The 106151-nt window shown below is 51.7% G+C and overlaps 7 protein-coding genes and 1 long non-coding RNA gene across 27 annotated transcripts; 3 read left to right on the top strand and 5 right to left on the bottom strand.

Moving 5' to 3' along the window:
• The first annotated feature begins 698 nt into the window (after nt 1–698).
• On the top strand, nt 699–21167 carry LOC122365099 (kinesin-like protein KIF3A). Of its 7 annotated transcripts, none has more exons than XM_043336039.1 (13): nt 699–763; nt 9149–9472; nt 9631–9836; nt 10011–10201; nt 10560–10699; nt 11166–11363; nt 11680–11857; nt 12217–12481; nt 18216–18396; nt 18653–18868; nt 19314–19460; nt 19925–20061; nt 20375–21167. In XM_043336039.1, the coding sequence occupies exons 2-13, from the start codon at nt 9266–9268 to the stop codon at nt 20382–20384; spliced, it is 2076 nt and encodes a 691-aa protein (XP_043191974.1). In that variant the 5' UTR covers nt 699–763; nt 9149–9265; the 3' UTR covers nt 20385–21167. The 7 variants fall into 7 exon arrangements, with proteins under 7 accessions (XP_043191974.1, XP_043192007.1, XP_043191999.1 ...); XM_043336072.1 differs by lacking the exon at nt 699–763 and adding an exon at nt 2091–2162; XM_043336064.1 differs by lacking the exon at nt 699–763 and adding an exon at nt 2596–2615.
• Nucleotides 21155–32706, bottom strand: LOC122365128 (nucleosome assembly protein 1-like 1-B). Of its 8 annotated transcripts, none has more exons than XM_043336142.1 (9): nt 32656–32706; nt 27089–27286; nt 24407–24550; nt 23841–23987; nt 23407–23535; nt 22979–23116; nt 22436–22583; nt 21760–21945; nt 21155–21424 (listed from the first exon to the last, which is right to left on the bottom strand). In XM_043336142.1, exons 2-9 carry the CDS (start codon nt 27248–27250, stop codon nt 21321–21323), a joined length of 1158 nt encoding a protein of 385 aa, XP_043192077.1. In that variant the 5' UTR covers nt 27251–27286; nt 32656–32706; the 3' UTR covers nt 21155–21320. The 8 variants fall into 8 exon arrangements, with proteins under 8 accessions (XP_043192077.1, XP_043192053.1, XP_043192058.1 ...); XM_043336118.1 differs by lacking the exon at nt 32656–32706 and adding an exon at nt 29922–30318; XM_043336123.1 differs by lacking the exon at nt 32656–32706 and adding an exon at nt 29882–29923.
• Nucleotides 32707–32967: 261 nt separating this feature from the next.
• On the top strand, nt 32968–40267 carry LOC122365073. 5 transcript variants are annotated; one of them, XM_043336017.1, is made up of 7 exons: nt 32968–33217; nt 34509–34842; nt 35549–35734; nt 37214–37361; nt 37736–37900; nt 38295–38521; nt 38962–40267. In XM_043336017.1, the coding sequence occupies exons 2-7, from the start codon at nt 34609–34611 to the stop codon at nt 39505–39507; spliced, it is 1506 nt and encodes a 501-aa protein (XP_043191952.1). In that variant the 5' UTR covers nt 32968–33217; nt 34509–34608; the 3' UTR covers nt 39508–40267. The 5 variants fall into 5 exon arrangements, with proteins under 5 accessions (XP_043191952.1, XP_043191934.1, XP_043191926.1 ...); XM_043335999.1 differs by having other exon boundaries at nt 32971–33019; XM_043335991.1 differs by having other exon boundaries at nt 32984–33046.
• An 850-nt stretch (nt 40268–41117) lies between these two features.
• Nucleotides 41118–51157, top strand: LOC122365064 (2-deoxy-scyllo-inosamine dehydrogenase-like). The gene is made up of 3 exons (XM_043335976.1): nt 41118–41679; nt 45556–45680; nt 49880–51157. Exons 1-3 carry the CDS (start codon nt 41530–41532, stop codon nt 50673–50675), a joined length of 1071 nt encoding a protein of 356 aa, XP_043191911.1. The 5' UTR covers nt 41118–41529; the 3' UTR covers nt 50676–51157.
• Nucleotides 51158–53367: 2210 nt separating this feature from the next.
• On the bottom strand, nt 53368–80204 carry LOC122365062 (DENN domain-containing protein 2A-like). The gene is made up of 12 exons (XM_043335962.1): nt 80088–80204; nt 77814–79061; nt 77279–77398; nt 64472–64612; nt 63957–64088; nt 63221–63475; nt 62310–62492; nt 61442–61590; nt 58671–58848; nt 57939–58190; nt 55116–55239; nt 53368–53678 (listed from the first exon to the last, which is right to left on the bottom strand). Exons 2-12 carry the CDS (start codon nt 78999–79001, stop codon nt 53548–53550), a joined length of 2853 nt encoding a protein of 950 aa, XP_043191897.1. The 5' UTR covers nt 79002–79061; nt 80088–80204; the 3' UTR covers nt 53368–53547.
• Nucleotides 80205–80780: 576 nt separating this feature from the next.
• Nucleotides 80781–92568, bottom strand: LOC122365049 (structure-specific endonuclease subunit SLX4-like). 2 transcript variants are annotated; one of them, XM_043335939.1, is made up of 4 exons: nt 89332–92568; nt 88493–88979; nt 82245–82417; nt 80781–81218 (listed from the first exon to the last, which is right to left on the bottom strand). In XM_043335939.1, exons 1-4 carry the CDS (start codon nt 92533–92535, stop codon nt 81084–81086), a joined length of 3999 nt encoding a protein of 1332 aa, XP_043191874.1. In that variant the 5' UTR covers nt 92536–92568; the 3' UTR covers nt 80781–81083. The 2 variants fall into 2 exon arrangements, with proteins under 2 accessions (XP_043191874.1, XP_043191882.1); XM_043335947.1 differs by lacking the exon at nt 89332–92568 and having other exon boundaries at nt 88493–88557; nt 88605–88816.
• Nucleotides 92567–94430, bottom strand: LOC122364941. The gene is made up of 5 exons (XM_043335755.1): nt 94229–94430; nt 93774–93889; nt 93304–93405; nt 92834–92876; nt 92567–92574 (listed from the first exon to the last, which is right to left on the bottom strand). The coding sequence occupies exons 1-5, from the start codon at nt 94389–94391 to the stop codon at nt 92567–92569; spliced, it is 432 nt and encodes a 143-aa protein (XP_043191690.1). The 5' UTR covers nt 94392–94430.
• Nucleotides 94431–95584: 1154 nt separating this feature from the next.
• Nucleotides 95585–99527, bottom strand: LOC122365044. 2 transcript variants are annotated; one of them, XR_006253663.1, is made up of 5 exons: nt 99395–99413; nt 97388–97537; nt 96813–96888; nt 95974–96445; nt 95585–95662 (listed from the first exon to the last, which is right to left on the bottom strand). It is a non-coding gene; the product is annotated as an uncharacterized LOC122365044 (long non-coding RNA). The 2 variants fall into 2 exon arrangements; XR_006253662.1 differs by lacking the exon at nt 95585–95662 and having other exon boundaries at nt 95680–96445; nt 99395–99527.
• Nucleotides 99528–106151: the final 6624 nt, after the last annotated feature.

Below are 106151 nucleotides of genomic sequence, written 5' to 3'. Positions count from 1 at the left end.
CTTCGGCCCACGGGGGCCTCCTGAAAACCCCAAGGAAGGGGCGCCCCGTCCCCCCCCCCCTTGGGTACGTCTCTGAACAATTGTCCTCATCGTCCGTCCTACCGTCCGAGTTCCACCCACATGGCCTTGCACCCACTCCTATACAAACGAAACGAAGCTGTCGAGTGTCGCGCCTTTGTTTTGTTGTGCTTTTCTGCTTTCTGCGCCGCTTTAGCGTGCGCTCGGCATCCGGAAAAGATTATTGTTTGGATATTCTCGGCCGAAAAAATATTGGTGAGTGCCTATCTTCAGCATGTCTCGTTATCGCGATACCGAACCGTAATCCCCGATAATTATCGCTGATACCGGATAATTTTCCCTGATTATCCGGATGCCGAACGCACGCATAGTAACATCCAAAGGTTTTGTGATGTATCGTCAGCTGGTTATGCCTACGATGGCGTCAAATCCGTAAAAAGGATTTGGCCTTTTTCTGAAAGCGGGACATAAGAGATATCTTAGAAAAAAATATGAAAAAAAACAGTTAAAAGTTAGTGAACGTGCACTTTTTTACGAAAATGTTTTAAGATAATGCCTGTTTATTTTTATTCATTTTGACGTTATCATTAATTAAAGATTTAACATAATCCTAAACATAATCAGCTGACGATATTTCACCGGCCTTGACTACGTTCGGGAGGTGAGATAACTGATGCATTATTTTCGTTAAGGTTGTGTGTACTCGTTTGTGTACACGATCTGGAACTATTAAGAATAAAATTAGGTATATAGTTTTCGAGTGATATGCAGAATGCTTGGTTCTTGTAAAATACCGCAACCGAAATTGCTTAGTGACGCCAGCTGTACTGGTGTTCTAACATCAAACATGCTGACCAATTGATTATTTCAGGCTTGCTAAAACCACCGTTGATTTTTATGTGTACCTTACTGGTCTTGTTTTGCTAGTATGTTCTTTCTAATGACTCGAAAGTCATTTTATAAATTAAATTAAATTTACTCCCTCCATTGCAATGCACATTTTCAAAGCCCCCAGTTAGTTTAAAGGTCAAAATTGGGTAGTCGTAAAGAAGAGAGGCGCTATACCCAGACTCCAGAGATGCCCTCTAATCGGACCAAACCAAACCAAACCTAACCTAACCTGACCTAACCTCACCTACAACCTACAACCAAAAACCTGCAACCTACAACCTAAAATCTACCACCTAAAACCTACAACCTACAGCCTAACCTAACAGCGTCTCTCCTTGGTTGCAAGAAGTGTGACGCCTGCTTTACTAATACCCAAAATTGTACTATTTAACCTTGCCAAGTTGAGTCTTCTTTGATTTGTCCATATTTTATCATGTTGGGGGGGGGGGGCTGCCTAGCAAGTTGGGGGGGCTGACCAGCAAGTTGGGGGGGCTGAAGCCCCCCCAACTGTATAGGATCCTACGCCCCTGGCCTGCAGGGCTCCCTATCTCGCTCGCTCGTTCTTCGCCCAAAAGGCGTTTTCAATGAATGAACGAATGAATGAATCTCGAACGAATGAAAGAACACTTATAACTTAATGCTTTTTCTTTTAGACCCAGTTATCGAACACATCGAACACTTTTTTATAAATTTAGCTCGAATGTTTGAATGGACGGATTGACAGAGCCGAAGCCCACGCTAGAGCTTGTTGCGTAGACCCCGACCCCTACCGTCCGATCGCGCAATTCCGGGTAACGGGAGAATTCAGATGCCAAAGTTTAACGTGCCCTTCAAAGCCGGACACGGCCTGTCCCACTCAACTGACTTCGACTGGCTGCGGCTGCTCCCACCAACCGCAGACCATCCCCGTCAGGAGTCTCAAATATCGAGCGCCGGAGCGTCTCGAACCCGGGCTCTCACTACCGGGAGTCCAATGCTCTACCAACTGAGCTACGGGACAACACTAGTAGGAGACGCGGTAAAAATATATAATTGCAGTGGCGGATCCAGGGGAGGGCAAATCGGGCAATTGCTTCCTCCCAAACGGCATAATTTTAACCAAATTTTAACATTACGCCCATGCACGGTGCATGGAAAGAACCACTAAATTGTTACCCGTGCTTTGCCCCTCCCAAAACTCGGAGCTGGGTCCGCCAATGTATAATTGTTGTTGTTGGAATAAGTTGCGTAGCCTTGCGACCCAGGCATCCAAGGTAAATATACAATTAAAATATATTATACAATACCAATACCAACAAGTCCAAGGTAAATATACAAGCAATTCCAAAATAATTGCGCCATTTATGAAACAATCGCGCCATTATCCGCCTATAGTTTATTTTGTGTTTTATAATCACAGTATTTGTTCTATGACGTTTAATCGAAACACTTCATATTCCATATTGCACCCTTTTTACTTCTTGGGTTCAATAAAACTTATCTTATTTATTTCTGTTATAGATATCAAACATGAACAATTATCTCTTTAACAATGATTAAAGTGTAAAATATATCCAAGTAACTCTCTAGTAGCGTTTTGATTGGCTCAAAGCTATGACGTAATAAGTTTACAAATGCTGTTGTAAGAAACGCTCCCATAAATTCATTGGATTGATTGGTTTTGTTTGGACTTGGAGCAAGTGTTTGGAGCAAGTTTATATACCGTGGTTTGGAGCTTGGTTTGGAGTTTGGACTTTGGAGGAGTTCTCTGTAAAGTACAGGCAATACTAATGTATATGTCTAAAGTATAAGCATATACAATACTTAAGTATATGCCGTGGTACCGTGGGAGGGGGGATTTGGTGTGTATCAGTGTCAGTGTGTATTAGGGTGGCACTTAAAAATCAATTTTTGATTTTTAATGCGTGCGGGTGGTTTTCCGGTTCCATTCCCGTAAAAAATAAGGCAGGCAAATTTTTATGGGAAAATATTGATGTTTAGAGGTCGCGAATCAAGGTAAAAATTGAGATTTTGGTAGCATATTTCAATATCATTAAAATCGCTTCTGAGTTTCCTATTACGCTATAATCGGATGATAATAAGGCATTTCTTAGTCATTTTCATATTGTTTATTGATATTCCATGCAGCTTCGGCCACGCCAGAACGCTGGTATATGTGCTCCACTACTCCAGTTCCTCCTCTTTAGTAGATTATTGGCGCCTCATTGGAGGGAGGGGTATCATGGGCAACGGGCACCCAGATCACTTTGTGTGTAGCCTGGTTAGCAATTGCAGTCGATCTTCGGGTGTCAGGTTAGCGTTTTCTGTGATCTTTTCAACGACATGGAGGAAGAACTGGCGCTAATCTTTGTCTTCCATGAGTGCCAGTCCTACATCAGCGCCATACCGCGCCTGGTGAAGTCATTCACCACCCGCAGCTCCCGGACTACACGAGCTGCGGTTTGGTAGCCGCTGTCCTCCCAGTGGCCTTGGTCATTGATGATGAGCCCCGCGTCCAGGTCGTGTATCCTTGAGAGCTTTTTGAACGATGGTGTGAGGAAGCTCGCCAACGTCTCGGTCGCGAGAGCGGCGTTCATAGTGTCCACTAAGGACTTACGGGGCGGGTCCCCTCTCCTACAAGTCTATTGCCCGCACCATGTCTTGATTGAGCCCGAGGGTCGGGGTCTAAAAGCTCCAGAGTCACCAGCCGATCACTCAATTACTACAGGTGACGGCCGAAGACCGGGACTGTCGCCTTCGACAGCTCCTTGTCGGGGTAGGTGCAGAACGAGTTCACGAAGGTCAGGTCCAGAGCCGGCGCAGTGGCAGTAGAGTCCCAGACCAGGCGGCGGCGGCGGCGGCGAACTTGCAGGCAACGAACAGCGCACAGCGTCTGATGACCAGGGCCTCGGCCGCCGTCAGCCGGAGCCGCTCCCTGAAGAGGAAGGCATCCACGGTACGGATGGTCTTTGCCATCCACCTAACTCAGTGGAGTACTCTGAGGCGGAGAAACGGATGCCGTGCTTGGAACTCCACCGAGAGCAGTTACGCAGAGCTCCAGAAGTTTTCGGTAGTCTTCCCGGAGCTAGGCATAGTCCAGCGATGGAAGCGATGGAAGCTTACCAGCAGCTTGTCCCACTCCGGAACGTCGTCGACGGCGAACGCCACCGGTGTGATCCTGTCAATGAAGCATGAACTCCCATCCGCCTTTGAACCTCTTAAACAGCCGGATGTAGAGGCCGCTCGAGATTCTACGGCAGGTGGAGAAGGCCTTCTCTAGGACCAGCTCTTACACGTGGTGCCGGCAGGCCAGCTGGAGGACGGGCCGATCCAGCTTCTGCTCGATAAGGGCAAGGCCCTAAATGATAAGGGCTAAAGTACCGTTCACCAGCATGCTGTTCGCCGTCGTGGCGTCGAAGCAAAAGGCCGCAGTTCCGCTTCTCCAGTTCCTAGCCTCCCAGCGCTGTGAGCATGGCCTCCTGTGCTTGGATGGAGGGGAGTTTGGGAACGGCGAGGAGCTTGGCCACCCTTATCCCCCCCCCCTATCACCAGGACCTAGAATCGGTCGACGCTCCTTCTCTCGCGGTTCAGGATTCGCGGTTCAGCCGGAGTCGTATCAGAAGTTCCGTGCCGCAGTTGATAACAGGCTCACGTGTTCTTCACACATTACGGTTGGGCAGTTTGGCCCGGTCGAGGCCAGTTCACTGTTGGGGACGTGCGCTCGCCCGCATGCGCTTGGGAGTGTGAGTCGACGTTTCTCTCTCATGGTCGCCATCGTCAAAGACGTTCCCTCCGTGTGCGCGCCGCAACGGCCGGGTAAGTCTGTTGCTGGCACTGGCACTATGTAGAGTCGGAAGAAGCGCCCACGGAAGAACATCCCGAAAGCACAATAAACCAGCGCAGCTCAATGCCCACTCTCGCCTCTGCTTTCCCCCGCCGGCGATAGGCTGGCTCCAACTTCTTCACATTCTCTTTGACAGAAAAGGAGCATGTCTCAAGAACCGATAGAACTGTGGGGCTCGTCCTCCCTTTGGAACAGGAGAGACCGTTCACTCCTCACACTCATAAGAGGATATGACCTCCACTGTGAGAGAGAAGGCACCGGTCGCAGGCCAAAAACAGGCCTGACATGGGTAAAACAGCCCAGATCAGACCTGTCTTGGCGTGACCTGGACTGGCTACGATCGACCGGAAGTGATGGGATAAGCAATTGTTATACAAATAAAGGTCAAAATACGTCGGATATGACGCTTAATGACCACATATGTCATTCCAAATAGGTTTAAAGTAGTTTCCAAAAAGTTGATTTTTTCCCCAAAACTGCCAACTTTGACCTCAATTCGCGACCCCTAAATATCAATATTTTTCAAAATTATTTTGCACACATTATTTTTTACGGGAATGGAACCAGAAAACTACCCGCACGCCTAAAAATCGGATAACATAAAATTCACCCTATTGCTAAGTGCCACCCTAGTGTGTATCGGTATTCGGCGGTCCGCGGTTGTGATGCGTGTGATGTCGTTAGTTTAGGGTACAGGGTACAGGAAGCACTGCTCGTGCATTAATGCTGCCCAATTTATCTATGTTCTCCTTCAATGATATATTGAATGTCAGAAGTTTTTGATTGAGGAGCTGTCAGGCCTCAGGGCCCTTACGATCACAATGCCTTACGGTGGCTTTTATTTTAAAGCTCGATCAAAGATCAGAAAGGTTTTGAGCCCATGTTAAAGGAAATATTTCACTTTTAACATGGGGGTTTTGAACTGGAATAGCAGTTTCGTAGCTTGAGCTGAGACTAGCACAACTCGGGAGCTTTCACTGCCCAACACTCGCCCTAGATGAAGATATTCCATTTCTTGTTTCGTAAAGAGTGCCTTGTAGAGGAATGCGTGCCTTGCTGAGGAATGCAGCTAAGTCACTGTCAGCCAATCAGCATGCCGCTCACAGCCTGAGCCAATGCAGCATGCATAGGTTTGCACCAGGCAATATGATTGGCCAATGTGTATTTTGGAAGAAACTTGGGTGTCAGACATCTTTTATATAGAATATAGTTCTTCTTTTGTTAAAATATAGAAAATAATCTTTTATAAAAAAGGTTTTATTTCATTTTCTGTTCATTTAAAAAATTGTAAATCAATTTCAAAAATCTTATTTTAGGGAAGTGAACTAGGTACCTATTCCCAACACCCATACTTTGTAATAAACTCCTGGTGCTCCTGGTAAAAATATGGGTCTGACCAGGGGACATACACACGCATCAAAAATTTTGCTTCATTCTTATATTAAAGACATAGTTTGATAGAATACTGTAAAATAGTAAAAACACCATAGGTGAGTTTTTTAGTCAAATCAAAACTCATTTCAATTCCTCTATTCCAAGAGCATTAATGCATTGTTGACAGGTCATGTCACATGTGGGTGACTGAATATTTCATCCCCACATTAACAGCACTCAATACTCTACAAATACCTTCTTTTATGCTATCAAAAAAATCTTATCCATTGTCCTGAGGAGTCTGCAGGGTAAATGGAGAGAGACTGGAAGCACAATGTTTAAATAGCTTGTACTTGGTGAGATGGTCCATTGTATCATGTATGGTGGCAAACATGGGTGTCGATTTGTATACCTTTGGGGGTGCTGCAGCACCCCCAATGCTCAAATGAGCACCCCCAATGGTTTTCCGGGCACCCCCGAATGTTCCAGTTAGCACCCCCAATGATTTTGTCCCTCAATAACTCCCACTAACTCTGCTTGAAGAAAATAATTGGTTCTGCAGTCTTTCACTACTAAAACTAAAACAATTACACAACTTGCAATGCATGAAATAAAGATGTAAAGAAAAGAAAAGTTAGTTTTAAGAAGAAGGGCGGAAAAACGGTAAGTTGCAAAGACACTGGTGTGGGTCCGTCCGCCGTCGTACACGGGTGTCGGACCCTTAGAGCTGCTGGCGCGTACCCTTTACAAGCCGGCAGGGGGCTCCAGAGACCGGCGACGGGCCCTCAGAGGCCGACAAAGGGCCATCAAAGGCCGGTGGTACCTTAAGAAACCCTGTGGGGTCGTCTTTAGAGACCGGCACGGACTCAGCGCCGATGGGGCCCTCAGAGTCGCCGGTGTGGGGCCTTCAAATGTCACCGGTGGCAGAGTGGCCGTCACATGCGCACTTGTGGGGCCTTCAGAAGCTACGATGTTGGGCCCCCAGAGGCGCCGATATAGGGCCTTAAGAGGCACTAGTGTGGGGCCCTCAGATATGGCAATGTGGGGCCCTCGGAGCCGCCGGTGTGGAGGGTTCACAGTCGCCGGTGACGGCCCTCACAGGCGCCGTTGTGGGGGCTCTCAGAGACACTGGTTTAGGGCCATCACAGGCGCGCGTGGGGCCCTCAGAACTGCCGTTACGGAACGGACCCTTCGTAGGCCGACAAGAAGATATTAAGAGGTCACCGGTGCCTTCAAGAGCCTTGTGGGGTTCTCAGAGACTGGTATGGTGCGCTCAGACGCCGCTGGGATCCTCCGAGTCACCTGTGTGGGATCGTCAGGGTCGCTGGTAACTGACAAGGGCCCTCAGAACCGCCCATGTAGGGTTTTTAAAGCCGTTGGTGTAGGCCCTCAGAGTTAGGGGTGTGTGGCCCTTAGAGACGCCGGTGTGGCGCTCAGGGGCGCCGGTGAGGGCCCTCACAGTCGCTGTTATAGGGGCCCTCAGAGAAATGGGTGTGGGGCCATTACAGGCGGGTGTGCAGCTCCTAGAGCTGGCCCCCTATAGGCCGGTTAGGACCCCCAGAGGCCGGCAAGTGGGCCTCAGAGGCTGGCTTGGGGCCCTTATGGAGATCTTAATGTTGGTACTTGTGTGCCCATGAGGTGTTCTTACGAGCCCTGTGGGGCCCTACTTAGTCCAAATATGGCCAACGTGGACCCTCAGCGGCCAATTGGCGCCGCAGGGCCCTTCAGGCCCGAATAACCCGAGGGGCCCCTGAACCTGATGGGGGGGGGGGGCATGTGCCTCACGGGCCCACCTGGCTACGCCACTGACTGGAAAATTGTAAACCCATAAATATCGAAATGCGATCACCTGTCATTATCAGAGATTATTGTGATCGTCTGATTACCGCCAGAGCTTCGTAGCTACCGTTCCCTCCGCGCAATATCCACTCCTGCGGACCGCAGGGGCTGCTGCACCGGTGCTAATCGCCGTCATCGGTTACTGTCGCCTTATTACCGAGGTGCCGGGGCTGCAACCAGCTGCCGGCAAATGTACGACTTTTTTCGGAAACATATTTATGTAATAAGGTAGCCAAGTACCTACCAGGACGAGCAGAATGATGCTGAAGAACGTTCAACCTTTGGGAAATATTAGTGGAAATCCCGGGATTATCAGTAGGTACCTTATGGGGATACCCAACCATGCCTTGTATGTACGGTTGTGCCCCATGGCAAAGCTGCAATCTTTCACCCGGTACAGAGGTTGAGCACCCCCAACCATTTTGAAAAATCGACACCCCTGGTGGCAAATCTGTGTGCTCTGGCCTCTGTACATAAATATAAGCACTATGGAATATAGAAACTTTAAAAGTCACTGCCTTATGGTGAAATCCTGCTTTTGATCCCTTGGCTCAAAAATGATTAGAAACTAGATCATATTTTCAAAGGTCATCTATTAACCTAGAAAATTGTTCACAACAATCATTAACTCCTAAAAAAAAGGAGGTACACTACAAGCAGAAACAACAAAATCTAATTTAATCTGACCTAACCTTACCTAATGTAACCTCACCTTACCTGAATTAATTGGTGGTTGAGTGTAACTTATAAATATTTTGTGTAAAAAGTATCATAAGTATTGATGTGTAATCTCACTTTTGAAGCTTAGAAGGATGTTTCCTTTCCTTACATATTCTGATTTTGCTAATTTGTCTGTTTTTTAGAGGGTGCAGTCTTTTTTTAAAATAGTTTTTCGACGGCTAAACTTACAATTTTTTTTTGCCAAAATACATCATGCTATACCCATTATAATAGGTGCAAATGCAATATCAAAACAGCGCAAAATGACCTCGCTGTCGGCGCGCCCTTAACCCCCAACAAACATGCAATATCAAAACAATACATCATAGTTTGGTTTGAACTTTTCTCTAGCATAGTCATTGTATCACAATAATTTGAAAAACTTATGGCAGTTGTAATAAGTGTGAAAAACTTGATGACTATTCACCAGGCTGGCATGCTGGGGCTGTTGCCAGACATTTTATACTTGGTTTGCATTTGCAGGACAAAAGAGGTGCACATTTCTGGTACCGCGCACTGTGATAATCAGCTCACCTCTCCACCACCGGTCCCGCTGTTCGGAGTGCCGGCCCCGCGCGGTCCGGACCGGAGCCGCCGGCCATGGCCAACCCGGCCGACAAGGATAACGTGCGTGTGGTGGTGCGCGTGCGGCCGCTGAACGACGCCGAGCTGGCGGCCGGCCACCGCAGCGCCGTGGAGGTGAACTCTCTGGCTGGCTCCGTGTCGCTGCGCAGCCCCAGCGCCGCAGCGTCCGAGCCGCCCAAAACGTTCACCTTCGACCTGGCCTTTGGACCCGACTCCAAACAGGTGAGATAAACCCTAACAGGCTAGTTAACTGGCTCTCTTTTTGTTGTAGGCAAGTAATGGTATGACCTTGGCGCAGGAACGAGGTTTACTTTTGTCATCTAAACCCTCTATCCCAGCGCCCCCCGCCTAACTAATCTACGGATCGTTTCCGCCGGCAGTTTGACATCTACAACCAGGTGGCGCGGCCGATCGTTGAGAACGTCCTGGAGGGCTACAACGGCACCATCTTCGCCTACGGCCAGACGGGCACCGGCAAGACCTTCACCATGGAGGGAGTCAGGACTGTGGCCGAGAAAAAGGGCATCATACCCAACTCCTTCGCGCACATTTTCGGACACATCGCCAAGTCGGCCGGAGACTCAAAGTGAGTTTGAGTGTGGGAAATAGGGGGAAGGTCGGGAGATTTCGACCGTAATAACTATTGTAGTTTTCACCGAGGGCCGGAATGCTCAATGATCAGTACACATTCAGCGGTACACATTTCCCAAGTAACGTCGAACCCTGAACAGCCGCTGACACGGGCCTCTCCTGATTCCAGGTTCCTGGTGCGCGTCTCCTACCTGGAGATTTACAACGAGGAGGTGCGCGACCTGCTGGGAAAGTCGCAGTCGCAGCGACTCGAGGTCAAGGAGCGACCAGACATCGGCGTCTACGTCAAGGACCTCTCCGCCTTCGTGGTCAACAACGCCGACGACATGGACAAAATCATGACGCTCGGAAACAAAAACAGTAAGTTCTTGGTGGGACAGCAGCGCAGGTTTGGGAAATGTTACGTTGTAGTGCCCACTTGCGTGCTGACAGACCTCACACTAGGTATTGTAAATGCGAGATCATTTGCTGTGGTCATAGTAAAGCATCTCTTCATCTGGATCACATACTTGTATTACAGATCCGTTTATTTGTGATTGCAATCAAGTATCACTATCAACACACCGACATGAACTGGAGACCCTGACTGACATGGCTGACCCTGTGAATCCGACGGACTCCTGCGGACCTCGACTGACCTCGACTGACCCTGACTGACTCTGGTTGATCTCGACTAAGCTCATTACCCCGACTGATGTCGGTCCATCCCTTCCCCCAGGATCGGTGGGCGCCACAAATATGAACGAGCACAGCTCGCGCTCGCACGCTATCTTCACCACGACCATTGAGCGGAGCGAGCGCGGTCTGGACGGTCAGAACCACGTGAGAGTCGGCAAACTGCACCTGGTCGACCTGGCGGTGGGTGGCAGCTCCTCAGTCTCCCATCTGTCACTGGCTCTCTCACTGTCACTATCTCTGTCTCTGTCTCTGTCTGTTTTTTCTCTCTCTCCCATATCTCTCTCTCTCTCTTCTCTTTCTTCTCTCACTCTCTCTCTCTCTCTCTCTCTCTCTCTCTCTCTCTTTCTCTCTCTCTCTCTCTCTCTCTCTCTCTCTCTCTCTCTCTCTCTCTCTCTCTCTCTCTCTCTCTCTCTCTCTCTCTCTCTCTCTCTCTCCCTTTCTCTTTTTCTTTCTCTCTTTCTCTTTTTCTTTCTTGTTCGCTCTCTTTCTCCCATTTCTTACAATTTCGGTTTTAAGCGTTATATTTGAAATCTTCATGAATATTCGCCTCTTTTTTTCTGTTTGTATTTCGGACATAGCATAGCTGATTCGTCGGTTTACAAACCACACCTCTGACTCTTTCTGCTCTCCCCTGCTCCCCCTGCAGGGCTCTGAGCGACAAACCAAGACGGGCGCCACGGGCCAGCGACTGAAGGAGGCCACCAAGATCAACCTGTCGCTCTCCACGCTGGGTAACGTCATCTCGGCGCTGATCGACGGCAAGAGCACCCACGTGCCGTACCGCAACTCCAAGCTGACGCGGCTGCTGCAGGACTCGCTCGGCGGCAACAGCAAGACCGTGATGGTGAGTGACACGGATGGTAGAGAAATGCCTGTTCGTTAGGGGTAGGTACTAGGTAGCCATTTAGAGGAAGCGGAATCACATATCGGACCAATGTAGGATCTTCCTGTCGGAAACGGTGTGGATAGGTCCGACGCTTAAGGTCCAACAGTTGACGATATATGCTGACGATATATCAATTTACTAAAAGGCTCGGTGAAACAATATGTGCTTCATTGAGTGCTGTTTACACTTCGTCTCACCGTCAAGTCTTGGATCGCGGTACGTTCATGGATCGTGACGTCACGGCTGCTGATATCACTCTCTCACTGATGATCAGGTGGCCAACGCTGGTCCCGCCGACTACAACTACGACGAGACTCTGAGTACTCTGCGGTACGCCAACCGAGCCAAGAGTATTCAGAACAGCGCCAAGATCAACGAGGACCCGAAGGACGCGCTGCTGCGCCAGTTCCAGAAGGAAATCGAGGAGCTGCGCAGGCGACTCGAGGAGGAAGGTGCGCTGAACGAGAGCGTTCATGTTACTCAGGAGCGGAGAAAGAGTGATGCTGAATTTGAGGCAGAGCCTGTTGCTGTTGGTATCGCTTAGTGCTGCGTGTGACATTTTAACTGATACGATGATCGAAAAAGTGTTACCTAAACTAAGGGCCAATTTAAACCTGGTTGCCGCATTCGTTTCTTACCAAATCATAATGCTTAGCATTTAGGCATTCACGAGACCAACTCGCGGGGGTATCGCCTGTTGATATTATTCTGTCCGACGCGCTGTCTTTGATCCCTTGATAATTTTGTTCCCACTGGCAGCTGGTCTGACCCCTGCCATGTAACCCCTGACCTTGTCCCTCTGCCCGCCCAGGTGACGGCCCGGGTGAGTCGGGCAGCGGCTCGGGCGAGGAGTCGGGCGGCGAGGTCGGCGCCGAGGAGGGCGGCGGCTCGCCGGGAGGACGGCGGCGCGGCGCCGGCCGGCCGCGCCGTCTCACCGAGGAGCAGATGGCCGAGGTGCAGGCCCAGCTGGACGCCGACCGGCGACGGCTCCAGCAGGAGAAGGGCATGGCAGAGGCGGAGCGCACCCGACTCCAGCAGCAGGTGGAACAGCATGAGAAGGAGCTGGCGCAGGCGCAGTGAGTGGACGAGGGGGCGGACGGGAAGAAGGGATAGAGCAGGAGTGGCGAAGGATGAGGGATGGACCGAGAGGGAGAGGGGGATAATTTTCTACGTCCATTTCCCATTCGGCTACCTTTGGGGGGTCGAATGGGAAAGAAGTGTCCGCTGTTCCGATGTGAGGCAATCTAGCAGATTGCATTTGAGATGAGGTGCATTGTATATATTGGATATTGCTACATGTACGTTACGAATCTGCAGTCTATCTCGGACCACGGTAGGCTGGATTAGAATTTAGAACTTTTCTTCACTACACTCTACTGCCGTGACAACCAAGAAAAGCGTAACTCGCATTTTTACGATTTTGAGATTTTGATACCATTAGATAGAGAATAGCAATCTCCATCTTTCTGCAAAACCGTTTTTCGAAATTCGTATAATTTTTCGAGTTATATCAAATTTTCTTTTTCGAAAAAAGCGTAAATGTTTTTCATCCTCCCTGACCGCAAGCAAAAAAAAGCGTAACTACAAACGCAGCTATTAAAAAAGCGTACCTGCAGCGGTCAGGACGATGTGATAGGCAAGAAAAGCGCAACTAAGTAGTTGCGCTTTTCTTGCTTATCACCGCGCTGACTTTTACGCACTTGCGCTTTTTTGTCTTTCAGGTGAGTGCATAACACTTGGTAGAAGTTTAATTTTGCCAGGAAAATTTGCATTAAAAATATATTAAGCCCTTCTTGCTTGCGTTTGCCGCCTTTCTATGTTTCACCAATATCTTCTAGTAGATATCCTGGCGTTTGAATGGAGGAAAACTGTAAGATAAAAGCAACCAAAGTTCAAAACCACCAACTTGAAATAGTAGGTATATGTATGGGGTGCCATGCCATACCCTAGACCAAGGCCACACGAGCGATATCCAATAGTTTACTTTATTTATTGTGTTGCATGTTCGCTGTGAACATTATCAGAAGCGTGTGCAAATTGCGGTTTAGGAGCAGACTTGGTCTCTGAAGAGGTTTAGAACTGAAGCGAAAAAAAAAACGGAACAAAAGTCCACGTGCAGCTAAAGGAAAATTTGAAATCAGGAGTAGAGTCGAGCGAGTTCTGGTAAAATAGTACGATCAGGGGCGGGATCTTCCCACTTGCATTTCGACATCCCAGCATTAAGAGAGGCGACCCAACCCCACATGGCCGCCCGGCCAGCCAGCACCGGCAGAGCTGACCATATGGCCGCCCGGCTTGCCCGGTCTGCCAGCCCCGACAGGGGCGAGACCCCAAGGCCTCCTGACCTGCCAGCACCGACAGGGGCGACCCCAAGGCCACCCGACCTGCCAGCACCGGCATAGGCGACCCAACGGCCCCACGCCCGCCCGGCCTGCCAGCACCGGCAAAGACGACCCCACGGCCGCCTGACCCGCCAGCATCGGCAGAGGTGACCCCACGGCCGCCCGGCTTGCCCGACCTGCCAGCACCAGAAGAGGCGATACAAAGGCCGCCAGGCTTCCCGACCTCCCAGCACCAACGGGGGCGACAGTCGACAACGTTGCCGCCCGGCCTGCCCGACCTCCCAGCACCGACAGGGGCGACCCCAAGGGAGCCTGACCTGCCAGCGTCGAAGGAGGCGACCCCACGGCCGCACGACCTGTCCGGCCTGCCAGCACCGACAGATGAAATCCCGCGGCCACCAGGACTGCCAGAACTGAGAGGGGCGACCCCAAGGAAGCCTGACCTGCCAGCACCGAAGGAGGCGACCCCACGGCCGCTTGGCCTTGCAGCACCGGCAGAGGTGACCCCACGGCCGCCCGGCTTGCCCGACCTGCCAGCACCGGCAGAGGCGACCCCACGGCTGCCCGGCCTGCCCGGCCTGCCAGCAACGGCAGAGGCTACCCCAAGGCCGTCCGGCCTGTTCGGCCTGCCAGCACAGACAGATGAAACCCCGCGACTGCGCGGACTGTCAGAACTGACAGGGACGCAAACGTGGCCGCCCGGCCTGCCAGCACGAAACAAAGCGACCCCACGGCCGCTTAGCCTTGCAGCACCGGCAGAGGTGACCCCACGGCCGCCCGGCTTGCCCGACCTGGCAGCACTGGCAGAGGTGACCCCACGGCTGCCCGGCCTGCCAGCAACGGCAGAGGCTACCCCAAGGCCGCCAGGCCTGCCAGCACCGGCAGAGGCGACAACGTGGCCGCCCGGCCTGCCCGGCCTGCCAGAACCGGTGGAGGCGACCCGACGGCCGCCCGACCCGCCAGCACCGGCAGAGCTGACCATACGGCCGCCCGGCTTGCCCGACCTCCCAGCACCAACAGGGGCGACCCCAAGGCCGCCCGAACTGCCAGCACCGGCATAGGCGACCCAACGGCACCACGGCCGCCCGGCCTGCCAGCACAGACAGATGAAACCCCGCGGCCGCTCGGACTGTCAGAACTGACAGAGGGGAAAACGTGGCCACCCGGCCTGCCAGCACGAAATGAGGCGACCCCACGGCCGCCCGACCTGCCAGCACCGGCAGAGTTGAGCCCACGCCCTCCCGGCCTGCCATCACCGGCAAAGACGACCTCACGGCCGCCTGACCCGCCAGCATCGGCAGAGGTGACCCCACGACCGCACGACCTGCCAGCACCAGAAGAGGCGACCCAAAGGCCGCCATGCTTCCCGACCTCCCAGCACCAACATGGGCGACAGCCGACAACGTGGCCGCCCGGCCTGCCCGACTTCCCAGCACCCAAGGAGGCGACCCCACGGCCACTTGGCCTTGTAGCACCGGCGGAGGCGACCCCACGGCCGCCCGAATTGCCCGACCTGCCAGCACCGACAGAGGCGACCCCACGGCTGCCCGGCCTGCCCGGCCTGCCAGCAACGGCAGAGGCTACCCCAAGGCCGCCAGGCCTGCCAGCACCGGCAGAGGCGACAACGTGGCCGCCCGGCCTGCCCGACCTGCCAGCACCGGCAGAGGCGACCCCACGGCTGCCCGGCCTGCCAGCACCGGCAGAGGCGACCCCACGGCTGCCCGGCCTGCCAGCAACAGCAGAGGCTACCCCAAGGCCGTCCGGCCTGTTCGGCCTGGGCATAGGCGACCCAACGGCACCACGGCCGCCCGGCCTGCCAGCACAGACAGATGAAACCCCGCGGCCGCTCGGACTGTCAGAACTGACAGAGGGGAAAACGTGGCCACCCAGCCTGCCAGCACGAAATGAGGCGACCCCACGGCCGCCCGACCTGCCAGCACCGGCAGAGTTGAGCCCACGCCCTCCCGGCCTGCCAGCACCGGCAAAGACGACCCCACGGCCGCCTGACCCGCCAGCATCGGTAGAGGTGACCCACGGCCGCCCGACCTGCCAGCACCAGAAGAGGCGACCCAAAGGCCGCCAGGCTTCCTGACATCCCAGCACCAACATGGGCGACAGCAGACAACGTGGCCGCCCGGCCTGCCCGACCTCCCAGCACCGACAGGGGCGACCCCAAGGAAGCCTGACCTGCCAGCACCCAAGGAGGCGACCCCCACGGCCACTTGGCCTTGTAGCACCGACGGAGGCGACCCCACGGCCGCCCGAATTGCCCGACCTGCCAGCACCGGCAGAGGCGACCCCACGGCTGCTCGGCCTGCCAGCAACGGCAGAGGCTACCCCAAGGTCGCCAGGCCTGCCAGCACCGGCAGAGGCGACCCCACGGCTGCCCGGCCTGCCAGCACCGGCAGAGGCGACCCCACTGCTTCCCGGCCTGCCAGCAACAGCAGAGGCTACCCTAAGGCCGTCCGGCCTGTTCGGCCTGCCAGCACAGACAGATGAAACCCCGCGACTGCGCGGACTGTCAGAACTGACAGGGACGAAAACATGGCCGCCCGGCCTGCCAGCACGAAACAAAGCGACCCCACGGCCACCCGACCCGCCAGCACCGGCAGAGGTGACCCCCACGACCGCACGGCTTGCCCTACCTGCCAGAACCAGAAGAGGCGACCCAAAGGCCGCTAGGCTTCCCGACCTTCCAGCACCAACATGGGCGACAGCCGACAACGTGGCCGCCCGGCCTGCCCGACCTCCCAGCACCGACAGGGGCAACCCCAAGGAAGCCTGACCTGCCAGCACCGGCGGAGGCGACCCCACGGCCACTTGGCCTTGCAGCACCGGCGGAGGCGACCCCCCCCCATCATCATCATCATTTATTTCGTTTGGAAGCTCCATGCACTCACGGCTTTTCAGTCCAAGTGTCATACAGTAAATAGGTAGGCACATATATAAAGCTAAAATAAACACTTAAGCTAAAAGTAAAAACCATGAAAAGCATGGGACTTAAAAAGTAAAATGCATATCGGTACAAATGACCGAAAGCTACGCGCACAGTGACTAGTCACCATTGAGTAATAGTCGACAACGCCTGCGACAAGTGGCCGACGTGCGTGACGACCGAATGTCTGCTGGCAGCGAGTTCCAAACGTCACAGGCGCGGTAATAAAAGAACTTGCGAGCATGTTCGGTGCGGACCCTCGGCAGTTCGAGCTGCATATTCTCAGTGGCTCGAGTCTGTCTGCTCGACACGTCGCTGCGTTTTACAAACCGCTCAGAGAGGCACTTCGGTGCATGAACATTATTCAACAAGTAATGCACAGTACTGCAGTCATTCTCCGCCACCAGCCTGTCTATATGGGGCCAGCATAGCTCTGCCAACAGAGGCGTCACATGAGCCGAGCGTCGGACCCCCATTACGACCTGTGCACAGTGGTTTATCACCTTCTGAATACGGTGTCGCTGCACGACGCCACATCCCGACCACACAGACATACAGTATCGGATGTGGGGGAAAATTAACATCTCCACGATCATCTGCTTCACGTTTCGCGGCAGGCCGCGAGCGGATCTGGACAGTCCCCCTAGTGTGGCATAGCATCGGCGGATGACCGCGGTCACATGCGATTCAAAAGTCCCCCCGCCGCCCGACCCGCCAGCACCGGCAGAGCTGACCATACGGCCGCCCAGCTTGCCCGACCTGCCAGCACCGAAGGAGGCGGCCGCTCGACCTGCCCTACTTGCCAGCACCGACAGGGGCGACCCCACGGCCGTCCGGCCTGCTAGCACCGGTATAGGCGACCCCACGGCCGTCCAGCCTGTCTGACCTGCCAGCACCGAAGGGTGCGACCTGACGGCCGCGATTGCTAAGAATGAAGCCTGAAGTCTTAGCATGAAAAGTCGTGAGCTATTTCGAAAGGCATCTAAGCATCCGAAATGGACAAAAGACGTTTTCGTCCTGGCGTATTTGAAACACCGCATATTCGCCGATACCATAAGATCTCGCAAGCAAAAGAAGCGTAACTACGTAGTTACGCTTCTTTTGCATTTCGCTATGGAGCCGCGCGCTGCACATACGGTTGCCGGACTGGAGTGAATGTAGTTACGCTTTTCTTCCCTACATGCCTCGCTGCAATTTGAGCATCGAGTGAAAAGCAAAAACACCTTACACCATTTTCTAGCAATATCTTATATGCCACGTAAAAAATATTAACACTGTTAGGTTCAGTGCAGTATTGCGAACAGTTTGACACCAAATTTTCTTTGATTGTTTAAGAACCGTCGATAATACAAGGTAAAACAGAAAAATCGCTCTCCTGAAAAATCGTCAAAAGCGAGTTACGCTTCTTTTCCTTTTCACGGCCGTCTAATACTGTAATCCTCCTCCGCCCACCTCAGGCGGGCGAGTCCCGAGTATTACAGCTGTTCTTGACCACCAAGGTGTAACACTGCGATCCTCCTCCCTCGACCTCAGACGGGCGCACGACCAGCTGGCCGAGAAGCTGGCGCTGCTGGAGAAGAAGATTATCGTGGGCGGCGTGAACCTGCTGGAGCGCTCGGAGGAGCAGCAGCGGCTCCTGGAGGAGTCGGCCCGCGAGCTGGAGCGGCGCCAGCAGAAGGAGCAGCAGCTCCAGCAGGCCCTGCAGATGAAGGAGGTCGGTGACTGGTCACCGGAAGGGGAGGGTGGTGAACGGTGGTGTAAAGGGAGTTGGTCGTACACAGGCCGGGCGAGAGAGGGCATCAACAAGGGATTCGGCAAGGACTCGTATCGCTCTTGCTTGGGAGAGGTTAATCTGTACTGAGTAAGGAGGTCGGTTGTTTGATATTCAGTATTAGCTCCTGTCTGTCGTAGTGTGATGTTGCAATGACGCCGTCCCCTCCGTTCCTCCCTGCGGCGTCCGTCCGTCTCAGGCGGAGCGTCTGGACATTGAGGAGCGCTACAGTAGTCTGCAGGAGGAGGCCGTAGGGAAGACCAAGAAGTTGCGCAAGGTGTGGCAGATGCTGCTGGAGGCGCGCTGCGAGCTCGATGACCTGCGGGCCGAGCAGCAGCGGGAGAAGGAGGGCCTGCTGGAGAACGTGCGGCAGTTGACGTCGGACCTGCGGCTGCAGCAGCTGCTCATCGACCAGGTCAGGGGCACACTAGGCCGGGGTAACCAGCGGGTAAAGGAGGGAGCACTCGACGCAGAATTGGCCTGTTAGTGCCTATAATGGTTAATTACTAGGTTAGAACAAAGGCCGGGTGTTACAGGTTAAGACATAGATGGCGAGGGTTTTAGAATTTAGACCATCTAAGAGTACTGTGCGTGTTCACAGACTGAGGTCAAGGCACGAAGCGACGCGAGGGGATGTAAAGTGTACTCACTGTGATTCCCGCCGGGTACCAGGCCATGTTGTGGCACTGACAGTGTACCCCGTGTTTACAAGTGATTCCCGCCTAGTACTTGCCAGGCAACGGCGTACCAGTACTGACAGTGACAGTCGCAGATTACCAGGCCGTGTACAGGATTCCCGCAGATTACCAGGCCGGCATGCTCAACAAGTACTGACAATGTACCCTGTACCGCGTGCACAGGTGATACCCGCCGAGTACCAGGCCATGGTGGAGCAGTACGCCACGTGGAACGATGAGATTGGCGAGTGGCAGCTGCGCTGTGTGGCTTACACGGGCAACAACATGCGCCGCAGCAGCGACACCGGAGACCAGGACCGGCCTGCGCAGGTGGGGATCGCTCGGCCGCGCGCAGCAACAGAGCTGAGTCAGCTGACGGGGAACTGTCAGCCTCGCGCACTGTTACTGTGGCTGGGTCCGAAAAGGACACTGTCACTGTTAGCCCTGAATAGTTGAAAATGAGTTATCGCCGGCCGCATCGCTTCTGCCGAATTCTGTGTTACTTGCTATTTCGAGGAAGAGACTGAACTTACGTACCCACATAAATTTGTAGCTCCTTACCACAAGTTTAAATGAAATGCTGTTTAATGTTTCTTTTCTTAACAGCTAAAACTTCGGTGTAGTAATCTTCCTGTTTAGCCACCACCTCTCCGTGCATTTTGCGGGATATCTTGAAGCCCCTACCTCCCCACCGCCCAACGTCGTACAAGAGCCACCGCCTTCCCAAACTTGTTGGCGAGTCCGCCTCGTGTTGGTCGCATGATCTGACCGGCCCTTTTGTTTGTCCCCTGCAGCCGGCGGTGGACCTGTCGCACGTATACCTGACGTACGCATCAGACGGCCCCGGTGTCTCCGTCCGACCCAAGTCGGCCAAACACAGACACGCCAGGGCCAGGAGCGCCGCAGTCAGCGCGCCCAAAGTGGTCAAACAGTGAGTGAGCGCCGGGCTGCGGGCAGCTGGTACGATGTCTGACGTGTTAAGGAGTAAATATGAACCAGTTTTTAATTTAATCATATTCTGACGTTCGATGCAGTTATCAAATCATCGTGACAGTGCCGGCTGTATTTGTGTGGCGTGGACCCATTCAGTATCCAGGGATATGTAGCTCTGTTAGTGTTTGGCGCTGTTTCGTATCGATCCAACTCAGCCCCGACCAACTGAAGCGCCAGTTATTTCGCTGCACAACTCACGTCCAGCACGTCTGGATCTTTCTCACTAACGGCCCATTTTCCCCCGTTCTCAGGCGAGTGTGATCTGGCCGCGGCAGCCGCGCAGTGATCTCATCAGGATGAAGCGGGCGCCGGCGCGTTGCTCCTGCCCTCCAGTCCCGGGGGCGGCCGCCGGACCTGCCCCGCTGCTGTGATACCCCTAACTCGACTGTCTCCGCCGGAGCTCGCGTCACTCTAGTCTGCCGTCTGTGCAGGATATCCTGTAGCCTAGTCCGCCCGGGTTATTTATTCACTGTGACAATGTGCAATGTCTGTGACGATTGATGTGTTTGTGAACTTAGCGGAGGTTCTGTGTCAGCCACTGCACTATAGTCAGGTGACTACTGAGACATGAGCACGTTATGGCACCTGGAGGCACGTACTATAGGAATATCTGCGCGGACCGGCCGTATGTCGGTCTGCGGCACGGTCGAGCATCTAGTCAACGCCGCAGTGCCGAGCTTCATACTCGGGCTTTCGCTCTCAGTCTGTGAGCTGCTTTCACAGTCTTATCATAGACTAGAGAGAATCCTCTATCATGTGGGAGGTTCACGCTGGTCAGTGACGACCCGCACAATGATCTTGTGTTAGAAACTATCAAAGCGGCGAACATGTATCTGAACGAGAAGTGCCCAGGGCGGTCACATTTATAGCTGCTTCACGTCTGAACACCGGGCAGCACGGATCAGCCGTGTTTCCGGCTGTGTCGGACCCTCTGGAGTCTGGAGCAGATGTGGTCCCGAACCGCCCTCCGCTCCGTGAGCGGACCACGGTCGTGCCACCGCCCCTCCCCGGCCGGCGTCAATACACGCACGTACACGGAACAGAGTTTATTATTATCGGCCGACACTAGCGTGCGTGGCAGCTATCGCAGAAAGTACATCAACATGCCGCGCTCGGCGACGGCGTCACAGCGGCGGCTGCAGCAGCCGACGAGAGAATGTCTCTGAGAACAGGCGGACGGGCGGCGGGCGGTGCAGACTATTGCTGTTTGCACTCCTGTGGGTCGCCGCCCTTGCCCTTGGGTCCTTTGACCTTCTTGGGGTCGAAGTCGGGGTCCTCCTCGTCGTCCATGTCGTCGTCACCTGCGGATGGAGGAAAGGGCGTCACCGTAAAGGCCGGGCACTGTGGCCATCGCGCGTGACGTAAACGTCGCGAGTCTCAGAGCAGGTGCCCGAAACGCTTCCTGATATGATCAGAGATCTATGGTTTGTGATCAATGATCATGCGACTTATCAGATCATGACTGGATATTGCAGCTGGTTGATTATTGGGGATTTAGGGCACGCCGGCTACAAAGGTCATTTTGCGCCCATGCTGACAGTGGTTAAAAATAAGGGTAAATTTAGTCCGATAGAAGATGACATCCAAGCCCAGTCTAACCCAGTCCCGCTCTCTCCCGTTCCTCTGTCCGACTCACTGCCTTCCTCTCCGTCCTCTTCCTCCTCCTCCTCGTCGTCATAGTCGTCCTCCTCCAGCGCCTCTCCGGTGAAGTAGAGTACGGCCCGCGGCACGATCCGCTCCCGAATGTAGTGGCCGATCTCGAAGTCGGCCGTCAGCTGGGCCTGAACTTCCTCGTCCACGTCTGCGTCCGGGTCGTCGGGCACTGTCGGGAGGAGGACAGATGGTCAAATGGGTCCCGGGCGGCGACTTACGGGGTTATTGGGTCACGCACAAAGCTGGTGCAGAATGGTCTATGGGACTGAGGGTTCAGAAAACTGTGAAAGGACTTGCACGCACAGACTCTCGCCGGATCCTGGTGTCTGGTGGCTGGCGACAGACGCTAAGCGCTAAAAGCGAAATTATGGTGTAATTTTCAGCGTAACTGCTTCACGGTCAGCATTTATCAGCAGCGAAAGACCCCGACATTTCACAGAACACCTTACCCAACAGCATCCAACAGTAAATATCGATGGCGAATTTAAGAACTTTGATTGCCCTCACCCTTCCGGGCCATGCTGCTTTACAAATGCTAATTTACACCATAACAGCAGTCAGCATGGGTCACGACACTATATAACATTTTCTTCCTCCATCGATCCCTGATGCCTATTCCGTGACGGAGACAGTCACGGCGTTTATCGGCGGGGTCCTACCGGCGGGCGGACTGAAGAAGTTGAAGAAAGAGTCGTTCTGTACGGTCTTGGTGATTGTGCGCGTGCTGCCGCGTGACTTGTGCTTCTGCTTCTTCTTGATGGTCTTCAGTGTGATGTTCTTGCCCTTCTGCCAATCTATTGTGCAGCCCTACAAACAGAAGGTGGCGTTGATAAGACACTCAGCATCGGCAGCCCGAAAGCTTGAATTTCTGATCGGCAGCATAATCTACACTAAAGTCACCCATCAGCCGCGGCAGTCACCCATTGTCCAGCGAACACGACCGCTCACGGCACAGCACACTTGGAAACACTTATTCACCCTGATATGAATAAGTCAAACCACGGTATAACACCTAAGATTAATTACGAATAAAATGAGCGCAAATTCGGCGGCATTGTTAATTCATGCTAACACAATTTCGCTGGTAAAATAAAACAATTCCATACAGAATGATAGAAGCATAAGTCAAAGCACTGAAATTGATGGCGGCCAAAATGACAGCTAGCGGATCGGCCGCCGCCCAATCATGCCCCGACACGAACCTTGCATTTGTAGATCTCGGGTCCCTCGAACGAGAACGGTTCCCGCTCGTCCGGCTTGCACTTCATGAAATACTCCTTGGTGAGGACGGTGTTTGTGAAGTGCTCGTTTGGTGAAAAGTGGAACTCTAACGTGAAACCCTGGAGGAGAAGAACAGAGACGTAAGACTAGGCGGCATTTTGTGTGACAGCAGTGCTACTAATTTGACTCGCATCCATCCATATTATGGTCTAAACATTATGGTAAATTACCACGCCAAACATCACCGACAGCTAGTGATAAATTAAGTCACCTGCGAAAGGTGTAAAACCACAAATACAACCACCATCTTCGGTTAAAAGAGCCATTATTTAACACTATCGCCCACAGACCGTGCACCATTTACAAACACCATCTCCAGCGGGAGGCACGTCACCGTCGGCCGACTTACCATGGGGCTCTCTGCGAAGTTGACTTTGATGTCTCGCAGGTGTTTGAGGATGGGCTCGTCGTGTTCCTGGATCATCTCCGAGAGCAGGTCGACGTTCTTACATACCGTCAGCCAGAACTCAGGGATGCCCTGGCGAGGGACGAGGTCGGGCCGGGTCAGTACACGGATATATCTCCACATCAGCTTACACGTATCTATTGAAGTCGGGTATCACCATGTCCGCAGATAAAAGAAGCAAGGGTGCTCATTGCTCATGCAGTCCAGTAAAATGTAATCCAACAAATGTGTGGGGGCACGTCGTCCTGCACTGTATTGCACACTGCAGTGACTTTGGACTAAAACATAGTCATTTCACCAGACGTCCCGGCCAACCCTTTTTTGACCCTCCCCCATCTGTAAGATCTCTCTAGTCCTCCACCCTCCGCTCCTCCTACCTTTGTGTTTTCGTCCATGTCGTGCAGCTTGGCGTCTCCGTCGCCGATCTTGGCCTTATCCTCCATCTCCTGGCTGATCTCGTCATCCAGTGTAAACTCACACTCTGCGTCGGTCGGCTCGTAGTCGCCGCCGATGATGGTGTTACGCTGCCGACGCGACGGGACCGGTCAGACACAGATGGAGGGAACAGCGGGGAGCGGGAGGTCGTGGCAGGCGGTCCGACGGAGCGCCAGAGGAGATGAGACATGACTTTGAAACAGCGCTGAATGCTCTGCACAAAGCAGTATGCACTCAAAGAAACAGACCAATGGATCGGGCCTAAGAAAAGAGAAAGCAGACGCCCGTAGCGATAAACGGCGTAATAATCAGACAGGATATATAAGAAGTATTGTTACTGCTCAAAACAAGCCATAATTGATCCCAGATGCCATAAGGTCCATCAATAAGCATCAACTCAACGATCTACAAGGTGTCCGCGGAATCCTATAAAACAACTTTCTCACCAACGAACCCCTCTAACCGCCACCCCCAGCACTTCCGGGCTCGCCCGCGCTCCGAGTCTCACCTGTTCATAGAGAGGCACGTAGAGTTTGTGGTATTTGCACTCTAGCGCGTGCACCTCCTCGTAGAATGCGGCTTCAATATTTGTGGCCTTCAGCTGGAGATTCTTCAGGGCTTTGATGCGCCGCTTTACCACCTTGGGCAGGCTCTGCGGCGGGGAGGGTATATGTCAGTGGACTGGTGCAGACACTACAGATCAAAGAACAAGAGAGTGTGTGTAATACGCGTGACAACCAGTAAGTAAGCCATAAGTGGCATTCCCATATTACTCGTTAACTACGACAGTCATTCGCGAAGTAGGATTCACATAGCAAAAACTTTCGTTACATCGACGCGATTAAATTAGTGCTTAAAATCAACTCAATGCTAGCAAAACATTCACTCCAAGGCTAATCAATACGCAGGACATCTTCTAAAAAGAAATTTTCCTCGTCAAACTAAAAATCTAGACATAGTGACTGGTGTCGTCATCCAGATGACGTGCATTCATTTGTGCCGTAGCCTGAAGTTCCCAGAGTTCGAAGTCCTGCCAGCTTCCCGCCCAAGCAAACCGTATTTGCCATATAAGTCGCACGTTGGCATGATTGGACACGTCAGCTCCTCGCCCATCGGCCCCTCTAAACCGGCGGGGTTCCACCGATGACCGACCGGTCCGCCCACACACATAACAACGTCGCACAAGTGCGATCGACCGTCGCTCAAACCCTATCAAAACAAAGGCGACCGCCACTGCGCCGTAATAAGGTCACCATAGAAATACTGGTTGATAATAACCAGTATAACGCCTTTTGGGGCGACTAACGGAGCGAGCGAGAGGGTGGGCCTTGCGCGTGCGAAATTGAGAGGGGGTACCTCCCACTGACTTGTGCACGGCACCCTACTAACCGGTCTCTAGCGATGTGCCAAATTTGGGCACAATCGGCCCAGCCGTTCTCGAGATCTGGAAGCGGCACCCTGCACGTGCGCACGTGCAAAATGGGTCCCGACTGACTTGTGCACGGCACCCTACTAACCGGTCCCTAACCGCGTACCAAATTTGAGCGCAATCGGTCCAGCCGTTCTCGAGATCTGGAATCGACCCCTGCACGTGCGCACGTGCAGCAGCACCCCAACTCTGGCACATGGATATGCAGTGCCTAGTGGGTGCCTATCTACATGCCAACTTTCAGCGCAATCGGCCAAGTAGTTACCGAGATAATGCAACAATTACAAAACTGGCACCTCTTCGTTTTGCACGTGGCACGAGAATAAGGGGTCACCCACATGCATCGGGAATAGTCCAATACTTGGTAGAAGGAATGAAGCTACCCTACAAAAATTACCGCATGTAAATCGGTCAAGTGGTTGCTGAGATATAAGCCTCGCAAAAGCGTCCGCACGGCCGGCCGGCCGCTCATACCTAGAAATTTCCGTTAATCTAAGGAAAGACTCCGCTCGCTTCGCTCGCTCCGTAATCATATGCACGAGGCACATACTCCATGCTGTCCATTACAACCCGCTCAGAAAACAGAGAGAAGCAAACAGCTCTGGGGTTCTCTGCAAACGCCACAAATTCCCCAATCTGGCAAGAGCTTCCCGGAAGCCGGCGAGGTCAGACCACCACAAAGGCGGTGGTAACGACCGGCGTGGGTGGGGACTGCCTATCGCTGCCAACCACTGCCTGCCTATCGCACTCGGTCACGGAGGGAGAGAGTCGCACTGGCCGTGAACCGGTTTCCACACATGACCGCCGGTCATGGTCACGGTCATGGCCTCACCGGTCACTGACCGGGCAGCTGACTGTTTCAGAAATCAGAACGGCTGGTCAGCTAGCCGTCAGTCAGATCCCATCCATGACCGGTCAGCTGACCGCGCTAACGCTAACGTCAGCCGACTACGATCGTTAACAGATAACACACGGTAACTGACATTGGGACCGGCCAGTCATATAACCGTCAGATCTGTCAATAGCCGTCAGAATTCAGCTCCTACCGCTACCCATTAGCACGACGGACGAAAGAACTGGACAGTCGGTTTACCGAGACCGCCCTCCTCCCCCACTGCCCGTCAGTTGAATCATGACAAAGTTCGTCATCTAGCCCCCGCAGCCCGTCCTCTGATTGTCCGCTCTCAGCTGGCACCAACTGAGGGTTGGTGCACCATGAGATCACTGCCTGGCGCCCCATCATAAGTCGCGAGCGCGCCGGCCAGCGGTGGTTCATCACCGACTACCGTGACAGGCAGTACAATGAAGACGATTTGCCCAATGCCGATAATAACAACCGCGAGGCGCGAATGTCACGACGGATACTTAGGTCAACTTCTTGGCCAGTACCTATAACACAGGTTAAGTGAAATAAAATATTGCTCATATTTCATCCAGCAACCAGTGGTAGTCATTACATGCACTGATTGTCAACTACCATAACTCATGAGCATGACTGTAGCAAGACTGTAGGCTGCGGCTACTGGCTAGTGCCTAGTGGTGTTGACAGAAGCATGAAGGAACAGTTGGTGAATCGGGAATCATGTAAGCATTCTAATTTGAATCTTAATGGTACACTTTTATACCTGTTAGGTGTATTATGCTTTATCTCAATTTTGTACACGGACACTTGTCCTGAACAGTCATGTTTTGTGGATGGGCATAGTAAATAAATGACGATGATTCTCCGCCTCAGCCCACGATCCTCGCCATCTGACTGACCTCAATGTAGCCGGACGGGGAGCCGACCATGCCGTCCAGGCGGCCCTGCAGCGCGGCCAGCACCTGCGGGTTCCGCATCAGCTGGGCGGTCACGTTCCCGGCCTCGCCGCTGCCCTCATCCATCGTCTCCAGAGCCTTCTCAGGGTCCTCCTGGTTGGACATGTTGACACTGCTGCTGTCTGACTAGTGAGTAGTGAGCTGGCGAAGGAATAGTGTGCTTCATTAGGAAACAATTCAAGTAAAGCAAGCATAAAGGGAGCTCCAAGCCTCCTTTTTAGGACCTTGGACAAACAAGATTTTTTTTTAATTTCTGTGGATATTTTGCAAGACAAGTTTACCATTAATTATGAGAAATATCATCAGCTGACCTACAAACAGAGAGGGTCTTGATCCCAACAAGTGGTAGCAAACCTAGCCCTGCAAAATCCCTGCAATGAAAACTGGTTCAATTTAAACAATAGCAGCCAGATGTGGCTAGATCCCTGTTTCAACACAGTGACTCCACCTAATGCTCTGTATCTATGGTAACACAATCAAAATTGAGCCATTCTGCCCAGTTCCATGGAAATCAAGCACCTTTCATAGTATATCAATCACCAATGATGGTATCAGGATTCAGGTAGTGTCAATCAATGCCCTAAAACAGGCCCCTTATGTGATGCATCCTGACCTCCAGAAATGTGGACAGGTTTAACATTTCAATTTCACCCTCAGAATAAGACTGTCATCCTCCCTAGCCATGAGTTTCTTAACCCTCGCCCGTATTGGTGTTTTTCCAGCCGCGGACGTATAAGGGGAGGGGGGGGGGGGTCCGTTGGACCCCCCTTGCCGTTTCGCCACTGATCGAGCTAGAGCTTCGCGAAAAAAAAACGAGCGTGTTGCCCGTGACGAGAGGAAGCCGATGATACCCAATTTTAAGGTCCTAGGTCATTGGTTGACCTTCCAGGTCAGGTCAATGACCCAAAAGTCGGGAAAATCGGGACCTGTTAGAACGTCGTAAAGTGTGGTTACTATGCGGTTTTTCGGGGTGCTGATCACGAATATCATGTTATTTTTATCACAGATGATGTCTTCATGCATTTAGGCCAGGTCAGGTCAGGTCAACCAGTAGGGGTCCTGCCTGGTAATCGTAGTAGGTGTCAACTGCCTCTGACAGCTTTGTAACATGTTTCGAATGCACCAAAACTACTTCATAAATGTTCATATGGTTGCTAAATTCGAATTCAGCTCCAAAAACTGGCCTAGAAACATGTAAAACTCGAAAAAGTGAACCGATGTCATCAAATGTCAATGACCTGACCTGACCTTCAGGTGACCTTGACATCCACCCTAATGCATGGAGGCAACATCATATCACATGATTGAACGCTTGAAACAACCACGAAAAGACTGCAAACGCGAGGCTAATGCGAGCCGACATACGCCGAATCGCGATTTCGGCCATACATGGTCTCGAAAAGTAAGTCAACTCACAGGCCAAAGGTCATTTGGGTCAGGGTCATGAAATTTTCAGGGTGGGTGTAAAATTGATCAACTAGAGGGTACTGAAAGTTTCGTCGCGATCGGCCGCATTTTACGCGAACTATTCGCGAAAAACCGACGGGGGGTCCGTTCGACCCCCTTTACAGACGAGGGTTAATCCGTACTTGACTGGGTGACTGGAAGTGGTGGGCTTTAATGCCTTCCGCCTCCCCACCCCCACATACGGTTATCTCCGAAAGTAAACATGGCAGACACATGAGGCTGGGTTGAAAAAAGCCAATAGGGCTATTCCAGAGGTGTTGAAACCATAACAAGAAATTCTCAAGGTCAAGGTCAGGTTAAAAAAGGCCAAGTTTTAAAGTTGCACAACTTCTACAAAAAAAGTGTCTAACAGGTACAGATCATTGATGCCAAGAACCCCACCAAGCCCCTGCTTTCTCTTGACAATGGTTATAGGTAAAACAATATCATTTAAAATAATGAAATCACTGGACACAATATTGGACACAGTACTGACACATAAAATATTAGGTTTAAGGGTCAAATTTTGAGATTTGAGAAATTTGGCAGTGATTGGTCTGACATCACCGCATCTGAACTATTCCATTTTTGAAATTTTTGAAATGGAAATATAATCTTTATTCTTAAAAAAGCTTAATTTTTGGAAAATTTCACTTCAAAATCTTACTTGAATTCAAATCTGAGGTGGCCATTTTATAAAATGTTATAATTGATACCCACCTGTTTTTTTATTTACAAACATGTTCAACAAATTGCCTTGTAGAAAGCTAACATGTTAAGACAATGGCACTTTTTGATTGAAATCAGTCGCAGTCATGACACCACAAAATCTGTTATAACTAAAAATTTGTAAAAAGAAGTCATAGAAAACTTCATCACATGATTCAAAAAATGATGCCAGAGAAACCAAAACAAATTTTAGACTCATCATGCAACTAGTTCTTGGTCACTGCAACAGCCGAAAAGCCAGCGGATGGGGCAATTTGACGCCCTCATGGATAATGAGTCAATGACAGGCTGATGATAATGAGCTCAATACTGTGCAACAAATTTTCTTGGAATAAGTTCTTTACCTACAATTCACTCACATACTTGGGGTATTTCAAGTATTAGAAAATAATCACATGAGTTATGACAACAATTTGCACGGCCACGGTGCCGTGCGGCGAAAGCGCAGCTCAACTACCACCCGCACAGAGGCGGCACACCAGACCAGTCAATCCATCTGAATGCAGAGAGGGAATACTCATCAAGATATACATATGCTTGAGCGAATTAAAATAAACATACAGCCAAAATACACCCGAATATTCACGACCACCCAACTCACAGATTCCACGCGGCGGAACTCTCCACAAGAAAAGGCGCGCTACTTAGTAGGAAAAATGGTAAATACCAGATGAATCATTTTCCTACTAGAATATTGTCCTATCTGGTGCATTTGGAACACAAATAAAAATTGCAATTAGTGTAGTAGGTGATGATTTCTTCTACTCTTTTGATTTTTTGGCTGTTTCTCGGAATCAACCCGGAAATTTTTCCGCTTTTCCGAGCCCGTAAAAATGTCCTAGAAGCTAGTCTAAAAATGACCCTGTTCGTCAGTAAAATAAGTTTGTTCGGTATAGTGAATAATAACAATTTATGATGACTTCCTGAAAATTCTTCAAAAGGTTCAAAGGTTCTTAAAATGTTCTTGTTTCGCTTGTTTTGCTGCATATTTACGTCTGGACAACGAGTTGCGTTGGAGAGGCCGGAAATAGTGGCGATTTCAGGACGGCAAGAATGGACCGTCATGGGAATGATTCTTTTTTAAACTGTGCACTGTTTTCAGCCGAAATTCAATAGTTACTACAAAATATTTTGTAATTACATTTCCGCTAAGAATGAATGCCATCAGGGTTAAGTTTTACTTCTATTGCATTTTGTCAAGAAGCATATAGTGCTGTTATATTGCAGTTTTTGCGCGTTTGTTACAAAATATGAAGCGAATAAGAGTTAGGGCCACTAAAATAAAAAAAAGCTGTTGTTGTTGAAGAGTTAGGGCGCGCACGAATAAGGCAAAAAGGTTCCAAACTGCAGAGTAACGTTGATGTATAGAGTTAGAGTATATACCTACCTATAGCAAAGTATCATGTTGACCTCAAGTTCATCTGTTGCATGATTGAATAGGCAGGTTTACACATTCCAAGTTTCTCTTAATTGGATCAGAGGTGTCAGTGTAATTATCAGTGCCAGAAGTTAACTTGAGGGAAAGGCGAAAGCTATGCTAATTGCTCTTGTCCATCCACTAAAAGTTATTGAATATTTTGCTTTGTGTATTCCAAGAGCCAGAGAGGGAACTATTTTATTTGTGCCTTCATGCCAGAATTGAAGGTGGATCATTAAATTTTCAATGCATTTAAGCATTATGTCTTTCTCGTATAAAAGCAGTGGCTAAGAAGAAAAGGTTGATCAATCCTGAAGTTCAGTCATTGTACCTCAACTTGTCAGCAAGATCCCCAAGGACAGAGGATATGTTGTATACCTGTCCTGTAAATCAAAGCATTTTTGTGCCTGTAAAGGCTTAAGTTATTTGTGGTGTGTTTGGACTTCGGAATGAGGAGTGGCCGTTTTTGTTGTGTTTATGTGGAGATTGAATATAACTGTGACCCTGTGCTTGTTTGTATACTTACTACAGTCAAACAGGGAACCAGCACATTCACATAACATACTCACCTAGCACCTAGCTCATAGCTGTGTCCCACAGGATTTGTACTTGTTCAATGTTCATCTCTCAAGCATTAACAAAGCACTAAAGTACCTAGCTTAGTTATCATTTCCCACATTTTTCTGAGCATCTAACATGACATACAGCAGTGCAGAGCAGCTTCAGAGAGGAAACACTTTAAATGCACAGACTCACACCAACCACCCAATGAGCCAGTTCCTCAGTTGACTGTTTCCCTGGATGCAGCTTGGCAAGGTGAGCTAACTGTTGGCAAGTTGAAGGTTAGCAGGTAAGATTGAGTTAGGGTGATAACCTACCTATAACTGGGTGCTACTGCTATGCAGGTCTTGGTTAGGTTGCAAATATGTGTGATAAATGAGGTTAGGTCAGCTGTCGGGTTAGTCAGGTATGCGCACTGTTCAGGTCACCTTTCTATGGACACTTGGGGCAAATTAAAACCTAATATAAGCTAACCCAACTAAACCTACACAATTACTGACTATATGAACGAAGCACATACCTACTTGTGCCTGCATCTCATACCATGTCAAAGTAAAGTTCCTTGGTGGAAGATTACCCTCAGTACTTTTTATCCCAGCCCTGTGAAGAAAACTAATACTTCTAAGTTCTGAGTCACTGCTGGCCATCCACAGAAGTAAAAAACGCTGAGAGCTTTGCCATTGTATATTGAACCAACAATCACTATCACAAATGACTAATGAACACATATGATAACATTGTTGCATGGATTGTCACATTGACAATTTTACTACAATCCTTTTTTCAAGAAATACAGTAATGATTAACATCAAAATCAACATAAAGTGGATTTAGTGATCCAAGCTTTCTCCTCCAGTAGCAATGGAATGATCGCATGTTTCATTTGCCAGACACTTTAGTACCTGATGCACATTACCGTCTGCATAGCATCTAATCATAGTAAAGCTGCCCGAGTCCATTCATTCTAGATTTTTCACTTGATAGTTAGCACTAACTTATCTTGTTATAAGTTATCATTCAATAATATGCACTCATCAGTCAGCATTTTCTGGCATGATACTGCTCAGCGTGCTCTTCAGTATTGATCCAAGATCTCCTGCAAAATTATAGCTTGTTTTCGACCAATAATGATGAGCTCTTTTAATTTTACTTTTTCTTGCTGATATGTGAGCCCGATCAACTTGTGTTTATCAACCAATATTTCATAACTTCCAAGTTCAACTTGATATTGTTATTGCTCAGGGTCAGGACCTCGGTCAGCCTCCTTGATACTTGGGATTGTTTTCAGTCAACATGCTTCTTAAATATGATATACGTCAATGTTAAGGGATTCAAAACATCCAACAAAACGACGTACAAGAGTACGGAAACCACCAGATAAACTTGAAAAGGGCCTTGGAACAGAGCCAAGCGGTGCTCCATTTGTTTGTTTACAATGATTGTAGTGCTGATGTATTTTTAGGACTCTTGACGGTCGGCTTATAAAAAATGAAACGTTTTTACAAAAGTTGTAGGGCAAGTAATATTTATCTGAAAAAACTAAAATATTCAAAAGCCAAACACTATGAAATACATGAATCGGAACGAAAAAGTAACCCAAAAATGCAGCCTAATCACCGGCTCCTAAAACTGCGACAAAGTTTCCACTTTTCCCCGCAACTCGTTGTCCAGACGTAAATATGCTGTTTTGCTTGCCTTTGCTGGCACTACACCGGCCACATGTGTTTTCTTCGATTGCATCAATATATGTAGGAGATAAATTTTGCAAGATTCCTTTAAACTTTGCATATTTTAAGGAAAATATTTCAGATTTGAGCTAGCGAGATTTAAGTCAGTATCGTCAGTATTTAGAGATAAATTAGAGAATTTTACTTCATTAATAAAAAGTCTCACAAGCAAATCACACACAGCAACGAGTGGTGGGTTTTTGGTAATTGGTTGAGAATTTGCTATATTTTTCACTGTGATTTTTTAATTTCATCTAGTGAAAAGGGTAAAGAAACTAGTAACCTATATAATGCAATGATAAATCGTCATTAAATAGCTATTCATTCAGTATATTTAGTCCTATTTTGCTGAAATTCCAAAGTCTGGATCAATCAGCCTTGATCATTATCATTATTTGACCTGAGGGGTGTTCACGGGCACCACAAGCTGCGGAGTGTGGTGTGTGCGGTGTGTGCAGCAGGCGTGGGGGTAGGGGATGGGTAGGCAGTGCTGACGTCACGGCTGCGTGACGTGGATGGTCCGCTGTGGCCTGTGCCCAACTGCCCAGTCCCGACCAGCTACAGTGGTTGCTGTGTGCGGTGACGGAAGGCTGATGTAGGGACTGGACTAGTGGGTGGAGCTTGGAGGCTGTGTATGGTCCGACCGCACACAGAGCCCATGAACAGCCCCCTGTGCATTGATACTTGTACTTGTTGGGTTAGGGAGCCTGGACCTGTGGCCTAGTAGTTAGTACCTACCTATTTACTGTTTCACTAGGTACCTACCACAGAACTTGATATTTGCTGCTCAAACAAACTTCTTGGGCAATCAAAACTCAACTCACCTGGTAACATACCTAGCAATCATGGCCCATGGGTGTCAATTTTCACAGAGTTGGGGGTGCTTGGGCACAGCAAATCCGCCGCCGCCCTAGTGGTACTGGTGACCTTGTCCTGTTGACCTTGTCTGTTGCGGCTCTAAAGCCAAGCCGGCCGAACTGGCATGGAATTTGGAGAGCTTGGGCACCCCAACTCGCCGGAAGTCGACATCCATGATAGCAATTGCTTCTTTTCCTTGACACTCTTAAACTAGAACTACATACATCTAGTGTGTGCTGTTCTGTCATCTGTGAAGCTGAAACCATGTTTTCAAAGTGAGGAATTAAACCTTGTTTACCAGCCACCTATGTTTTAGAGGTGACCCCTATATCAGGCTGGATGCAGAATTAAACTGGAGGCCAGGTATTATGAAAAAGCCCTAAAGTTGGAAACAAGTTCCAGTTTACTTGCTCTACCAGCACACACGTCTGATCCGAGCTTCTCTCTGCCATTCCCATTCAGCATTTCTAAGCACCCATGGGGCATAATGTGTGGTGATTGTGAAACACACCAGTTTCTTGTCGCTGAGTGGCCTTAATTTCTGTGGTATTCTGCTTGCCCAAGCTCTATTTCAATTTTTAAGGGCTAATGTCCCAAGTATCACTGTGGCTCTGATCTGTTTCAGGTTTTTCTTTCTCCTACGGTTACTCGTCCACTGCCTCTGAGTGGATGTGCGTTGTCCCTTGGCCGAGCCTCAGTGGACCCTCTGGTGGCACTCGGTGAGCATGGAGAGGACAGTGGAGCTGCCGGCGGCCACCTCCGCTGCGCCGCCCACCGATCAGCTCGGGACGTCCCTGCTGCGCGCGAGGGGCCGCGAGAAGCGGCCAGACCAGTGGAAACGAGTGGTGCGCAAGAACCGTCGCATCGCCGGCCAGGAATACGTCAACACCAAGGGCCAGGTGGTCAAGTCAAAACAGATCGGAGCCGCCTGCACGTGCCGAATGAAGTGCTATAATAGGGTAAGCACCTGATTATCAGTCAGAGTGACAGTTACTGTTACCACATAAATCAATTGTTTCGTCTGTTTCGTAGCTCGGTTGGCAGGGCATCGGACTCCCGACCGTCGGGCTCTAGTCGCTCCGATGTTCAATAGGTTAGACTTCTGACAAGGGCTGATATTTTACCGGAAGCTGCAGCCATTTTACAGTGGGTGGGATGGACTGTGTTTGGCTTTCATCGGCACGCTAAACTCTGCATCAAAATCCTAGCGTTTTCCGGATTTGCCCGATCGGACCGTAGTGGTCGGACCCTGCGGAAATGCTCGACGAAATGGATTATCCAGCTGTTAAGCTCTCCAGTCGAAGGTTCAAGCCACCAAATTCATTTTAGAAAATGTGAATCATTGTTTTTGACGTAGACTGAAAGCCGACGTAGGTACGGTGCATTCAGAGCTGCTCATAAACGTAGGCAATTTTGAGTTTTATTCACGATCGATGGCAACACAAGTCAAATTCCTAAAACCAAAAAGAACAAAAAGTGACTTGTGTTGCCATCGATCGTGAATAAAACTCAATCATGTCTGATCATTTAGTAGGCAATTTTATCTTTCTTGGCCATTTTTTTCTATGTTTTGAAATTCATGGGCGCTGAATACTGATTAGATGGGCTTAGTGAAGTCCCTTCATTATAATTGATTTGGACCTCACGTTTTTCTGCTCTGACCAGGTGGATGAGAACACGCGGAGGAGCATCTTCAGCGGCTTCTACGACTTGAAGAGCTACGACGAACAGAATGCTTACCTGTTCGGCCTGATCAGGAAGACTGAAATCGCCCACCACTCGGCCGCCAGTTCCGAGCGGCGCACCTGCAACTATCAGTACTTTGTGCGCTGCAAGGGCCGGGAGATCCAGGTCAGTTGGTGCCGGTACTTAACCTTCGAGTGTGTGTGTGTGTGTGGGGGGGGGGGGGGCGTTTTTGGCCACACCTGACAGTTTTTTTTTGCGTGAAACTTGGTATAGCTTATAAAACATCAATTTCGCATCGTGTGTAAGATTTATGACCCTGGGTCACATAAGTTTAGGTCACCAGGTCAAGTTAAGTGACCATGCCTCTAAACAACTTTGGGATTCATTCATTCCTACAGCTTACATCCCAGAAGTTTTGAAACTCAGGCTATTGGGTGAGGAAATCAGTACTAACACTTTGTATATCTCGGAATTTTCGTATCGGTGACCTAAGTTCAGGTCATGTCAGGTCATTTTTGTGACCTCTCCTCTCCATTATAAATGTCAAAGGGAGAAAATTGAAATACTCTTCTTTTGGCCGAAAACACCCTCAAACATTGGAACTCATGTGAATATGACACACTGAGTAACAAAATTGCACTTGTGACCTCTTTCATGCCCCTTATGTCATCTCAGGTCATGCAATGTAACTAACAGTTTTTTTTTTTTACAATAACCTTAGATAAAAACATGCTAGAGCGCGGGAAATACCATGCATCTGTTCAGCTCAACAATACGAATCGACTGATATGCAACATGACCTTTTCCGTGACCTTGACCTGAGGTCAACTTTTTTATGTTGACCTTTCCAGGTCAAATTATAGTTCATTTGAAGCGTCTCGACGAGACAAACGCGATGCCGGTAAATTCAGTGTAATAAAAGCTTGGAGTCAAAAGTTAATACTGAAAAAAAAAATCCGCAAAAACGTCTAACTTTGAGTTTTTGCCCTCTGGAGGCTAAACCGTTGACCTTAGGTCAAATCCGAAACAACACCCCAGAAAGGCCTTTGAAAGAGCTATCGAATGCGCTTTTCTGCGGCGCTGTAGCTCTATTGGTTCCCGACTTATGCGCCGCTTTGTGAAAAGTTGTCAAAATCGGGAACAAAAAGTCGCGATAATTTTACTTTTGGTGACCTCCAGAGACTTTAGCGATGACATGATTGAAAAATGACCCTTATAATTCTGAAACATCTTATAGCAAACTATCTATTGCTGTTTACCGCGTCTTTCTAGCTTGCTTACTTTCCGAGATAATATGGTGTGGCCAAAAAGGCCCCCACCATAGCGAAGTTGGCTGAGAGGCCCACCGGGCGCGGGTTAATGTGCTGCAAGAATTATACGCCCGGTACGGTTATTCAACTGCCCAATATACCCTGCAACTGCCGATGATCCGTGCGAAGGAAGTGACGCAAGTTCCGAATAGTCATCGGTATCTTATTCATTGATTGGTAGGGTGAGATTTATTAAACTCCTAGTGCTTCGTGGTCCGCGAAAAGAAACATCATTTTGACATGACACTTACTTTAATCTTCGTTATTCGCACCTTCGGCACGCGGTTATTACCGTCTACGACTGCATGACACGAGTCTCCTCCGGCACCGGCAGGTGTGCAAGCAGGCCTTCGCCAACATCCACGCCATCACGTTCAAAAAGATCCGCATGCTCTCCCAGAAGCTGGACCAGAACATCATGTTCCCGCGGGACCAGCGAGGCAAGCACATGAACCGACGGAAGATCTCCGAAGAAGTGAAAGGTAATATGTTCGGGCAGCTTGGCAATAAGTATCTTGGAGGTCCTATCGGTATTGTTATATGCCGATTATCTTATTTGCAATACTCCGGTAATGACTCGTCCCTTTAAGTTGCAGCCTCATATCGACAAAGGTTACATTAGCATACCTCTTTGTCAACTGAATGTTGATTCATGCTTGATAAGAAAACTAGTTTTGCACTCAAGTGACTTCATCATTGCTCTATTTGTATTTTCTTTATTTATGTTCTCTAGTGCCTAGTGGTGCCTTTCCCACCGCCACCATCCCCCTCCCCGTGTCCTCCCCGTGGACCACCCAGACGTGTCTCCTCACTACAACCATCCTGTCCCCTCACCACTACCGCCCGTCGTCCGCAGACCAGGTGCGTCGGCACATCTCGGAGGTGCTGCAGTCGACGGAGCTGCGCACCTTTCTGAAGGAGGATAAGGTGTTCGGGCTGGACCTGAACCTCTCCAAGATGCACAAAGACTACCTGAAGCGGTTCGAGCCGATGGCGTTCGAGTCGTCACCTGGCTCCCCGGGTGAGTTCGACGTCCTATCGTCTGGTTGGTCGCGTACTCCGATATGACATAGGTCGTTCAGTAGAAGTTTTTATCAGTTTGGTGTGCGACGTATGTGATTTCAAGCTTCACCTGGCTACGCCATTAAGAAAGTAAAAAAGACCTGCCGAGTGTAGCTGATCCGGTTGGTCAGCATTCCGTACAAAGTGCAAAGTTTGTCAGGACGTGTCCCCATGCTTAGTGTCAAATTCGTGTGTTTTTCCTCACGAAACGCCGTGGTTATGAAGGGGATGGACATTTTGCATGGAATGCATCTATGTTTATTGTAGTTGGTAATCGGTTTCCATCTAATCTTACTTGAGCAATGACTGGCCACCACAAATTAACAACCATAATTCTGCTCTGCTTCTCGCAGACAAGCTTCGTCAGGGCTACCAGACCGAAGTGAAAATATGGCTGTACAGCACCATCTATCACAACGAGTTCCGCTTCGCCAATTTGGGCGCGCTGCGGGTGTCTCAGCAGAAGGGCGGCCGGCGGGAGGCGGCGGCGGGCTCCTCCGGTTCTGCTGCCGCCGCCGGATCGCCCGTCAGCCGGTCGGCAGCGTCGGTGGCCCGCCGCGCCGCCGCGAGGACACTGAAGGTGAGCAGTGTACGGACTGACCGGGTGCAGTGGGATTGGGGGAGAGGGAAGGAGCTAATAGCTGGTGTTCCAAGAAGTTCGGGACCTTGAAACCCACAGGATCATGGCCTTTTCAACTTAGCGTATATGGGGAAAGGTCTACAACTTCAGTGATCTGTGTACTATTTTGCTTCTTGCACACATATCTGCACATATGAGTGTGAAGTCCTTTAACTGACGTTGTATAACTGGCGGTATATTCTGCAGACCAATCTATTCTGCGCTTCTGTCCGTAGTTTGCGGTCGTGGTTGTCTTATATGTCCTGTGACGTCCCGTTCCCCGTCCGACATAGAAGCTGTTTGTATATTTCCTGTGACGCTCCCGCTCCCCGTCCGGCAGAGGGAGCGGCTGTCAGTGGTTGTCTATTTGTCCTCTGACTCTCCCGTTCCCCGCCCGGCAGAGGGAGCGGCTGTCGGCGCCGGCGCCGGCGGTCTCTGCGCCTCCCCTGCCGCCCGTCTCGGCCGCCCAGACGGACGTCCTCCCCGGGCCCGGTCCGGCCGTGAGCCCGGCCGTCTCCGCGGCGCCGGTGGTGGTACACCACCTGCAGCTGGCCGAACAGCCAGCGCCGCCCGACCTCATGAACCTGGCCGTCGAGCAGCTGGTGTTCCAGACGGCGCCGCGCGCCGGCGGGCCGGCCGACGCCGGTGGTGCCCCGCTGCAGCTCTGCCTCCCCATCAGCTGCGTACAGCCGCTGAACCTGCAGGCCCAGCCGCTGGACCTCCACCACCCGCACACCGTGTTCTCAGTGCAGACCGGGACCACAGACAGCGCCTCTGGCGGCGGCGGCGCACAGTCGCACTTCGAGTCGGCGCCGCACGATGGCGCTGCCGGCGGCACGGCGCTGACCGTGCAGGATTACGGTGGTGCAGAGGTGCACCTGGTGACGTCAGCGGCCAGCGGCGTCACCGGGGCTGCTCTCTATGACTGGCAGCTGACTACCGAGTGACGGCCGGCCGCCGCGCGGTGTCTACAATACCTCATAGGGAGCGGCCTGGCCGCCGTACGGGGTACTCAGGGGCGGGGATATAGGAGCCGCAGTCTTCCGTCCGACCGTGATAGGTGGGCCCTCGACTTGACAAATAACGCGGCGGCTGGGCGCCGTGTGCCTCTGCCTGTGTTCTGTCAGTGGAGTTCGGAAGGCTGCCCGTGGTAGCTGCGCCGGCTGTGGGTACCGGCGGGCCGGTACTGGGTGGTGGGCGTCTCGGCACGTGTCGTCTGGCGGTGTTGGTTCACCGCGCATAACTGAGGTAGCTCGGTGCCTTGTAGCGTAGATTGTTGGTGGGCGGGGTTTCTGTTACCTTTTTCCACCCACAATGATGCCTCTCAGTGGTTATTTTGCATGTGTTCTGTCATTTGTAATGGTTGATGCTATATTTCTATTTTGTATTCACTTTATTACCTGATTGACAGATATTTTACGTATTGTGGGATCTAGGAACTTGGCTGAAAGGTAACCGAGATTGTGTAGCAATCAAATTGGATGCGAAGGCGACGGCAAATTTATCATGACAACGCTGTCTTGGCGGATTGTTAAGACTAGCTTATTGCTAGTCGATTTATCTCATACGTCACTATGTATCGTTTTTCCTGCATGACCGACTCATTTTTGTGATATGAAAGTGTAGCCGACCTCCTGCAAGCCTTCGTTGGATGCCTTTGTTTGACGCTACCCTGCCAAGACAACAATAAACGCAGCCGTGTATGTAGGTCCGGTGTGTAGTTGGAAAATTATCTACCTTCAAACGTTGTGTGATTTAGCATATGCTAGCTATAACCTTACTATATGCCAGGCCGTGTACATTTCCGGGCTTTCCTCGGTGATCCTCGGTGATCAATTTGCGACGGTGCTACTTTTGGTGTCCCATCCAATGCAAGAACGACCCGGGTGTGCGAAAGCAGTCAGCTCTATCTAATGTCCCCGGAACGGCGCTCAGATACGGGGAGGAGCGGGGATGTCGACGGTCACCGGGGCCCGCCGCTCGCGCCACGACCGTTACGTCATCGGTGACGAGTCGGAACTTCCTCGATAAGCTGTTACTTAGCAACGACTTTCCATGGTAAAATCGCTACAGTGTGCGCGCCTGCATGGCATTGTCGTTCACGGACGGTTATGTTTTGCATCCTCGGTTTCTCGGGTCATTGGAAGTTCTACCGTTTACGGATGCCGTGACCGCTCCTCGAGCTCTTAGGGGAAAGAGAAGAACAGTAAGAAGTTGAAAGTGTATCCCGACGTATTAGCTAAGAGGATGTTATTATAGGCCGCGCATGTTATTGCTGCCGGCTATCAAAGACGTCGAACGCAGGAGGAATGCATAGATGCGGGTCCAGTCTAGGGTGAAATCGAGGGCGCTACCCAATGGCGAATTGGCTTCTTTCGAAAAGTAGGCATTCAAAGACCCGCACTTTCAAGAGGACGAGATCGACGAGATCAAGATTACTTTACTCAACGACGAGATGGCATCGAAGCATTCCCTTCATTTCATATGTTTTCCTCTACTGTACTCTGACGTCAGAGCTACCATATGAAATTGTAAACAAAATTATAGTGCGTCATTATCGCATGTTTTGTGGGATTTGTTTACTTTTGTAATCGACGTTGATGCTCTTGGCGGTGGGCGGTTTTTATCAGTGGATTTTATATCTTTTATTATTATTTTTCCGTAACATCCTTGGTGGAATTGATAAAATGAGTACTTGGTTGTTGCGTCATACCAAGGTGTTGCGCGTTGTCGGTGAAGGAGCCCGAGGAATTCCCTTGCATGGTACTGCGCCGGCAAGGTCGCGCAGAGGGCACGTTGCTATCCAGTTTAAAAGCCTGCGAGCGGCGGCAGGGGTCGCGAGTGTGGTCAGTGCCTGGCGGTGGGGGCGTGCTGTTGGGTTGTGATCCTCTGCTGAGCGTGTTGAGTTGCATTCTGTGTGCTGGGACCAGTGCAAATTGGAGTGTGATTGCTACACCTGACCAATCAAGATGAGCACCATGAAAGCCCTGCAGTACAACCGACCGACCAAGACCCTGACGCTGAGGGAGATACCCATACCAAAGATTGTCAGGGAGGACGATGTGTTGGTTAAAGTTGCATTCTCAGGCATCTGCGGAACTGATCTGCATGCAATTAAGGTTAGTGGCCCGATATTTGGTGTGTAGAAATTGTACTCAAGCTGGTATCTTGCAGTCAAGTCAGTGAAAACACCTGCCGAGGATTATTGCCATTTACAGCTGTTCTAGCCTGGTGACATGTTCTCAAACTTGCTCTTATGATACCTAGGTAAATTGAAACATTCACTCTTGCTTGAGAAGCTCCAATCTTAGGTGTTCGCTATTTTGTGCTATGACCTAGAACCTAGGTCCTAGACCACTACAAGTAACACACAAAACCAAGGAATGCAAAATACAATGGCCTGTCTGCATTGCAGCTTCACACAATTTTGTTTGCCTTTGTTATTAAAGAAGCTCTAAGCAAAGGTCATTCTTCCCACTAACTAATCTGTAATGAGAATATACTTCTGACTTGAGGTCATAAAATAGCCACAAAATAGCTCTACATGTTCATTTTTTACTTAGTACTACAGTTTCATCTGAAAAGTTGACCCAATTGCTATAAATTGAATCCTTGGCCCCAAACATGGCGTGTGCCTCTACATCCACAGCTCAGTGAAGTTTGATGAAGTAAATAAGCCATATCAGAATGTGCTAGCGGTCCGCCTTCCTGACTTTAACCTGCATGTTGCAGCGGTATATCGGCCACCATCCTCCTCCTTGGAGGACACAGCACACATATATGACTTTCTGCTGGCCTTCTGTGGTGACAGGGAAGTCCTTCTTCTGGGGGACTTCAACTTACCTACGCTGTCCTGGGAGAGTTCTTGTCCGATATCTCACGCTTCCTCTTTTGACAGGCAAGGCTACGAAGTATTCATGTCTCTGGGGCTTACCCAGTGGGTGATCGAGCCCACTTTCCCACGTTCGGGCAATATACTGGATCTTGTCCTGTCCACAGATGCAGACAGAGTTGGATCTGTTCAGGTACTCCCTCCCTTACCCGGGTGCGACCACTGCCCGATACTATGCACTTATGTGTTTGACCTTGAGACGTCTCCTTCGCAGATCGCCCCTGCTAAGTACCGGAAGTGGCAGAAAGGCAAATACAACATCCTATCGCGTGCCTTATACGAGGTTGACTGGGATGCAGAGTTTACAGCGCTTGACATCGGTGGCGCGTATACCCGTTTCGTGAATGTCCTGATGCCCCTTGTTGAGGAATGTGTTCCCCTTGCCCCACAGCAGATCTCAAACAGGCTGCCATGGAAAACTAACCCTCCTCACAGGTTAAGGAACAGTAAAAAGGAAGCTTGGGCAAAGTATAAGTCTGTCCGCCACCGCCTTGGCAAAAGCTCTGTCGCAGCAGAGGTAGCCTTGAGAGACTTTTTCAAGGCAAACAAGCAGCTAAGATCATTTGCTACTGAGTCTCAAGTCAACTACGAGCTTGAACTACTTAATGATCTTAAGACACAGCCCAAACGTTTTCATGCTTACCTTCGCAGGAAGAAAGTTGGTTGTCCCGGAGTCGGCCCGCTACAGTTACCTGACGGGAGTCTCTCAGACGACCCAGAGTTGATGGCTGAAGCTTTCGCCACTGCATTTGCCAGTGTTTTCACACCCGCCCTGCACAGCCCTTCCCCTCGTCGCGGCCCAACTGATCACCAGTCTGTATCCAGCCAGATGCCTCCACTCTACGTCAGTGCCCAGGACGTGCTCTCCTCCCTGCAGTGCCTGGATGCTTTCTCTGCGGCGGGAGCGGACGACATCCACCCCTGCCTACTAAAAAGGTGTGCCTCAGCTTTAACTTACCCATTATTACTCCTCTTCCGCCAGTCGCTGAGGGAAGGCCGCTTGCCTGTCCAGTGGAAATCGTCGGTAGTTGTGCCAATTTTCAAAAAAGGCTCAAGGTACCAAGCCCTTAATTATCGCCCTATTAGCCTGACCTCAGTAACATGCAAGTGTCTAGAGCGAATAATTGCCCGTCACCTGACAGACTACCTCGAGAGCAACAATATCTTGTCTGACCACCAATTCGGGTTTCGTGCAGGTCGCTCAACCATGGACCAACTACTGCTGGTTTACGATGACGTTTCCAGACACCTTGACAGGGGCGACACCGTTGACGTCATCATGTTTGACTTCTCCAAGGCCTTCGACGTAGTATCTCACCCTATTCTGCTCACCAAGTTACATTTGCTAGGGATCAACACCCCCCTCATCCGCTGGATCGAGGACTTTCTTGTTGGTCGCCGCATGTCAGTCCAGGTAAAGGGAAAGACAAGCAGCCAGCGCAACGTCTCGAGTGGCGTACCCCAGGGTTCTGTCCTCGGACCAATTCTTTTTCTTATTTTCGTCAACCATGTCGCAAGTAACCTCCTCTGTCAGTATAAAATATTTGCAGATGACCTGAAGATCTACATGACAATACGCCACGACAGTCCAGCTAACTACTGTCGTGATTCACAGGCTTGTCAGAAGGACATAACGATGCTACAACGCACGGCAGAGTCCTGGTGTCTCTACTTAAATCTGAAAAAATGTGTGGTCATCCGCTTTCAAAGAAGGTCCCATGTCCTACCTCCCCCGTCCTATCACTTAGACCAAACATCGATTCAGGTCGTGAAATCCCACACTGATCTCGGGGTTCTTATTGATTCTGACCTGAAGTTTCACCAGCATGTGGCTTTGACAGTGCAAAAGGCTGCTGGCCTTACCCAAAACTTGTTAAGGTCAACTGTCTGCAGATCCCCTGATTTCATGCTCACTTTATTCAACACTCATGTAAGACCCATCATGGAATACTGCTCATGTGTATGGCACACTGCGTATATAGGGGACGTGCGCCTCCTCGAATCTGTTCAACGCCGTTGGACTAAAAAGATCTTAGGCATGGGAGAGCTTGATTATAAATCCCGGCTTAGGGCTCTGAACCAGTACTCGGTCCAGGGCAGACTTCTACGTGCCGATCTGATTCAATATTGGAAGATCTTCCACGCAAAGTGTTGTATAGATGCCACTACCATGTTCGAACTTGATCCCTCGTCTAGTACCAGAGGCCACAGGTTCAAAATCCGCCACACTCGAGCACAAACTGATGTCAGGACCAGGTCCTTCAGCAAGCGTTGTATCACCGCTTGGAACGCACTCCCTGACCAGGTCGTAGGTGAACCCGACCTGAGCAGGTTCAAGGCCATGTTGGCTGACTCGATGGGTGATGCCTTGTTCTCTTATCATATGTGATGGCTATTGCGTTGACCTGTTTCCCCTAATTTGTGTTTGCATTATTGTATACGATCTTTTATTGTATGTATCATGAAACTATCGCAAAATTCGTGTTTGTCACTATGCAGGCTCTTGTTCCCGGCTTGGCAGCACCCCCTTGTGGTGTCTCCGCCGGGCGAGCCCTACGTTCGCGGGTTCCTTCCTCACGTATCCTATGCACATCCTCTATGCTGTACTCTGGAAGGCAGGGAACCCCCAACAGGTGAGTTGAACAGGTGAGTTTGCCATCATTGCAAGTAGCTCAAATGTAGTGCTTGACCTAATCATGACATATGCTCATGACCTGACAAATTGGGGCATTGCATTTTACACAGTAGGTATGTAGGTGCTGATACCTTTAGTGAGGACTTAGAGGGCAAATAAGTGGGCATAATCCAGCTCTTCTAGCTCACATGTTTGCTTCCAGCTCACACTTCCCCTCAACCCACTCTCAGCTCAAGCACTCACTCACCTCACATTCCAAGTTTGAGCTTCAGCCAGGATCTCAAACATGGCACTATTTCTTGTTTTTTAATCACAGCATAATTCAGCTAGATGGAATATTGTTGCTTACATGTGCATCACATTTCTTATGTCACCCTCCCCTCCATGAATGTTTTCACTAATGCTTTTTTTTTGCATTGCAAGGCTTCGATGGCTTGGCTAATAGCTATGTTGAATTATTTCTTTCAGGGCAACTACCCAACTGCCGAGCATGACGTCACTCTGGGCCACGAGTTCTGCGGCATCGTCATGGAGGTCGGCTCGGACGTGAAGAACGTCAAGGTCGGATCGGAGGTCACCGTCGACCCGTACAGGTTCGTGATTCTCGGCTCCTGGACAGGCTATGTGGTATTGACTGGGCGACGATTGCTCAGTTTGTGTTAACTGTCGTTTTCTTTATTCAAAATCCAATCATTTAATGCCCAATTACGCTCGATTCTCGAAATGACAATGAATACCTATCACAGGTGGGCACGTCGCACGATCAAGGACGCGATCCGTTCCTCCGTACCGGAACGTTGTTAAATTTTCAGGAACGGTATCGGTAAACAGTGGCGCGGGAACCGTGGGGGGGGGGGCTAGTGGGGGCTGAGGCGAGCCCCTCTGGCTTTTCGGCTGGAGGGGGGAGGGAGGGGCTCGTAATGTATTTGAGCCCCCCCCCCTCCCCCAGCTGGAGGAATCGAAATCGGAAATCTACCAACATAATTTCATAGTTTCATACATAGGCGCGGGAACCGGGGGAGGGGGCAGTGGGGGAAGCTTGCCCCCACAACTCTGCGGCCGTGGGGGCGGTGCCCCACAACTTTTTCATGAGGCCAGGAACCGTTGGGCAGCTTGTCCTCCCCAAATTAGGGGTCGTGGGTCACAATATAACGGAAGAAAGCATGTAGGTAAGTGAAAAATCCACCTCTATCACTGTCTCGGCAACTCATTACCTTTATTCCAGGTTGCCAAAAAGATAGTTTCTTCACTCAGCTGAGACGGAATACCTCACTTTTTTGCAAATATTTTCGTTTTTTCGTTGAAAAGGCCAAGGTCTGAAAAATAAGTGGCCTAAAACCGGTGAGAAAACTAGATTTGGGGGTACCCTAGGCTGGTCTCTATTATGGTTCAGCCCCCCAGTCTGGAAGAAGTTCCCGCGCCACTGTCGGTAAATAAAGAAAACGTAATGCGGACAATGTAACTTTCGTAGCATGCGCTTCGTTCCTTTGTTACAGTGTAGTCCGTTCCTCAGTTTCCCGTCGCTCCGTTTCATTTGGGTTTTTAAAGCAGTCTGCTCTGGCAAATAACCAACCGAGATTGTTATTGAAGCGAAAAACTGGAATGTTTTCCAAGGTTTTAGCCGAATGTGTGCGTTCAATTGTCAAAACTCAAAGCGCTTTTCGTATTTTTTTTTCTTCATTTAATAACAATACTGAGTTCCCTGACAATTTTGAAAAAGCTGTCTGAGATATCTGAAGCGCCAGCTGTTCCGCTGATCTTCTTGGCCATCGATTGATGACCCGGTTCGCCGGCCACTGGACACGTCACTCGCTCGCCGGTCCCGGACTACGTTACTCGTCCCAGCCCGCGGGTCGCTCGTCCCTGCCCGCCGGGCGCCGGACTTCAGTTGGTGAACGGCTTGAGACATAAAGCCGCTAACCAGATGCACTGAGAGCTCAGTTAGCGGCCTCGGTGTCTCGGTGTGTTTGTTTGGCAGTTAAGTGGGTGGCCTCCGCTATCCCTGGGTTTAGTAGGCGGCTTGCCGACTTGGGTTGGGTTGGTATCTGTCTTAGCATGAAAAGTATGCCATATACACCCAAAATTGCTGGTGTCAGATTCAGATTCAGATTCAGATATGTATTCATCGAGGGTCCACAGCAAAAAGTGGCTTTTCACCTGACACGTAAAGCAGATAAAACCGATAAAACATAGGGTAAGTAGACATGGTATGGCATCATCATAGCACACACAAATCACGCACACGACATTCACACCAATATCACCTCAGTGACGTCTGGTAAGAATCGCGTTTTTTGCCTCTCGACGGAACGATGGCAAATACGGATCCAAGTTCATGTCGTTGAACATCGAGACCCCCCTGATACACAGTCGGCGCCTCCCCGTCTCGGTTCGGGGTCGTGGTTGTGTCAATCTGCCGGCGTGCCTTGTGTTGTGGTCATGTAGGTCGCGGGCTAATGGACCGATGGTTTGACTGATATATTCAGGAGTTCTCGTGGTGATAGCTCGCTGGACTGCGCAGATAGTGTGGTACTCGGCTAACTCATCAGCTCGCAGCCAGCCGAACCGCTCGATGACATCGGAGATGTGGTCACTGCGTCTGCGACCGCTGACGACCCGCGCACAAAAGTTGATGATTTTCTGTACGCGAGTCATCTGTGTCACACCACACGTCCCGTACACACTCATGCAGTACCGCACAATGGAAAGAACCAGGGCCTGCACTACAAACCTCAGTGTGCTGGATGGCATCACGTGACGTGCGTGGGCGAGGGCGATGAGTATACCGGTGCATTTTGAAGTCATGGCGTCAATGTGTGCCTGGTAACTCAGATGACGGTCGAGTTGAATTCCTAAGTTTTTCACAGTCCCGGCATCGCCCACCACAGAGCCGCAGAAGTTAACGGTGACAGTTGGGAGGCCCCTTAACATAGCTGGGGTGCCCAAAACTAACATCTGCGTTTTGGCAGTGTTTACTTTCATTCCGTTGTGACAAAACCACTGGTAAGCGTTATCGAGGGCAGTCTCCATGAGTGAGATGATAGTAGCCAGATCCCGTTTCTTACCGGTGACCAAAATTTGCGTGTCATCTGCAAATTGAACAATGGTGACGCCATCGGGCAAATGTAGGCTCAGGTCATTGGCGAACAGCATGAATAACACACAACTAAGGCTCCCGCCTTGAAAAACTCCGATTTTGTTTTCTCTGGGTCGGGACGTTATGCTGGAACCGTCAGCACCTCGTACGGTAACCTGCTGCACGTGACCCGTCAAATAGTTGTTAAACCATTCCGTGTCTATCCCGTACAGGCTAAGTTTATCTAGGAGTTTTTGGTGAGGCACGACATCAAAACATTTTGAAAGATCTAGAAGAACCAAAATGGAAATTTCGGCATTGTCCATAGCATGTAGGATGCGGTCAGTGATGACGCTGAGAGCTGTCTCGGTTGAGTGAAGTTTTCTGTACCCATGCTGTGCTGCAGTAAGTAAGTCATGGGCGTGCAAATACTCAGTCAACTGAGTTTGTACGATACGCTCGACTACTTTCATTATGCCTGGTAAAATGGAAATAGGGCGCGTATCGGCTGGGCCGTTGGCTGTTTTACCTTTCGGTATCGGCGTAACTATCGCATGCTTCCATCCTGGTGGAACTAAGCCAGTGAGTAGGCTGGAGTTAACGATATCGAGTAGAGCATGGCAGACACCAGGAAAATATGTCTGCAGCATGGAAACGCTTACACCATCTACTCCTGTGGCTGACGATGGTTTCATGTCTTTTCTGTAGTTAGAGAGTAACGGACTAAAAATTCCCCGTTACATTTTTGCAGAGGAACGGAGGACGAGTAACGGAAGTTGCTTTTGAAGGAACGGAGGAACGGGTAACGGAGTAACGGAAGTTGTGTTTTGAAGGAATGGAGGAACGAGGAACGAAGTTGCAATATTGAAGAACGGTGCCCACCTTATGATGAATATCTTGGTAATTTGGTGCATCGATCCACACAAAACTCGTCCTTGCTCTTCTTCCACCAATCGAGGGCGAGTCAAACCTCCCTATCTTCAAATAATAGGAGCCCTTTTATGTTGCCGGTGTAATCGTGATTTACGCACTCCAGCTAATGAATTGGCAATGCAGAGCCTCAGCATGGAATCCCGGCAGAATGATTAAATTTAGATCATGATAATGGTTGCTGTCGATGTGTTATGGGCGATGTGTGGGATCGTGCATTCTGTAGAACGATAAGTCATTTTATAAAATGCCTTTGTTGATGGACGCTACTTGGGCGAATTCTATGCCGTAATGCCTTGGGAATTTGGTTGGTTGGCATAAATCCAAGCGTTTGTCTTAAAGTCAACCATATGTATGGTCTTATCATATGCTATAGTTCAATTACTTCGTACTCGATCTGATACGCCTACCGTGATTGATGTGCAAGATCGTCTTCCGTTTCCCGGTTTTGCGGAACACCCGTTTTTATAGTGTTTACGCTACCCAGCGCACCAGATATGATCACTTGTTGATGTCAGCGAGATGCCTGACTCGTGTCCGGTCAGAGTACAACCACAACAAAACACGGCCTACAGCCTTACGACGTTTGGCGGTCGCCGCGATGTTATCGTTACCGTTTTTGCTCACATCGTTGACTCGGTGGCAGACAAAACACAAGGCCGGTACACAAGGCCGTTCCGTCTTTCCGGCTTGCTTCTTGATGCCACGCCAATTCTCAGTACGTAAACCAGTCTTGATTCTGAGTATAATTGGTGTGTGACCGTCTTCATTCCGCTGTGCCTACAGGGGCTGCTTCAAATGTCGGCACTGCGCCGGTGGCAACCCGCAGTTCTGCATCTACGAGGGACCGCGCAACGCGCTGGGCTTCTTCCGTGACGGCGGCTGGGCCGAGTACTGTCTGGCGCCGGCCCAGCAGGTGCACCGCATTCCGCCCGAGATCAACCTGAGCCTCGAGCTGGCCTGCCTCGTCGAGACACTCTCCACCATCCAGCACGGCTGCGACCGCATCGGCATCATCCCGCACGACGCGCGCGTGCTCATCATCGGCGCCGGCATCATCGGCATCCTGTACGCGTGCATCTTCCACCTGCACGGCCACCGGCAGTGCATGATCTCCGAGCCGTCAGCCGAGCGCCGCGAGCGCATCAACGTGCTGGAGCTCGGCTACCAGACGATGACGCCCGACGAGACACGCGCCATCATGACCGAGGCCATGAAGGACCTGGAGCACGACGGGCTTGACTACGTCATCGACTGTTCCGGCTACGCGCCGGCCGTCGAGGAGGCGTTCCAGTGGCTGCGCAAGGGCGGCCACCTGTGCTTCTTCGGCGTGGCGCCGCCCACGTCCAAGATCAGCATCTCGCCCAACCAGATGTTCCACAAGGAGCTGACCATCCTGGGCACGCTCACAAACCCCTTCTGCTACCCCAAGGCCACCGCCCTGACGGCCGCGCTCGGGAAGCGCTACCTGGACTTTGAGAAGCTCGCCATCGAGACGTTCGAGTTGTCCGACTACGAGAAGGCGCTGAGCAAGCTGGCCAGTGGAGTCATCTCCAAGGCCGTCTTCAAGTTCCCCGTCTAGGCGTCCGGGCGAAACCTGCCGTCCGTACGGACTTACACACGCAGACACACACACACATACACGTGAATCACATACACACACACAGACGGTGACACACGCTAGTCATTTATATGTATTTATGTCGGTGTCATGTTAGATGTTTTCCGGAGTTGAGTCGTCGCCGGAGGGCGCACTGCCGCTGCCACGGCTGCCGTGCCATATGCTTGGTTTGAGTCGCTTATCGCGCTTTCTCGCTGGTCAGAGGTGGTCGCTCGACTAACGGATCGTCTTATAATCGCTGGGAGCTGCCTGCCTATTGCCAAATAGAACTACACATTGTGACGATTTTATGTCGCGCCTTTCCGAGAGCCCGCGAGCTTTCTGTCGGCCGCTGTTCATCTCTCTTCGCTGGTCGGGAAAGAGGAGCGCCGCCGCGGCCGGCTGTTGTTGAGCATTGTTGAAGGTGCGACGGTCGAAGGTCGGAAATACAAGGTACGGTGTGACGCCATGGCTTTTGGGAGTGCTTTGGTTCAGGGGTGGGCGTTCACGTGGCTTCGTTTTAGGACGGGCGAGTTTATAGTGTCAGAGAGAAACGGTCTGCACCAGAGGTCAAAGCGCGGAAGAGTAACACGTTATTTCTGCACATCACTCCCTCCTCGAATTAGTCTGTTCTCCGGATTAACCGTTTAACTGTGTCAGCCAGATGGTCTGGGCTTCCTGGAGAACCAAGATGAAAAGGCTTTCGATGACGATTGGCAGAACCGAGATCGTATCGAACTAGGTTGTAAGGACACTAACACGATTTGCATGCCTTCTGTAAATGACAACTGAGTACCGAAAAACTGACTTTGCTGTTAGTACTGGTATTTTTGCGTCCCAGGTCACATGGATATTGGATATAGCATAGCATGACCGGGGCACAATGGTGCAGAAACGTTTTGCTGTGTCGCAAACTGGCCGAACATAGCCGTACAATCTGCAATCAAATAACACGGCTGCGCCAACACGCGACATTCGCCGGCAGTTCGCCTGTGGTCCGTGCTGGGACGGCCGTTTCGGGCGCTATCAGTCTGTTTGCCTGCACCCACCCACCTCCAGCGATAAGGGGGCACCACGTGACGACCGGCCCGCCAGCGCAGATTCTGCAATCTCATGCTCTGTTGCACGGCCCAACACTCGACTCCGCCGACACACTTGAGAGACACTGAGCTCACGATCCCTGCCGATATGTGATACAAATCTGTAACATAAGCATTGCCTGATTCAGGCTAGCCCGTACCCAGACGTGAAATGTGCGATAGGATAGTTTTAATGAACATACCCATTGACGCCGGCCGTCATTGAGCGTGCTGTGGGAACGCTACGTTGTGAGCGTCTCGTGCATCTGTCCACTGACAAAATCTGGCGGCCTCTTCTACTGATCTGCCCCCTAAAATGCTATGAGAGTCGGTACCATGCACATTGCTGCGCAGTATGGAATGCCTCATCATCTTCCGGCGCTCAAAAGCGCGCCGGCGACAGACCGACAGGAAGTCCGGAAGGAAACGTTCCATGGTTACTGCATACGGGAAGTGAAGGGTTTCGCAACACCGCCCCAGTCACATCCACCAGCCGGAACCCGATATGGACCTCCCGACTGCGGGCAAATCCGAGCCACATCGTCCGATGCTCTGATTGCGACATCAGCTTACGGGGGCTGAGTATCTGTCTGCTAATGCGGAGATTGCAGTTCAAACAATAGACACTAACAGTAATATGGTGTTACGTAACGTTCTGAGGAACATGTAACGAACGAATCACGTTTACAGGCACATGATTCGATTCGCAGCCTGCTGTATCCCGAACCTTTAAACACCAGCTAGCGTCATCAGAAATTCTGCTGACAGGTCTTGCTGTGTGCCCGGTAGTCAACCCACTGCCACCCCTCATGAGCTCGGCGGCAGCGGCCAGTGACCCCACCACGCGGCCGTGCCATGACGTATAACCGGTTCTCAGCCGCCCGAGCCGGGGGCGGCGCGTGTTGCATTCAACAGAGACGCTCGGCGGACGGTCAGCGACCATGGTACAGAGTCCACAGTCCAGTGGCGCCCGACCGTAACCCACTCCGGCCCACATCCCCGCTGTTGACCACACAGACCGACTGGGGTCACCTCCAGCCACGTGAAATTGTCAATGAGCGCGATCAGCCCGGGATCCGCTGGCCGGATATTTGAAATAGATTTGGGTGCCGACCTCTGCACGACCTTGCCGGCTGACGGAGGGCGTCCCGAGGACGGGACAATGTCAACCGACGCCTCGGGCGTCCGCCTGGTGACGTCATCGTGACTAACGGGACGCCACGTCACGTATTACGTCACATCGAGGTGTAAGAGGGGTGAGGCTTGCCAGAAAGTTCCTCAGCGTTGCGACATAAACCGACAGAAATCGCGGTGGGTGGAAATCTACAAGACGCTTCGTGGTAGCTGTTGTGATGGGGCACGTTTTCCCTTCCCTTCATTTGGTTAACCACCGGAATCGACCATAACAGTAGCATAAGATTCTGTATTTGTTCATGAGCGTTCAACGCATACACCACACGTCATCACAATCTGTTTCGAACAGGCACTGCTAAGGCTACGTCACATGTAACAAGTCATGGTCAGCGCAGATCACATTTATCCGCCCGCAGGCGACACTTCCCTCCCCACCCCCATCAGATCGGAACTCTCCCCTCCCCACCCATGACCCAACTGGCTCAACTAATACACAACGCTTTGAGAGCGAACACTTTATCACAACCGGAGGTCATTTAGCTTATTAAAAACATCCTCAATGACGCATATCTGAGCAGCACAGATCATTAAACCCCCGCGTGCCGGTGAGACTCTCAGACACGCAAGCGTTCAGCCGGCACTCAGCTGGGCAGGCGAAACTTGAACCGGCCTCCGAGCGCCTTGCCGAGCTGTTTGGTACCGCGCAGGAGGCCGTGGCAGCCGGGCTCCTCGTATCCGTGCTGTTCCATCACCCGGCGGTCGAACAGACTCACTGGCGGACGGCAGGACGATGTCAGGAGGGGGAGAACTGGCACTCGGCATGTCACACTGTCACGCACTGTCAGACTGTCATGATCGTAACGCGGTCACTGAAAGATGGAGGGACGGGCAGAGGGGCCGCGAAACAGGTGGAATGCGGGTCACACCGATAGTCGCATCACAGTCAAAAACAGGACGACACACAGAGGAAGAACGATCGACGGAAAACCGGCAGAGGAGAGGAGGATAGGGAAGAGCGGGGAGGCGCAGCGATCGATTAGAGGACCTAGGTTAGACGGGAGCGATCTCTAACCGACGGAGGCTATCGATGCTTTGTTATTGGAGTGGTGAACGGTATCGAACGGGAACAGAAGAAGCGCTGAGGGCATTGAAGGGGATCATCGATTGTTTGACTTTCATCAAGGACAAATTGTCTAGACTTTCATTAGGATTTGTCGTCGAAACAATCGAAAGACTGAACTTCAATCAGGCCTGCAATCTAACTGGAAAGTGTTTTACATCAAGGAGGATGGAACAGCTGAACAGTTGGTGTTGGCAGTACAGCACTGCTGAACTCGCTCTAATCCTGAATGACTCAGCATTATCGATCGCACGATGGCATCACACAAGAGATGGTCGAGTCGAGGGGTTAGCCGGAGTGAATACGCCCCGGTCCGCCCGAGACGTCGGCGGTCTGACGAAATACAATCGGCAGGTGATGCAATTCCGACGACACCGACGAACGCTGACTGTCGGCGACGACGGGAGCCCGTACAGAACGGACGCGGGATGGGCGAAACGGAGAGGAGAGGGAGACAGAGGGGACGGGAGGGAACAGATGGCCGGGAGCCAGGCGCAGCTGCCAGAAACACCGACGGCGCCTGGCCGCGCCCACCGGCTGACGTAACGACCGACAGTCAACAAACAAACAAACAGAGCAGAGGAAGTCGCACACACTGAGCGTTCACACCCGAATTCGGCGGTCGGCGGTATCACACGCCGCGTAACGTCACCAGACGCAGATCGCACAGGTGCAGTATACGAAAACACCGTTTGACGAAAATACGACACATCTCACCCGGGGATCAGCACCGTAGGGAACAGCGGCAGCCAGCAATCGGCGTGCCAATTCTAACGGCGGCCGGCGGGACAAAAATAAACCCCGGGACCCAGACACATCACGTCGACCCAGTCCCCTTGCAGAACTGAAGTCTCTGAGTCCACCAGGACGATCGACTCGACTGCCAACTGACTCAGTTCCAGTCTTAGTCTCAGACTCAGATCCCACTAAGAAGTCATAATCCTCTGTCAGAACGACGCCCAATCCTCAGTCGACTTAGCTCGCCGTCAGGAGAGGAGGTTATCACTTGGACTGACTCAAACCACCACAAGCAGTCTCCTCACAATCAGTCCCCTGAGAAGTGTGGGGAGAGGGACTCTGGACTCTCACCTGCGGGCGACTCGGGCTGCTGGTCGCACGACTCGATGAACGCAGCAAACATGGCCGTCTCGGTGAACCACTCGAGGAACTCACGCACGTCGTCCGACGGCGCCGCCTCCACAAACGACTCACGCTGGGGAGAGAGGGGCACAGGTGGGGGCCCACGTGAGGTCAAAGAAGGTTAGACACGTTCAGATCAGACACGTTGGACGAAATGTGACGGTAGAGGGTTTACTGAAGGGGGACAGGTAAGAACTCAGAGAATAAAGATCAGAACGGGGTAGAGGAGGGGGGTCCGGAACAGAGCTGATCAGAAGCAAGGTAAGACACCTATAGACATCTGAATTTGACCATGCAAGGACAGGCGGACAGTCACATGACATAGTGGATTTGAGTTGGCAGACAGAGTTGGATCAGGTATGGAATCGGACAAGCATGAGGTCAAAGCGGGGTCAGACATAAACAAAAAGACGGTCACAACAAATCAGGGAACCAATGAAACACACAACAAATCAGGGAACCAATGAAACAAATCAAGCACGAATTGATAAATTTAATGAACGACGATTCTGTATGCTGCAGCCTAAACGTCATTCCCAAACGTTCGGCAAGGGCCTCGTTAGCAAGCAGGAATGAGAGCCACCCGCCCATCCCTGTCGGGAATACAGCCAACTCCAGACACAACCAGCCTGAACCGGACAACACCGGACAACTGCGTCACGGCTCGGTCCGTTATCGTGGACCGGAGCACTGACTATACCTGCTACAGTCTGCACAGTCCCAGACCCGGAATCGTGACAAACGAGATCGACTGCAGAATAACCGAGCGAGTCATGATTGTCGGAGAGCGCTGCATCAGTGCCGCTCGCAGAATGCACGTTGCACATTGCACAGCCGGTAAAAAAGAGCAGGAGTGTCGGAGGGAAGGAGAATCAGTGTCAAAACTGGACTTGGAAGCTACCACAGCTGGGAAAGGGGAGGAAGCCATACGGGCTCAGTATTGACCCACATTTGGCGCGTCCAGACTGGCTGTCGGCACCCCAAGCATCATATCATCCACATCCTCATATTTAATATATTTATTTATCGGGATTGCACCCATGAGCACCCGATGAAGTGCCGTCAATGGCAAATCGGTCACCAAACGCACCACTATACCCTCCTGTAACCGTCTGCCCAATTTGCACCCCGCCGCCCCGTCCCGATCAACAGCTGCTCAAAATCATCACGACCGCCGCAGCCACGTTGCCAACTGCCGATCGTCATGAGCCGCCCGTATCGTCCGGTCCCCCTCCCCCCAGTCCCGGCGGGGGCGGGGGCGGGGCTGCACGCGGTCGGCCCGTGGCAGCGGCCGGAGCCGCTCAGCGCTCAGCTGAGCCATCGACCGGCGGCAGTCTGCAACTCCCCCTCTCCCTGTCCCCTCCCCGCCGGCGGAGCGCAGAGTTGCGTCACAGCTGGTCAGTGGCGGCGGCAGCGGCGGCACATGGCAGACGGGCCCTCACAAGGTCAGACCGGGCCGGACTGCTGATCACTGCACTGACCGGAGCGAGGCGAGAAGCATGACAGCCACGGGCGGGCGCGATACGGGCCAGGGCGCGATACGGGACGAGTCTGACGCCGGCGCAGCGGAGGGGGGGGGGGAGGAGGTAGCAGCCGAAGTGGGCGGGCCCGGAGATGGGCTAGGGGGGGGGGGGGAATCGGCATTGGGCTGCCCGGAGAGAGCCATATGCTTCTGTTGAAAGTAGTCTGCATTATAAATCGATGCCGCCGCCGCCGCTGTACCGCGCGGGTGTAGGATATGAAATGTCAGCCCGTGGGTAGAATATGATGCACTGACACCCCGTGGGTAGACTGTAATACACTGCGTGTTTTAACGACCGTCCGGATGGAATGGCCCGCGGCCAAACCAAATGGCCCACGGGCTGAGCACTGAAGCGCATGACCCACAAACCACTAACGCAAGTGAGCAGCGGGCTGGAAGCTAAAGCCAGTAAAATGGGCCAATGTCCAACACCGCACGATAGCATACTGGTCGGGTATTGTATTCCCGTATGTGTTATCCACAACTGATGCACATACTACGTACACATTTTAACTTTTCATGACCAAATATCCATCTTCTATTCCACAAGCAAGTTATAGCCGCTCCTCCTATCAGTCGCGCACCCTCCAATACCGTTTCCAGCCCGTTTTGTCACCTTAATTCCATTCAGACTGCTGTTATTGCTCATCTATCCCTTGCTCCCCAGGTCCCAGGCCAGTCGAACTATCATCCCTCCCCTATCGTTCTTTGCACCCGGCCACAGACCGATCGCCTGACCGGGAGTCGGGCTGATATCCGGCCGACGCCATCACCCCATTACCGATCATCGTACCCCAGTCCGAGGTCCCGCTGGTGGGGTTGTCACCAGAGACGCTATATCGAGCCAAGCTTTGCTCAGAGCTTAGCCCAGTCATCATCACTGTTGGACCATCAGCGAACACCGCGGCGGCTCCCTCCTTCCACACAACAGCTCTAACAGTTGGACCTGTGCACGTCGAACGGTGCCTGATGTGGGCCAGTGTCCTGGTTCCGACAGCCACGTTTAAACTGTATCAGTGAGCGTTACGAGACTCTACTGAAGCACCCCTCATCCACTTTGACATGAGGCGGTTGAGCTCCATACCGTTCCGTCTACCTGTCCTTACCTGCAGCACGGGCCGTCCGTCCTGCTATGTGGTCAGGTGACCGCGGTATAATTAGTGTCCTTACCTGCAGTACGGGCCAATCGTCCTGCTGTGTGGTCAGATGGCCCCGGTAGTGCCCCCTCCCATTCACAGCTCTCTCCCTACCTGTAGCACGGGCCGACCGTCCTGCTGTGTGGTCAAGTGACCGCGGTAGTGGCCGCAGACTTCCACAAACAGCCTCAGCAGGGTTTCGGCCAGCATCACAGAGGCCACGCCGGGCGCCGGGTCACCGCCCGGCAGGCAGGCGGCCAGTTTGAGCGCCTCGGCCAGTGTGCGGCTCAGCCGACGGGGCAGGATGGTGGCCTCGTCTCCCACCGACTGGACCAGCGACGGTTCGTCCAGGTCCACACAGATCACCTGGGGAGAGTAAGGCGGGGTCAGAGTGGATAGGGGAGGAGAGCCGGTACCTTGAGACATACTGGGCGATAGGCATAAACTTCTGGCAAGGATACCAACTTCTAGCGAGGATGGCAAACTCTAGTAATTCATGGATTCATTCATGGATGAATAATAAGTAACAACATCATATTCATAACAACGACGCTTCCTGTGGCCATTATAAATTCTCAAATTTATGAGCGGCGGACCGTAGACGGTACACTGAACACCGATGCACAACTTCCGAGAAGCTCAACCACATTCGAACACTCAAGTAGCCCGCCATCCTGGCACAAAATGCGAAAGGAGCGTCTCACAGGTGCGTCTTAACGCAATGGAACCCTCCCTCTTCTATATTACAAGCCTGCACAATCCACAGGACAGACAGGTAGTTCAAACCCCTATCCCAGATTCCCATTGCCCCGCCAGCTCAGTCCTCCCCGTAAGCAGTGCACTCACGTCCTCCTGGTCGTTGAGATGATCCAGAGGCCGAGTCTCGGGCAGTGCTCCCATGATAAACGGGCTGGGCACGGCCAACAGCTCTGCCAGTCCACACGGTACGACCGGTATGAGGCAGTGCTGCCACACGAACGGACATAGAGCCGACTGCAGCGCAGACACCGCAGCGGACAACACCCTGGAGAGGACAACGACGGAACAGCGTTAGAATAGATACAAGGGCATAGTCGTCAGACGTAGATCGGTATCACACAGGCAAAATTGGGTGTCAGACACAAACTCTTGACACGGTCCAGCCAGCCAGGCAACGTTATACGGCGCAAAGTTCAGTTTGAGGTAGCTGAAATAAACAATGAAGGAAAATTAATTTCATTCCGGCATCGCAAAACTGAACAATGAATAATCATATATTCCACGCACGCGTCGAGCCATGTGACCGAACTAACGTCGGAGGTGTTTTCCGATTTAATTTAGACGAAGCCCAGCTCAGCGTCTCAGACAGTGTTGCAACTCGGCGGAAACACGCGCCTGGACGGCCGGCCGCTCGCCAATCTACACATTCCAGGGAGAGTGTGTCGCCAGGGGCACCGTTTCCGAAATCCCCCGACTAACGCCTACCTCTCAGAGACTGATCGACTTAATCTGCGTCCGACGGCAGAGGAGATTTGCTGTTGATGGGCAATGAGTGGTAGTGGCGATGTCAGGTGAGTGATTTATGGTATAGTGAATAACCCAAGTGCAGTTTGTAAGGGGGGGGGGGAGGGGGCTTACGGAGTCGGACCGACCACAGCCGTATGGACGAATCGCCAGAGCTTTTCAGATGGATCACATACCTCTGGCGAACCGAACCGAGCTCAACGGACCCATTATTATCTCAGTACGAATCGATCATATCCGTACAGACGGACCGATCACCTCTGTATGTACGGCCGAGCCAACCAGAGTTGCACGGGTCCCAGACGGGCCATTACGCTGGTGCGATGGGTACCGTGCCTGGGCGTCGTAAAGCTCACGGGGAATGTTTATTTCAAAACTTTAAAACTAACAGCGCCAGGCGGCCGTGCAAGGCTGAGCGGCTCAGCGAAATGTGTGATGGTGCTGTGATACTCGTTTTACCATTGAAATCAGAGACCCAGAATGAATGCAGTCAACGCTGCGTGATCTGCACACCATTTCTGCCTCAAGCATATCGTTTGGCTGGTAAACTAAGTTACTGAATACTACAATACTACATAACTGACACTAGCAGAAGCTTCTGCTAACTCTAGTACCATGATCGCGATAAGCCGCACCCCACATACCACCAGACAGGCGCCAAGTATTCCATAGCAAATATCCTGCTCTCTGCTCTGTGGATTGCTGAGGGAGCGGGACAGACGGTACACTCCGTGTGAGAGCGATTATTTACCGCTGGAGAAGTCAGAATAGAGGGATACAGGACGTGCTGCCCACCGCCATGCTACAACGCTCTAAAACTCAGAAAAATATATGAAGCGAAACACCCAGCATGGTTTGCTTTCTGTGCATGCAGCTTACTGAATAAACTGAAGGTGCTGCTTTTCAAACCCACTCAGAAAAATTAAACGATGTGTCAAGTCCGACTCACCCGCCCAGACTAATTTTTCAATGTGAGCAAGTTCTCTGAAGCCTGCAATAAACCTGAATAATTCTATCATGTTACATAAGCTCATAGTCAGCCAGTGTTCCGCCGGGCGGACACTGAAAACATACACGGCCTGGCAGTCGGAGAGCAAACATACCCTGGCTCTGGCAGCAGCCAGCGGCGGCACCGATACACCGCGGACCCTGAACACGGAACTACATTTGCAACTTTTCACCCGTGTAATTTGCCGTGGGCAAACGGCGAACAAATACGCAACAAGACCCCAGGAATATTCATATTCTCTGAAACAACTTCTGACGGATTTCTGAACATTTGCTCACAAAGCACCTGAACAAGTAATTTTCCAGTCAGCGACTATCTAGTTAACGTACGTTTACTTCCCCTTCTTTGTAAGCCAGACTATTGAACATATGTTTTCCTCCCATCCCAGTTGTGTTTGGCTCAGACAAGAGCATAACAAAACTGCCGGTTCCTGTCAGTGCTAGAAGCTGCTGAATTTGGATCGTATCACCAGTTAACCCTTCCCAGAATGCGATAAAGCAGCTGCACTAATGTTAGTGACTCAACCCATTCCCGCCACTATACAGAGTCAAATATTTAGAATCAGAGTCAGAGTGAGAGTCGGAGTCGGAGCATACGCGGCCGAGAGACATCAATACGTCCAAGATCCCCGTAACGATGCGGCCAACCTAACGACTGCAGCATGTCTAGCGCAGACAATAATTCAGTAACAGCATCATTTGATCATCAATCAAGGATTCTTAGGGTATTACAAGTGGAGAGTTTCACGCCGGTGCAATATGGAGCTGCTAGGGCGCCGCTGGCGTATTGGATTTCACTTATACTACAAATATATTGGCCCATTCAGGTATGCTGGATTCCCCCGTGGCGATCTCGAGTTACTGGGCAGTGGGCACCGTACCCTCACCGACTTTTCCGCAACTCTCACATTACATTTTTCGTCTACTCTTTGTTCCTCTCATCTACCCTCTGTTCTCTCCTCGTCCATCTTCCATTCTTTCCCTCTCGTTTTTCTTTCTTTTTTTTCTCTCTCTCTCTCTCTCTCTCTCTCTCTCTCTCTCTCTCTCTCTCTCCCTCTCTCTCCCTCTCTTCCCTCGCTTATTCTCTTCCCTCTCACCCCACCTACCCGAGGTGGGCGCTGTAGAGGACGATCTTCCGCTCTAGCAGCGCCGAGCCGAACAGTTTGATGAAGAGGTCGACGCCGAGCCGTCGCACCAGAAGGAACAGGCCGTCCTCCTCCAGACGCGGGTCGAGCGGACGGCGCACCTGCTTCGGCTGCCGACAGAGGAACGGGGGTAAGTCACACATACACACAAATGGGACGGGTCGAGACTAGGATCGCGTGACAGCTTCGTCTGTCGAATAGGGACACGTGTGTCATAGACACATACGGAACGAGTTGGTAGTGGCGCAACAGCTTCGGCTGCAGACAGGGGACGGAGGAAAGGTGTCGCTTAGACAATACACATTAGCATACACTGGAATACGCACTGGAATATGAGTTTCAATTAAGACGGCAATTGACGGATGCGAATACTTACATATGTAGGTAGGCGATGTGGGCAATTGTCACAGGCGTACAAACTCGTACATTCGTCGGCAAAACGATTCGTGTTATCAAATATAAAAACGAAACATGAAAGGACAGACGGCAGAAAACTATGTCTCTCATCAGGCTGCGCGCACAGCTGACGCCCGACACCACACGCGGTACTTTACAACACAGGTGGCGCTGATGCGGGGTACTGGGGCCAGGTAGACTCGCTCTACGATGGTGGCATTTCATTGTTGATGCTAGTTACTTAATATGACTGGCATACATTAACATCGAAAGGTCACCACACGCCAACCAGCATGAGCATAATTTTACATCATTTTAATGATGCGCATCAAAAGTCATGAGTGTATTAATATAACGATGCGTGACCTTGTGCATATATTTTAGTCACAGCTACGAGACGGTTATAACTTCGGCGGTTGGTAGTTGTCCGTACCTTGGGCTCGGTGTGCGTTCCGTTGGTGATCGTCTCCGTCTCGTCCCCGGGACAGGTGGCCGGTACGGGCGGTACGGAGACGGACCCGCCGGGCAGCGGGAACGGCCGTCCGTACAGCTCGTCCAGCACGGAGAGACGGTGCTGCTCAGAGGTGCCGTGGTGCTCCAGCAGCGCCGCCAGCAGCTGTAACACACAGAGCAGATAGTCAGGCGGTGCTGTTCGGAGGTGCCGTAGTGCTCCGCCAGCAGCTGCAATAAACACAACGGACAGTCAGACATGAGACACAGCACAGCTAGCAGCTGTACCACAGAAAACCGGGAGAATCGGTTACAGCAGAGCAGACAGCAGTTCTATATATAAATCACAGCGGACAGTCAGAAGCTGGACCGACAGAAACCACCATGAGTGAACATGATGATGATGAATTGGGGGTTTTGGAACATCAGGCAGGTCAGTTGAGCCAAAGCACTGATGTTTATGTCGGAAATGTCATGCAAAAGGGATAAGTCCATCACCCGAGTTGCTGCCACGATAAGCCATTGGTATCAGTTATACACTCAAGACGAAAAGGGACATTACTGCGCACGAAAGTAGCCAAAATCGAACAACTATTGGTGCGTATAACTTTCGGCAGAGGGCACCAGCGTACAGACCAGCCACTCAACATTTTCGCTCTGCGGGCGACGACCGCACCCTCCCGGCTCGGAACCTTTAAAACGTGGCCCCCATCAACCCTCAGAAACATGAACAGAGGCATATTGTTTAACATAGCGTGGGCCGTGAGATCCTTCATGAACCTATCGGCGAGTAGTCTCGTATTCCGCCAGACACTGGCTCCTTTCGCCAGAAGTGCTCAACCATTCCCGACTTCATACCGTCCCTGCACCACTCCACGCCCTGCCGTCTCTCACCTTTGAGTAGAAGGCGGGCGCGTCGTGCCGGGTCAGCAGACAGTAGGCGATGGGCAGGGTGACGGCGTCCTCCTGTCCGGTATGAGCCGTCAGCCGGCGGCAGAAGCCGTACGATCGGCCGCCGTGCTGGTCTGTCACCACCAGGGTGTAGGCGGCGCCACCGTCGGCCGCCGAGCGTCCCCACACGTCCGGCGCGCGCTGCCACCGCGCCGCGTCCGGGAAACAGAACGGAGCCACGTCCGCCTCCAGAGACACCTGGCGGAGAGAGGAAGGGTGAGAGAAACAGAACGGAGCCACGTCCGCCTCTAGAGATACCTGGCGGGGAGAGGGAGAGAGAGGGGTGAGGGATACAGAACGGGATAAGATAACGCCTGCATCTAGCGACACCTGGCGGGAAGAGGAGGGAAGGAGGGAGATAGGAGTAAGGGATAAGCACGGAGCCTCATCCGCTTCCAGCGACACCTGGCAGTTAGCGGAGAATATAAATCGAAGTAAGGCGTGGGCAACTTGAAGATGACTTACATGAGACGCATGAGAAACGAACCTAGGAAGTCAGGTGCTATCGTGACTCGAAAATTATCACTGGGCTTCACAATTCTTATTAATTAATGCATCGCGTCAACTGTGCAGGTGTGGCGACATGCTCCCGCCCCTTTCTCTGGAGAACCTGTGTGTTGACAGTTTCCTACCCTGCCGAAGTTGTCTGAGCGCGACGGACCCCGGATGGATAACTCACATCGGGAGGGTACCGGCTGACGACGCAGGGTTCCAGTCGACCCTCGGCGTCCGCTGAGAGAGCCACCACGAGCAGAGCGTCAAACAGTCGCTCCGGAGGGCTGACCGAGAGCCGGGGCCGCGAGCCGCCCATCTGAAAAACACACAGGGTTAGAGGGTAGCTCTGAGGGCTGACTACTGAGAGACGTGGCCGCAAGCCGTCCATCTGGGGAACAAAAGGGGTCTGGTAAAAGGGTTCAAATAGACGCCCTGGGGTCTGTCAGAGAGACAGGGGGGGGGGGTGGGGGGAGAGGAACCACTCATTTGAGATAGTAAACAGAGATCAATCATGAAGTAAAATAGAGAAGCAGCGATACATGGTCGGTAACCGAGCTCTGCTGCTGGGTGCCAGATTTGACCGGAAGTCAATCATTTACATCATCCAAACCATCAGACTATTTGACTATCGTTGAAAGTCATCCACCCCACCAATGAGCTTTCACGTCCTGTCTCCCCGGGCGCCGTCCGTCGACTCACCTGAGTGCTGACCCGCCGGAGGTAGTTTTTCCGTCTGAGCGCCAGCGGGCCGGCCTTCCAGCGTTCGGAGCGCTGCTCAGGGTCCGCCGGGTCACCGTCCGCGGATACCGCGGTCAGCAGACAGCCCATCCGGCCCTCCGCCTGCGGATAGAGGGAACAGAGACAGTGGTCAGCCTGGTCACCGTCCGCGGACACAGCGATCAGCAGGCAGCCCATCCGGCCCTCCGCCTGAGGGAAATAGAGAAAACGGTCAGCGTGTCACCGTCCGCGGATACAGCGGTCAGCAGGCAGCCCATCCGGCCCTCCGCCTGGGGATAGAGGGAGCAGAGACACCGGTCAGTCCCAGGCGGGATAGCATACATATAGTTGGAGGGACCAAACATAAAGACAGAGAAAAGGACGGCCAGTCAGCAACAATGGATGATTTGCTGTAAAACACATTTACCTACCACGGATCAGTTATGGCCATTGGATTAGAAATAGACTTTGGACATGTAAGGACATATTCCCGATCGGAACATGAATCTAGGATCTGACACCGCCAATTGCTAGTCAGTGTAAATTCAGGGAAAACACGAACATGTCAACTGTGCGGCATTCAATTGCCGTCGGCAGGAGAATGAAACAACTGGGACGAAGATACAATTCCTCACAAATACATAATACACGCTCGCGGTGAGCTGTCGTATGAAATCGACATACGTCCGAAGATGTCTCTTCCTCCTCCTCCCATGGCTGGGTCACCGGCTCCGAAGACATCACTCGATCCGCCATCACTGCACCGTCAGCACAACACCCCTCGCTGAATCTCACAGATAGAGCAACAACTGAATCTGACAGTAGGCACACCACCGCTCGCTTTATCTGCTCTGTGAAGCTACACAGCTGGTCGACTACTGGAGCTGGATAGCCAGAGCACCTATGTTCGCACACCACAACTCCCTGGATCAGAGTAACAACTGGACTGCCGGATAGCGCCGACTAGCCGGTGATGACGCGTCACCCACCAGTCCGCTAAGCTGGGGCAGCCCAGGAAAGATACGTGGTATGACTGAGGAACCGGTCCGACCGCCCTCGGAAAACTGCAGCCGAATATCTGAATTCCAAAGTTCGGCAGCAGAAAAGTGCGATGCCATAAGCGGGGCAGTAGTGCTGATTGCTTGAATGCACAAGAACAGCACGTTGACTCAGGGATAAAACGTGGATTGCATTTGGTCATTGGTCACGCAATCAGAGAAAACGCCACGAGTTGCCTCGGCGGGGATTTTCATAAATGTATGTATTGCTCCTACAAGGGTAATCCTTTATCATGGACCAACACAAACAGGCGAATTTCCGTTTATCGATGAACGTATCGTTAGACTAATCTCTGGCAGTCTCCCCCAATGTATCAATCGCCCCTATCGCCTCAACCCAGGCCCATCGTCTCATGTTACAGCCCCTCACCTTCACCGAGCCATCCCAGGGTAGAAAGTGAACACCCACTACACACTACGCGGTAAGCAATGACGTCATCCCCGCTCGTGACCGGTATCATGAGCCTCGTGCACGGCCCGTGTGCACAAAAGGAACTCGTTGCATCAAACACACACACATCACTCCAGTAGCGGTCCTGGGCTGCGGCAGGTTCCCAGGCCCCCGGCCAGGTAGGGTGGTGACCCTCACGGAGCCGTGAGAGGGAGGTGCGCGAGCGGGCAAGGCCACGAACCGCACTCACGGTGCGCTTCCTCATAAGGCTTACGGTACCGACATGATCGTTACATACAGCTCTTGGGGTACGGCCCACGAAACCAATACTGACGTCACAAAACACGAATAAAGGTACCAATAAGACGTTACGGAGTATGGCTCACGGATACAACAGCCTTCCTCTCCTCACGGAGAACAAATCACGAGACCGGCAACAGCATGAGTCATCCCACCGCGGTCCGTCCTATTGATCCTGCGACATAAGGACCAGGCTCACGTGACAATCAACACTTCTCTGACGTATCGACTGTACGAAATGAAACAAGAATGCTCGAAACCGCTAAACGAGATCACGGAGACAAAAAAAAAAACGCTTTCTGACGGCCTGGATTGTAGTTGGCTGGTATGCTGGCAGATATTCGACAGGCAGATGATGAAAGGACCAGGGAGTCGTACGATCATAGATAAACCAGACAATTCATCATACCATCTCATTTAACTGCGAAAAGCCTCCAATTTGGATACCATACTTTGTCATCACCCCTCCTGATTACCTTCCAATCACTCACAATTATCACTAATGAGCGCAATAATAACGGCCAATAATAACGCCGCCCTCCATCTGCTCACCAGAAAGGAGCCTCTTCTCTCCTCAGTCTGCTGTAACAGTCCCCGTCAGCGCCGCCACTCGGTTCGATAGCACACCTCGCCCACTGCCCCACCCCGACTGGACAACTAAACACAGACAGGACGGACAGGGCCGCGGACAGGGCCGCTCCTGGGTGGCGGACCGAGGACCGGACCGGTGAGGAGCGGACCGTGACGGCGACCTTCAGACGGTCCAGACCCGTGACGGGGGCTGCAGTGGGGTGGGGTGTTAGAGGTGGGGGAAAGAGACAGGTGCGACGAAGATGTGAGAATGGCAATTTGAGGGGCTGTATCACCATCAGCGGATGAATAATTGAACATGCAAAGACCTTTTAGTTGGACATTATGTTTACCATTGACGTTCTTAGAAACCAGGTTCAACTACAAAGCTTAGATCTTAGATACCCGTTGGATATTTATGTAAGGTAGCGCCGACTTTTAGACAACTTTGCGCCTATGATCTAGACTCGCGTTTACGGACAGTTGACCTTCAACGTTGAGTCATCCCTGGATATCGAGTGAGCGTATTTAGCTCCTCGTTTGCCACTTATCGTGACACCGTGACGCTCCCTCGTCCAGGACCGTGACGAACCGTGACGAAGTGACGTCACCCGCTGCTGCCGGCCGTGACGCAGACCGGAGGTGCACGCGGGGTGTCACGTCAGCCCACCGTCAGGCTGTTGACACCATAGCCGCCGAGATGGGGACAAAACAGGGGACGCGGAGCGCGTTAGAACGGTGCCAGAAACTCCCCGTATGTCCCACCCTGCCAATCTACATGCTGCACTCAGACATACGCACAATGGACAGTGGACAGAATAAGTGACCGATGGTCATGCCTTGAGCAGCAAGAGGCGGTCACCACAGGTGGAAGAAGAAATTCACGGCAACCCCGGGAAAAACTTGGCATAGACGAACCTTCTTTCTCGGCCATTGATAGCGATGGCGGCGCACTTGTAGTGAGGTAGTTCATTACCTCGTCAGAACGACCAGGAGAGCTACGCCCACACCACGCAGTGGCACAAGCTTCCCAATCCATGGCTGACTAGTGCTGACTGCTGCTGGTATCCCTCCTTACATCGGTACAGCTCTGCTGGTTAACCCATTCGGTGTGGTCCCGATCTTGACAAGCTAACTCTTATCACTGACCATAACTCTCGCTGGATGGGGTGACGGCATCCCGTATCAGCCTAGTAACGTCGCCAGGGAGGACTACCGCACACCGCGACAGGGCTGACACATGGACCCAGCAGCGGCCGCCCTGGGTGGTCGTCCGTCCTGCGCCCGGGAACACCAACAAACACAGTCGCTGACGGCAGGCTAATGACGCTGAGGGTGGCGGACAGGGAGGGAGAGCCCCGCCGCATCGGTAGCCATCAGCACAGGCAGCAACGTAAGACACTACCGAGTCAGGAAGCCCAGCTACTGGCTGCGGTGCAATCCCGCCGGCCGGGGTTTAGCACAGTCCGCGCCCATGATGGACATTGCGGTTCGTCACTCATCGAACCGCAATGTCCGTCGAAGACCGGAGTACAATCTCCATGACTGATCGGGGTACAATCCCGCCAATCATGGGAGCACTATTCCAGTCACTGATCGGGATTCCCATCTCTGACCGGGCCAACAACCTCCACCGCCGCTGAGCGGGGCGGTTCCATGACCAGCCTAGAGGGAAGGCGTGCTGAGCTATGCCGTCGGCCTCCCATACCCAATACCTAACACCCAATACTCTCCAATACCCAGTGCACAACCACCGCCCGGTACCAATAAGTTCGCTGGGTTTTTGTCTGAAGGGTTGGAGATGGACCGTCCCGACGGCACTGAGGTGGCAGGATGGTGACACAGGCGCTACGTAACCCCGACCGGAACTTACGGGGCCCGGTGACCGGTGACGGGGTGACCGTGCAAGTGAGAGTGACCATTGACCAACCAGCTCTGCCCCCCCCCGCACGGTGAGCGGCGGTCAGACCCGATAGGGGGGGGGGGGGGTCACCGGCGTCAGATAACTACCGGAAATCACGGTCCAGGCGGGCCTCACGACATATGACAGCGGCTAGCGACGACGGCGGCTGACCGGTGATTGTGACAGAGTCGGGGGGGGGGGGGGGGGGTCGGTCACGAAACAGACAGGCCGCCAGGTCACTGACGGACCGGATAAGGCCATGAAGAATGGCCCAAAACTCCAGAGTGAAAGGGCGATTCGCAGCGATCCACGCCAGTCGCCAACCCTTCAGTCGGGTGAGAGTACCCGTGGGGAACGAACAGGTCAAGATAGCGGATACCGAGGACCAAACACGCTTAGGAGATGACTGAATTCATGGACCGTGCGGGTGGCGGGTTAGCCCTACAACCGTATTGCGGACTCTAGTAACTGTGCTAACTTCACACTGCGCCACTTGTTACTAGGCTGATACGGCAAGTGTTTGGTCACACAGCAAAAACTGCCTCGTAACTTCGCATCAGATCGGGTCCATAAATCCGCCTAAAAACTGGACCACCATGTCAAAAAGTAGCTGCGATGTCCCGATACAAAACCGGACTGCTGATCATAGATGCAGTTCTCCCAAGGCGCCTGACAATGCCATGTCAGCGCTATACCCTCTAATGACAACGCACCGACGCGACGACCGGACGCACCCCCCCCCCCCCCCACCCTCTGGTATCCGCCCAGATCGTGACCGGGGCTGGGGCGGCCCAGTCGGCGCCATCCTCTGAGCGGGGGCGCACCAGTCAAGGTCGGGACAGCAGCAGGAATGTGCACGCCGCACGGCGCCGCCCCGGGCGCTCCAGGTAAGTACGGACGTATACGGGCCGAGGATCGAGCTGTGCAGAAGCAGCCGAGCCCGGCGCATTTAATCGGCACCGGTGGGCGCTCGGGCAGCGTCCGTCACGTCTGGATGCACGGCACCGCGCCCACCGCCGCAAAATCACCGACGCCACACCGCATCATCGCGGCATCATAGCCGAGCCGAGGTATCACTGCAGCATCATCGCATCACATCACCGAAGCGACACCGCGGCATCAGCGCGGCATCACCGACGCTACATCACGCCCGCGCGGGCAGAGCGAGAAACAACAGACGTCGGTTCAGCAGACGCACTGCGTTAAATCTAATTTCGCAAGAGAAGCTACCAGACTGTTGAGCAGCGGTCCGCCCGATCATCTCATCGAGCGCTGGTCCGATGGAGACACTTTTTCCGTTTCCTGCCCCGTCTGATCCTCTATGTATGTGTTAAAAGAGCCGACTTTGACGGCCGTCCAGTCTCTTCTGCAGAACTCCGTGAATCTGGTGCCGCTCGACCGTGGCGGCGGCGGCGTCAAACGCCCCGCTCCACCGGCAGGCGGCGGGCGGCGGGCGGCGGGCAGCGGGAGGTGAGCGGAGAGCCGTGACCAGCGGCGACGGCTGATCTGGTGGCCACGCGAGGCCAGCAGCCTCCGCCGCCACCGCCGCCGAACGCAGCAGGCCGTGCAAACGAGAGGAGGCGCCCGAGCCCACAGCCGTGCGAGCGACCGGCCAGCGCTGAGCCGCGGTTAGAGCCGGACGGCGGGGGCGGGGATGACTTAGAGCCCTAGAGCGAGAGAGCAGCCCCAGTGGGGACCAGTCAGTCAGCTCACGGACTGGCACGATCACAAAACAGCAGCACAAACCAGTTGGAAAGCCTGGACGGTGAATGGAGACGACATCTCACTGTTGTGTAATACAGGAAGAGCGGGGACGTTTGGATGCTACCGAACCAATCCAGCAGCGAGGAAAACGGAGAGGGAAGGTCGGCGGCGTCACTGTTTGTTGGTGTGCGGTAAAGATAGCACGACAGGGAGTACTTACCGACCAGCGATCCTTATCTGAAGGCGCAGCGTGAAACAAAAAACAGCGTCAACGACACAGACCAGCGGCTATCGATCCCAAACGCACGCCGGGAGATGGACCACCCAGCGGGTAAAAGGGTGTTGGGGAAGGTCATGAAATGAAGATATTATCGATGCTCAGGAAACATACCATCGGGCTGTCATCAAATTATCGGATTACATGCCTAACACATGTTCAGCCACCGGTTTAGATGCGTCTGATTTAATAACAGAGTCCGATCCAGGCCGGCTGGCCGGTCACACAGCACAGCTCGGACACGTGACGCTACCACCCACCATCCCCCGCCGCGGGGGGCGCCAGCTGACGGTGCCGCGGCCGGCCGGCCGGTCCGACGGATAACGGACACGGCTCGGCACGTCATAACCAGCTCAGCACGAAAACAGCCGTCAGCAGGCTGTCCGAGCGAGGCACACGGCCGGCCGACCGTCCCAGCCTCGCCTGAGGGGCAGCCCCCGTCCCCATACACAGGGGTGCTGAGAACGGGCCCCTGTGTGGTGCGGCATGATCCGTGGGCGGGGAGCAGCAGCCGGGTCCGGACAGAAGAGAGCAGATACGGCGCTGCACAGGGCACATATACAGTGATGAGATCAGCCGCCGTTTCCCGGTATCGTGCGGCGGCAGACTGTCCCCTCTCCCCCGCTCAGTTTTTCTGACCTGACAAGCCGTCTCGGACGGCGGCAGGCTACCCCCTCCCTCCCAATTCATGAGATCCGATCTGCCTACCCAAGCATGACAGTTCCCAAACTCAATTATCAGTTCACACTATCCGTCCCAAAACTCCGTCCATCGTTGCTTGTCGATCGCACTGGGAGACATTTGATTGGTCTGAAGCCCTCCAATCTGCCCTTTCCTCCTCAGTACCGTCCCAGACAGCGGCAGGTTGACCCCCCGCTCCACCGTCTGACCCTCCCCGTGTCCCGTCCGGCGCTCATTGCTCCAGTGCTCCATGTAAACACTGCCTCGCCGCACCACCCCACCAACTGACCGCAGCTTTATAAACGCCCGAGGCCAACGTCCCGCCTATCGTCAGGAGAGCAGCCGGGCCGGGCAGAGACAGAGACGCTCCCCGCCCCCGCTGCTGCAGCTGGGACCCAGATACCGCAGCAGCGCAGCAGGGCGAGCGGCAAAACAGCGCACGCGTGATCCAAACACGGCCAAAGTTTGGCCTCAGGACCGAGTATTTACTGGGCAAATAAACCACGGATTGTTAAACATTTACAAAGGCTCACGGCTCTGATAAATGACGAGGACGGTCCTTGAGGCGATCAGTCCTGGACGAGTGGTGCCAGGTGTGAAACACTTTGTCCGCTAGCAGATAGGAGTTGTTTGGAGGCCTCTTTTCCCGATCGCCGCGCGCGCTGTTCCACACCTGTGCCGACGGGCGCAGGGTTCACCTCCCGACCCACCTGCCCATGTCGGTAGTGTGACTGATGAATGATGACTATTTAGATAGATGTGTTAAACGCCCTCAATGAGACCTAACACGCAAGGCAGGGACAACTTCATTTATAACCTTAATGGTTTTTCGTTCCCTCAGGTCCGGTCAAGTAACTTTCTCTTACGGAATTGCGGCCTTTGTAAGCAAACACAACTCGTGTTTTACATCAGTCAAATCTAACTTTGATAGTCAGGACTAAGATGCCGCTGGCATTCACTAAAATAAATACGAAAATGCCTTCTTCAAATACTCAAAACAACACGTCTGCATAAGACAGCGCTCAAGCTGTTGTGATCATGGGCGCCGCCACCGGGGGGGACGGGGGGGGGACGCGTCCCCCCCACTCACAGAATGGAAGGGGGACGTCCCCCCCAAACTCATTACGGAGCGAGCGAAGCGAGCGTAGTCTTTCGTAGGTTAACGGAAATTTCTGAGTATGCCGTGGTCACGCTTTTGCTAGGCTTATATCTCAGCAACCACTTGACCGACTTACATGCGGTAATTTTTGTAGGGTAGCTAACGAGCATCGGACTATTCCCGATGCATGTGAGTGACCCCATATGCACGTGCCACGTGAAAAACGAAGAGGTGTCAGTGTTGTAACAATTTCAATATCTCGGCAACTACTGGGCCGCCATTGCGCTGAAAGTTGGCATGTAGGTAGGTATACCCACTAGGCAATGCATATCCATGTGCCACAGTTGGGGTGCTGCTGCACGTGCGCACATGCAGGGGTCGATTCCAGATCTCGAGAACGGCTGAACCGATTGTACTGAAATCTGATACATGGTTAGGGACCGGTTAGTAGGGTGCCGTGCAAAAGTCAGTTGGGACCCATTTTGCACGTGCGCACGTGCCACGTGCAGGGTGCCGCTTCCAGATCTCGAGAACGGCTAGACCGATTGCGCTCAAATTTGGCACATCGTTGTGGACCGGTTAGCAGAGTGCAGTGCACAAGTTAGTTGGAGGTATCCCCTCGCAATTTCGCACGTGCAAGGCCCACCCCACCCTCTCGCTCGCTCCGTTGGTCGCCCCAAAAGGCGTTTTACTGGTTGTTATCCTACTCGAAATTTGATTAGGCCCTTCGGTCCAATGAGACCATTTCAGAGCCGCAAGTATGAAAGAATTAGTGGGAGACAGACATTGGTCGGGGCAGCCACCCCAGTGAGCCACTTGGGATGAACCCGACCAATTGAACAGGCAGCCCAGCCCACTGGCACTCACTGCACCCAGCAAAGGACTATAGCTCCAGTGGAGCCATTCCCGCATGGGTTGCCCGTCCAGCCCGGAGCAGGGGGTTGCGGCGTGGAGGAGAAGGATTTGACTGTCCTGAGGATAGAAGAGATGGAACGGCCGGTGCCGAATCTGAGAGGGCCCAGGAGGTTTAGATACTCAGTATATGGGGTGTGGGCCTACATGCAGATTCAGATTCAGATTCAGCGGTATTCAAATAAGGTCCACAATAAACGTGGCTTTTCACTCATTCACGTCTTATGTAGAGCAGAAAGGGAAGCTGGATGCATTGGTCTGACCCCTGCCACCTCGGCCAACAAAATCTCCAGCTCTTTTCCGACCTGTCATCGCGGAACTGCCGATTTTTGATATCGTGATCAACGTGTGTCGTATAACACGACTGGCCGAACACGGGCCTAATATATTTCGTCTAACCAGCCAAGAGCATGACTACACCAATCCGACCTCGTAGTCAAAATCCGAACATTTTCGAAGACTTCAACTCCGACTCTGGCCAAAACTGGCCAAAACAGTCAACTCCGACTGATTCCGGCTCCGACCCCACACTTATGCAGTCACGCTACACTAAATTTCCAGCTTCTAAGCAATAAGCTATACGGTTGACAGGACCACAAAACTTTGAGGCGACTTGACTACTTGATTTGGTTTTCCTGACCTAAGGTTTTCTGGTATCAAGCTTGTTACACGGGCTGCAAAATTCGTATTTTGGAGCAGTTTTGCCTAATGTTTTTTTTTTGCCAATTTTCGCGGCGCTTCGCGCCGATTTGTGCACAACCCAAAAAGAGAGATTTGTGACTATACAACGCCCCCTCCCCCACGAGGGTATGCAATATGCATTACCTATGCAATATGCATTATCGATCATATTAGTGGCATACATCAGCAATTATACCGTGATAGAACACGAGGCTTTGCGGTGTCAAACTGAATCGGACATCAGATGTGTATATAGGTAGGTACTCAGTGGGAATGCGGTCTATAGCCATTACTTAAAGGAAATAGTTCACTTTCACGAAATTATTTTTTTTTTGCAACGATTTATTATTTTTTATGTTCAAAATAATCAGCAAAGAAAATAAAACCTTTTTATAACAAAAGATTTTTTTTTCTATATTTTGATATAGGAAGAACTTTTCAGTTTCTGTAAGGCACACGCGATCCAGTATGAAAAGAGCATGGGTCCCGAAAATTCTTCAGAAACAGAGAAATTATCGCAGCCACCGGCATTTGGGCGATCTGCTCGATCTGATAATGTTCCCCTGAATGTCCTAATTGATCAGTACGAGAATTTCTCTAGAGTTCTCGTAGATAATTTCTCTAGTTTCTGAAGAATTTTCGGGACCCATGCTCTTTTCATACTGGATGGAAATATATGCAAGGCACACATCCTCAACGCAAGACACCTTTTTCGGGACGAGAAATAGAATATCTTTGCCTAGGGTGATCGTTGGGCTGTAAAAGCTCCTGATTTATGCTCGTCTCAGCCCAAGCTACGGAACTGCTATTCCAGTTCAAAACCCATGTTAAAAAGTGAACTATTTCCTTTAAAGGAAATACCAACCTAAACTACTTTCCTCAAACCAGTTGTTTTGCCACAGTTTTATGAGTTTTTAAACTTAAAATGGTCAGGAAGTAATGAATATTTGCAAATGGATTTTATTTACATCACTATTTTCCATCTTTCGTATAGCTACTTACCTATATTGCAGCGGAAGCTGATTACGCGTTGACCAAGCATAGTACGTAACTCAAACCAGCTGAATGCTGATTGGCTAGCATTTTTCCGTAAGGGAATGGATTCCTCGGTAAGAGAATGACAAAGTGTAATCTATGGGAATGACGTCAGTCTTCAAACCTAATATCGATACCGATATATTTGGCTAGGGCGATCGTTGGGCCATAAAAGCTCCTGATTTGTTCTCGTCTCAGCTCAAGCTACAAAACTGCTACTTCAGTTCAAACCCCCATGTTAAAAGTGGCATATTTGCTTTAAACGTTGAATGCATCCGACCGAAAAAGCCACGGTAAGAATGTCTACTTTTGAGTTTTCAGTCGGTCAGTCCGTCCCCCCCAGTCAAAAATCCGTGGCGGCGCCCCTGGTTGTGATGTAACGTTCATGAAAGTGTCATACTGTCATGAGCATGAAAAATACACATTAACACTTGCCTGAGCACGCTCAGCAAGCAGAGCTGCTGCGGTTGCCATAGAAACGATAACCGCACTGCATTCAACTACCAGCCGGGACACTAGGTACAGCCCGGCCCCCGCCAAAGTTAGTTGGTAGCACTGCTGCTCCACGGCGTACATTTCCTACCAGCCCATAGGGTTTACATGTTAAATGGCCGGTTTTCGGCGAGCGATATCTCGGTCAACCTGTGGAGGAATCAATGGTTCTTAGTCTCAAATGATAGATCGATGAATTTTCTTTCGACAATTCCTCTACCATTTTTCACGAAACCCAGCTGATCTTCTACGGCGTACAGGGTAAAGATTTCTCTGCACGCCAGCACCCGCGATCCGCCTCTCCGATCGTCGGCGCGCGGTCCTCGGTAGCGCAGTCGGTAGCGTATCGGGCTACGGACCCGAGGGTCGTGAGTTCGAATCCTGGGAGCGACGCGTGATTTCGGCTAGAATTGAATGATGTGGATTCTTGAATGTTTGCATAATCAATTATTAATGGCTAATTGAATGTATCTGCCCACTTATCGGCCCCTAAAACCTGTTATTTAAGGAATTTAAGAAATGAATGTCACGTGCGCGTCATGACTGCCAACCATAAGCGTTACCATATTCTAGTTTGAACTAACTTTTTGCTAGTCCCGACCACATATAGTAGGTTTTCTAGTTGTTATACTAGAAATTCCTACCAAAGTTCGTCCTACCCTTCACTCAATATACCCTGGTACAGCCTGCACAGTACGAAACTTAGCCTCAGCTACCAGGTCTAACTAAAGGCACCTTCCGGTCAGGGTCCTACAATCATCACCCGCAATGTTTGAGCCCCTTACGCGTTCCCAGCCCCACCTACCGATCCATGGTCCGCTGCTAAGCGTGTGTGACAGCTCCTTCCCCTCCTTAACAGTCCGTGTTCCTCCTCCGTGAGCTCACAGGAGTGCTGGCTGTCCTCAGAGTGATAACGTCTCACAGAGAGTCCTGGCTCCTTACAGAGCCCTCGCTCCTTGCAAAGTCCCCGCTCCGCACAGAGGCTATTCTCCTCACAGAGGCTCTGCTCCTTACAGAAGCCACAGAGGCCTCGCTTCTCACAGAGACACTGGGCACACATGGCTCTGACAGCCGATCCAGCGCCACTCCCAGTCCCGACTGTCCTATCTCACCGGCAGCTGTCGCGCCGCGGGTCTCTCCCAGACCGCCCCCTCCCCGCGTCTTCGGTCACCGCAGCAGTACTATACCGTCCCCTGCGAGCGGTACGGAAAATCCAACCCAGTATCGGAAACAGGCCCCAGCGGGTCTGTGCAGCCGGGCCGCGTCATATCCTGGGGCTGCGCCGGTCAACAGACTTGGGAGGCGCCAATGGCGGCGGGTGGTATCTACATTTGGGAGTTTCTCACGGCCGGAATGGCCCGAGGGATATACCAGGCATAATCTCCAATAAACAGCTCAAGACTGGGATTATCCGATATCGCAGTGTAGAAATCGGAATACGAAGGTAAAACCAACTTGAACTACACAGACTTCCCTGTCTTCCACAGTCCCCACTATCTACCAAAATAAAGACTCCCGAGTCCCGTACCACGCACCTATGCACCACTGCAGATGACAAAGCACCACACCCACTAACGGACAGTCCGTGTCAGCCCGCCGGCACCACCCAACCATCCCTCACCCTGTGACGGGGAAGAGCCACGGGTCACGGGGCCAGGTCACCGACAGTGGCCGGCCGGCACTCACCTGTCTCTGGACACGCGCCAGCGCCAGGGCAGGAGGCGGCGGTCGAGCAGGAGGCTGTCGCAGTGACGGACGCTCGTGCCGCTTGAAGGCGTGGTGCCGCCGGAGACCGGGAGGGGAGCCCTGTGGTGGCGGGAGGGCTGAGTCAAGTACAACAGAGACACAGGGGTATCTTCACCACGTACAGGTGATGATGGTGAACAAAACGTATGACATGAAAATGTGAAACACGCAAGATTTTACGAAATGAGCACCAATCGGGCTAGATGCCACTATCCAAAGAACATCCAAAGAGCAGACCAACAATGTGAAAACTCGGCCTTCTCAACCCTAGCCATTGCTCTGCACTACGTGGAAGCTATCAACAAATGAGTCCTAAGATTATGTTCCGCTAATAAGAACACTGAGTATCAAACAGTACCCACAGAAGACAAACTTCGAAAAAAATGTCTAATGAATTCATGTAGCTCGTCCACATCCGCCAGTTTCTCCCCCCCCCTTTCGCCTCCCCGCTCATCACATCACGGCGTCCACTTACCGCCGAGCTGGAGGCGGAGACCGGCCGCGTCTTGGCGTTCGGCAGCCGCTCGTACACATGCTCCCGGCTCAGCGTTCCGTACAGGGTCTCATCACTGGCCGTCCTCCGCAGGGGCGAGGACACTGCGTATGGCTCCACGGGCCCCTGGCGCGCCGGCCGCCGGTTCCTGCCGGGAGGCGGTGGCGGCGGCGGGGACGGGGGCGGCGGCGGCAGCTCGCGTCGCGGCACTGTCGGCTCAGCGTACACGTGCTCGGCTGGGGATGGAGAGTCTCCTGAGGGCGCCGGAGGGTCTGCCGGTGCCGGCAGCGGCTGGAACGTCTCCAGGCGACCGGACCGGCGCCGGCCCAGGTCACTCGGCTTCCGCGCGATGGCCGGCCGCGGCCCCGAGCTGCTACGGCGGATGGTCACTGTTGTGGCCGCGGCGACCGGCACGACCCCCACATCCGCTCCTCCTGCCGCGGTCTCGATCCCGGCCGCGGAGCTCTGACGCGCCTGCACGTACACGTCGTGAGCGAAGGTGCGTGGTGGCTTCCGCGGCGGCGGCCCGGTCGGCAGGGGAAGCGACGAAAAGTCCTCGGTGAGACCTTGTGCCGCCGCCGTCGGTATTACCGCGCGCCGGTTCAGCCTGCCCGGCTTCACTGGTCCGTTGTTATTGTCAGGGTCCTGTGCCGATTTCACGGGGGCACGCACTGCGGGGGTATGGTTCACCACGGACACATGGTTCACAGGGGGAGCCGTCACCGGCCGGGGCGCGGGGTCAGCGGCCGTCACACGGGTCAGCGGCCGATGCGCTACTCTACTACCAGTCACCTCACCATTCGTCTGGCCGGCCTTCACTGGCAGCGGCGGCGACGGCGAGTCCTTGCTCTCGGCGGCCCGCTCCGCCGACGGTCGCCGCTCCATGTCGCGCACGCGGTCGCTGACGCGCGCCTTGAGCGCCGCATTCCGTTTGAGCACGGCCGGTCGCTCGCGCAGCAGCGGGCTGACGTGCGCACTGACCGGCCGCGAGCGCGTCAGCCCGATGCGTCCCTCGCTGTTGCGGTGTCGGAGGCGCGGCTGGAGCGGCGCCGTGGTGCGGAAGCTGGCCGTGCGGCGGGCCACCTGGCCGCGGGGCCGGGGGCCGGCCGGAGCCGCGCTGTCCGACACGCGCGTCTCCTCAAAACGCTTCATCATCTCCTGCACACTCATGGAGCTGTCAGCGGTGGTGGCTAGGGCATGTCCAGCAGCCTCCTCAGGAGCTTAGCAGGCCTGGGGGTGAGGGGACATTTCAGTAAGATGAATGTAAAGGTACTGGGTCCAGATTGGCCAAATATGTTTGAGACTCCATGCTTACTGGACAAATTGTTTAAATCATAATTGCTCCAAGCTCAATTGAGTTTTTAAGAGAATGAATTGACAGTAGTTGCATTCAATGCAACTTAGAGTAATTTATCACGCCTTTGTAAAAAGCATCTTTGGAAAGATACCTAGGTAGGTGTCTTTTCAGTTGGTCAAAGCAGATGATGTGCCTATCAATCATTAATCAGCTAGTTATGTAATTAGATGCTAGTTTTTCACTAGTAGTAACTCATATTTTTTTTTAGTCACAGTTCAAAAGAGGGTTAGCCAGTCTTCCTTCCTTATCAAATATTAATTGTCTTCCAGATAGGCAACTAAACAAACTAAGGCCAACATCCTTTCACCATTTACCTATGGAAACCCTATAATTTAACTTAAAAATTATGCACAGAAAATAAATGTTCTACATAAAATCTGGAAGACCACATCAAAATTGAGCATTTTGTAGCTTGTGTAGGTACTCATTCATGTACCAAATCCTGAAACAACAATGAACAAGGCCTACTTTAAAGAGAACCCAACTTGAACTGTTCGTCGGCATTCAGCCGTAATGAAGGATCTTATCTCAAATTTACAGTTTATATGAAAGCATGACATTAAACTTTCAAAAACAAAGCTTCTGGATTTGAACAACTGAAATGAGTTTGAAATTGAAACAGCATTTGTACCTATCTTTTGAAACACTGATTCAGTACGATTGATTTATTGAAACAAGAGCATTTTAACCCTTCACCATTGCGATACTATTGAAAATATTTTTGAATCACATTACGAATTAATCAAAATTGAGCTTTTGCAAGGTAAACATTATGGAAACGGTTCAGTACGGCGTGCTCAGAATGAGAACTGGAACAGCAAAACTTCAGAACTGAAATTATAATTCTCTGCACTCTTTGAATGGTAAAATTCCACTCAAAATGAAACCCTGATTCTTACCTGTGATAGAAAAGAACTTCAAGGGTGCAAAATGCTGAAGCTAAGCAAAAACCCCGGGTCGAATGCGACACCCATCCACAACCACCAGCCGCGCGAGACTGAGAGCGGTTTGTTGTGGTTCGGGGGCGGAGCAACAAGTGTAAAAAGCACGAGACCACCAAATTGAAATAGCGCGCCAGATACCGCTGTCCAGGGCGATAAAATACCCGTCGACATGGCAAGCACTGGCAAAAATAGGCATCGGTTTCATTTTTCAATAAGTTTCATCATTTAGGATGCAGAAACGCTTGTATTCTAATCAGAAAGAGCACAAGAAACCATTAAGGGCACCATGAATTATGAGCAGAATTCCCTGAGCAAAATTACAGCTTCCCCACCCTGGGCTACTCACTTTTCCTTGTCCGGCAAGTTCAGGTTCTCTCTAAGTCTATAGTCTATGATGTGCTCGGTATTCTTCCCGTAGCTTCAAACTCACCGTCTACCTCTAGCTAGAAGTCCTGAAGTCTATCCAGCACGCTCAAGCCTGGCCTACAAATTACAATGCCGGCACCAGACTGTATCAACACGCCGACTGGCCCGCTGAGTCGGCCCGAACCCAGCGCCGACGGACGAGCGCCGTATCAGAGCGCACATACCACATACACCCACTCCAGCGACCCATCCTGACTCAGCCGGTCGGGGCAAAGTGCGAAAACTGACGCACAACTGTATTAACCATCACTGCTCGACGCATACACGACCCAATAAAAGCACTACGTCTACAGTCACACGGCAGGTAACAGGGCCCATTCAACATCACATGGTGACTACAAGCTGGCAGGCATAATGAAGTGAAGCGTTAGCGTAGTTCCTTTGGAAGTTATGGGGAAACATCACAGACGTTGAAGTCATTAAATGGAGATCCGATGAGTATGTCACAACCACAATTTAACATTCCCTAGCAACAATAAATATTATCCATTGACTATCAGATAAGCGAGTCTATGACGGCCGCTGTCAGCTCGCCTTCTTCTTGGGCGACCTCTTCTTTTGCGACGGTCCTCGCTTTTTCGGCGATCCTTTCTTTGGTGACTTTTTCTTTTTGGGCGATTTTCGCCGTCGTCCGCTGTTCTCCGTTCGGAAGGTGATGCACTGAAACAGACAGATGCCGTCAGCGGTGGTAAGTTAAGGCCGATACCGATTGCAGGGTCACCGCCACTGGACAAGGTATGTCGGGCATGGACCATCCAACTTGTCAGATAATTAGTAGACGAATACGTACATTATTACTACCGCATGTTTAAGGAAACTGACATAAGTGCTTGGTGTACGAGTATAATCTATGTAAAACCATCGCTAAAAATGTCGAAAATGCCTGAGGAATGAGGATGATGCCAACGCAAAACAAATCAAATTTTAAAGTGGACAAACGTAAAACCCGGCGAGCATCGGCCTAAATTGTTTGAAACCACGCTTATCTAGTACCTGTGCAAATATCCGATAAGAGAAATGAGAATCGATGACGGTATAAACCAGTGGTGTCAATTTCAGAAGTCCAAAGTCTGTCCAATGTCCAATGCTTACGTCGATTGTCCGTCCAAAAATGTCCAAGCCAGCCATTTGTCCAAAGATGTCCGACACCTACGCAATAGTTTACACTCAACACAGTTATTCAATTTGCTTTTCATGTACCGTTACAAGCCAAAAGTGTTAATCATATCGAAAGCTGAGCTTTCTAATAGCCAATCAATGTTAAACACGACTACTTTTCAAAAATGTTGAGGTGTAGCAAGCGATTGTCCAAAGTTGTCCAAAGCCTGCTGCCATTGTCCAACCGAATTCCGAATTGGACATTGGACAAAATCGGAATTCCAAAGATTCAAGTTCCGATTGACACCACTAGTATAAACGGAGCACCGTCACGGCAACGCTAATAAAAGCTGTGCTAAAACCGGAACGCGTATCGAACGTTCGTGACGTAAAAAAACGAGAGATAGGGAAGGAAACAGGGTATTACAATGGTAACTACTACGAGAAGGAAATACTTTAAATATGTGTTTTCGAGATCTTTCCTAAGAAGGGCTACCATAAACTTGCTCTTTTGAGGGAACATCCCCAGTGTCTACGAAGCACAAAACACTACCAAAGTCCCCAGGATTGGCAGACATCGGTCGTCACCTGTTCGTCAAGGAAGTCCATGAGCTGCGCCATGCTGAGTTTGATGCCGTTCTGTCGCAGGTCCCTGTGCAGACTCTCCAGCCAGACGGGCTCGTAGGTGAGGACCTGGTGGTACAGCTCCGGCCGAGACAGGATGTAGGAGCGCAGCCGCTCCGGCAGCGCCGCCGCGGACGCTGCAGACAGACAGACATGGGGAGTCAGACAGACAGACAGACAGACAAACAGACAGACTAGGAGAGTCAGACAGACCGACAGACGGACGGACGGACTGACAAAGAGATAGACAAATAGACAGACAGACAGACAGACAGACAGACAGACATAGGAGAGTCAGACAGACCGACAAACGGACAGATGGTCGGACTGACAAAGAGACAGACAGACAGGCAGACACACATCCGGAGAGTCCGACAGGGTCGCAGACATGGCGCAGACATTGAGCGCAACAGAGTGAGGGCGATCTGTGACGAGTGATATCAACGCCAGGCCTCGCCATGCTATAAAGGATACTGTGCTGCGATGCGGCGGAACCTTGCAATTCTCGACGTGAAAAGTCGCATCGAACTAAGAGTCCGTCTGTCACCCGTGGGTACGAACAACGGGAGACAGGAAGTGCACCAGCCATTTCCGGAATCGGTGGCGATTGCATGTCGGAATTTTTTAGTCCGCAGGCGGTTTTACGCCCGGTGCTTGTGCACCGAGACTCGAGGTCGAGAGCCGTCTTTGCTTACAGCTCGGACGATTTGAATTTGATAACATTGTATGCCTCATTATCAATTGATAACAATCAGTCGTCAAGCCGCACTTCAATAGGTAGCTTATCAGCTAAGCCATCAACAATCATTTTTAGGCAAGCTGACTACCAACGCAGCTGTGCCTTTGAACCGCATGGACATGCAAACGCTTTATCAATATCACAAGTCTTTTCTTACAGGAAAGAGCAGTCCATTTTCCCCAATCTGTCAGTAGCTGCCCGTCCACAATCCATCAGTCACTACTGCCTTCCCTGGTCGCGCTGTGAGTCGCCCACTCCAATGCATTGTGCGCCACAGCCTGTCCTTGGTCAGCTCCGAGTGACTACGCCGCGTGTGTCCACCGCGTGCGGCAGCTCGCCGTGTCGAGCCGGGCTGCACAGCGCTGTACAGTGCAGACGCCGTGCACGACCGGCCGACCGGACGGGCCCCGTATAACCGTATATAGCCACGGCGGGCAGCGCTGAGTGGAGCCGTGGATTGTGGAGGTCGCGGTCAGGGTCGGAATTGGGGTCAGGATTGGAATGGAACGGGGCTGGGAGACATCGGGGAGTAGGAGACACCGGAGAGAGGATGAAAAACGGGATAGGCCAGGCGGGGAGATAGATGATGGGTCAACTGAGGCAAGGGAAAGGAAGAGTCAATGAGGAGCGAGATAAACGACGGAGGGACTTGACGGCCTGAGAGGGATATGATGAATACGATATACATTATGGTCGTGACGACTGGAGGCAAACATTAATAACCGGAAAACATAACAATCCCGCCAAGTGCAGTCGATACAGCCGGGTTCCATGGTTTGGCTGTGGGTACAGCTACCACCCCTCACACTGACACAGAGGACACACTGCGGACACAGAGGGCGTGCAAGAATCGTATACTCGTGAATTGGGCTCTACGAGCAGGCAAATGGAGAGCAGTGAGCTCCTGTCCGGCCGCTGACCAGCCGGCACATGGCCGGTCATTACACACCACGTCAGCACCCTGACCACCTGTCCACACTGACCAGCGCACACTGGGCCGATCGCCAGGTCTAGCACGACATGGGTAAAAAAATCGAACTTTGGGATGTGCAATGAAACCTATACCAATTTGTTCAAAAAAGATCATACTACATTGCTGTGGTCTTTGTTTTCCAACACAATTGCTATTTCATGGCGAAAACTCAGCTTAAACACGAACTTCGGAATCGTTTGGACCGAACTCGTCCCCCGCACTCTTCGACAACGTATCTTTGATCCACGAAAACAATCACAATTTGAGGAGGAATTCCACATTTATATACCTCAAACGATAGCTCCGGGTCTGCAGAACACACATAACCACATGAAAGTGGCGAACTCTTACTTGGTTATGATGTATTGGCACCGCAAAGATTTAAAGACGAAAATATAATTTCACATAATTGATGTCACACACAAATAGGCTTTTAAAAAAGTACCGCAGAGTACCGCTTCGAAAATTTCGCTACATGTCAATGATTCATTGCACTACAAGATCCAACAGTCATTTTTTGCGACTTTTTGCGACTTTGGATGTAGCAGCCAAATATCAACCCGCGCCGGGCCGGTGCTCGGCGTCAAACGCGCCGGGCCGGGAGGTGTTGATTGAACACTCCCCTTCTAACTCGGCTCTTGGGCCACATAGCGACACGTAGTAAGTGGCATTCGAAAGAGCGCCCGAAATTCCAGATGGAGTAATTAGTCATTTCTAGGTCAGGTCAAAGGTCACGTCACCAGAGGTCATCAAAGGTAAAATGTTGCCTATATCAACATTTCTCGAAAACCGGCCCTTACCTCGGGGACCAATAGAGCTACATCGTCGCGGAAAAGTGCATTCAATTGCTCTTTTAGCGGTCTTTCTGAAATAAGCCCTCAGACTTGGCTTAAACCTCGCCCCTAGTGGTGTTTTTTCCAGCCGTGAACGTATAGAAGGGGTCCGTTGGACCCCCCCCCGCCGTTTCGCCCCTGATCGAGCTAGAGCTTCGCGGAAAAGACGAGCGTGTTGCCCGTGACAAGAGGAAGCTGATGATACCCAATTGTAAGGTCCTAGGTCATCGGTTGACCTTCCAGGTCAGGTCAATGACCCAAAAGTCGGGAAAATCGGGGCCTGTTAGAACGTCGTAAAGGGTGGCTGCTATGGGTTTTTTGGGTGCTGATCACGAATATGTTATTTACTATCATAGATGATGTCTTCATACATTTAGGCCAGGTCGGTTCAGGTCAGGTCAGGTCAACCAGTAAGGGTTTTGCCGGGTATTTGCAGTAGGTGGCAACCGCCTCTGACAGCTTTGTAACATGTTACGAAGGCACCAAAGCTACATAGTAAATGTTCAAATGGTTGCTAGATTCGAATTCAGCACCAAAAACTAGCCTAGAAACATGTAAAACTCGAAAAAATGAACCAAGGTCATCAAAGGTCAATGACCTTACCTGACCTTCTGGTGACCTTGACACCCACCCTAATGCATGGGAGCAACATAATATCCCATGTTTGAACGCTTTAAACCAAGAAAAGACTGCGAACCCGCGGCTAATGCGAGGCGACATACGCTGAATCGCGATTTCGGCCAAACATGGTCTCGAAAGAAGGTCACAGATCAAAGAACATTAAGGTCAGGGTCATGAAATTTTCAGGTTAGCTGTAAAAGTAGTTATCGCGAGGGTACTGAAAGTTTCGTTGCGATCGGCTGCTTTTTACGCGAATTACTCGCGAAAAACCAAGGCCGTTCCGTTCGAAGATTCAGGCCCTGTCGCGCTAGAATGGCATATCGGCCCACTGTGCAGCGGGGGGTCGGTGTCCACCTGCCGTTCGTGCATTCCGTCAGAGCCCCGCGGCGGTCCGCAGCGGACCTCGCGGACGCAGCTGGCTTCCGTCCCCTCCCCCGGCCCCGTCCGGTCCGTCAGAGCCGCAGTGCCGGTCAGGTCAGCTAGGGGAGGCGGGGAGGCGGTATCAGAACAGGCTGACCCAGCGACCAGCTGTCTGTTTTGACGGCGAATGCGTCCGACCGACCCGTCACAAGGCGATGACTCAAACTACACGACCGCTTCCGGAGCTTCGGCCGCCTTCAGATCAAACAGGGACCACATCACTCAGAGTACTTCAAGTGTGACTGGGAAACAGTCGACAACCAAACACGCGTGTTGACTCAGCGGCGTAAGCCACTCATGTCGAGAACTCGCATACACTCGATGTGGTTGGGGGCGGGCTAGTGCGAAATTAGACGGCTTTTATCACACTATAGAGCGTGACGCAAAACAACACTGCGCCTGAGTATCAAGGACGATGTAGGTATGTAGGCATGCTATCCCCTGTCAATATGTCATACGAAGCATATCTCTGCGATAGCCTGCGACCTGCGTGCTTCATACCTAACCAGCAAGATTCTGCAATGACGAATCGCCAAAAGAGCAGAGATGGCAGACGAAGAAAAACGGCAACAGTGCGGTACACGTTTCAGCGTTCAGCACCTATAGGCACTACAGGTGCTCTGCGCTGATTGCAGTCGATAAGGGAATCGGTTTCCGGCGCTGTTGTGAATTATGCAATAGCTGTCACTCAGTTTCGAAACGGTGACTCACTACATAGTGACACTGACGAGAGTTGCATACAGCGTGGCCGCCGCAACGTACTACAAAGTAAAAATGCTATAGAAGTATAGAACTCTCGACCAAAAACTTTCGACTTTGGTATCAAACCAGAGAAACTATGCAATGCCCTTTCAGCCTCAAGTCCGAGCCTTTTTTATTTGCTTAGTGGGCGGCAAGAGGGAAAGGAAAATGGTCGTAACAAGTCTATGCAAACTTAGCGACTTTGTTGGAGCTTGAATTCCACCCCATACAGTGACTGGACTTTTCACTGAAAGGCAACCAAACTCCGCACGGCCCGGCATGCCGATAGCGTTATATGAGCATTGAGCGGAGACCGGGTCGACAATGCCGTAATCTGACTCTGCACGGGAAGAGTCACGAGCTGAGCGAGTGACGAACGGTGAGTCACCAGCTCGTGAGTCGTGACATGAGCTGACCTCGAGTTGGTCACCGCCGCCAACTGCCCACCGCCCAGCGAGCGCCGGTGCACCGCCCACCGTCCCCGCCAAATGTCTCCACAGAACCGTCAGGTCAGCCATCCACCAGCCACCGTCTATCAAACCAGGGACTAACAGTTCAACAGCCAGCAACCATAATACCAGCCTACAGGGTACCAGCCTGACTGTAAGTCTATCCCATTCCCACCGGCCACCGTCCATCGGTCACTGGACACGGGTCACTGCATCTCTGGCGAGCAGGCACAGGCCGCGGAGATCTTATCGAACAAGTCAAACAGGTATGCAAATTGCACCCAGCCGAGCGGCGGGCCGCTACGAAAACGAATACTACAAAACACACAGTAGTATTGTACCAAACACACAGTCACGCTACCTGATCTAGGACACGTATCGCATGATAACCTTTTCTTACTTCAATTTGTAAAAAGAACCTGCTGCTCCTATGCACAGTCCAGCAGTGAACCAGACATTTCTTTTAGGATAGGAGGACGTCAGTGCTCGTATCGAGGTCCCCCAACATCTACATGACCAACATTCGGATGACCGACTGCCGACGACCCAGTGTCCGGCGCTGGCGAAACCCTGCCTTATTATGCATACACCACACTGGCTCGTTTCGACATGGCATCCTTTCATTCAGCCGAATGGCATAGAAGCTGTGAAACTGGGACCCGTATAAACAATTACACCATTAAAGAGGCAGACATGGCACCGCTTTCGCCGCGGGTCTACCAGTTGTGAGAGGAAAACTCAGCTACCGGGTGATAAAAGTTTACAAAAGTAACGGAATTTGTGCATAGCAGCCACCGACACCGCATGGTCCTGAATTGGCAGCAGAATTGGCAACATTCAGCTTGCAATAAAATGTTAATTATTTTATCGAAACATGCTTCCATTTTAACGTATTAGATAATCTCAAAATGTAGCATTAGGTACAATAAAACTGAGCTAGCCTTTGCAATTGAGTTGACAGAGCTTCGTAAGCAAAAGAACAGCACGTTGGCAGCAATCCGCATATAGCCGACCATCACAATGACTTGGAATCACACATTCGAGCTTCAGCGGCCATCCAACGAACCATGCCCAAACTCCGTATCTCCAGCATTAGCGTGTGAACGATACCGAGCCTCAAACGGCTCGGTGGGTGGGAAAATCATGTTGGTAATCAGTACCGGCGCGAGGTTGGTGCGCCATTCATCAGATTGCTCTCCGGCGATTCGGCCAGTGACCACCCGAGCGGACAGAATGGAGGATTGGAGGATGCACGGACGTGAGCTCCAAAGAACGAACGGACGGATGGATACTGAACACAGACCACATACTCTTCAATACAGCTGAGCTGAGCTCGTTCCCAATACACATGTTATATCACAACGTCCCTCCCTCCCGTTGACGTCTCTCTAATTCCCGAAATGGCGGAGATAACAATGACCGCCTGAGGAACTCACCTGCCTGTGACGGCGTGATCTCCTCCTCCTCATCCTCCCGCTCCAGCCGTTCTCCTAGGCGACTCAGAGTCTCCTCCAGGCGAGCGGCGGCGCCCTCTGAGCCGGACGACTCGCAGTCAGAGTCAGAGTCGGAGCGACCCCCGTCCCGAGTCGGAGTCGGCTCCCGGGGACGGGCGAACTCTCCGTCACCGCCCGACTCAGGTCCATCGCTGGGTGAGGCCGGGCGGGGTCGGGCAGTAGAGCTAACGCTGGGGGCAGCGGCGGCCTTGACTCTAGCGGTTTTGGAGCTGGTGGAGGCAGCGCTGGAGCTGGCAGCAGCAGAAGTTCCTCTGGAGCCAGCGGTAGAGGTTACAGGCTGTGAGGCGGCTGCCTGACCCCCACCACTGGCGCCAGTCGCCGGAGGGTGGGTCTCCTCGTATATGTGGGAGAGCAGGGCCACCGCCTTACGACGGGAGATGGGCTTGACGCCGATTCGAGCCAGCTCGCGCTGTTGAACAGACAAAAGATGCCGTCAGATAGAAGCACTTGTAGGTCCACGATGAATTCAGCTGCTCATTGATAGGGTACCGCAATGCAAGGCACGCTATTCGTTATTTAATAAACGCGTTTTAGATATGCAAAGTCAGAACTGGAATATAATTCATAATTCATGTAAAGCAACTCACGTATTAAACATGCATCGTTCTGAAGACAACAAATAATCTAGCTCAACCATTATTCGAACTTCCTTGCTAGTGTTACTCTCCTCATCCCGTCAACATGACAAATCTACGTCATCACAATCCTCCCCACCACCCAGCAGTCCAGCCTGTCCACACCCACCAGTCCACTGCACCCACCTTCAGCTCCGGAGTCAGCATGAGCACGTAGTTGGGCCGCGGTGTGTTCGAGTCCCGCAGCACCACTCGGTACGGGTTGACCGGAGTCCGCTGCGGTGGCCGCGGCGGCGCCATGGTTGTCTCCGGAGTCCCAGCATCATCCGTCCCGCCAGACCGAGCTCCTGCCTGGCCCGACCTCCGTTCTGATGTCTCAGAGTCCCCTGGCCTCCCTACCGGAACCTCGGCTCCTCCAAGTCTGCTCACTGGGGTGTCCGATCCCGTCGACTGCACCCTGGGATCACCAGCGTTCTCCTGGTGAAACGGATGAATCCCTGAGTCCGCCCGTCGCGAGGTAGTCGTGGTCTCTGCCTCAGTCGGGGTGACGTAACCGGCCAGGAGGCTGGAGTCTCCCCAGAGCTCAGAGTTGTCCAGGGAGGAGCGAGGTCCTGCCGGCGTCTCTGCAGCTGCAGCTGCAGCGGCTGCGGGGACGGAGGCGGCAAGACGGAGAGGAGTACCCAGAGGTGGCGGCGGCGGTTCGATGAGCTCTATGTAACCACAATCCTCAAAGCCATCCCAGACGTCCGCGGGCGGTGGGTCGGACGGAGGAGATGGGGCGGGTTCGGCACTACCCTCCCGGTCACTGGCTGGCCGAGGAGGGGAGGTAGGTGAGACAGGAGACCTCTGACGAACCTCAGGTGATGGGGGGACGGGTGAGGTCCGGTCAGGTGAACGCTCGGAGGACGGAGCGGGTATCTCCGGTGAACAGGGCGGCATGACCACCGATGACGCAGCGCCGCCAGTATCGGGCCGGTCGGACTCCGCCAGAAGACGCCGGGGAGTGACGGGCGAGCCAGCTCCGTTCGCTTCCGATTCGCGTCGCTTAACGGTCGGCGGCGGTGGGGGTCGACTCTGGGAGTCGGCAGCGGGTTCCTGACGTCTGGAGATGAGCGGTGAGGAACCGAACGAGTCGTCCCGCAGCTCGGTTTGTACCCGCGGCTGGAAACGAGACGGCGAGGATTGGGGCGAGACGCCACCGACGGGAGACCGTTCCCGATCAGGTTCTGCCTGCGACTTAGATGGAGAAACTCCGCCCTGATCACCCTGATCGCCGCTTTCCAATGCTGCCTCCTTCACTGGAGAGCCGTCTTCTCCCAGTCCGCTGGAGCGACGAGGTGACTTCACTTTCTGCGTGAACACCATCGGTGCCTCGTCTAAGATCTCTATATCGGAGTCCGCCGAGACTGGGCGCGGTGGTGGCTCCTGAGACCCTGACCCGACCTTCTGTGGGGTGTTGGACGAAGAACGACGTCCTACTGGGGTGCGGGAGAAGCGAGATTCGCCCTGGTGTCGTTTGGTGCTCGGAGAGGCAAATTGGGCCTTCACTGGTGACGGAGTGGCTGGTGATGAGGTCCTCCGTCGTTTGGACAGAGACGAGAACACCTCACAGATATCATCCGGAGAGACGGGTCGGCGAGAGGGGCTGCCGGGACGCTTCTGTCCTCGTCGGGGAGTGCTGGGGGTGACGGGGTTTGAGTCTCTGCCAGATATCTTACGACTGGGCGAGGGGTTGCCCGTTTCACGCACTGGAGTCTTGTCTCTATCCGATAACGTTCTCTCTCGTCTCCTCGGGGTTCCTCCTGACCTTGCAGTACCGGGTGTACGCTTGTAGGGGGACTGGAGTCCTGTGTTAGCCCCGACCCGGCGGGGAGATTGGTTTGGTGAGCACACCACGTCACTGTCCGAGTCCCGGTGAGGTGACTGTTCTCTGTCTGACTCTGAGGCGGTGGCATGGACCGGTGAACCTTCCTCCATGTCCTCTCCACCGTCCGACGCCGTAAGGTCAAACAGCTCGGGACTGAGCGGAGGCCTGTCGATGGAAGTTTCGGCCGGCGCGGGGGACGACGGACTCTCAGTCACCTTCACCAGCTCCGCCTCCTTCACAGGCTCCGGCATCGTCACTCCGTGCTCCCGTTTGAGATAATACGCCAGCTCCAGCAGCTCAAATCTCTCAGCCAGGAGGAGGAGCTGCGGCAGCGGCGTGCTACCACCGGTGAACACAATCTCTCCTAGGTACAACAGCCGGACTAGAGCCGCGGCGGCGCGGAGGCTGACCTCCGGCAGCGACAGCCGTCCCCCTGCTTCACTCAGCTCCCGGTACAGGGGCGGGCAGCGGACAGCCATCACTGCCGCGTGCACCGGGACCGAGCCGTCCCTACAGAGGAGTGTCTCCGCCGGGGGGCCTCGACCTGTCAGTAGGAGCTCCAGTAGTGCAGCACCCAGGTCACCGGCAGGCGCTAAGAAACAACCACCGTCTGATGAGGGGGCGGGCGAGCCAGACTCGGGGGTGGACGGGATCGGCCGCGGGGAGGACCCCGGCGAGGAGTCAGCTTTCTTCGCAGTACCACCACAGCGTGGAGTAGTAGCGGTAGCAGTGGAGACGAATGTTGTGATAGATTCAGAAGATGTGATAGTATCGGCGGTTGAGGTGATGGCGGCGACTGCGGATGTCTTCTCAGCGTGGTTAGTGTCGGAGCCAGATTGCTTGCCGGTCCACTCTGTTGTGAGACTAGCACTACCAGATCCCTTCGACCTGTCATTGACCTGACCGCTGAGACGAGCTCTTCTTCTAATAACTGGTGAAGGATGGTGCGTGTTATCAGCACCAACCGAGGTGCCAATCGGGGCTGGTGATTTCTGGTGAGCATCTCCATCGGTCGTGGGATCAATTTTTAGCTCAATCCCAGCGCCTAGCGATGCACGTGGAGAGAGCGATGGGACCGTTGGCTTCAACGATGTTTCGGTGACCTCATCTTGTACTATTTCCACCTCCCCGCTAGCGAGTGCAGCCGTTTTCTGATCTTGTGATTGTTTGGTTGTTTCAGCTACCTCCGCTGACCCTCCGTCCCCTTGCTGACCTTGCTCCTTGCCTTTCTCCCCTTCAGCCTCCGCTGCGTCTTCCATCCCAACGTCCATCTTGGCCACTTCATCACTGCCTGCATCCTTCTCCGCCCCACTACCTGCCTCATCCTTAGGTACCGTCTCCCCCTTTGGGGTCACTCTCGTTGACTCCGCCGTGACCCCGAGGTCACCAGAGTCACCAGGGCTGGTCGGTGGTTCGGCTGAGTCGGCCGGCAATTGGGATGACTCGGAGTCCTCAGCGTCGCCAGCCAGTAGCAGCAGCGCCGCCTGCGTGGCTCCCAAGGCGTCCCCAGCTGCTGTGTCCATGTCTTCTGCGCCGTCGTCGTCTGGTTCCTCTTCAGGCGCCTGTCGGAGGATCGCACAGAGGAAACGTCAATAAAGGTCATCTTGAATACTATAGATCAGGGACAGCAAGTCCAGCCGTGTTGTGATGGAAATCGCACTTCCAATTGAAATAGGAGAACTCAATATCTGACACGATGCAACATAGAATCAACAAACGAGCCACGAGTACTCTTTCCATGGTAACTCACCTTTTGTGTGAGGCTTTCCCGTCCGGGTATGTCTGCGACATCTCTGAGTAGACTTGTGACGGGGGCGGTACAGGGCTCCACCAGCCCCGCCAGCTCCGGAACATAGTAGTCGCCCTGTGAGTTAGACACAGTCAAACCACACCAAAGGCAGTGACCGGGGCGGTACAGGGCTCCACCAGCCCCGCCAGCTCCGGAACATAGTAGTCACCCTGTGAATTAGATATGGAAATGACATGCTTCAATATAAGTGCTAGGAGCGGTACAGGGCCCCACCAGTCCCACTAGCTCCAGAACTAGTCGCCCTGGGATCGGAGACAGAGCCAATGATGCACACGGTGTATTCTTGACTAGCCTCGCTTGTAGGTGCAATATGTGATATCGGGCACGAGCAGCATTAACTGAAACATATCGAGTGATGGACCCCTCAACTATCTCACAGCTCGCAACGCATAACACGAACAATGACGAAAAACGACACCTGACTGCTGTCACCCTTCGTCAGCGTCTCCGTCGGCTGTTTTTCCACGATAACCTCACCTACCTCGCTGCTGTGCAGCTGTGCCGCCTTCTCCCAGGCGACCGCCGGCTGCGGCGACCCTTTCCGCGCGCGGAGGCGACGGGGCTCCACAGGAATCACCTCCTCCTGAACAGAGATACACATAGGCTCAATCAGATGTCAGACAGGGATAAAGTGGCAGAGCATGTACAATATACCTAATACCCGCTAATGAGACATGTATATTGCATACACAAACATATTGACTGAAAGGTAGGTCTGCATTTGCAATGTAAGCAGAATATACTAAACTGCACGATTTTTGTCCAACCAGAAGCTTCAGAGTTCAGACACATGCTTCGTTGGAGCACGTGCATTTCAAGATGAGTTGGTAACTCTATAAATGCTCCGGTTCCGGGGACCCTCTACCTTACTTATGTAATGGTAATTCTATAAAATGTATTATGGTTCCATGAACCCTCAGCCTTACTAACCCATGCCAGTAGTTCGGCTACCTTCTCGCACAGCCGCCGGTCCCGCTCCTCCTTGGTCTGGGTGACGAGGACAGAGGTGGCGGCGGGACCCTTCTTCCTCCCGCCCCGTCCTCGACTCCGCCCGGCAGGAGGGTCGTCTGAGGAACACGAGAGCAGCTATCACTGGGGGCAATACAACCAGCATCGAATAGCAGGCCGCAAAATCAATGAACCTCTACAAGCAAGCACAAATAAGTAAGCAGAATCATCAACGTTCATGATTCATGTTATCTATGGCAGAACTAAAAAAATCGGTATCAGTTCGCCAAATATAACCACATATCAGCATACGAGCAGCTAAGAAGCATTTACCACAAAAAGGCATCCGGAAAACAGCTACATAAAACGAAAAACAGCGACGGCTACCCGCAGTGCGTGCCAGCTGTATACGGTCAGCGCTCATTTCCCACCGGCCAGGACCTCTGACCCCTACTAACCGCTGGCGGGGGCGGGTGCGGGCGGCTCGGGCGGCACGGCGCCGCCGCTGTCCCGGACCGCCTCCAGCTCTCCCTCCAGCCCGAGCTCGACCAGCTGAGCCTCGGCCAGCCGCCGGGAGCGCTCCTGTTCGTCCCGGAGAGAGGCGGACACGGCCAGCGCCATCTGTAGTTCGGCGTCACCGTCAGCAGAGGACGCCACCGCTCCGCGACGTCGGCCCTGAGGGACGATGACATTGACATGATGTAGCTGAAGTGCGGCGGCCTACAGAAACGCATGGACAGTATGGAAGAACGACCTAATTCACAGGACTGGCAAGATCTATCACGCATATGCAATAGCTTTTGGGAGCTGTTGGATCCAATACCTAAGTTCAATACATGAAATTCGCATTCAGTAATAACAAATAGCGGCACAATTATGCTCCTTTTTCATTTGTCGTATTGACAAGCTGACCAACCATTTCCGGTCTCCCCTAAACTTCGCACTTCTGCCCCCAACAGCAGCACACATCGGACCATAGCGGCCTTTACTAACCAGCTCGTTCCCCTCCCACACCCACCTGCTGTCCGGCGCGGGTGCGGCGGGCGGCCGGCGGCGGCGCGGCGCGCGTGGCCGGCAAACCGGCCGCCGCCCTCTCCCCGGCCTGTCTCTGTTGGAGCCGGACAGCAGCCAGCAGCTGAGCCGGACTGAGACCGCGCCGCTCTCCGCATAGTTTAATGTGCGCCGTCCGAGCTGCCGCCGACGGCTGCGGCTGTAGACATACGGGACAGTCGGCCACCGTTGGCGGCGCGGCAGCGGCAGTCGTGGAGACACCCACAGCAGACACTTGGGCAGTGGAAGCCGACGGAATATCGGGGACAGATGGTAGAGGAGCAGGAGACGAGGCGTCAGAGGAGCCTGCCGCCGCAGATGCTGGAGTGTTTGAGTCTCCCGGATCAGAGGCTGGCGGCGGCGCGGACGGAGGGTCGGGAGCGCCCCTGGCAAACCGCGACAGGTCGATGGTCGGTGGTCTGGCCGGTTCTGAACCGTCCGGAGGCGGAGACCCTTCCGAACCCGTGACGGAAGACTGCCGTGAGGAGCGGGTCGAACGGGAGCTTTTAGTGGAGGCTCTGGTCGCACGACGGGCCCTCCCACCCCGTCCCGCCGCGGCGGATGACCCACGGCCACTACCTCCAGGCTTCTGTCCACCGGGCGGTTTGACGTCACTGGGCGGCGGTTTGACATCACTATCCGTCCCTCTGACGTCACTATCCGTCTCCCTGACGTCACTGGCCCGCGGGAAGAGGTCGCCGGCCGCCCTCTGTGCCACGGTGTCGAGCACGCCGCAGAAGGAGACGGCCGACACCGTTATCTCCCCTGACAGCCGCTGGGACTGAGTGCTGGATGGCTCGGCCGCGCACGACGACTGGGAGAGCGTGGACCGGGTCCGGGACCTGGGCAAAAGACAGTGTGTCGGTCACAATGTATTAGCACAACAGAGCTCAGTTTCACAAACAATAACACTGCATACTAGCAGCTCAATTGCACGTTGGTATTCAATAGTTTTTATATCTGCATGGCGAACCGAACTTCATCGCACGGAACCAGTAAAAATATTCCTAGCACAGCAGCTGCGACAAAGTATCTATTTACTCAAAAGCGCCTCTTTCTTAATGCTGAATGCTGAACTAGACAGCTTCATCAACAGCAATGCTCACAAATCTACTCTACTCAGACATTCAACCCCCCCCCCCAGTTCAATTACCGAGCGAAGGAGAGACTGGGCGTGAAGTCGTCGCTCGTGTCCAGGTCGGGCGGCTCCGGGGCCGAGGTGGGCGGCTGGCGGCCGCTCCTGCCGGCCCGCCGACTCAGTTTGCTGACCCGTTGACTGGACTGAGACATGGCCGGTCCGTAATACACCCCGTGTCACGGCAGTTAGACCGTGCTGCTGTCCAGTGGATACAGATACTCAGTGGAGGGTACCTCCAGAAACACTCACACACGGGCACTGCGGTCCCTCAGTCCACTGTTCTGTCTTTGTCACAGTGTGACACGGACACTGTCACACACAATTCGTTCACACTACCACTGTACTCTGGAGCCGGATACTGTCCCTTTACACTGCAGTAAAGGAACTACGCAAACCGGTGGTGCTCCCTGTCGTAGTCTTCATCGGTTTTGACCTTTTGACTTGGCCGTACCGGCAGCAATTTCCGCATCTTCATCTCATTCAATATCTGAAAAAAATGTACACGAGATTGATGACTGTCCCATTTTTTTTTAGATCAAGTCAAAACAGCAAAAAAATCATGGCCAGCACAGAACAAATATGTGAAAACCACTCTGTCATAACCGAAGGTTTGTTGTCAATAGTTAAAACACTATTCGTTAGAATTGTGTTTTTCTATTGAAAAACAAATCTGAGTTCCCTGACAATTTGGCAAAAGCTGCCTGAGATCATAAGCAGTGTCCACTTGATGTGTAAATGTCAAATGAATTGACACAAATCAATAGCCACAATACAGATTTGAAAATGAAACAAACATCCCAACTGCTCCAATGATTCCCTGACCAGCAAAATAAACAGTATGGAGGTAAAATTACCTTATGTTCTTCCTCAGTAAAGTTGCTAGCAGTATTCTGAACTTTTTCTTTCCTATCGTCAGAAAGTGATATGTACCTGAAAAATATCATTGGTAAGTTATACTACATCAAAATGTGTTGTATGATTGGACAATAAACACATATGTAATGCATATGCAACAGACAGAAATTCTTGACATTCCATTTTGAAGTAACAAACAAACAAACAAACAAACAAGCAAACAGACAAACAAACAAACAAACAAACCAACAAGCAAACAAACAGTGATACTGAAACAGAAATGTGAGAAACTTTAGCTCTAAGCCAGAGCCTAGGTGTTATAGTGCAAACCAGGTGCTGAAAGAGGTTTAAAATAAAAACATACATGTGAAATGGAAATGCAGTATTTCTCATAAACTTTTTTGGCTCTTGGCATTGACCCATCATATTTTCATATTGTATCTAAAAGAATCATGACAAATGTTTATTGAGTACCTTTGAAAAAGTATTGTTCACATGAAGTAGGTTATAGGTATGTCAAGTATATGCACAAACAGGGACAAAACAATAAATATTAAATAGGATATGTTCTTACAGAGCTGCACCAACCAGTAGTGAGGATCCCACTAGTCCAAACGCTACTTGAGTAGATAGCCTTGCCAGTGGTGTGCCTGCTATAGTTTTAGGCTTCTGCTTCCACTGTGGCCAGGACATGACTTTACAGCCGCCTTACCCAGTGTTCACCCTGGGGGATAAAAAGCACAAACAATCAAAATCAACTACTAGCCTAGCACCTAAAATGATGTCTTGTTCTGGTCTGATTTACCATTATCCTATTTCGCTAGTCCAGAATACTATTCAATTTCCTAGTTTTTACAAACACACTGCCAGCGACCAGGCCAGGCTATTGGATAATGGATTTTATTTAAATCTCATAGGTGAAATTCATACCAATCAGCAAATGAATGACAGACCAAGAAATGTTAAAAAAACATATTTCATATGACAACAGAACTTGCAGCAATCAGCATGGTGATAAAAGCCTGACAGAGGACATCTGACATCAATAATGCTACACTGCATTATTCTCTTTCAATAGTGTGTTTGTAAAACAGCAATAAAAGAAAAATTAAGCAATTGATGCAAAATGTGGGAAACTAATGCACAATCAAGCTGATCCAGAAAGCAAGTGTGGCAACTGACTACTGAGTCAACAAGCCGCACCATGTTGGATCGGTAACAAATCCAATCTGAATCAGTCACCAGCCCACACCAACCAGCCCATAGGCGGCGGAACAGGAAGAGCACCGTGGCACCAGGCATGCCCCTTTTGATTTTGGAATTTTAACATTAGCCCTATGGGTGTTGCATGGAAACCCGACTGGAAAAAATGCCTCCACTACGGTGAAGTTCTCGGCGGAGGTGATGCGCCGAAATTTTGGCGCAAGGGTTTATGCGCCGAAATTATTTTACCAAGCCATGCTTCATGCGCCGAAAATTTTCAAGGCTTACTGATGGCTGCAGGCTGTAGCCACGCACTTTTCGTCGAGGGGGGGGGGGGCTGGCATGTGTGTGTAGCTGTCTTCCAGTGACTACTGTCTACAGACGGTTGTTGGCACGGTCGACGGGATCGGGCAGACAATAGACATCAGCAGGCCATGCGGGACCGAGCACCAGCGTTCGCTATCACAAAAGCTCCTGACTCACAAACTCACTGGCATGTTCCATAACGTAACCTTTATTTTGTTGCCCGGCTCTGATCAGCAGTATGTACCCAGCCGGTGACTGACGCCTGACGGGGCCTTCAACAGGCGTGGTGCAAGCACGGCCGATGGGATCGGGCAGATACCAGGCCACGCGGGACCGATTGCCAGCGTCCGCTCGCAAACCACACGCCGGAAATACAGGAATCACAATGGTCAATACGCAAACGATAGCATACGTTATCTGAACTAGGGGATCCGACAATCCATAACCTCACTCTCGATCGGTGAACTGTTCCCGTCGTGGGAGAGTCGCAATCAGGTTCACTGAACATGACTTAAATACCCTGAGACGAACACGAGACAAGATAAGTGATATTTAAGATGTTTAACTCCCGAAGACATTTAACCCTCGCCGGCCGAGGGGTTGGTGCCACCCCCTGACGGGTTTTTCGCGACTGCTCCGGAGCCGTTTGCGATAGAGGGATATAGAAAACCGTCGATTTACGCCGAAGTACGCCGAAAATTTCGGCGCAAGCCGTCGATTTACGCCAAAGTACGCCGAAAAATTTCGGCGCAAACGCCCAACTACGCTCGAGTTCTCGACAAAAGCGTGCATTTTTTCCAGTCGGGCATGGAAAGAATGGGACCAAAAGTTGGGAGTGCCCCCCTTAACCCTCGCCGGGCGAGGGTCTGCACTATAGGGAAATCTGCACTATATGCACAGCATGCAGTTGTGATAAAAATCAGTAAAAATAATAAAAAAACTAACATGCCAAACATTTCGCAAATGTGACATTTGCGGCGCAGAGGGACGTCATAACTATTTTAGAAAATCAATGAAATTATCCATTTGTAATGAAAAAAACACATGATTTATCACCCAGCATCATACGCACTTATTTTGTAGCATAAGCAGTTAGTTGAGTTAGTTATATTTCATCTAAAATGACTAAATATATCCAAGCACGGAAAAACTCTGACCCGCAAGAAATGTCAACACAACAAGGACGCGGACATGTTGAAACCCAGGAGCTATAGATATCAATTTAACCTGTGGTGATTGACTCAATTTTTGCGATCCTGTTTTAAATATTGAATTTAATAAGAAATCATAAAAACAAAAATAGTTTCTTTACATCTCAAGCAATTATCTTCTATTCGCGCTCTTGCTTTTGAATAAAAGGTTTTGATAAATTTATTAATTCTGTAGGAGATTACATAGGTTATCACCTAATTTGTGCAATCTTCACTAAAAAACTTAAAATTTGCTTCACAGTTCACCGTCAGCTCAACAAATCAGAGTGTAGGTATATATTATAAAACATCAAACTAATTGCTTTTAGAAAAGGTATTAAAATTGCAGGATTAGCCCTCGCACTTTGCACGTGCACCTATAAGCGGAGGCCGGGTCAAACGGAGGGGTGCAGTTATTTTTTTACATCTTAGTTTTTGTTTATGCGTTTTTAGACGTTTCTCGGCGCACTGTTGTTGAAGTTATACAGGCCTATTTTAAAGCTATTTTTTATTCACAAAACTGCTGCAACTTTCAGAACTTTTTTTTGCATATTGACATTTTGATGGAATTGGAATGCATTAAAATATTTTTATTCTTAAATCTTGAATGCCAATATAATAACAATGTGAATCGAGCCACGCTCGTAGCGAAATATTACGAATCAATGATAACAGTAACCGGCAGAAAATATGTAGTTACCGCGATTGTACAAGATAATAGTATATGTTCCGCGTGAAATTGACAGGAGATACCACAAGAATAATAGCCTAAACAAGTATTGAAATAACTGAAAGCTCATAATACCCGCTTAGCACTGCTAACGCTGACCATTTTCTTCGAACATTAAAATGCTTACCATACCATAACATCTGAAGATAATGAGCTTGAACCTCGAAAAGCAAGTTGTCCAGTTTCAGTCTCAGTTTGTGCGGTACTGGGACACATTCATTATCAGTGAATCAAATAAAAATTGTCCGGGGCATCATGCTGTGATTAGATGAACCAGTTAATATGTATAAAATCTAGTTATTGGCCAAACGTAACGGCCACGGACCGTGGGTTGACGACCCCGAAATGTAGCGAAATGAAGAATAGGTTCAAGCAGTTTAAATAATGCTGGTGCGTAGAGTTGAATAGTGATGTAAATGTGGCCACAGTCTACAAACACGATAACAAATATCGATTGCGCTTCGCTCAACCAGAGCCATGCTCGTTCTTGCTCATGAAACAGTGCATCCCCATAAAATGAAAAGTCTGAACGAATGCATTCAGGTTCCTACCTCTGAATCACTTTATATTGAGATCCGTTTCTTAACAGGAACACAAACGCGGCCCATCAATTTGTCAGTACTAAGGCAACAGCGTCTGACAAGTGACAACGCATCAAATGGCTAACTTCTGACACTATCTACCAATACGGTAACGGCAATAAAATTGCATTGCAAAATGCAAATAGAATTGCACGATTTCCAAGCGCAGCTTGAAACCAAGTGCGACCAGCTAGTGTCATTTTCACAACCAAGTGCGACCAGTTAGTGTCTCGAGACACATTCCAACTGCATAGGTACCGCAGTAACCCATTAGGGGCGAAAGGAAACACATGACTTGTGTACGACCAGCGTTCTGTCAGCGTACGACACATAAAGCAAACTGCTCAAACAACTGCGGTCCCGAACAACACAACACAGAGCTCCGAAACGAATGGTTTACAAAAGTCTACGACTGACGACATCGAAACAGTACGTTCATCGGGACTAGTCACATGACTCGCTCAACCCAGCTGGGTTATGGGTACTAATTGCGCTTCAAATTGACCTCTGACAGCCATTTACTTACGCTAGTTTGATGCCTAAAACTGTACATTGAAACTCAAGCGGCAACACATAGGTCTCCATCAAGGTGGTTATATACAACAGAGCACCTCGCTAAAACGAGCGCGAGCGCACGTTTTGAAAAAACCGCACTGACACACTAAACCGCACTGTCACACTGACAGAACACTGAGCCGCGAGTCGTGACAGTCGCACTGGCCATATGCACGCAGATGTCGCACTCACGGCACTGTTGCTGGCATTGCGCTGCGGGTGGACACGCGCGGTGCAGTAGCTCCACGGTGTGCGGCTCACCGGAGGGATTACCAGTCTCCGACCGGACAGTCCAGGCGGGAAATGCGGTGTCTTCAATCATGACCGCCGTCCCCGTCTCCGCGGAGTGCCGCACGGCGGCGACACGGCGGCGTCGGATCTTGAGCTGGTGGACACTGGACTCCTGCCAGAGCTACCAGCTTCAGCCCTTCAGCATCCTGTCATCAACAAACTCCAGCAGAGCTCCAATGCAACTGGGAAAATAAAATTTATGCTGTTAAGCTAAATCATGCAAAACATTTCCTTGCACAGGATTCTCTTGCGCAGTTCAGCAAAATCTTCTGTGATATCCATGGCCGTGACAAGAGGACTTGATGCCATTGTAAAAAATATAGGTTCATTGGTTCTCATTTACCCACATCAAACCTCTATAGGTACCATTCACTTGTATATCATGATGTATGTTAACTACACAATATTTATGCAATAGACTGACATGAACTATGTAGGAATGGCAAGAGAGATGGGTAAATAGGCCAAATAGGTTGCAGGATTTATTGGCACCAAACAGGTCAGAAAGTAGAAGTTCAAACAATCTTACAAACTACACCAGAGAAAGGCTTTGAATTAGGTACAAAATCATGCCACAGAAATAAAAACACTGCAGTTTTGTAGAGCATTTCCCAAAAGATAATTGTGATTCAGCCTTGCTCCCATTCTGAGATTGAATAAATACAAATTATGAGGTGAAAGTTACTAAAGAGCAGTTTTTTTAACAGCTTCAATCCATGTTTGCCTGATTTCAAACTCAAGGCAACATCTCATAGCATTGACAGCATGAAATTTCATTACTGAGGTTACAATTTCCATAATCAATTGTCACAGACATTGCACTTTAATATGGATAACTAAAACCAAATCAGCCAGCCTTGTATCTTTATCTGGTGAAACTGATGAAACCAACAAAGCAAACAATTTCTGGGCAAAACATTTAGGTATTTGACAAGCTCAAGCACTAGCCACTGGAGCAGTATGTATGATGGGGTCTCGTAACTTTAACATTCAGTCTGTAAGAGCATGCCTGACTTGACTTAATGGCTTTGAGGCATCACAAAGACTTTTGCAGCAGCTCCTATTCTTTTTTAACTTAAACTTAAATTATCATCACCATGCTATGATGATGAGGTGGCTGGTTTCGGACACATGAAAAGTAGCAGCCCTTCTTCCATTCTATTTCCTTGTTTTCACAAGCTGCACAAAATGTTTTTTCTTCCACGTTCCTTCTGTCTTTATAAAAAATAATAGGTAACATAATTGCTTCACTTCTTCTTTATATTCCAAGTATTGCTGCTGCAATCCATCACATCTCCCGTTAGTAAACCATTGCCCTATGGCCGCTAAAGTAAATAAGTGGAATGCGCCAGAAATTGTCGAAATCGCGCCAAAATAGCAAACTAAGATGAGAAAAAATAACCGCACCCAAACGGAGCCCCTCGATTTTTCACAAATAACTTTCGCCGATCGCGACGTAACTTTGCTGGCGATAAGGTTTATTTCGACACGGCAGTAGAGACAAGCTTTCAACTATTAACCCGCGCTGCTCCAAGATTCCGCGCCGGGCCGGGGGAGGGGGTATCTGAACACCCCCCCCCTTCTAACTCGGCTCCTGGGCCACGTAGTGACACGCGGTAAGCGGCAGCCGGCAATCGAAAGAACGTCCAAAATAAGGACGAAAACACTTCAGTCATTTTTTGGGTCAGGTCAAAGGTCAGGTCACCAGAGGTCGCCAAAAGTAAAATGTTGACTATTTCAACATTTTGGAAACTGCCGACAGCTATCTCGGGAACCGATAAAGCTACAGCGCCGCGGAAAAGGGCATTGGATAGCCCTTTACAGAGCTTGCTGAATATGTTCTCAGATTTGACCTCAGGTGAACGGTTTAGCCTCCAGAGAGCAAAAACTGTAAAAATAGCCGTTTTCAAGAAAAATGTTTTTCGGCAATAACTTTTGACTCAAGAGAGCCACGACATTACTTTGGCAGCATCGTGTTCCTCTCGTCGAGACGCGTCGAATGAACTATTTGCTGTCCTTGAAAGGTCATTTTGAAGATTTGACCCCAGGTCAAGGTCATGATCTGACCGGAAAAGGTCATGTTACATATCAGTCGATCCGTATCGTCAATCTGAACACATCTGACGTGTTTTCTTCACTCTAGCACGTCTCTATCAAAAGTTATAGCAAAAAAAAAAACTCATGTTGACCGCTTATGACCTGAGATGACCTCAGGGGCATACAGAGAGGTCACAGCCCACAGGTGCATTTTTCCGATTCAGTGTGTCATGTTTACGTGTGACCATGTGAACCGATGTTTGAGAGCGTTTTGAACGTCATTCGTCCCAAAGATGTGCATTTTAACCCGCGAGCTGCTGTGGGGGGGGGGGGCGTTAAACGCCCCCACTTTTTTCGCCGGGCCATAGCATAAAAACGGCGCGCTGCAGGCGCGCCAAATGTTGGGTACCTGTAGGGAATTGATTGAAGTTTATTGTGTGACAAAGTTTTAAAAAAAAATCGGTCGGAAAAGTTTTGAGATATCGAGGTTTTAGTGACGTCATGATTTCTGAGTTTTCGACCAAAAACGGCATACCTATGTTCAAAAAATCATATAACATCACAGAATAGACATACAGACATGCCGTAAACGCCATTAGACTGCCAATACCATGAACAATCAAATGGATATCTTCGATTATTGATTATCGTTCCACATTTTCCAAAATCTTGAACTGAATCTTGGCAATTTCTCGTGACTACTTCACGACCATGATACATGCATTTCTTAAATTGAACTTTTTGAGCCAAATACGTACACATATGGTAAAATGAATGTCACCATTGTGTTCTACGCCCCAAATTACCCATAAAACATGTGTCACAGGCTGCGAATATCAGTTTTGATTTTCGGGGATATGTGCCTACCCGGTTGACCTGACGGCTGACCTTGACCCTGACCTATGCTTGAATGACCCCTACATGGAGCCGACACTCTTGTAGGCCTTATATGATGGATTGCGCACCGTTTTGACAGAATTTATGACGAGAGGCGCCCATTGCGAAGACCTGAAGTCCATGCTACTGGAAGCCCGATTTCAGGTGTTTGACCTGACCTTGACCCGACCTGTGACCTCAAAATTCAACTTTAAAGTCCTCATCTGAAGCATCTCGTCACGTTCTTTCGTTTGCCGCCTCGTGCGTTTCGCTGCGCCTATTGGTTCTCGAGTTATCGGCTGGGGGCGTTTAACGCCCCCCCCCCCCCCAGCAAACGGTGGGTGGCGAAATACCCCAGCAACTGCCGAGTTAATGTTCTCCCATTAACTTATACCTAATGGAGAGGTCGCAAAATTGATCTCACCTAAGGTCACTTATAGGTATAAAAAATCCGAGGTAGGTAACAGGGTGTTGCAGGTAAATTGGGAATTTTCAGACCTAATTTCAACATGCTATTAATACGGTGAATGAAAACAAAAAGTTGAAACTTCGCACGTGTATTGTGTCATGTACGCACAGCCTTGTCACTCGATGTGACCGCCGTCGGCGTCCCGCACCCTCTCGAGACGGCGCCGGAAAGCGGAGCACGCGCGCCGGGCCTCGTCCTGGTCAATGGTGCTGACTGCCTTCCTGATGGCCTTCTTCGGGTCAGAAACGTTGGCAGGAGTGGTCGAGTTGGACTTTTGTTCTACCACGCCCCACATCCAAAAGTCGCATGGATTCAAGTCAGGCGAGTTGGAGGGCCATATGTCCTTGGGTACATATTGGGGGATCCTCTGGCTCAGGAAATCTTGCACCCTCTGGGAAGCATGTGCTGGGGCGGAGTCTTGCACCAGCATGACTTTGCTCAAGTCATAGTATTTCATCATCCAGGGGATGAGACTCCTTCAGGATGGTCAAATACGCGTCAGTGTCGATCATCACACCAGCAGGCATGCAATTGGGCGGCATTATGCGGCCATCACTTGCGACGGCCCCGAACACCATTACTGATGCCGGATTTTTGCCTTTCATCACGGGAGCCACTTCATCAGGGCTGTAAGCGATAGCCCGAGAGTTCCTGCGGTTGGCGACCTCTTCTACGATGAACTTTTTCTCATCGACAAATGCTCTGACGTCACTCCCGAGGTGCTTGAGGAGATTGATGACCTTCGGTGCCCTCTCCCTTCATATCGCTCTTGCTGGTTCGGTCAGGAGGCTTCGTCGTTTTCTGGTAAACGACTTCATCCCGAGGTCCTCTCTCACGGCTCTGCTGATGGTGCTCTTGCTCACGTGACGGGCACGCGCAAGCTTGTTCATCGAGGTCCTCGTTTTGGCCTGTATCGAGCGTTTCAAGTCGCTCAGGAATGTTGGTGTCCGTTTTCGGTCACTGCGAGGTGTGTGAGAACGTCGAGCGACATCCCCTCCAGCTCCTACAGTCGCGATAGTTCGGTACACGGTAGACTTTGGGCTGTCCGGCGCGAACTAACTCACCAATCGTTTCCCTCCGACGCTGCTCCATGACTGCGC

The sequence above is a fragment of the Amphibalanus amphitrite genome, unplaced genomic scaffold (genome assembly GCF_019059575.1).
Source record: "Amphibalanus amphitrite isolate SeventyFive unplaced genomic scaffold, NRLGWU_Aamphi_draft 000028F_arrow, whole genome shotgun sequence".
In the NCBI taxonomy this organism is placed as follows: Eukaryota; Metazoa; Arthropoda; class Thecostraca; order Balanomorpha; family Balanidae; genus Amphibalanus; species Amphibalanus amphitrite.
Note: the sequence above shows the minus strand (reverse complement) of the source record. Positions and strands in the feature narration are given on the sequence as shown.

Coding starts and splice junctions, on each gene's coding strand:
- LOC122364941 (XM_043335755.1), bottom strand. CDS start 94,391: ATGGCGCTGGCCGTGTCCGCCTCTCTCCGGGACGAACAGGAGCGCTCC. Junction 93,890..94,228: donor CGCACCCGCCCCCGCCAGCG/GTTAGTAGGGGT, acceptor CGTGTTCCTCAG/ACGACCCTCCTGCCGGGCGG. Junction 93,406..93,773: donor ACCGGCGGCTGTGCGAGAAG/GTAGCCGAACTA, acceptor ATCTCTGTTCAG/GAGGAGGTGATTCCTGTGGA.
- LOC122365099 (XM_043336039.1), top strand. CDS start 9,266: ATGGCCAACCCGGCCGACAAGGATAACGTGCGTGTGGTGGTGCGCGTG. Junction 9,837..10,010: donor AAGTCGGCCGGAGACTCAAA/GTGAGTTTGAGT, acceptor TCCTGATTCCAG/GTTCCTGGTGCGCGTCTCCT. Junction 18,869..19,313: donor AGCAGCTGCTCATCGACCAG/GTCAGGGGCACA, acceptor CCGCGTGCACAG/GTGATACCCGCCGAGTACCA.
- LOC122365049 (XM_043335939.1), bottom strand. CDS start 92,535: ATGGACACAGCAGCTGGGGACGCCTTGGGAGCCACGCAGGCGGCGCTG. Junction 88,980..89,331: donor TGCTGACTCCGGAGCTGAAG/GTGGGTGCAGTG, acceptor TCTGTTCAACAG/CGCGAGCTGGCTCGAATCGG. Junction 81,219..82,244: donor TGGACTTCCTTGACGAACAG/GTGACGACCGAT, acceptor TGTCTGTTTCAG/TGCATCACCTTCCGAACGGA.
- LOC122365128 (XM_043336142.1), bottom strand. CDS start 27,250: ATGTCCAACCAGGAGGACCCTGAGAAGGCTCTGGAGACGATGGATGAG. Junction 23,988..24,406: donor ACGTGCCTCTCTATGAACAG/GTGAGACTCGGA, acceptor TCGCGTCGGCAG/CGTAACACCATCATCGGCGG. Junction 22,584..22,978: donor CCGAGATCTACAAATGCAAG/GTTCGTGTCGGG, acceptor TTCTGTTTGTAG/GGCTGCACAATAGATTGGCA.
- LOC122365073 (XM_043336017.1), top strand. CDS start 34,609: ATGGAGAGGACAGTGGAGCTGCCGGCGGCCACCTCCGCTGCGCCGCCC. Junction 34,843..35,548: donor GAATGAAGTGCTATAATAGG/GTAAGCACCTGA, acceptor TGCTCTGACCAG/GTGGATGAGAACACGCGGAG. Junction 35,735..37,213: donor GCAAGGGCCGGGAGATCCAG/GTCAGTTGGTGC, acceptor CGGCACCGGCAG/GTGTGCAAGCAGGCCTTCGC.
- LOC122365062 (XM_043335962.1), bottom strand. CDS start 79,001: ATGAGTGTGCAGGAGATGATGAAGCGTTTTGAGGAGACGCGCGTGTCG. Junction 63,476..63,956: donor TCAGCCGGTACCCTCCCGAT/GTGAGTTATCCA, acceptor TCTCTCCGCCAG/GTGTCTCTGGAGGCGGACGT. Junction 58,849..61,441: donor CTCTACAGCGCCCACCTCGG/GTAGGTGGGGTG, acceptor TGTCCTCTCCAG/GGTGTTGTCCGCTGCGGTGT.
- LOC122365064 (XM_043335976.1), top strand. CDS start 41,530: ATGAGCACCATGAAAGCCCTGCAGTACAACCGACCGACCAAGACCCTG. Junction 41,680..45,555: donor CTGATCTGCATGCAATTAAG/GTTAGTGGCCCG, acceptor TATTTCTTTCAG/GGCAACTACCCAACTGCCGA. Junction 45,681..49,879: donor GTCACCGTCGACCCGTACAG/GTTCGTGATTCT, acceptor CTGTGCCTACAG/GGGCTGCTTCAAATGTCGGC.